Raw genomic sequence first — 121,896 nt, forward strand, 5'->3', positions numbered from 1 at the left:
TGCCCCTTGACCAATCTTTCTGGCAATGTGAGAAATCACTGCTTGAACTAGTTTAAAGTATAATGTACATATGAAAACGGGTGTATAACAATGGTATATTATTTGACAAAATCTTACTACCTAGACACACTGCTATAACCAACACCCAGGGCAAAAACCAGATCAGGTACACAATCTGGGGCTTTTCTGCTCTAGCTTCTGATCATTAAATGGCCCCTGTCCCCAAGGGTATCTAGCTCCTCTTTCAATATCTAATATAACTATGTATTAGTCCCCCTTGTCTCTGACCTATACGCATGGCTGTCTTTCAGGATGTCTTTGTTTTATGGCCTGGTTTATTCTTTTTATGAGATTCTTCCATTTTTGTTGTACTAGATGAATCACCACCTTTGCTATATGTGTTAGAATTTTTAAAATTAGATATTCATTTTCAACACTCATAGTTTAAAAGTAACGTTCACTAATGTTGAGACTTTCTTTTTTTCAACCTCCTAACCTTAACAACAAAGTGGAATTTCCTAAAAGACTTCAGCAAGGAAACTTTTTAGTATAGAGAGGAAGATATTGGATTCCCGTTAATTCTTGTTTATCTAGCTTTGTCACAATGGGAGGGTTTAACAAGGAAGCACAGTGCCGCCTGGGAAAGGCCACTTTGCTTTATCATCCAAGTTTGCCCTCAACAGTGTCTGACTTCCTGACTAATTCCCTGGATACTTGAAGATAGGAAAGGATGCTGCTGCCCGGATATTCTTGCCCTGGTGTCCAAACCAAAGCTATGACCAACCTGATTGTTATGCGGCTTAACTTGGTGTGTAGTGATCCCCACTCCCCTTTTTTCTGCCACACTTTGATCTCATCTTGTTCACTGAAAGTCTCGATTATGGCCCTCTTCATCATTCATGTATAGAACAAACCTAAAACTGACTTAACTCAGTGGTTTTCAGTTGTTTACCCAGCACTAACTGCCACCATTGGTATGTAGAGATGTTAATTAGATTTTCCTAGTTCATTCCCTGACTCTTTGTGTGTAATAATTATTAACTATCTTCAGGACAGCCAAGGCTGCACAAAGAAGCCCTGTCTTGAAACAAAACAAAGCTAACTAACCAACAAAATTAACTATCTTCCAAGGAGAGGGATGTAAACTATTAAACTCAATAAGATCAGGGACTTTGTGTGGATATAGATCCTCCGTGGGCAATGGAAAACAACTTTTTATCTCATACCAAACACTGGGGTCTGAGAGTATCATCATTATTTTTTCAGGAATGAGTATGGAGGTGGGAGGAGCCAAATCTATGATACTTCCCTCTGTCTCCCCCTTGACCCAGAGTATTCATGGCTATAATGAGAAACGCAGCTCATCTCATACTTCAGAAGCTGTCTTCCTTCCTCTGGATTTCTTGGTATTTTTATACCATTTATAAGATACTAATTGTTTGAAAAAATTTCCCTAAAGGAAGCAGTTATTCAATAATAATGATAATATTGCAATGTCTATCTCTCCTAGTACTGGTAACATTGTAACAAAGGATCCTAAGTCTCTCCATCCAAATAAATATTGGCTTTATAGGTTGGAATATAAGTAAAAAGAGGTGTTATTTTATGTAGAATTTGCTATATGCCAGGTATTACATTACATTAAACTAGAAACACATTATCCATTAGAGACAAATACATGCCAAGTCTAAATCATTACAATATATAGACTCTTTCTATTACATTGACCATTTCCTTTACTGTATTAACTATTCTACTTTTTACTGCTTATAGCTTTTACTTCCTATGCTTATGTTTCATCAAATCATGTATTTCTCATAAGTGCTTCTGATGTCATATTCTTTCATCTCATTGAAAACAATGTATAAGTAGTTGTGTAAAATACTCAATAGCTATATGGCAATTAACTTGCTGAACCTTCAATTTTACCATCTTTGAAATGACAATTATACAGGATATAATCAGCATGTCACACTATCACTTATTTTAAGTAGGTTGCTCTCATTAGTGTGACTTATGTCCTTATGAAATGTCATTTCCTGTCATGCTTATTACTATAGCCTCATGATGCTACAGAGACTGTCAAGAACTACGTTCTCAATAAACATTCATTAATTTAATAAAAGACTTCTCTGATATTTGCTGTGAAGTATTTTTCATGTACTTATTTTCCATTTCTGTATCTTCTTTGGTGAAGTGTTTGTTAAGATCCTGGATGCAATTTTTTTCTTATTGTTGAAATGTAATAGTTGTTTGTATATTTGGCTTGTCTTCTTATACTCTTGATACTGTTTCTACAGGTCAGGACTTTGATATTTTACCTAAAATGTCATCATCACAAACATCTGGATTTTCTCTTATTATCTTCCATATTCTTTACAGCTACATTTTGTCACAGCTATCAAGTCTGCATCTAAATCCCTAGCCTTTCTCTTGATGCTATAGAAATGTCCATGTGTGCTCACCCTTAGGGTCCCCCTATTTATATAGCTTCTCTGGGGTTGTGAATTATAGCCTGGTTATCCTTTGCTTCATGTCTAATATCTGCTTATGAGTGAGTACATACTGTGTTTGTCTTTCTGAGTCTGAGTTACCTCACTCTGAGTTAGCTTTTTTCTAGTTCCATCCATTTGCCTGCAAATTTCAACGTGTCATTGTTTTTACTGCTAAGAAATATTCCATTGTGTAAATGTACCACGTTTTCTTTATTTATTCTTTGGCTGAAGAGCATCTAGATTGTTTCCAGGTTCTAGCTATTACATGGGCACATGAGACCATTTCCTAAATATAACACCAATAGCACAGGCACTGAGAGCAACAATCAACAAATGGGACCTTCTGAAACTGAGAAGCTTCTGTAAAGCAAAGAATAGAGTCAATAAGACAAAATGGCAGCCTACAGAATGGGAAAAGATCTTTACCAACCCCACATCTGAAAGAGGACTGATATCCAAAATATATAAAGAACTCAAGAAACTAGACACCAAAAATACCAAATAATCCAATTAAAAATGGGGTACAGATCTAAACAGAATTCTCAACAGAAGAAACTCAAATTCTGAAAGACATTTAAAAAAATTGCTCAACATCTTTAGCAATCAGGAAAATGCCAATCAAAAAGACTCTGAGATACCTTCTTTCACCTATTATAGCTAAGATAAAAAAAACCAAAGATGACTGCTTATGCTGGAGAGGATTGGAGGAAGGGAAACACTCCTCCAATTGCTGGTGGGAGTGCAAACTTGTACAGCCATTTTGGAAATCAGTATGGCAGTTTTTCATAAAATTGGGAATCAATCTATCTCAAGACCTAGCAATACTACTCTTGAGTTTATACCCAAAGGATGCACAATTATAGTATTAGGACTTTGGTTCAACTATGTTCATAGAAGCATTTTTGTAAGAGACACTTAACATTGTAATCCAGTTGCCCTAAATTCTTAAGTGGAAGGACAAAAAAACCAGAAACAATTTCACTAGATAGTAAGACCTTATTTTTGAAGACACCATATCCTTGAGTCACATAATAATTACCAAGCTGATACTGGATACTTCATCCCACTGACTAGCTTTCCTGGTTCTGGAAGGTGCTATGAAACAAAACAGACTCCAAAACAAAACACATTGAACAATATTAAGAGGGTCTTTTTGTACAAAATAAAGGAATAGTCTACCAAGAGGATATATCATACTAAATATGCACACTACAAACACAAGAGTACCCAATCTCATTCAAGAAATATCATTTAAATCTAAAAACCACAGATTAACCTGACCATGAAAGTGGATGTCTTTATAATTCCTCTCTTACCAATAGGCAGGTGATCTGGCAAAAAGTAAATAGACACTGGAATTAAATGGTATCTTAGATCAAATGGACCTAGTAGACATTCTATAGAACATGCTACATGCACACTAAAGTATATGCATCCTTACAGCAACTTTTGGGACTTCCTCCAACCTAGAGCATATATCAGGACACAAGGCAGTTCTTAACAAATATAGAAAAAAAATTGAAATTACATCGTACACCCTATCTAACCACAAAAGAGTAAGTCTGGAGAGCAACAACAATAGAAACAACAGAAAGTACATAGACTCAAGGACAATAAACAACACACCTGCTGAATGATAATGAATTACAAAAGAAAGCAAGAAAAGAATTGATTGCAAATTTTCATTTCTGTTTTTAAGACTGTTTTGTAAAGCTGTAAAATTGTAAAGTTTAATTTAATAACAATAAGAATAAGAAAAAGTCTAGCTGTAGGAAAGAACAGTTTATTAAGCAGAAGTTAAGCACAAACAACTCACCAAATACAAGTCTCCAGGACTGTGTTTCCTGCCTACTTAGTGTTCAAAGTTGGGCAAGTCCCCAGGGGACTATTATTATTCTTGGTAGGAAAATTCCCTGTTATCAGGAGCCAGGATCATATAATTATTTGAGGATTTAAAAACTGAACTTGGTTTGATTACTTCCAGCTAGATAGTTATATGCTTGCCACTTTTCCATTTATTTATTTCATTATAATCTCATTTAATCTTATGGTTAGAGTTTATGTACACAGTATCCATTTTGATGAGCAAGATATTTACAAACTAATGAAATAGCTTTTTATGATCTGTGATAAATTTGGAACACAGTGGATGACTTCAGCCTTCTCAGCCACAGTTTCAGGGCACATAGAGATACTGTTCAAAATGCCATTTCAAAAGGAAAGAACCCCACATGGGTAAGAGAATTTGGAAAGAATCAGGTATATCTTACATTCTATTACATTTTTTTTTCAAATGAAAAAATATGTAATTTGTCAGATTCACACTTAATATGTGACAGGAAGAAGAGAACATGGGTACAAGTCTCTTGAATGAAAAACATTCATTGAATTTTCTTTAGCACATGAGCTATGTGCTGAATGATTCATGAAGAGATTAATTCCAGTAGGACTCTGAAATAGTGGTTGGTATAGGTAGAGAAAATTGTACTGAATAAATGGGTCATTGCGAGAAGGACTCTCTCAGGGACAGTGAACTTCATACAACTAACATTGACTTTTGGCAAGAATGGTACAGACCAGATACTATACAAATGACTAAGACACCATTTCTGCAGCCAAGAATTTCCCATCTACTAAAGGAAATACTGAATACTAAGTGATCAGGCCCAATGTGGATGTCGGCCAACAGGTCACTTGGCACCCACAGGCAAGGTCATTTTCGCAGCCTTTCTGTGCTTATAAGGCCTGCTCCGGTCTACAAGAAGACTTACCCATGGACACTTACTTGTCTCCACTTCAGGCTATGCAGCAAACATTATTCATAGAAGCCTAGCAGATGTCAATGAAGAAGGGAAAATGTTCATCAAACTGATAAGCATTCACTGTAGTTGAAAACAATATAGAAAGTGTATGTGCATGTGTACTTCTCACCTGCCCCATCTGAAGTTCTCGACAGCCCTGTGAGGCAAAGGACCAAGGGTTTGTCATAAGAACCTTTAGGGGACTTTCAAGTAGTGAACCACAGCAGTCCTTTGCCAGTTTTTAAATTTGGTTTTTCATTTTTCTGCCGCCAAGTTATGTGAGCTCCTGATTCGTTTGTATGTTAAACCAAAATAGTTAACCCAAAAATGTGCTTTTTAAGTATTTCTCCCAATTTCTGATTGTCTTTCCACATTGCTGATTATTCCCTTAGTTGAGCAAAAATGTCTCCACTTGGTGTATCTCCACTTGTTTAGTTTGTTTCTTTGGCCTGAGACATAGGTCATATCCAAAAATTTGTTGCTGGGGCTATCCCCATATAGTCCCTTTTAGGAAATTTAGAGTTTCAAATCTTGTCTTTGGGTCTCACTCATTTTGAGTTGATTTTTAAACAAAAATTCTAACAGGGGAATGTTCTTCAACCACGAGAAATACCTCTGAATGCTGAGTTAGTATTTAATTCTGTATTTGGCTACCACAACTCTAGAATCCTATAGAGGAAACAGACCCAGGGAAGAGACAAACAATAACTGAATTATTAAATGATTTTTACTGGATAAATTTTAATTTTTAGTGAATTCCAGACTAACTAGAACTACATAGTCAAAATCCCTTCTCAGAAAAGAAATTCCTTTTTTCGTGTGTGTGTGTGTGTGTGTGTGTGTGTGTGTGTGTGTGTGTGTTGCTTTTATGTAGGTCTGTCCACCACAGGGGGTGTCAAATCAGCTAGGGCTGGAATTGTGAGCCACCATGAAGGCTCTGGGAAGTGAAACCAGGTTCTCTGGAAGAAAATCTGTGCTCTTAATCACCAAGTCATATCTCCAGTATCATAAAAAGAAAGCTTATTGTAAATATGCACATTTAAAAATATAAAATCTATTTTTCACTTCTGAGTCACAACTCTAAAGAAATGAATGGCTGCAGAGAGCTGATTGTCAATGCAATGCATCATTAGAGAATAGCAATCCTCCACATGCAACAGAAGAAAAAAAAATTACATTGTGCATGCTCTATTTTATGTTATCTATTCTTTAATCTTTTACCACAGCTGGTAATGGGACATGGTAGAAATTAACTAGAAAGTTGTAGGCAGCTCAGAGCCAAAATATCTCTCATTTTGATGATTTCATGAAGTAAAATTTGCCAATTTTACTTCCCATCTCATCTAACCTTTTCCCCTCAGATATGAAGCTCTTTTGATGTGTTCTTTGTATTTCCAGATAAAATACACATGCCCCAACAAACTAAGCCAAACCTTTGTATTCAAGGTTATTTCGTCCTGGGAGGCTGAGTTATACAGAAGACCTTGCCCTCAGATAAAGTTCATGCTTCTTGGCATGGTTGTGAGAAGTAGCTCAAATTAATCTCACTCTTATTTAGCCTGAAATTGCTAAAGTATCAAAGGACTTCTCTCCTCAGGAAGTATTTTATAATGAGATTACAGAAAAATTTCACTTTTCTGGTCAACTGTAGTGTCATTGTAGGTAGAGACCATCCTTCCAACTTAAGTACTGTTAAAATACTTAACCTCTCAACCCAAAATTTCCTTTCTAACAAAAACCCATGTCAAAATACTTTTGGGGTAAATGGACAAGTACTACAGAAAATATCTGTCACATGAATATGTTGTAAGGATTGAGACAGCATTAAAAGTGCTTAGTGTAGGTCTAACCCAAGAATAAAGGCTTGACATTAGTAAATCATAAATACAACAATATTTCCGCTTCACTTTCTGGATAGCTTTGTTCAAGACTACTCACAAATGCTCATTTGTAAACAGGTCACTCAATTAAACAAATTCTACTGCTTTAGGGTAAGTGATAACCCTTTTGTGGTTATCCAGGCCTCTGGTACTCATAGGCCCCAGAAACAGTATGCTTTTGGAAGGGTGAAAGTATTGCTCCTGTGAAAGACAACTTCCCAATCATCTATTGAGTTAAAAGACTTTACTGTGTGCACATGTCTAAAATCACAATGTTTGCACAAAAGACTGACTCTTCCACTCCAAAGGAACTTCTCCTCTACAGTCTTCCAGCCTCCAATCCATCACCACCAATAAGTCATCAGATGTCCTGAGAAGATCTCCCACAAATCCATATAGATACTGCAACGACCATATTGTCTACACTCAGCTGTCAATCTGCCTGCCTCTGAACTGGTCTTTGACATCTTCAGAACAGGGGCTATGTCTCATTTGCTGCCATGTCTTTAGAGTATAGTTTAGATTACAGGGTCTCATATAAAAACATAAGCTGAATAAATGATTCCTTCTGTGCGATTAAGCTGGCATAAGTGTGGCAATATGGAATATGTCCTGAGAATCCCATTTTTATTTAAGGTTATGTGTGTGGATAGTCTTATAAAATTTCATGTGTGTTGTTTGGGATCTTTGCCAAGCCAGTCGATTTCCTTGCATTTCCTTCCTTTTAAAAAACTGGAGAGCAAAGATAGAGAAAATAAATGTTTAAGCATAACACCACAGAGCAACTTAAATAGACTCTTCACAGGAAGAGTTAAAAGCAAATGAAGAGGCTTGAGATAGCTTCCTAAGACTGTGTGAAGACGGCTGGCACCTTTGCCCACAGCAAAAGCAGAGAGCATTCAAGGAAGGAACAAACACTTGAGACACAGAGGCCTGGAAGGCTCTCTTGCCTTGAACATTTCCATGTTCAACCATAGAGAGGTCAAAATTACTCTTTGTTCCTCACCTCTATGTTGTATCTCTATGTTATTTGTAGATCTATATTAATATCTATATATCCATCTCTCTGTATGTTGATTTGGGTAGAGTAAGTTGTAATTAGAGCAATCATATATTCTCATATAAGAAAAGCAGATAATAACACATCCAATGGAAAAAGCAGATAAAAATGATATATAACACATAATTCCATTGATGATAGCGTTTGGTGGGTTTTTTCCCTTCCTTGTGCTTTTCTCTACTTTTAACTTTTTGCAATGATCATATACTCTATTTTTTAAGAGCAAACACAAAAGTCCTATGTATTCATTTTTGTTATTTAGAAGCAATCTTATTCTACATATTAAAACCCTGTTCCCTCCCCCTCTCATCCTCTCATGCCCCCCCATACAGTCTTCATCACTAGAAATCCAATGTGCTATCCATTGCACCACAGAGACATATCCCCCATGTATCCTCCTCTTCCTCCTCCTTCTTTCTAATCATAACTTGACATCCTACAACCTATTCTGTAAGGAAGTTCCTTGTTCTCTAAGTAGAAGGAACAACTGGTAGGTTGAACCTTCCTGGGGAATTTACTTCCTCTAGTTTGATTGATAACAGGCAGAACACATAAAAACACAGGCTTAACATAATGCAGCCAAAGCCCGTTCCACTTCATTTACTTTCCTGCCCCCACAGCCACCATGTCTGTCTCTCGGTTCCCAGTTAAGCCTTAACTGACATAAACTGTTCTCAGCATCTAGATCTTACCTCTGTGGCCAATATCCCAGGGGAATCTATTTTAGGCTGAGTTCCTGGTATACCATCTCATTAAATTACCTTCTTAACTTTCCCCTTGCATGTATTGATGTGATTTTTGTTTAATACCGATGATGTTCGCTCTTGCAACGAAACTGTTAGCCATATGGGGATTTGCTCATTATTGCATTCTCAAAGATTGCACACTACCAAGAGCCTCAGAAGAACTTAAGTATTTCCAGTACTTGTGAATGGGCCAGAGTAATAAGACTGTGGGATTCAGGAAGGAAGCTAGGTGAGTGTTCTTCGTTGAGTTCACTTGGTGTCACCAACCTAAGGAATGATTGCTGAATGTCTATTCAGCTTCTCCTAAACACTTTAGAGAACTTAAAAGTATTGTAGGAAAGAGTTACTAGAAAACATACTACAATTTGGAGAGATGAGAAAGCATAACAAAGAGATGGGCAGTGGTATCACACACATTTAATTGCAGCAGAGCCAGGTACATCTCTGTGAGTTTGAGGCCAGCCTGGTCTACAGAGTGAGTTCCAGCACAGGTTCCAAAACTACACAGAGAAATCCTGTCTTGAAAAATAAAACCTTAAAAATGTATAACAATGTTAGGTTACATATAAATTATATCATAATTTAAACATAATTATTTCATGCTTTAAAAATAATTATATTATTTTTAGACCACAGTAATAATATTTTATCCTAAATATGTTACATTTACAAGCTAATTAGATCATGTAATAGGGCATGATTAATTAACTTATATTGGAACTGGATTTAAATATGACTTAAAACAACCTAAATTATATAAATATCATATCTATGTAAATAAATGGTATCAACTTGAGCATTTTCTAAACACAATCTAATAGTATCTCTTCGCATTCCTATTCTTTTTTGCCATTCTTCCTTTTAAAAATAATTTACTCATTTTTAAAATTTCATAAACATGTACTGTATTACATCATCCCTATCCTTGGAGGTCCTTTTCCTGTATCAGAATCTCTTTCTTCTGTCTCTCTCTTCCTCTCTCTATCTCTCTTTCTCACCTTCCCCTCCTCCTCCTCTCTCACTCTGTGAACAACAATGTTCAATATGTTTTGATGTTACTTTGTAGAATGCTAAGTAATTAGTATAGCAATTTCTTCATTTGTTTAATGTTTTGCTGTGGGAATACTTAAAATATATTAACTTACTATTTGTGCTACTTGGATTTTGTCACCTTGACATAAACTAGACTTATCTGAGAGAAAGGAACCTAACAGAGGAAATGCCTCCATCAGATTGGCCTGAAGGCAAGACTGTGGGGCATTCTCTGTATTAATGATTGATGTGGGGGTCCCCACCCACTGTGAGCATTGGCATCCCTGGGCAAATGGCCCTTCGTTTGTATGAAAAAGCAAGCTGATGTACCATTTTTTTTGGCATATACCTATGTTGCAGGCGACCCTGAAAAGACACCCCTTGGAGAAGGGGGTGTGAAGATACAGAGTCAACAACACAGAGTCCAGGAGTAGCAAAAGCCGACTCATTTATTGAGAAAATCAGGCTATCAGGCTTGCCTATATACCCCCTGCCAAGATCCCATTGGTTTAGGAGGCTGACTCTGCTGTGTTGTCCTTCCCTCATTGGCATCTCCAGTCAAGCATCTTTGCCTCAACAGTCTCTGGGTGTAGCAGCAGACCTTAGGTTGGTTCAGGGAGGAAGTGCCTCCCTTCCTCCATGTGGCTGGTTTGAACAGAGCTACTGCAGCTTGAGTAGGCTGGCCGGCAGTTTCTCCCAAATAGAGGATTTAAAAGGATGCATCATACTACCGTGGAGACATTGATCAACCATGTTCATTGCTGTGTTATTCATAATAGTCAGAAATTGGAAACTGTCAATGGATGAATGGATGATGACGACGTAGGACATTTAAACATTGGAATATTACTCAGCTGTTAAAAAATGAAATCTATAGGTAAAATCATCCATGGAAAAATTATCCTGAATGGATGTTAGCTGTTAAGCCATTGATAGACAAGCTATCATCCATAGAACCACTGAGGTTACATGTAGAGTATGGGACTATTGTCTTAGGTAAGGAAAATAGAATAGATAGTTATGGATGGACAAGGGAGGGGAACGGAAATGGGAGAATCAAGCAATGAGGGGGAAAGGGAAGGGGACAAGGGAGGGACTATGAGGAAGGACAACTAAAACTAAAGGCCGTTTGAGGAGTCATATGAAAACCTAATACAGTAGAAGATTACTAAAAATATACACATTTGAAAATGGCCTAAATGAAATCATCGGGAGACAAAAATCCCAACTAGAAATCTCTTGTCACCAAATAAGGCTTCCAGGATAGGGAATGTATTATATCTAATAGAGTAGTTGTCTAAGTCATAGGATAGATCTTCTTGGCAGCTAAACTAGTTATTAAAGCACAGATAGAGACAGAGTGATCTTGACTCTGAATCCCAGGGTTTGAACTCACTCATTGTGGTGACTGGCGGTATGGGTGTAAGAGGAGCAGCTTCAGAGCTGGGGTCTAGAACAGGGACATGCAGTTCTCTATAGCACTTCTGGGGCCTAGTACATGGACTAACTCCCTGTGGGGACTGCACTAATGTCTAAAGCATTGGCTATTACAGGAATATATTAATTGTGCTCTGGGTATGGAGTATCTGTCCATAGTGGTGGTTAGAGTCTAATTTCTGGGTACACAAAGTTCTGCCTCAGAACTAGGTTCATAGCTTGGGTTTGTAGAAAGGTACAGTGACTCCAGGGATTGAGACAATAGTTATCTCTCTGGAATTGTTTAACTGATGTCTTGAGAAAGGCCCATGCATAGACACCTGAGGTCTCAAAGTGAGAACTGGGTCACCATGGTGATGGCTCTGGCATCTGAAGTGAAAAACAAACAAACAAACAAAACGAACAAATGAAGACAATAAAAACAAAAATCACCATGCAACCACAGCAGCAGGGTCTGTGATGAGGACACTTATGGAGAAGTTCCAGCATAGAGGTTCAGATGACACATGGCCTGTGAGAAGTGGTGGCCCTGGTTCCAGTCTCAGGATGGTACAAGCAGTTGCTCCTTGGAAGGGGTGTGTAAGGCTGTCTTCTTTTCCAATAGTTTGCAGTAGGAATCCTAAGTCACCTCCATGGAAAACAATGTCAATGTCTCCTACAAAACAATGGGGCCACCAAGGGGTACTGAGGGCTTCTGTGGCTGATAAGGACCACCTTTGCCTTTCTTCTTTCCATGTGTCTCCAGGCATCACCTATGTGTTGACTCACCAGTCATTTTCTCTCCATATATAATCTCTGGTGTTATGTTCCACCACGGTACTGAAGATTTTTACATGAGCCTTTGTGCCCCCCTCGCAGGGCTATTTTGACTCGTGGATAGCTGTCTATATTGTGGGGGAGGATGTGAGGGCGCATGGAGTCTGGAATTCTGTACTCCAACATCTTGCTGACATTACTTGTCTAGGAAATTTTTCTAAATTTCTAATACTACAATTTTACACTACCTAACTTAAAGCCACATTTTCAGTGGGAATCTATGATCCATAGCAGTCTCTGTCTGATATGTATTTTTTTTTTAATGGAGCAATGTCAGACAGAGAGACTAGAGAATAAAAAAGTAAGACTAGAGGGAGAAGAGAGTCCTGAACACTGGCACCTACTATGAGTGGTATTACTCCAAGCACTGAGTTTATATAATTGCCTGAAATCCCCATGCTTGGTGACTGTTGTTTATTCACATGTCTGAGGAGAATGAGTCGAGAAGTCAGTAACTTACCTCATGCAGTTGGGAATCGCTGGAGTCTGGCAGTCTGGCTCCAGGGTGTGGTCTCTAAACCCCCATTTCATGCAACCTCAGAGTTCCCCGAACTTTTCTTCACTCAGCTTCCCTTACTCCTGTGTGGCCATTCTTCATGACTACCTCTGTAAACAGCCTTTCTACCTGCCCTGTACACTAAAGCTCTTTGTCTTGTTCCTAAACTCCAAAATGTGAAAGCCGGTCGACACATGCCTTAATTCACTTTTGCCTTTTGACTTTATTCCAGATCATATGTATCATTTTCCCCAATTTTGGACCTATCCATGAGATGTCTGTGAAAAAAAACTGTAATAATCCTAGAGAGAATGAAAAAATAATAATGGCCAACAAACACTAGAATTAACTAGAATTCTAGAAGGATAAATTGTGCATTTTTTCCAACTTGATGCAAAACACTTGGCTTTTGATTTTGCTAGTCATCTGGAAAGTACCCATGATATACAACATGTATGGAACATCTACTATGTGTCTGCCATCATTTCTATCCCTCTTCTTGTATCAATCTCTTCTTGGATCAATTCATGTAAATTCACAAAAGCCATTCTGATTCACAGCTGAGAAAGTAGAGAAGCCCATTAATTTAGTGACACGTCTAATAGATGACTACAAATGGGATATGAATAGGTCTCAAGAAGTTTAAATATTCCACCCAAGCCCTAACCACTGCACTAACAGAATGTTTGGTCCCATGTACCACACACTCCATGAGAATAGAAATACAAACCTTCCCTTTTTTATGCAGTCTTGTTCTCTAGCGCAGCCTGGCCTAGAACTCTGAATCCTCCTCTTGTTCCCAAGTTCTGGAATTATAGGCATGTGCCACCACACTTTTCCATTATTCTTTTTTTTTTCTTTTTGACATGAGAAGCAGAGTTCTGCTCATATGTCCGGTGCCTGTTCCATATATCACTTTAAAACTCTTTCCGACAATATTCCCCAAGTGTCAGAAACTCTCACTGGGTTTTCCCTTTTCCACCTACTTAGTTTTTTTGCTTCTATTTTTGTTCTGTCCCCTCAGAAGTCTCCTGGAATCATAACATTCTCTGGCATCTCCCATTAACTGGAATTTACAGTGGGAATTTGTGATTAGTACAAGGCACGTCTCCCAAACCTATGACCTTAGATTGGGACTCCTATCATAATCAAAGGAAACCTGATGTCTGGGGGCATGGGGACTGTTCCTGCTTTGCTCAGCCTGGGATATCCAGGCATGATTCACACCTGCGCCTGTCTCCAGACCGTCTCCCATGGAAGGAGTGACCCGCTGCCCCCTTGGCAAGAGCTTCTTCCATGCTGCCAACACTGATCCTGCAGTATCAACATTCTAACTTTAGGGGAAAGGCTGTGGTGAATTTCTCAAAAGGGAATAGGAAGTCATTTTTTTTCTGAGGCAGCCTGACACCAAAGGGAGGCAGCAATAGTATAAGAAGTGTGGCTTGGCTAGGAAGAAGAAAGCCAGAGGAGACGCAAAGGAGATGGTAAGTTCATTTTTCTCTGTATGGGAAGTAGAGGAACTGAAGTGGTTTGTGGCTGAAGCAGACAGAAGAAAGGTTCAGAAAGTAAGGAACAGCAACAGCCATGGGGCTTTATGTTGAATAGCCTGAAGACATTTTTCTCTCTTTTTGAAGTGGGGTCTTGTTACCTTGGCTCATTAAACTCACTGTCCTCCTGTCTCAGCTTCCTGGGTAGGTAAGGCTTGTAGGTACACATCATCGTGCCCAGTTTGCAATATTTTTAAAGCCCATTTTGATTCTGCCAACATTCTTACAAGTTTTGATAATTTTACAAATAGAACCGTCGTGTCTTATAGAGGCAGGCATTTAACCAATGGCTACATGCTTAAGACTGGATGATATTGCCTTCTAGATCTCATTCTCAACCAGCTGCTGCTCTTTCTACAGAACTTGCAGGAACTCCTTTAAAGTAGATATTGGTGAGAATGTCACCTCTTTGCTAAGTCTGCTGGCTTCTGGGATAAATAGAAGGCTGAGAAAGAGCGTTGGGATGTATTTACAATTGAGCAGCTTTTTATGCTTAGCCTTCCTAATGCTTTCTCTTTCTTGGGAATTTTCTAGGACCAACCTAGAACATCCATGTGATTCTGATTTAAATTTTTATTTTTAGTGTGACTAACTCAGCCTCCTCACCTACAAATGGGATGTAATAATAATAATACTGTTATATGCTTATTATACAATATTATACACTCATTATACAATATCTAGTAGAGATTAAATAAGATTGCACAGAAGAGCATCTATACCTCTAGTTCTGTTTAAATGAAAAAGAAATCCCCAGAGGTATAGTGAGGTTGGGATTGAATGAAGATACAAAAGCAATACAATACAAGGTATTTTGAACTTGGTAAAGTTTCTGTGGATAAACCATTCATATATGGGGTACTTTCACATTTCGGAATTTGAAATCTTCTAGTCTGTGCCTAATGAGGTAACAGACCAGCATTTTCTTTTAAACATCTTTCTGCAGCATTCCTGAAGGGAGGAGATCTCCCCCCAACCACCGGTGTGTGTGTGTGTATGTGTGTGTGTGTGTAGAAAACCAAAGATATGAAAATGACATTTGAGCCTACAGTATTTAAATGACCATGACATAAAATGGGATTACCGTGTCTTTTTGCATGCCATTCTTCTGAACTGGTTGAGGTAAGTAAATGAACCATCAATTTCTTCCTTCTATTCTTTTTGGCATCCTCTTCTATTTCAAAGACATAAACAGAGTAAGTAGATCATCCCATTGTTCAGAAATCTGATGAAAGCTACAATTCCTCTGCCTAGAAGAAAATACAAATATCTACATAAAATGACCTTTATAGACAACCTGGACTTCCAGGTGGATCCCAGGAGACACTTAGGACTTTCCCTCCTGTGTATTATGCTCTGATGCTCCTCAGTTCTTGAAAGTAGGCTGGAACTCTGCAATGAAGTGCTAAGGACAAGCCCTGGTACTAGTCATAATACTTCTTGGATTTCTTCCTCTGTGAGCACATTTGATTCTTGGGATTCATAAACCTCAGTCTGTGTGAAATTTGCCTCATGTTTAGAGAGAGGTTTCAAATAGGACCAGAGAGAATGAAGTTAAGTTGTATCTAGTGGGATGTTGTCAACAAGCTCACATGGAACGGCTTCTGCTTAGGGATTTACAGCTAAGTTACCCTGAGGTCTGTCAAGGCTTCTGCAGGTCAAGGAGGAGCATCTCAGAATCATTTTGTGTGAACTGGTAACCACTTCAGGCTCCAGCTCCCAGTTTTTCCTGTTCCTTCTGTCATTTCTGCTCCTGCTCCATGGTATTCTAGGCTGGCAATCAGCTCTTAGAATATGCATCTTTCAAGCTCTATACATAGAAGATTATTAGTTAGATCATCAAAGAAATTATGACTTTTGACATAATGGGCAGTACTGAGCAAGGGCTCTGAGGAGGCTGAATTTGTAGTCATATTCACCATATTGCCTTCCAGGTGTTTAACGCTTCTGCTGGAAAAGCAGAGCAGATATTCTACAATGTGCAGTGCAGAGAAAATCCTTCATGTTTTCAGGGTTGTGACTTAGCTAAGGTCTCACGGTTTTTTGATAATTAAATGTGTGTTTTATTTTAATGCTACTGTTTCATTTTACATCATGATGATGCCTACTCTAATTTAAATATAGGCTTTGGTTCTGAGTAGTCAGATACTGGGATTTGTCTTACTTTTATTTGAAATATGTTTGACTTAGAGACAAGTATTTTTTTTCTGTGTGTTATATTTCAAGGTGTGGGGGGGTGGGGGCTGCTAGGATACTTCATTCAGAAAGTCAAAGGCACTAAGACTGAAACGATTTCAATGCTTTGTGATGCTGAGCTTTGACACTCTGAGGTTGTATGGCTCTTTATCCTTGATGAACCTCTCTCTTTTTTTCTATATCCATTCCCATCAACTCCAGCTGGTCAGACCATGGTAATGACCTCTGGTTTTTGAAGTTCAGGCTTCTTGTTCCTACTTAACAACAACCCTGCCAGGTGCATCTTTCCATGGAGCTTCAGAGCCCCGGAATTGGCTCCCTTTTGTTTATTGCCATTCAACAGGAGACCTATTTAAATTAGCTACCTTTTCAGTTGATCTCCAGAGTCCCAGTTTTCAACATCAGCCAGACCACAGCATACTTCTCTTACAGTCATCTCCTCCCACCCAGACAGTCTCTGGTGTACCATGTAATATGATAGGTACTAGATTATGATTATCACTTATTTACCAATTTAACACACTTACATGTGGTGAGAAGAGCTGAGAGGAGCCACGTATGTGCTAACAGGCATGACAGCCAGTTGTTGCAGATGTTCCTGTAGTTTCTTTGGGACCTGACAACCTGCACACTCCTGTATCTGCTCAGTATTCATGTTGGGGGCCTCATGTTCTAGAGCGAGGCCAGAAATGAAGATGCTTACCTGGGGACCTCTACAAATAGATGACAACAAGGTCTCGCAAAAACAAGAAGAGAAGCATGGAAGCAGAAATGCACCAAGGACAGAGAGTTGAGGGAGATCAAAGAAACGCTCAGAAAAAATTGCTCAAGACATTCGAGAAACATCACATTAAGGAAAATGAATTGGTCTGCAGCAAATGCTGGGGCACAGAGTTCAAGTAAGATAGTGGTAGAAAGCTGTCATTTAGTTGGATGATTTGCAAGTTCGTGATAACGTTCAAAAGGGCAGTTTGATAAGAAGGTGGAAGCTGTGGGCTGGAAAATGCAGAGGAGGCAGGGAGTTAGGAACTCATAGCTACAGAGGAAGCAGAGAAAGCCAAGGGGATCTGGGCAGGCAGACAAAGGTCAAGAAGGAATATCACCACTGCTTCCATGCTGCTGCACTGTGGTCCCCTCTCTGTGGCCATGGGACTCCGGTGTGCTGCTACCTCTTCCTACAAATGGGAGGCTAAAGGACAATGGTTCTCACACTTTCTCGCTGCTCCCTCCTTTACTCTGCAGTCATTCTAAGCAGCATTGCCAATAACCAGGGTGCTTATACAAGGCTGATGCAGTCGCAGGATGTTATTCTAGTGACCCAGTCAATCTCAGACTCTTTTCCAGCCACTTCCAGTTTGAAGTAGGCTACCAGGCAGCATTAAAGATTAGCAGAGTGCATGGCTGCTTCTTCTAGAGAGGTATTTCCTCTTGCTGCAACACTTCTTGGTTGGTCAGATACAGGGGCTCCTTAACTCTTCAGCATCCTAGATCCAATACTATCCCTAAAGCTGTGCTGGGGAACAGGAGCAGGTACAAAAGGACCCTAAGGACATTTCAGAGGAAAACTGTTACTAAGTAAAACTCCCAAATATTACCTCCCTTCATATCCACATATAAAGTCCTGTCAGCTACCATTAAGCCAATAGGTAAACTTACTACACAGGGGTTTGATTTGGGTGTCCATTAAATGTAGTCAAAATGAGGAGATCCACCTGAGTATGGTGCCTTAATCCCAGCACATGGGAGATGGAGGCAGGAGGCTGAGGAACTGGCTACATAGCAAATTTAAAGTTAACCTGGACTACATGAGAATTACCACAAAAGAATTAATAGATCCATGAGCCTTTTGGAAGCTGTCTAATTGTCGCAAATAGATATTTCCTCACTGTTTCCAAAGTTCATGAGCCTTGTAAGACTTAGAATTGATGTGCTGACCTGATGATGAGAAGTAGTGATCATCCATTAGCAGACCAGAACACCTACTGTATAATGCCAGGGAGGGAAATGCTGAATTGATTTGGAGGAATCCTTACATCTTCTATTGGACTGAAATAGCCAAGGAAGATGAGTATTAGTATTTGATGATGTTGAAGAACAGATGCATCAGGATGAAACAGGATGCAAATAGATTTGTGTTCTCCATTTTTCAATGCCATGACTTCATCAGGGCACTACCAATTTTCTAAAACCTTGCTTTGTTTCTAACCACTCCCCCCCCCTCTCTCTCTCTCTCACACACACACAACTGGTACAATAGAGAACGGGTTGTTGAAATTTTAGTTTAAACAAAATCCTTGCTTGAAAGTTTATACAAATAGACAACTCAGAATGGTGAGTACCTCTGTTGGGGTTGTATTTAAACAAAAACTTATTTAAAAGTTTAAATAAGTTAATACAGAAAACAATTAGTATGTTTGGGCAGGTGATTTTTTTTAAAACTTAGAAGCTGCATCAACTCACTCTCCTCATACATCTCTTTAGGTAGACTCCAGAGATCCAAAATGCCGAGAAATATCATTAGTGGGACCAGTCACAAGACCATAGGTAGAACAGCACTGGATTTATAGCTGTCATGTTGTTCCTCAGGGTGGAACCCAGCCTAGGGTCAGAACCAGTGCTAGGTCCCTGTATCTGACTACACTGCAGTATTCATCACTAAGAGCTTTGCTCTCACATCTCCAAAACTTTGGAAAACTGCATAGTCTCCCCTCCTTTTAGAGGGGAGAGTTAAACATTTCCTTCATAAAAATTGAAATTAAGATTAGATTTCAAGAATATTACAAATATTACAAACAGCTTTAAGAAGCTGTTACTGTATTCCGTGTTAAAGTTCAAAAGGGCAATTAAATGCTAGAGTGAGCTGGTGATACAACCCATAAGAAACAATAACAAGAGTATTTGTACTGTTCACTTTCTCGCCTTAAATAGTGATCCCCATTTTACTTCCTCTACAGAATCTTAGCCTGACATATTTCTGAACACAAGGTCTTTCTTATTTATAAAAATAAAACATAATAAATAAAAAAGTAAAACATCTTTAATTGGAACCATAATCTTTGCAAGTTAACTTTTTAAAAAGTCACCAGTGTGACAATTATTTTTAGTATACAAATATACTAATAATTTTGGCTTGGAGAGATGACTATGCAGATGTCAGCTGACTAATATGCTGGCTGATGAGGACACTCTACCTTCTTATAAAAGCCAGAATTCAGAAAGTCCAGGGTAGAAAGTTTGAAGCTGGCAAAGACACCTGTCACTGTCTAGGAGATTTGCTCTGATCTGAGTTGTGCACATCTTGGTATCTGGTCAGCCTGTGGTCATTATTGCATCTGCGTCTTCAGACATTTGCCATCCCACACCGTGCCCTGTATCATCTGTGGTAATTCAGAATTTCTATACAGTAATGGCTTCAGATAGCTATTTCTCTGAAGGAGTAGAAAGACTACATTTAAATGCAAAGCCATTGTTTTTATGTTGGTCATGATATGAGAGCAGCTTTGGAGGATACTGGTACCCTGCTCAACTTGGCCATGCCTCACACTCCACATCCTCAAAGTCAATGCAGCATGAATTTGAAATCTTAGGGGTTTATGAAGGTAAAAATGTCAAGTAGACAGCGTCTGTGTCAAAGTCTGTAGTTGTCAATACAAGTTCAGTATTGCTGTGTGCAATAATAACAAGGTTTCTAGAACCTGCCTGTCCAAAATCATCTTTAAAGGCCAATAAATTTGATATGCTCTTTGAAGCCTCATTCGGGTGGGTCAAAAAAGTGATGAGAAAGCAGAAGGAAGTGGAAGGTTTGAAATACGCTCCGGCTGGAAATAATTGTCCCAGTGATTATCAACTGAATTTCTATGGTTCCATTGGTTGTTTGTAGATAGTAAAAGGAAGTTTTCTGTTTTGTTTCAGGCCAGCTGCCTAAAAGCTTCCTGGAAGCCAAGACTCCAGAGTGTGGTCTTGGGAGGCGTTCAGCTCATCTGGATCATTGCTTTGATCTCTGGTAAATTCTGGGTGAACCCTTCATCTGACTTTGAGTTCTTAGGATCAGTCCTAGGGCCAAATGGGCATAGTTTGGGTCTGTGGTCTACTCTGAGGCATGGGAAGCTATACACACCCAAAATCCTGAAAGAAACACACAGCTGATACTACCACAGTGATCTACAAGGCTTCAAAGACAGCAAGCCGATACATCTAGGACCAACATCATCACTAGACAAGGCAGACACGGGCCCAAAGTAGTCTTAGCAACTCACAACAATATTTGAGTTTCTTTAAACATAATTTTGGGGCTAGAAAGATGAATCAACAGTCAAGGGCACTTGCTGTTTTTCCAGAGGACCCAAGTTTACTTTCCAGCACTTATACCATGTGACTTACAACCTCTTGAAACTCCAGTTTCAGGGACCTGACATTCTACTGACTCAGCCAATGCCTGTACACAAGTGGTGCACACAAACCCACATAAGCAAGCGCGTGCGAATACACACACACACACACACACACACACACAAACACAAAGAAATCTTTTTTTAAATAAAAGTACATTTCTCCAAAGTCAAAGTAAACATTTTAATACATAATATTAATACATTCATCACTGCCTTTAGTTGAGGAAAACAATAGTGTAATCCTGGCTATGTCAAAATCAATCTCCTCTCTTGCTATGTAGACTAGGCTGGCCTCAGGCTTGTGATCTTGACCTCACAAGGGTTGAAGCTACAGGTGTGTACCATCATGTCTGCCTGCCTCCAGACTAAGTCTAAGGCAAAACAGCACCACAGAGGGGCTAGTGAGGAAAGTTGAGATATGACAGATTCTCATGGATCAAATAGAAACAGAATTTTATAAACAGGAAGGGAGTCGTTTCCAGGCCTGATTGCTGGCATTGTTCACCTCTTCTGGGGAACTGGCCTCTTCTGCCCCATGAGTTCCCATGGGCTCCAATAACAACCTCTGTATCAAAGTGAACAGACCTTATTTCATTTTTATATCACACACACTTACAAGGAAGAGTTTGTTTTAATGCACAAATAAGTAGCTTTGGAATGCATAATTTACCACAGAGAAACAGTGAAGAGAAGTAAAGTGTGGGACTGCAAGTAGGTAGATGTTTCTAACCCTAACTCTGTTGAAGCCCTACAGCATTTCAGTAACTCAACAGGCATCTGCTGCAGGATTAGAAAGGGTCAAATACTGTGATTCACAGTAAAAATCCAGGGCTAAGAAAAGATCCACAAGCAACCAGATTCACAGTAGTGTGTATGGGTCACATCATAGAAACAGGTATTACAACACGGGGCAGTAAGGGATGTGGGAGCCTGAAGGAAGGAAGATGATGTTTACCTGAAGCCACCAAGGGAAACAGAAGAGGAGAAATTTACCAGGAATGAAGGGAGGGTCACCAACATAGTAGAACAACCACAAAGGAAAACAAAGAAGTAGCCAGGCATGGTGCTACATGCTTGTGAACCCAGTACTTGGGAGGCTGGAGCAGAGTTCCAGGCTAGCCTGAGATAAGCTGTAAGATCCTGACTCAACAAGACATAATAAATAAAGTAGATGTTCTACAAGGAGGAAAGTAAACATGGTAGGCACTGAGACTGATTCCTCAGGAGGTTCCAGATCACAGAGCATCTCATTCCCACCACACATTCATGTGCTGCCTAATGTGAGCTTGGACAAGCAATGCCTATTCTCCTTTGTTTATTAAACAAGAGTAGACCGGATTACCTCTCTGATATCTTGGGATTGCCAATCTTTTAACATCTAGAATCTTTTAGAAGATGCTGCTTTCCCTTCTGAATTTGTAGGCACTTTTAACTGGAAAATAGCAAACACTCATTTCTCCCTAAAATAACATCAGGCACAAAATAGCACAAAATAGCCTTGTTCCTGGCATCCATCTCAGGTAAGCCATTCATCTTACTTGCAGAAGTGAGCTTAGGAAGATGCTCCACCCAGTGAATGACACTAACCAGTGTTGATCTCCGCCCCCCCCCCCCCAGAGTTTGTAAACCAGAAGGAAGTGGCAGCATGGACCTATAACTACAGCATAAAGGCATACTCGTGGAATTACTCACGGACATTCTGCCAGAAGCACTTCACAGACTTAGTGGCCATCCAGAATAAGAATGAAATCGCTCACCTCAATGATGTCATCCCATACTTCAACTCTTACTACTGGATTGGGATCCGAAAGATCAATAATAAGTGGACCTGGGTGGGAACCAATAAGACTCTCACAGAGGAGGCCGAGAACTGGGCCGACAATGAGCCCAACAACAAGAGGAACAACCAGGACTGTGTGGAGATCTACATCAAGAGTAACTCCGCCCCTGGCAAGTGGAATGATGAACCCTGCTCCAAACGCAAGCGGGCCCTGTGCTACACAGGTGAGGCTTCCTCTGAGCTCATGTCATCAGCTCTTAAAAATATGTTCTTCCTGGTTGAGGAATGTGACCACTTGAGGGAGTAACATGGAGTCACAAGGTCGGGAACAAGACAATTCAGAATTAGTTGGCATTCCTGAGCACCTTGGAGAATGTAAGGTCGAGATTAGAGAAAAGCATCTATGTAAAACTAGAGGGGATGTCAGTATTGCCCAGCCCACCCTCCTTATTACTAATGACACAATGCTCAGGAAATGTTACTTTTTCCCTTTGGTTTGTTTTTTTCTAGACAGGATTTCTCTGTGTAGCTTTGGAGCCTGTACTGAAACTTGCTCTGTAGACCAGGCTGGTCTGGTCTAGAACTCACAGAGATCCGTCTGCCTCTGCCTCCCAAGTGCTGGGATTAAAGGTGTACACTGTCACTGCCCGTCAAAATGTTACTTTCTTAAAGCCATGAGGCTTTCAAAAACTTTTTACAATAGAAAGAGCATTGAAAATTACTGACATAGTTAGTACTGCAATTTCTTTTCTGATGACAAAGGTCACTATCACTAACTGGTATGATTTTCCAAAACCCAAATAGGATCCATCCCTGACAAACCAGTATTCTAGACAGATAATGACATCAACTGACATTTTGCAGTATAAGATGTAATGGGGTTTCCTATAGGAGAGGGATGACATGTAGACAGGAATATTGCAATGAGACATTAAGTTTGGTTGCAGAAACAATTATCTGCAAGATTTGCCAAGTCTCAGCACACATTATCATGAGAAGATTTATCCTTTGAGTTTTTGTTAATCTCCTTCCTGACATCAAAGAGTTTGTCCACACATCTATTTGTGACTGCACTTGTCATTCTGTGCCTACCCATAGCTGTATCCTCATTTGAAAATACTAAATGACTCATCCAACAGGAGCTTTGTAAGTTAGGGCTGGAAACCCTGCACCAGCATGTATTAGCATATGACAGTACAGATTGACAGGAAGTTTGTTGCTATCCCTAAGAGACACCACTGGAAAGAATACCCACTAGCACTGAATGCCAATCGCACTCATCATCACTTAATGTAATTCTGTTTATGTCATTTGTTTAGTGTTACATTTAGTCCTCATGGCACTTTAGCAGCCAGGCATTGCTGTCATTGTGGCAGCACCTTTCACAGGGCATAGGACAGCCCTCAACATGGCTCCTGAGAGGGTGAAGTCTGTGCCTCCTGCGAATGTCTATGATTCTGATCCCTCTTATATCCATGCAGCCTCCTGCCAGGACATGTCCTGCAACAAGCAAGGGGAGTGCATCGAAACCATCGGGAACTACACCTGCTCCTGCTACCCAGGGTTCTATGGGCCAGAGTGTGAATACGGTGAGACTGGCACTTGGGTGCTGCTGTTGCTTTGGCCATTGATCTTACGTGAGCGATAATGCCAGAAAGTAAATTATGGTTTAGCCTCTCCAGAAAGTAAAGGCAAGTGGGAGGTTCCCTCTGCCATCTGTCCACCTGCTCGACACTGTTGTCTCAAAACACCCAGGATGAAAATCACTTTATTTTTTGGAGAGAGCATTGATTCATGACATTTTAAGGAATAAATGAGAAATATAAAGACAGAAAGAGAAAATGGAAGTCTTGGAGTTTAATTTTACCATTTGAATTAAAAAATAATGAGCGAATTGAGTTATCCAAAGAAGTGATTATTTTCTAAGATGGTGGCAATACAAAGGAACCAAATTAAGGTGGAGGGCTTGGGCTAAGCAGCTAAGGAGGGAAAACAAACAGAGTTACAACTTGCTGTGGATAGCAGAGTTTTCAAGTCTACAATGAGAAAAAAAATCACTATGTTTGTCCCCCACAGTCCAAGAGTGTGGAGAGTTCGACCTTCCTCAACACGTGCTCATGAACTGCCAACACCCTCTGGGAGACTTCTCGTTCAGCTCGCAGTGTAGTTTTCACTGTGCTGAAGGATATGAATTGAATGGACCCAGCAGGCTGGAATGTTTGGCTTCTGGGAGCTGGACAAATAAGCCCCCTCAGTGTAAAGGTATGCAGGCCTAACTTTTCCCATTCCTGCTAAACAAGAGAACTTGGGAGAATGCATATGCGGCAGTGAGATTTCCATTAAAAACTTGTGAAATAGGGGCTGAAAAGTGGTTAAGAGCACCGGTTGCTCATCCAAAGGATCCAGGTTCAATTCCCACCATGCACATAGTGGTTCACAGCCATCTGTAACTCCAGTTCCAAGGGATCCATTGCTGTCTTTTCTTTTTTTAGTTTTAATGGGGAGCGGGGTTGGCAAGGTGGTGGTAGTGAACATTTCTTTTTAAGATTGCATTTATTTATTATGTATACAGTGTTCTGCCTGCATGTGTCCCTACAGGCCAGAATAGAGCACCAGATCTCAATTGAGGTGGTTGTGAGACACCATGTGGTTGCTGGGAATTGAACTCAGGACCTCTGGAAGAGCAGTCAGTGCTCTTAACCGATGAGCCATCTCTCCAGCCCCCATTGCTGACTTTTGACCACTGCAGGCACCAGGCAAACATGTTATATACTGATATACATGCAGGCAAAACACCCATACACATAAAATGTCTACATTAAAAAAAAAAAAGCTTGAGAAGTTAATAAGGATCTACATTAGCTGGAAATTCTAGTTACCACAATTACTAGTCAATCAGGTTAACCCTGATTTTCATTTTCATGGAGCATCTCCTATATGTTAAGAGGTGGTAGTTTATTTTTTTAATTTCTGGGAAAAAGCATCATTTTGTTTTGTTACTTGTAAAGTAAACTGTGAGCAACAATGAGAATTTAGGATTAAGCTTATACCATTGTTTCTTAGAGGAAAAAAAAACATAGTTATTTGGATCTCTGAATAGACATTGAGTTCTACTTAACCAACTAGGAATGACCTTGCCTGCCACTTTGGGAAAGTGTAAATGCCACAGAATCCCAAAGCTTCCAAAGTGCTGGCTGTAACTTGTCCCGGAGTGAACATCAATCATAGCTCTCTGCTTATTTTTGGCCTCCGAGTGCTCAGCACTGAGCAGGCTTGAAGGAGGAAGTCTGGCCAGCACTCTAGCTTCATTGTGAAGAAGGACTAAGGACTGTCTTCAGTTGGTCAAAGATGGAACATTGGAGCAGCTAAGGGTGGAAATAGCTCCTGTCCCAGAATGTAAAAGCAAATGTCAGAACACTGAGACATATAATATCCACCCCACCCTGTCTTAGCTAGAACACAGATGAAACTGACCATCTTTGAGAAGCTGTTCTGAACTGCCCGTTTTTAATTTTTCATCCTTTAGTTACTACTGAGCTATATTGTTTAACTCTGGGCTGGAAAAAGTAGTATCAGACTATGGACAACCAAAAGGCCAATTTTGCTATGATCAAAATAGAAAAATCCCACTCTTCCCCTAACTCATATTCCACAAGCAGTTTCAGAATAGCATTGTTCATGTATTTCCCATAAGAGGGCAAATACCTCAATGCATGGACCTTCAGGGACAGATTTATAATATACAAAGCATAAAGAAAGTTGAGGAGAGCTTGGAGAACTCTGTGTTAAGATGTTCAGGTCACTCTGAGGATTGACACTCCATGCCAGGATGGTTAGAGCCCCCTGGTCTCTACATCTTCCCAGGTCCACCTGTGTTTCCACAGACAGTCCCACACTGTTCTCTGTGGGCGTGGCTTCCCTCCATGTGGGTATTCTCCCCTTTCTTAATCACTGGTTTTCCTATTCAGCTGTGCAGTGCCAGAGCCTGGGAGCCCCTATCCATGGAACCATGGACTGTGTGCACCCGCTTGCTGCCTTTGCCTACGGCTCCAGATGTAATTTTGAGTGTCATCTTGGATATCAAGTGAGGGGCTCAGACACACTCCATTGCACTGGCTCTGGCCAGTGGACTGGACCATCGCCAACTTGTGAAGGTAAGGTTTATTTTTATCAGCTCTCAATATAGCCTAGAAGGAGCCATGCCATGGTAGAATGATTAAGTGCTCTTAAGGACAACACAGCCTCCTCTAAGATGATATTTGTTCAACCCCTAGGAGCTGAGAAATTTCTCATCTATGAAATGATGCTAAGAATTGCTTGGTGCATTGTGAGAATTAAGCATATGAGATGCACACAATGAAACAGCAGGTAGAAGCAGGATCTGGTGTTGAATGTGTGTGTAATCTCAGCACTTGAGAACCTAAGACAGTAGGGTTTCTGCTAATTAAATGTCAACCTGAGTTGCAATGGAGGCCAGCTTGGGCTGCATAATGACACGCTGTCTTAAACATATACTAAGATAAAGTAAAGACAAAGAGAAGAAATGGCAAGTATAAAGTACAAAGCATAGACTTGGGCACTTGCTTACTTTAGGCTCTGCCTATTTCAACCACATCCCCTTCCTGTCCCACTGGCATATGCACTCTGGAGGGCAATATCCTATACCTGAGAAGAAGTTAAAGCAGTATCTATGGGGATAATGAGACATCTAGAGTCAAAATCTAGAGTCAAAAGGCAGCAAGCAGGTGCACACAGTCCATGGTTCCATGGATAGGGGCTCCCAGGCTCTGGCACTGCACAGCTGAATAGGAAAACCAGTGATTAAGAAAGGGGAGAATACCCACATGGAGGGAAGCCACGCCCACAGAGAACAGTGTGGGACTGTCTGTGGAAGTAGGCTCTGCAAAGGGATAAAGGAACCGGCATTAAAGAATTGCTGTGGTGCAAACTTTGGTGATTACATAATACATGAAGAGTCAACTGTGTGCAGTTGCTTCGTCCCTTCATATTATAGGGCAGAGATGGGAGAGAGAGAGTAGAAGACTGAAGGCTTGGTTAGTAAAACTCCCAGACCTGGATTACAAGCCCAGCTCAAATACTGTTAGTGGTAAGACTTCTGGGAGGAGCTAAGGAAATGGTTCAGTGGGTAAAGTACTTGCTACGCAAGCCTGGGTACCTGAATATGGGTTCTCATAAATAGCGTAAAAGCCAGCTGTGGTGGCATGTGCCTATAACCTCAACATTTGAGCTGGAGAGCTACAGATCAGAAGATCCCTTGAGTTTGCTGGCCAACCAGACTAGGGCAGCAGCAAACCCAAGGCTCAATAAGAGACAATCAGAGACAGACACCTGACATCAACCTGTGGCCTCTACACTATCACACATGGGCAGTCATGTGCACATGCAGGTCATGCGCGTGTACATACACCACACACACACACACACACACACACACACACACATACACACACACATACACACAGCACAGCACAGTCATACACCTCAGCACATATACTTTAGAGAGATTACACGAAATTTATGACTACCATTTTTTTTCTCAGCTATAAAGTAAAAGAAGAGCATGAGAGGGCATTTGGCCTCCTATTGCTCTGATTCTGCAAAAACTAGAGGTGAGGGCAAAAGGGTAGTATCTGTGCTCTGCAAATTGCAGAAGTATCTAGAGACATACCATCTCCACAGAAGGGTTTGGGGAAAACAGTCCTTATGAGAGCTGGGGTCATTCAGAGTACAGCAGTATGAGGGACTCACTTCTGGCTGCACACACTTGGCAAACAATGTCTGCTTAGGATGACATCCTGTGTTCTAGGATACAGGACACTTGAAACCATCATACAGTACTAACTAGGTCAGAGCATCTACAGTAAGCTACATTGTCCGTCTGCTTCCTCATAAGCCCACTTTCTCTGTGTCTGTTCTTTTATAACCCAATAAACATTTAATGAGCACCCAGAATGTATCAAGCAGAGTACAGGGCTCCATGATACAGTTCTGAATGGCTACTCCAGCATCAAGGAGACTGTGATGTAAGAAGGAAGAATTGCAATCATGCATAAGGAGCACAGTGCAGGGTCTGAGGAACCCACACATGGAGTCCCTGCCTCCCAGTTAGGGTAGGAAGGAAGCCTACTGAAGGAAAATAATGTCAAAACTGAGATGTGAAGAGTGAGCCAGACAAAGAGGGACATGGGAAGGGTAGTTTTCCTTTTGGACAAAGAAAAATGTGAGGTTTTGAATATGTAGACAATGTGGGCGAGAAAGAAGCAGCCTCTCCCAATAGACTACAGAGAAAGACTATATCTGGCATTCTCCCTTCAGCCATTGCGTGTGAACCTCTGGAGACCCCCGCCCACGGAAGCATGGATTGCTCCCCATCCACAGGAGCACTTGAATACAACAGCAGCTGTGCTTTCACTTGTGCAGAGGGCTTCGTGCTGAAAGGAAATGATGCAGTTCAGTGTATTGACTTGGGACAGTGGACAGCCCCAGCCCCAGTCTGTGAAGGTACTGTGACACTGAATCATTCTGCTGTGCCTCTTGGGTATGCTTTTCTGTTGGATGTTCACAGACAGCCTGAGGTGTGCTGGGCTCTTTGTGTTTGGTGCCAGTGATCAAACAGTGGGCAAAGTGAGTTTTAAGCACTCACTTTGTGCTTAAACTGTGTTCATGACAGCACAGTTAAGGTGAGAGTTGCCTTGGTTCACATGTTTGGAGTGGGCTGAGGAAAACAATGACGTATGAAGGACAGCATGAGATGGTAGAAGAGGAATGGGCGAGGCAGTTGGTCTAGGTCTATCATTTTTTTTGTCAGCAGGCTTTGGGGATTTCTGAGTTCTGTGACTTCTGCTAAAGTGAGGCACTGATACCAGCTTTTCCTACTTCTGTTACCAACAGTTGTGAGTCAATGTGATCTGAAGCCACTAATACTGCTGTCAACTTTATAAACACAAAGAAAGCCATAATGAAACAGTTACTTTATAAACGCCAAGCCTGTGGTCTTATAGACACCAAGTCAGTGAGTGAAATGGATACATAAAGTCCGACATTCACATATACTAGAATACTATTCAGCATTAGAAAGGGAATACCAATATAAGCTCCAATATGGATAGATCTTAAAGACACTGATAAGGGAAATGAGTCACCCTCCAAAAATCAATATATGATCATATATATATATATACACATATATATATTCATATATTCTTTAAAAAATACAGTCACAGAGACAGAAAGTAGAATGATAGGGTAAAGGGTAAGAGGAATTACTGTTAGGAAGCATGAACGCTATATGACAATGCAGATGCAAATGACATAGAACTAGACACTTCAGTTAGCTAAGTGGCAAATGGCAAATTTTATGCTTCATGTATTTAGCATGATGGACACATTGAAAATAAAGGCAGGCAGTGGAGGAATAAAAGTGCATGCCTTATGGTGATAAAACTGTTAGCGTGGCTAAATGTGCTGTTATGTGTTGTCTAGGAGACACAGATATACTAAGTAAGCCCTGTGACTTTCACAAGGGACTGCTCAAACCACTTTGTATCCAGGCAAGTAAATGTCAAATGATTCAGAACAGATGGTTGGATATTTTCTTAAACATCTGGAATTGAAGCCTCCATAACTCCTTTTATTGTCCTCACTAGTGTTTCTATGCCAATAGTCAAGGTCTACAGCTGCTGAACAGCCCTGAGAATAGCTCTGTTGTCTGCCAGTGCCTCAGTGGCTGCTACTGTGGCTAGTAGCCAGGATTTATTGAGCATTTCCTGTGATCTCAGATACTCTAATGCTAAGAGGTAGTGAAAGCTATTCATATTTTGGAGGTGAAAAAAAGAAATAAGTGTGCTCTCTCCATATAGACTGTTGTATATTTACAGATAATAGTGTAGTTGAGAGACAATGGGAAGGAAAAGATAGGGCAATGGGAATGAAGTAAGGGACAATTATATATGCAAGTGTGTATATATATAAAATGTTGTGGTGAAACCTACCATTTTGTATGCTAACTAAAATTGTTTTACAAAAGATCCCACTTTAATCATGATCATAATTTTATTCTGCTTTTCCATTTAACATTATGCATAGAAATGTCTCTGAAATATTTTGCAAGTAAAATACATGAAATTTAAGAACTATGAATATTATTTTCATGAATCCATAATTTACTTTTTGTCCCATTTATGCTTGTTTTATTCTTACTGACAATGTCTTGACAAAAATCACTGAGTTGATTTTAGTATGAATCTCAAGAATTTCTATACTTTTCAGGGATCCTTGAGTCCAAAAGTATGCTAACACCAGTTCAGCCAACACTGGTTCAAACACTTTTCCTTGTGAAAATCCATCAAGTATCATTGACATTAATGGCAATCTTTTTAATCTCCCAAGTTAAACAAGCCCCACTCAGGAATCCTCAGGCTTTCACTAAAAAGAGCTGATAGGTCAAAGCCAACAACACTTATATATGACTGTTTCCTTACCCTCTGCCTTCCTTGCCCCTTAGCTTTGCAGTGTCAGGATTTTCCAGTTCCGAGAAAAGCTCGGGTGACCTGCTCAGATCCCTTTGGTGCCCTGAAGTACCAATCAGTCTGCAGCTTTTCCTGTGATGAAGGCTCACTCTTGGTGGGAGCAAGTGCAATAAGATGCTTGGCTACTGGGCACTGGAGTGGGCCTCTTCCAGAATGCCAAGGTAAGAATGTCTTCTCCCCATTTTCTTGGGAGTAAGTTGGAAGCAGTGTTCTTAAAGGCTATGTCTGTGGTGATAACTGTGTAGTGTCTGTCTACCATGAAGTTATCTGGGGAATGAATGAGTTCTGTCACTAACCCCTTCATCTTCTATCCCAAAAACCCAAATACAAGTGTAATCAGAGGCTAAGCAGATACTGAGTGTCAGGCTATTTGGCAGTGGATATCAGCAATGCAGTGACTTTTGCACTGTCCTTATCAGGACTGACAGGCTCCTATCATGAATAGTACTCATTGGCTTAGCATAGTACTCATTGGCATAGCAGAAAGAAGATGAAATGAAAACTTAGCTTTGAGTATTTTTTCCAGCACTTTCTTCTTAGGGATCATGGCAAGTCCTGTTGGAATGAGAAAGCTAGGGTTACAGAACCTAGTTGCAAGTGTTCTCTGAGATCTGCATAACACTGTAGAGACACGCTTAGGATAGAGTGGGAGGGTGGGAAAGGAAGAATACATGCCATGAGCTATAGAAATTAGGACACCCTCAAAAGAAAGTAATGTGCAGATTCATTCATTTGTATCCGTGTTAGACTTGGTGTTAAGAAGACAATGCATCCTGTGAACACACCATAACATCCTGTGTGAAGTGGAGCTGGTCTAACCACCTCACTTTATACATGGAAGCGCAGATTGTGATTTTCAAATTTTTCCAGTTCTTTTTCTTTCAGTGTATCCAGTGCTCTAGCCAGATTTATGACTAAAACTCTTAATGAGATTTCCATTTATAAAACCTACAAATAGAAACACAATAAGAAAACAGAAAAATAAACACAACCCTCTAAAATATCAACCCCCTTAAATAAATGGTGTTAACATTCTAGAACAGAGTGCTTCCTATATTTTCTCATCCAATTTTTCCTTTGCAATAGTATTTGCAATAGTATTTTAATAATATTCTTAATATATGTAATATGAAGTATTTCTATATTATTTATCATGCCTTTAACTTTGCATAGGCCTTCAATATCTAAGTAGAAGCAAGCAGGTCATGTTTTTCATGAAGAGGAAACCACTTGCTATTCAGAGCAGAGAAGTACAGACACACACATACACCATTGTAAATCCCAAAATGCATATATGAATAAACAAATGAATTAATTAACAGCTTAATAGGATTTCGTTCATGCCAGACATCAGAACCTATGTCGAGCAGGAGTTGAGGTTCAGAATGAGGAACTGGGTCAGGAGAGAGCAGAATGATGCTATGAGCTTGTCCCATCAGCTTGCATCCTCACTACACTGCAGTTCACACAACTTTAAAACGAGCTCAGGATTCCTGAACAGAGTTATCAGAGTTATCAGGCCTTTCTGGGAAAGCCAGACCTTGCATTACCCCCACAGCTCTGCCTATGGGTGTTCACAGCCAGGAGGTTGTCACTCACCCCAGCTTCCTGTGACCTTCCAGTTCCCTTCTGCTTTTAGCCCTTTGTTTACTCTGGGGAAACTTTCTCCTCTTCTTGTTAGGCACACATCAAGTGAAAAACCCACATGTGGTTGAGGCAGGAAGGTACCACAAGGCCTGAAATCCACAAGCTATTGTGACACTTCCGAAGGAGAGCATGTTATCAGATAATTTCCCTTGTCACTGTCCCCACAGCCCTCCACACTCACCCTTGCAAAGTCACAGGAAAGCTGGAAATGACTCTGCCAAACCAAGGACCCACACCCTTGCCCTGCTGCATTTCCAAATTATAGCTGTCCCATCCCTGATCTCTCTTTCTCTCTCTCTCTCTCTCTCTCTCTCTCTCTCTCTCTCTCTCTCTCTCTCTCTCTCTCTCTCCTTTCCTCCCTCCCTCTCTCTCTCTCTCTCTTTCTCTCTCTCTCTCTATCTCTCTCTCTCTCTCACACACACACACACACACACACAGGAAGACTTTGCAAGTGGCATACAGTACCTTAATCTCTGTAGAAGTTGGTTAGATTGAGGGAAGTATTGTTGGAGACACTAAGAAACTAAGTTACAAACAACATCTTAAAACTTCATGCTATTGTATTTGCTGACCAGTAAGCAGCTGACCTGGGACAGCTGTGTCACTTCCGCTGGTTTAAAGCCAGCACCGAGCAACCAAGCCAAGCAACAAAGAAGTCCCTGAGACCATGCTTACATGATCGTCTTTCCTGAGTGTTGGCATGAGTCTATTGACTCTTGGGTTTCATTGCTCTGTGAAGCAGAGAGACAGACAGACAGACAGACAGACAGACAGACAGACAGACAGACAGACACACACACACACACACACACACAGGAAGAAGATGGATTTCAAAATGCCCAAGTTCTTTTTTTTTATGCATATAGAGTATTTTTTATTTAATTTTATATAACAAAGTCCAATTAAATGAAAACAAACATTTATACACAATATTTGGGAATTTGGGCGTCGTTCTTTCCAAACTACTTCCTGCTGGTAAGGGGCGCTGTCTTGGGGGATTCGAAGAAGATTCAGATATCCTAGCTGTAGTCTGTAGGGCTGTTTTGTCCAGCTGTTTGGAATGTAGGATCAGCTTGTACTCTGTTTCAGGCGGTTTGGTGTGATCAAACCACATTAGTCTGGAAGGAATCCACATCTTTTCATTTTCTGTGGAAACAAAAATAGAAATACTTTTCCCCAGTAACTTGTTCTTCAACTTAAATTTTGGAGTCAAAGCATTTTTTTTTTATTTTTTATTTTTATTATTTTACATGTCGATCCCAGTTCCCTCTCCCTCCCTCCCTCCCTCCCCCCAAGCCCTCCCTCCCTCCTTCCCTTCCTTTTGCCCTCTCTACCCTCTCCCATGCACTCTAAACACCCTCCCCTCCCAACCCCCCACCACAATACAATATGTAGGGGAATGCCATCCAGTTGGGGTCATGTAGATCTGACAGGTCCTGTGAAGTAGGGACTAGGGCTTCTCTCCTATCTCTAGAATAAGGCAGTTATCCCTCCATGGGGGATATGTTTGCAAAGTCCTTTTGTGCACCAGGGATACATCCTGGCTCCACTGTCTGAGGTCTCTTAGACTGCTCAGACCTTCTGGCTGAGACCCATATTCAGGGGGGTCCGAGTCAGACCCCTGTTGGCTTCCCAGCTATCAGTCTAGTGGCCCTTAGCTCCTCCTTGTTCAGGTAAGCTGTCTCTATGTACTTCTACCGCATGGTCTTGTCCTCTCCATCTGCTTCTGGGTTCTAGTTTGACTCAGTGTTTATGTATGGGTGTTTGCTCCTGTTTTCAACAGGCATTAGTTGAGGACTCCATGGAGAAGTTAGTTGTTGATCTCACTCTCCGGGAAGGGCATTTATGATAGCCTTTCCACAGAAGCTGAGATTGTTAGTTGGGAGCAGTCTTGTAGTTCCCTCGACCTTTCTTTGTGTTCAACTTTATCTTCAAACCAATATTGGCTCCCTCTTTTATGTTCTCTCTCTCTGTCTCTGTCTCTCTCTCTCTTTCCTATTTTCCATTCCTAACCAGGCTCAATCCTCCTGGTCGCACATGCCTTCCTCTCCTCCCTCTCATTTTCTCCTACTTCTCTCTCCATTAGCTGTCCTCCCCCACTATACCTGAGGTCTGGGGGACTTGTCCCTTCCCAGTTCTGTGAGGGACTTTATATGAATCTCTTAGAATACAACTTGTATCCTAGTTCCTCTGGTGATGTGAATTATAGGCTGGTGATCATTTGATCTAGGTCTAAAATCCATATATGAGTGAGTACATACTGTGTTCCTCTTTTTGTGACTGGGTTACCTCATTCAGGATGGTTTCTTCAAGTGCCATCCACTTGCCTGCGAATTTCAAGATACCATTATTTTTTTCTGCAGAGTAGTATTCCATTGTGTAGATGTGCCACATCTTCATTAACCATTCTTCAATTGAAGGGCATCTAGGTTGCTTCCAGGTTCTTGCTATTACAAATAGTGCTGCTATGAACATAGTTGAACAGATGTCTTTGTTAAAATGCCCAAGTTCTAACATGGTCTGCCCTCTCCCACTTTATCCTTCCCACTGTAGCTGTCACCTGCACATCTTTGCTCAGTCCTCAGAATGGAACTATGACCTGTATCCAGCCTCCTGAAGGTTCCACTTACAAATCCACATGTCAGTTCATCTGTGATGAAGGATTTTATCTGTCTGGACCAGAAAGATTGGATTGTTCTCCATCTGGACATTGGACAGGCACACCACCCACATGTGAAGGTAGGCACGTGGGTCTGTCCTGTCTTGTGATTTCTCAAATATTATCATATAAGGAAAAATCATTAGATGTTTGGATGAAGGTGTTCCTGATCTAAACGCTAGGTGTGAGAATCTGGGTCAAAATTTTCTCTCTCCTTGGATAACAAATTTTAACAAATTGAGTAAAACATTTGTCTTAACAATGTTTTCACATCATCATAGCAATCATAGCACATAATGTCACCATTCTAGAATAATAAAGGAAGTCAATATCAATTCCACATTACTGATGAGAAAGAAACAAATTCAGAGGTAAGATAGTCCAAGGCCATTGCCATTCACAATAATATTCAACTATAAATTGAAACATTTATTTTCATATAAAGACTTTCTCTTTTTCTACTACACTCTTTAGCCATTTATTCCTTCACCAACCTTACTAAGTCTCAGACTAATAGCTTATTTGGGGATGGATGGCCTTTAATCTAACCTGACTTTCATTTTTCCCCTTATTTTCCTCCTATTTCTTTACGGGTTTTAAACTCATTGAAGCAGAAGTTGTACTTCCTGCATCGTGTGTGTGTGTGTGTGTGTGTGTGTGTGTGTGTGTGTGTGTTGGTAGTATGCATGTGGATGCAAAAAACATTGATGTTGGGAGTCTTCCATTATTTCTTTTGACCTTATCTTTTAGAACCATGATCTCTCACAGAACCCAGCACTCACCAATTGACTATTCTGACTAGCAAGCAAGCTCCAGTGATATATCTGTCTAAACACACTCAATGCTAAGATGACAGATGTGTGTGACCATGCCATGCTTTTACACAGAGCCCAGGGATCTGACCCAAGACCTTACACTTTCCTGGCAGATACTTTGCCCACCAGGACATCTCCTCAGCCCTCTCCCCCTTCATCTTTTATCACCTGCAATAGTAGATGGAATCCAAATGAGTGTGTAACAAGCATCTGTTGGATGGAAGCTGATCAGTTCCTGGTAACACTCACTCAAACACAGCCCTGCTGACTGTGTCAACTAGTGGAACTCTCAAAAACAGGGTGGATCTCACCTGTCTTTGACTTCCTGGAAGCACCCAGTGGGTACAATGTGTCACATATAACTATGGGCATATATTATCTTCTAAAAGACAAGTGTACCATGTCAGTTAATTTATAGTTCCTGTTTGGTTTCAGAAGGGTCATTATTCCAGTTTATTGTTCACCATAGTCAGGGTTAGCAATAATGAGACCCACACTTCACATACATTCTTCTTATTCAGTCTACATAAACCACCCCTAAAGAAATTATTGTCACTACCCTCTTAAAAATGAAGAAAATGGGGAATCAAAAGAAAGTAGCTGTCAACAGGCATGGGGAAAGAAGGGCAGAATGAGACAACAGGTGTTTTTACTACTATACGACACTGCCCCCTAATGGCCGGGTTTCTAAACCCTGGGTCCAGGCACAGGCTGCAGGTGTAACATCTGAGGCAAAGCCTTAGGAATGGTGGTGACTGGTGATCTGCAGAGACTATACCTCTAAAAACCCATTCGAGTGCAGTAAAACAGCTACAGCATTATTTGTTCTTCCCTATGCTGATACCCCAAGTCTGTACTGCTGTACTAAAGGGCATAAATGCTAACACTTCTTGTCAAAAAGATACCCTACTAACCTCAAGGAACCCAGCCATGTGAGGAGTAAGAGTTTATACCTTGAATACATTGTAATTTTCAGATTGTATTTTAAGGGCAAAGAATCAAATTCCATTTATAAATCTGATTAAACTTTTAAATCCTGTATGTAGCCAAAGCTGTGTGTGTGTCCAGCACCACTTCCCTTCACTCCATCCTTGTCCTCTTTTCTCTGCAGGAGGAAGCACGGGTTCCTACCTGTGAGCCCAGAGTCCCCCTGGGGACAGTGTATCTTAGTGTCTGTCCTTGCTTCATTATCTACATTTACATTGTATATTAGGGGAACTGCTTTTTTTTTTTTTAACCCACCAGCTTTTGGAAATTTAACTCTTAATTTTGCCTAGGAAACCTGGTTCTCATGCAATATTTTTTTTTCCAGAACCCTATAAGGGATCACAGGGTTCTGGGATCACTAGTAGGTGGAACCCGAGCTTCTCTCTTCACTGTGCTGTGAGGTTTCCATTTGAGGAGGCTCTACAAATATTTCTATTGTGGTAGGAACAGCAGTTTCCTGATTCCCCCACCCGAACTTGGGCTCGGTCTCTGTTCCCCTATCTCCTCTGGTTCTTATCCCTCCAGGCGTGGAATCTCCTCCATGAGCACAGCAATGACCTAGGCACTTCTATTTCCATGACACCATCTAAGAGCTGGATTGCTCAAGTCCCCACCTTTAGGCCACCTCCCTGACACAGACGATTGCTCTCATCATTATCGAGGAACTCACTGTTCCTCTGGAGACCATCTCAGCCACTGAATGCAGCACCTGATACCTTGCTTAATCTCCTAGGAGATGGAGACCTGCTTTTACATTCACCTCCAGTTCCATCATTCTGTTGTATATGCTTATCCAAGTCCAGCTTCTGAAATACAGTGAACATGTACCCTCTGAGGCCTTCATTTCTTTGACTCTTTTAATGCACTACCCACAAATAGCCTGTTACCAAAAACACTTGTGCCAATATGCCAACACACTTTTTTATGAGGTAACACATAAAACTTAAGGATCTTAGCAAAATGAACCTGACATCGCCTTCAGAATAACAATGGATCCAAAAAAAAGGGCACTGTTCTCAATCACTATTGGTAAATAATAGTCATGTGGCAAGTGTAATTTAGTGATGAAAAGGAAACAAATCTAAAAGACATCTGTATCTTCAATCACTTACTGAAAAATTGAAGGGGAAATTGTGGTGAGAAAATTAGAAGCTCATTTGTTCCGCTGTTTGGCCTGTGCTTGTTGAGTGACTCTCAGTCCCTGAGATACCTACAGTAGGAATCAGGTTAGACAAAGTAAACAGCTGGGGTTTTAGAAGCTTTACAGACAGCAGGTGAAAGGAACTGCAGTGTATGGTGTGACAACATATGAGTCCCAACAGTAAGTCTATGAGTTAAGGGAAAGCCATGAAAACTGAGATTGAGTACTTGGCTTCCTCCTTTCCCTGACCTTCCCCTATACCTCTTTATACAAACCCACCTGCCCCCTCCTTCCTGAAATAATCCTGTTTTATACATCTTGCGGTGCCTGCTGCTCAGCAAAATGCCCAAGATGCACTAGGTAGTCAATAGCTATTTGTCAACTATTGAATGGCTAAACTATGTGAAACACAGAAGGTCTTAATAAGCATGATATTGGGACTTTCTCATTTGATACTCCAGCCATCAAGTGCCCAGGAATCTTTGCCCCAGATCAAGGCAGCCTGGATTGTTCTCATGACAATGGAGAATTCATTGTTGGCTCTACCTGCCACTTCTCCTGTAATAAGGACTTTGAGCTAGTGGGATCAAACACTGTGGAATGCATGGCTTCTGGAAGATGGTCAGCACCTCCACCAACCTGCAAAGGTAATGACATACTCATTGGGAAGTTGTACTTGGGGTTGTATTTTCACACTAAGAATACATGACTCATTTATGTGGCAAGTACATATTACACTGTTAGAAGTAAACACAGTTGTATGTTTTTAAACTTTCTTGAAAGTAACAGGATTTTTCTGTTCTGGAATTAAAGATACACTGATGGAGAGTTATGTGTTCTCACCTTTTAAGCCTATTTGTTTCAAAGATCTTCATTGAGCAAATTGAGTGGTACATTGTATTTGTTGAGAAGGTTATGGGCTCTGGTGTTTGGAACAAGGAATTGAGATGCAGAGGGACCAAGTATCTATCACATGGCAAGTTTACGACTAAGTCAGTGGCATTGTTTTCATTTCATCTTGCATGTTGACCTTGGGCCAGGGAATAGCATATTACCCAACAATCCAGGGAGCACAGGCAGTTATTTGCATTTAATGTGCCTTCTATTGAGATACCAGCTCTCTGTAGCAGCTCCACAGCTGCCTCCCTTTTAAAACCATTAGTGATATCAACTCTGCTTCTTATGACCAGAATTAAAATACTGTTTCCTCTAAATCATTTAGTTACTTGTGTGTGGTATGTGCACACATGTGTATGCAGGTATGAGAGCCCATGTGTATGCATGCAGAAGCCAGAGGCCAGCAGTTGTCTTCCTCTGTTAGTTACTTTCACCTTATTTCCTGAGACATGATCTCTCACTGAACCTAAAGCTCACCTTTTTTGCCTAGGCTACTGGCTATCAAGTTCCCAGGATCTACTTGTCTCTGCCTGCCACTGACCTTTTTTATTTTGAGACGGGGGCTTCTCTGTGTAGCTTTGGAACATGTCCTGGAAGTTGCTCTGTAGACAAGGCTTGCCTATGCCTCTGCCTCTTGAGTGTTAGGATTAAATGCATGCACCATCACTGCCCAGCATCAGCACTGACTTTTATATGGATGTTGTGGATTGAACTGAGGTCCCCTTGCTTTCAAAACATCCACGAAGCCATCTCTCCAGCGCTTAAATAATTTCCCCATCTCATTTCCCATACCTAAGATTAATAGGTCTTCATCACTTCCATATATGCATTACTAGATGAAGGCAGTTATCCCATGACAGTTTTAATTCAGATATGATCCCTTATCCTGTGAACATACAAAAATATTTTTAAATAAAATATTTTTCTCATGACAGGTGTAACATCACTTCCTAGCCCAGAGGTGCACTGTCCTGCTCTCAATACTCCTGGACAGGGCAAAATGTCCTGCAGACACCATCTGGGAAGCTTTGGTCCGAACACCACTTGTTACTTTGGGTGCAAAACTGGATTTACACTCAGAGGAGCCAACTTGCTCAGATGCAGGACTTCAGGACAATGGACAGCAGTGACTCCAGCTTGTAGAGGTAACTAACTGGGCAGGAGCAGGGAATTCTGAAGCCATTTTCCCTGCCATACATTATATGTATCTGCCTGTTTAAATTCCACCCAGCCCTAACAACCACCACAAGCACCCATGCCTCCATGAAATCCACAGCAGCTCCGAGCAGACGTGTGCATCAGACACTTCATCTTTGCCCTCCCCCAAACCACTTTATACGTAGGCATATGTATAAAAGTACACATGTTTACATGTGTCAGAGCTAAAAGAATGCAAATGTAAAACCAGATCAATGAATTGTAAAGTATGAATTGCAATGTTATTAATTAGGTGACAGTATAAATCTGCAGTATTTTCATAATGATTGGAATCTAAGATGTTAGTCCTACCACACTGTTCACAAAGCATGGAGTCCCCAGGCTGCTTCATCCTGCTATCTCCCACAAAGCACAGCATTGAGCTTTAGAAATGTCAGGACTGCTGTATTACACTTATTTGAATTAAATCTGATTTCCTGGGGTTCATTTCCTGTCCACAACTTACAGAAAATAATCTGGTTTCCTAAAAAAAAAAATAGTTTAAGGAGGGTTATTGTCCCCTTCTCCAAACTTCTAGTGTTCAGCTGCGAGGACCACAAAGTAAGTATTTTGATAATCACGCGCTGACATGGCAGGTTAATCACAATGTATTAATAATAACACATAGATACAAATTCAATAGTGTTTTTGGGGAGACTTTTTGGAGATTAGATCAGTACTCTCTGAGTCATCCTTGTTCTCTGGCTAGAATTATTTCATAGCTACTTTGGTGAGACAGTATTTGAGGAGCTGCTGTGGCTTTTGGCTCTGGCTGACCTCCTTTACAACATTTTACATTGACTCCATTTACTGTGATTTCCAGACAAGTACCTTCCTTCTGTGTATTTGCTGCTTCTCATTCATTCTTTTTTTTTTTTTCCCTTGCAGCTATAAAATGCTCAGAACTGCACATAGACACACCAGTATTGATGAACTGCTCCAACCCCTGGGGAAATTTTAGCTATGGATCAACCTGCACCTTCAACTGTCCAGAGGGGCGGTTACTGAATGGCTCTGCAAGGGCAACATGCCGGGAGAATGGCCAATGGTCAGCTGCCATGCCAACATGCCAAGGTACATTTTTTTTTCATATGGTTTGGAACATGACCTCGACATAGAAGACCAAGTCCCTGCTTCTTTTCTGCATGTTTCTCGTGGCTTTTCTTTGCTTCACTGGTCCCTTTGTGTGATAAATGTTTCACATGAACCATAAAGGATCCCCTTGCTTTATACAAGCCCTAGGAATGAAGCTGGTGGCCATGTGGAGCCCTGCCATTCCTTTCATTGTTTATATGTGTGAAACTAATTTCCCTACTTCTTACAGCCTCTACTCAACACATCTTGGGAATTCAAATACATTAACCAAGGGTTTTCACACAGAGTCCTAATTTGTTGTGTCAGAAGACCTTTGTTTAACATCTACCTCTGAAAATACCTCAAGTCTTTTAATTATGCCCTATCTGTTTGCAAACTCAATCTCAGTCCCTACTTCTCCCTTACTTTCCCATAGCAGTTATGACTAGTTTCTGTTACATAACCAAATCATTGACTGACAAAGAGAAATTACCCCATCATTTACTTCATTCACCCAAATATGCACTGATGAATTTGTATCTACTAATGAGTTCCTTTCAGGGGATCTTTATCTTGTCCACTTTAGAAATCATGACTTTTTTAATCCAAGTATTTAAAACCTCTGCTTCCTTTTCTGTACAGTGGACTTCTGACTTCCAAATCTTTCCTGCCAGGTTATCTTGCTTACAGCCCTATCTTAGTTCTTGGGGTGCCTCCCAGAGGATGACTGGCCTGTGCACACCACACTCACACTTTGCATGCATGTTTATTTTAGCAGGACCACTGACCATCCAGGAAGCACTGACTTACTTTGGCGGGGTAGTGGCTTCTACAACAGGCCTGGCAGTGGGCGGGACACTCCTGGCTCTGCTCAGAAAGCGTCTCAGGAAAAAAGGTAAATACCAAGGAATCTTCCTCTTTTCTGTTCATGATTTTGGAGTGAAGTGATAAAGTCAGGAGTTTCTATTTAGGAACAATTTGCTAAAGAAAATATTTGTGACCTTGGAGCCCTGACTGCCTGTCCAAATTACCTGCAGGAATTTATGAAAATACAGAAATTCTGAATTTTTCTTTTTTTCCTTGTGTGTGTTTGTGTGTACATGCGTGCAGATGGGCCTTCTGCCTACTAAACCAGTGTTCTACCACTGAGATGTGTCACCACCCATTATATGAATTTTTCTAAAGGCTTCCCTTAAAATTCTGATGAAGCATCTGAGGGCCTCTGGGACCACCAAAATTAATTATAAGCATGCCATGAATCTTTCCCTTGCCTCACCCCATGTAATAGCCATTTGCAAATCAGTTTTTCCAGACAGTGTTGCAAATAGCGATGATACCTGAGGCTGAGGAACATATAGTCTTGTAAGAGGGACAGGTAAGTTAAGCAGTACACATAATGTGGTGTGTCTGTAAGAACAAAAATATGGTGTAGATGTTACTAGAACATAGAACAATATTCTTGGATCAGATTGGTACACTGCAAAGGCTTTCTCAACCTTAGCTTGGGTTACGGGATGTGGCAAAGTTGGGGAGATGAACTAGAGTTCTAGCAAAGAAAACTGCACATGGAAACCACGAACTTGTTAGAGAGCTGGGAGAAGTGATGTGTTTGGCAGCCGAGAGCATCTGAACCCAGCAGACTCACAGACCAGTGGGGAGGAGAAGCTGGAGGTTAAGAAGCCGCTGCTTCAGCAGCGTCCTGAAAACACATGCTCAAAAATTCTCCCCTGCAAACTTGTGGGTTTTGGAGAAGGTTAAAGCAGGAGAGTGACCAAATGATGAAGTCTCTATCAGGGACACCTCATCAGCCTGTTTTCAGAGAGAGATCTTAGACCCAGAGACAAAAGAAACACCCAGTTCTTAGACTTCCAAACATCTTTTCTCCATCTGCTGTGACTTGTAGCCTGCCCAACTGTTGATTGGCTACAAACATTTCTCTATAAACTATCACGACTCTGACTGCCCTTTCTCACAGAAAGGAGGATCAACTGGTGCTCAAATCCAGACAACTGGAAGAAGCTGTGTTAAACTATTCCAGACCTCACATTCCATTTGGGAGTTCCAATAACTAATCAGAATTGCTCATGGGATGGAATGTCCTGTGCCCTCCTTTTATCATTCCCTACACAAAGCCACCATTGCACTGTATATGTTTCCCCCAACACTCTTGCACACAATCTCCTGTGAACTGGAAGTCTAATGATAGCAAAGGGTAGCTTCTTGCTGATGGGAGAGATGTGCCAATAGTCCATGAAAATGTGTGCTCACTTAACCAAATCAAGATGGAAGCAAGAGTTCTGAAAACCTAGCTTTCATTTCCATAATCATGTCAGAATCACATAATCTTCTCCTGCCCCTCCCCTGGTCAACTGACCCTCTAAACCCTTGCCAAGTTGTTTCTTCAGTTTTCAGATAAATTTGAGACTTTCCGGTCACCTCAAATTTTTCTAAATCTCTAACAATAAATAAATGTATGAGTTGGGGAGGATGGCATTTCCTGGGCTCGTGCCAATTTGGGTTCCAACATCGAAATAGTCTATTGTGAAGTAACAGGTGGTGCTGTAGCCATGTGTCAAGACTTAGCTATCAGTCTGTTGTTAGAATTAAGACAGGAGGCTCCTGATCACATACATCACTGGGAGGGAAAATGAAGCATCCACTGTAGTGTTGCTATGGGCTGATTTATAAGATTACCATGCTAGCTGAGCACCAAGGGACTAAAAACCTGGATGCAGCAATAGAGAGCCCTCAAGTACCAGGACTCAGGGGCATTAGAACAGGGTAGTTGGTTTTTTCCCTATAAAGTTAAAAAGAAAAAAGGTAAGAGGGATTTGGAATAAAATATTATAAACTGCTCAATTTAGCCTAAGAAAAGTGCTGCCCACATTTCAGGCCAGAACGTGCATATAAGAAATTATCTGAAAAACGGTCTCTGAAATTTCCTCGTTTCTAACACTAGTAATTCTTTTCACCCCATTGTTCTTTTATTCATGTTTCCTCATTTCTTTCAGATGATGGAAAATGCCCCCTGAACCCACACAGGTAAGATGGGAGTGTTCTGTGCATAAACAAATGGTGTCTGTTTGTCTTTCTAACATGCTACATAGGGAGAACATGATGTCTCCTCCTCTCTGTGATGTGTCTTCTGTCATGCCCTTCCTGTCCTGAGAAAAAGCACGTGTCAGCTAAACATAGCATTTTAAGTATCAATACTTATGGATTTCCAGCTCTGGAGTCTTCCCTCCCCCTGCTTTGCAGAGAGTCTTTCTCTGCTATGTGTACACATTTCTTTACTTTACATTCCCTTACCTCATTGGTTAAAAACAATAGACATCCTCATTATAGTATAAAAAATAAATAAAGTGGGAAGTGATTTATAATGGAAACCAAATGTTAAAGCTTGGGTGTTACATTAATAAACACTTGAAGGCCATTGAAAGTTTGTAAATTTAAGTAGAATCTCAATGAATAATGGCTCAGGAAGGGACAGTGGGCTATTTTCTGGGAAAATACTGTATTAGTTCAATTCACAGGGCAACGACTTTCATCTTAAAAGAAGAAAAACACACTTCATGTGAAGCGTTTCAGATACAGGCAGTCTTTAATCTTGAACAGTGAGATTCCAAAGCCACATGGGATCTGGGACAATTCTGTTGTATCCTGTGTTTTTGGACATGTAGTATCCCTGACCTCTGCCCACTACAGGGCCATCCTTTTCATCACCAGGAAAATCCAAAAACCACCCATAGGGGGCAGTACTATCATTCTGTGGAAACCCTTGCTCAACTATCCATTAACAAGACTGAGAACTTTTTAACTATTTCTCATCAAGAAAAGGGTGCAATCCCTTGTGGGATAAATCCAGTTTTCTACACAGAAACCAGTAGCAACAATCCTGTGAGTAGGGCTGTGGATGTGGCCTGGTGGTAGAGCATCAGTTTAGCATGCATGAGGCTCTGGGCTCTATTCCCAGTACCGTGGAAAAGTGTGAGTGTGAAGTACAAGTCAGATTACCTAGAGCTCTGAGTGGGACCTTCAAAGTTGCTCTTCCACTTACTTTCCTTATGAAAATAGAATTCCAGGGTAGATAAAAATCCGTTGTTTCTAGAGATATTATGAGCTGGCTACTTGGAGGAGTAATTTCATGATAGATCATTCTTGTGTCTCTATTCTTCAGCCACCTAGGAACATACGGAGTCTTCACTAATGCTGCGTTTGACCCAACCCCTTGAGGTGAGTTACTTATGAGGATATTTTTGAAGAAGATAAAACAGTGAGGGAAAGGGCAAGAATATAAAGCTTTAATTTTCTTTATATCATCATTTATTAACTTTCAAGCATGTATTAAAATGTCAAGCCATGACAGAAACCATATTGGCAACAAGTATATTTGACAGTGAGGGGGGAGGGGACAATAGAGTGTACCCAAGGATTTCCAGGTGAAAGGATGAAAGGTTGTAGCAGCATATAACTTGCTCCAGGATGCATGAGATCCCGTTATTGGCAGCCGAGTGGTATTGACAGTATTGGCTTGCCTCAAAATCCCCTGTGCTACCTGAAATAATCTGAAACCATTTCTTTTTTTTTCCAAATAGTACAATGAAAAGTCCCCTTGTAGAATCTGGAAAGAGGCAACTATCTTGACCATCGGGGGACAGACATTCTGAAAGATTTCTTCCTCTTTCAATTTCAGAGGTCTGGTCTCCTGCCTCCTCCTTCAGTCTCTCAGGACTCTGCATGCAGATGCCAAGCTTCCTGACTTTAACTCCACTGTAAATAATGGGAATCGAGCAAAAGGACTGTGTACATTCCCACCTCTCCACCCATCCTTTCCTGCTCTGCCTCTCACCTTCCTCTAGCACAGCCACAAAACAGGAGCAAATGTTTCTGCTGTGGTCTGTGGCTTTGACCTTGCTTTGACTGAAAATGGGAGTTAGTCCAAAGCCCTGGAGCATCTGACTCACCAGGAGACCAGACTCTGGAGAGCTGAAGATCTACTTTCTCTTGGGACTGAAGAGTGATACTCCAAGATGCAAGAGAAACCTCTAGCTTAAGGGAGAGGCTGCTATAAGATCTCCTGGGCCTTCCGAGTTTCCTTCTATGAGGTTGTTTATACCTCTGCTGCTGACATTTTCACTGAAACCTCCAGATGGTACCAGAGGCCACAGAAGATCAAAAACAGAGCCAGGATGCCACAACCTTCCCTCCACTAATGCACCCAAAGGCCATTATTTGAATATGTAATTAGACTCCCCCAAATGCCATGATCCTCATGTTTTGTTCACTAAGGTCTATGTGTCCTATGTTGTTTACCACCAATGTGGCCACAGTTATAGTCATCCAAATGACAGCTAGACCTTCCAATGAGTCAGCAAATATATGTCATATGTCCCCTGTCCACAGAGAAAAAAAAATCAAAGGGACAAAAAAAAAAAAGGTCTTCATTGCATTACTGTTCTGCAGGAAAGAACAGATATGTTTTATATGTAATTTAATTAATTCACGTGTTTAATAAATAAGTCCCTGGAAATTATACATGACTTGTCTCTAATTGATGCAAACATCAGGGAGTCAAACAATTTGGCTGCCTTGCTGTGGTGTAATGAAATTCAATGACCACCATGTAGACTGCATACACATAAGCAGATAGGCAAGCAAAAATAGTAAGGGCATCCTGTGAAAAGTTACAGTGATTTTGAAGGATAAAAAAAAAGAAAGTAGTTTAGGGACTGGCTGCTTTAAATTTTTTTTCTTCAAATACATTGTCAATAGTATCTAGTATGTGTGTATGTGTGTAAGAAAGAGAGAGAGACAGACAGACAGACACTAGGCTAGGTCAACCCTGTCTCCCATATCAGAATTTGCATTTTGTTAAAAATACCCAGAAGATTCTGACAATATTGAGACTCCTGAAACTGTGGGTTAGGAGTGAAAGGTATTGTTCCTGCTTTTGAATAGATTCTAATCTAGCTGTGGGCACAAGAGGACCCTGAAAAACTAATGCAGGGTAATCAAAAGGATCGTATAGTCTAAATAGATTAAATTCATAAAACAGAGATGTCAGCTTGAACCCAGAATCAGAGATGAAGGCAGAAGTCATGACTTTAAATTTTACTATAGTTAGATATGCACATGTCTGTTAATTAATCTTTGGTACAGAGTCTCACTGTGTAGCTTAGGCTGATCTCCAGCCACAGACTAACATTTTCCTGCTTCAGCCACTTGTGTGTTGGAATTACTGGCATGGGCTATCACACCTTCCTTGAGAAGAGACATTCTAAATTGACTGAATGAGCAAGGGAATAAAACACAAGGGGGGGGGGGGCAGGGAGGCTGTCTAGGAGCCTGGGTGGTGCCAGATTAAAATTTACTGAATGTGCTGGAAGCATAAAACATGGACAGAAACAGAGTTCTAGGGAACTCAGGACAAGTCATAATAATTCAGATATTATGTTTCTCCATCAACAGAAAAAATAAAATCTAAAACTTTATGCAAAGCATCCTTCAAAAAATGGCGCCTTGGAGGGGGAGCACATGAGCATAGATGAGATAATAGGCTGCAGCCGCCTTGACACGGGACCACACAGTTTACAACATCCCCTCCCCCACAACAATTGCATCAAAGAAAACTGGAATTGCCATCCTTATTTTGCAGAGGTCAAAAGTACTCCGGAGATAGAAGGTAATTAGCCCAAGACCACTCAACCACGGAATATCTCAAGTGAGGTCTCTTAAGTCCTGTTCTCTACTACACTTGAGCTGGTAACAAGCCCTTACCAGGTGGTGTGTGGCTTGCTAGAAGTTACTGAAGCAATCTAGAACGCTAACCTGTTGGTGGACTTGTCATCTGGCCGTTTTCTGTGCCTAGTAACCACAGTGTCATTTTCCTGGGGTCAGGGGATGGGTGTTTGGTCTTAGTGAGGCTTGCAGAAATCAGCAGTCGAGCCTAAACTTTGACCTGTCCTTCCCGCCCCACCCCCACCCAGGCAAGACGAGTGGGATTGATTGCTGCTCTCACCTGTGGGCGGGGGGGGGGGGGGGGGAATGCTGCTTTGTGATGGGGCAAAGATTCTTGGGCACAGTTCCTGTGCCACAACCTCCAGCAGGATTGCCCTTTCTTTCCTTGTAATACACAGTCCCTAGTCTGGTTCCCTAATAAATGCCTCTGGCCACATGGGGGAGTGACCTCAACAAGCCCAAGCCTACATGAGGCACAGACTGGGAAGGGAGGTAGGGTGAGCCAGCCGCCACAGGAGACAGGGACACCGCTTCCTGCAGCCTCCTAGTCCTCCAGGGAGCCCCGACAACGACAGCACGCAGCGGGAACCGGGAATTGAGTGAGCACGCGGCAGTGGCAGTGCGCCCCAGGACAAGGGCCATGCTCCTAGTCTGCCAGCGCCTCTGTGTCCTGGTGGTCCTGGGCACCAGCTGGGCGGGCTGGGGCAGCCACCCGGCCGAGGCAGCGCGGGTAAGGCAGTTCTATGTAGCTGCTCAGGACATCCTCTGGAGCTACCACCCTGAGTCCACAGACCCAAGGTAACTCGGGGTGGAATCCAGGTGGGCTTCTCCAAGAAGAAGCTCCACTGTAATTGCAAGGTTTATTTTGTTTGTTTTGTTTTTTATTTCGGGGCGGTGGGGAGGGGAGACAGAAAGGGAGAGAGACAGAGAAGGACAGGAAGAGAGACAGGGAGAGAGAAAGAGACAGAATAGAGGCACAAAGAGAAAAGTTAAAAGTGTAATAATGGGTGCTAATTTTGCCTCCTCTGATATAAATTATCGTGTCAAGGATGTAGAAATTTTCCAGTGGGAACAGTTAGCTATGGCTAACCATCTTTTTCACTGCCCCTACCCCCACACTGTTTGCTCCCACTTTGTTAGTTTAGTGTACTGATGGATTGAAATGACAGCCTCTGGTGCCCTCTTACACCTTCCCGAAAGTCTGGTTCCAGCCCTTTTAACGGTCTACTTAAAAAAGGAAAAAAAAAAAAAAAAAGATAGAACTTCTAGTCACTAACATTTATTTCTTGTAGACATTGGCTCTAAAGAGAAAACTGTCCACCGTGTACTTCATTATGAGGAGATAATTTAATGACTCTTGCCTTAATTTGTTGCCTATAAATGACGTTCAAAACGTTGGTTCATGGGAAGAGGACACACTTGTATTTTCACCCTTTCTTGACTTATTCCTGGCTACCTAAGTGGCTTCATTTTTTTTTTCCTTTCACTTTGGATGACTTCCTGGAATATGGCTTATCCTGGATATTCTTGTCTGTCCTGAATATTACCCATGTTAGTGACCAGGTTAGAAGGTCATTCAAAGATGTGTGTTAACAACGAGGTGGTTTAGATAATACCAACCCTACCTTTGAGTTGCAAAATATATTTTGCTAACTGGAAAGTTCAATGAAAGCCTTCCTGAAGTTAACCAACTCATAGATTTACTCAGCATTCATAGCTACTATTTCTATTTGAAATGGCAAGCCTAGCCTTCTAGTTGACTCATTTTTTTTCCTTTTAGTTGACATCAAAGTTTAAGCGATTGTGAAAGATGTGTTCCTCTTTTACAATTGCAAAACCAAAGCAATCACTCAAAAAATAATGTAATATTTTGAAAGCAATGTGTAACATTTTAGTATAAATGCATAATAAGCTTTTAATTTTTGTTGTTGTAACTGGGACTATTTGGGATGGCATTACAATCTATCTTGGTATTATGCTAATAAATATCACATTAAAAGGATTTCAAGTATTACATTTTTAGAGTGATAATCTAAGCTGTACCTATACTCTTAGGAAACTGCCATTGATGGAACCCCTCCCCACAAAAAAATAACATTATTTCCAGTGCCAATTTTCCTGCTCTGGGTTGAACAGACTTGGTGGTTGGTGTGTTCAGGCTGGGATAGGGCACAGGTAGGTGTAAGTCAAGAGACACAGGGTTAGGGATGAAAACATTCAGATCAAATGTACAACATGAGAACTCTATCTAACAACAGTGTATTACATGGGCAGGTCTTCCCCTGGCAAAGGGAAATGGATAATAAAAGAAAAATGGATAAGCTGCTTCAATGAAACACATTGACCAAAAGGCAAGTTAGAGAGGAAAAGGTTTCTTTGGCTTACACTTCAGCATTGCTGTTCATCCATGAAGGAAACCTGGACAGGAATACAAACAGGGCAGGATCCCAGAGGCCAGAGCTGACGCAGAGGCCTCTGCCTGCTTTCTTATAGAATCCAGGACCATCAGCCCAGGGATGGCACCACCCACTGTGGGCTCCCCACTCTCCTCCAGTTGATCACTAATTAAGAAAATGCCTTACAGCTGGATCTCATTTGCTCAAAAGAGGCTCCTTCCTCTCTGATGACTCTAGCTTGTGTCAAGTTGACACATGCAACCTGCCAGCTCACTGCTGAAAGGGAAAACTACTACAGGAAGCTCTTCCTTCAGGGTCTCCATACTCCTGTGCAATATGGTTCTGTAGTTATCAAGATGTATAACCTCATTTATTCTAGAAATAGATAATGGAACAGAAGCCTGCTGGGTCTGGATAAAGCTGAGGAAAAGGTTTAACCCTGGATTCCTGGCTGTGCTGTTTACCATCTCCATCTTCATAAGAACCAACTTAATCAGTTCAGTGAAGGTTTTTGACTTGTTCCCCAATACAGATCTCAGAGTTCTGCCTGTTGTCTCAGTTCTCTCAACTAGAAACAGGTTCCAATAAATGAACACCAATTTACCATTTCCCATTGGTTCAAAATTTTATAATGAAAGTAGAAAAAAATTACATCTGATCAATAGATTGAAAAATGGTTCGAATATATACTTAGTAGTGACTCATATTTTTAACTTAGACCTGAAGTTTGAGTTTGCAGTATGAGCTTACCGTCCTTAACAGAAAAATTGATTCTGAAAAGCAGAAACAGAACAAAATCAGGCTCATGGAAGACTATCATTGATGATGATTATTTCATTTATTTCACTTGATATTCCAATCTATAAAACCTTGGGCCTTGGAAATACAATAAAATACAGTCATTCTACTTTTATATGCAAAATCTGAGCATATAGACACCTCCTTTTATGGGATGGGAATAGATATCACATATGATTTTCAAATTAGATTTCATATTTTATTTCTAGTTTGAATTCTAAACCTTCCTTCAAGAAAATTGTCTATAGAGAGTATGAGCCATATTTTAAGAAAGAAAAGCCACGATCTAGCATCTCAGGTAAGTCTGAAATATATTTTAAATAATTTTTTATTGGGGTTTGAATGTGCAGTCTAATGCATGCTATGAAAACTCTACCACTGATCTAAATCTCAGTCTACATGTAAATTTTTATTCTGAGACAAGGTCTCACTAAGTTGGCTACCCAAGCTTTGAGCTTTGAATTTGGTCTATGACCTAGGAAGAGTGTGAATTTCAATTTGTTTTGGGGGGGATGGGTCTCAGCTTCTCAAGTAGCTGGGATTATAGGTGTGGCCACCAAACCAACCCAGTTTTATTTCTTTTAATTTTAAATATAATTTTTCATGGACAGTAATATATTCTTTATACTTGAAATATCCACTCTGAACTAGCTAGATAGCTCAGTGGCTAAAGGTACTCAGTGCCAAGCCCAAAGACCCAAGTTCCTTCCCCATGACTCACGTAGTAGAAGGAGAGAACTGAGTCTCTTAATTTGACCTCCAATCTCCACACATGCAACATTGTGTGAGCTCTCACATGCACATGTGCACTCAGGCACACACATACCAAAATAAAAAAGTATAAAAATATATAGTTAGTTATCTTCTGTTAATATGTATGATGGTCCTATCAAATTCTAGCTATATAATATGTCTGCCAGATTCGGTGAGAATATGGGGCTTCTTGTTCATAATATTGAGCGTTTCAGAGACAGTAAAATTTAAACCAAACAGGGATTTTTCTGACCAGGGGACCCTGTGGAAATGGGTTGCCCACAGAGCAAACCATGTTTTTAACCTTGGTCAAGAAAGCCAAACAAAAAGTTTCAGTGTTTGAATTTGTATTTATTCATCTAACAACCTGCAGCTGGGCACCTTCTGTGGGCTAGACATTAAATTAGGCACTATGAATACAAAAGTTAGACAACATGAACTCTACTTTCCTGGGGCTTGTGATATGTTTGTATAGGCACAGATGCACTCCAGCAGGATGAACTCATCATTGTTTCTGTCCAGCTTCCTAGACTCATTCAAAGGAGCTATGTATGTTTGATCCTTTGCCTTTAGCTTTCAGATAGTTATGGCATTTGAAGAAAACCTTTCTTCTATTTTTTCTTCAGTGCTTCATTAATCAAAGACTGATTTATCAAGGGCTCTGGGATCTTAACTACAGAAACATATTTCACAAGAATTGCAGAGGCTTATTCAGGGAGGACGTCTTCCAGTTGGGCCCTTTGTCATCAGTTCACCCATCCTTCCTGATGATGGTCAGCCATCTTTCCCAGGCTCACCTTCTGCCTCTTCTGCCCATCTATCCCTATCCCCACTCCCCTGCTCTTCCCTGCCTCATCTGGTCTTTATTATTCAATGCTTTCTCAGACTTGAGTATTTCTTCCAGCAAAAAAAAACAAACAACAAAGTCATTTTCTGGTAAATCTTATCTAGGAAAGGAGATATATCTCTCCTTGACCCTCCCTGCCCTTTTCTTGTGTCTTCATTCCTTCCTCCTGATTCCCGAGTGAGAAGTTGATGTCACTGTCCACATTCTCTCTTCTTCACCCCTTCCCTAACCTGCTCCAGTCTGATTAACTCTGTCTCTGTCGATTGCTGCCTCTGAGATGGCAGCACATCACCATTTCGAGGCTGTCTGACACTCCCTTTTGGACCTCTTTGCCTTGTTTCTCCAGGGACACTTTCCCTGGTTTTCCTCTGAGCTCCTTTACCATCCCTTCTCAATTTCTCCCGTCTCTTCTTCTCTGAGGGTCCAAACTCAGCCACACATGGCTTTTACAGACATCCACCCAAAAGCCACATTCTTTAGGGCACTGCACAGATTTCTACCCTATCCTAGCATTAGGACCTTTTCTTTCTTCTGTCTACTCCTATGAACTTACAGTCACCTTTTAGAGATGCTGTGAGGACCAGACTGGCTAATGAATACAAAGTACTTAAATCATGCTCACACATGATAAGCACTTAATACAAGTTAGCTACATTGTTGTTATTGCTGCCATTGTAGCTATGAACCATGCCTCCATTACAGTGTGTACATCATAATATTGTGGATATAGCAACTTGTGCTTTTGCTTGTTTTATAGTCCTTGTACGTTATAATTTATATATTGATTTGTCTTTAGATAAATAAATTGAGTATTCTTTCTTTTTAATGATCACAACTTAAGAATACCCCAGTTGAGAGTCTGGGGATGTAAAGGTGGATTCTGACTCCCAACAGTCAACCATTAGAGATGTCCAATAGCAGAATGTCATAGCACAGTGACAAGGAAGAATGATGCTGAAGGTTCTGCAGTGAGAAAGCAAGGGGAATTGGGGAGCCAAGTCATGAGTGTTGGTGGGAGTATAAAGGTGCATTTTAGAACACACACACACTCACTCACTCACAAACAGAGCACATGAGGGTTTAGATCAATGGTTCTCAACCTGTGGCTTATGACCTTTTAAGGGTTGAACCACCCCCTCTCAGGGTCGCCTACAACCATTGGAAAACACGGATATTTACAATTCAAAACAGTAGCAAAACTACATTTATAAAGTAGGAATGAAAATAGTTTTATGGTTGGAGTCACCACAACATGAGGAACTGTATTAAAGGATCACAGCATTAGGAAGGGTGAGAATCCCTAGACTGGATAGACTCATCCAGATCAGGGACCTGTGTGAAAGCTTAGTCTTGAGGGACGTAGAGAGTCACTAAGATTATTTAAGTGGGAGAAAGACAGACCCAGATTTGCACTTTAGTACTGGTTTCAATATTGGTCTACGGCTATGAACAAAGTAAAGTGCCACACACAGGTATAAAAATCCCACAACAAACACCATTGTTCCCTATGCTAACTAAAAATTAATTAGAAAAAAAAGATTGTTCTGTCTAAATCTGGAAGATGGATTAGAGAATAGCCAGAGAAAGTAGTAATGTGGCTTTAGTGCCAATCCAGGAAAAAGGCTGTGGGGAAGCTAAGATGGGGTAAATTAAACAGATTCCAAAGATACTTAAGAGCTAAAATCAACTAAACAGGTGGCTAATTGGATGGAAACAAAAAAGGGGGATTATAATTGACTTCAAGGTTTCTGGGTGGAACAGTAGAATGGATAGTGTGCTATTCAGTAAGAGAGAAAATTTAAGAAAAGAGGGATCCTTGTTTGCAAAGATAATGAGGTCAGACTCAGAGTCTGAGGCGTCTGTAGAATATCTACCTAGTGTCAAAAAAGCAGGTGCGTGTGAGTTTTGCTTTTAGGTGGGAGAACCGAGATAGACAGATACAAATATTCAGGAGATATCATCAGCAGGTTATAAATGAAGCTCCAAGGGAGCACATGATCACCCAAGGAACCCAAGGAGGCTGCAACAGAGCTCAAGAAGCAATGGTCACTGAAAAGCTTAAAGTCTTCCTAGAGAGGGCAGAGGAAAGCAGAGAGTATGGTTCCCTAGAAGTAGAGTCAAATGACACCAAGGTCAACCAGTACTGGCAGAGGGAACAACAAAACCCAGTTTCTGCTATAGTGGTAGGGTGAGAATTTATGGCGGGGGCTGGAGGGGGTGTTGATGTTGGGGAGTAGATGGCAAGTGAAGAAATGAAAACATAAGGAAAGTATGATCCTTCCTGAGATGTGGCTCTGTTGGGAAGGAGGCAGGGGCATTCTGGAGATGAATGAGAGGTTGAAGAGTATTTGGGAGCAGCACAAGAATCTAATATTTATTAAATCGGTAGAAAAGTTATCTGGGGATCTAGACACGGAAGAAGCAGGAAGGGCTGGTATTAGAAGCTGCAGCTGGTTTCATCCTTAGATAAAAAAGGCTACTGTCTCACCATGAGTCCTGGGGTGGGGCAAAGGTCATCTATAAAATCACTTTTGTGATGTGGGCAGGAAACTGGAGGATCACCTGTCCTCTCCTGCAGAGTCTATTTTCATATTCCAGGGCAGAGTTTACTGTGTTCAATAGATTCATAAGAACTATTTAACTTGTGAGTAAATGGGAACATAATCACAAGGCCAAGAAGAGAAGGCAAGTGTTCAAGGATGAATGCTATGAGGCTTTTGCAAGGCTCACCAAATATTGATGTCATTGCTAAGCAATGCATTGTGCTAAATAATGCACAGTAACAGAAAGGACCATGGCCAAGCTGGAGACTTCTGAACTGATAGAGCGAGGCACCAACAGTTTTTCACAAGGGAGACCACTGTGACAGGCATCCTTCCAGATGAAGGCCTTTTGTAGTGACCTCCTGGTAGAGCCTTGTTAGTCAGAAGTAGACTTTGAGAGTCGGTGAGAACAGCCTGGATCATGTTTAAGCCCTTTCACATTAAATATTAGCTTTCTCTCAATATCTGTTTATCACAGAATATATTTAATGTGGGGCAACTGGGAGACTGTAGCATCCATTTTTTGCAGCCCTTTCTTAAACTACCAGTTCTGCTTAACTCTGAACCACTGAATGAAAGAAGTACTATTGCGTTCATCATTAGGTCCCAAGGATGGAGAACTGGCAAGAAAGAAAAGCCTCCGATCCAGCTCAGATTGGGACTTGAAGGCTAGTTAGTGCTGCCCTGATCTAGTTCTGTGTTGTTTGTACCTTTGCTGTGTTTTCTTTTCCAAACACTTGGCGGGTGTGGTTTCAGCTGAGCCATGAACAAGTCATCGTTCTTCACCTTTACAGCAGCAGGAGCACAGACTAGTTAATTAAATTAAAAGCCCAGGCTAGTCATTTGGCTTATAGCCTGAAGGTGACATTTTGGTGAGGTTTGTGGACACCTAGACAGTTGGGAGGCCAGATGCAGTTTCAGGAATCTAACTTGGGCTTCAGAGTTTTGAATCTCCACATGTGTCTATGAAATCCTTGTTCCCAAATGAGCTAAATGCAAGCTGTCTTCACAGGGTGTCATTCTTTGTTCAGCAGAGAGCAGTGCATCTGATTAGCTCATCCACTGCAGTCTTTCTAGTTCTTCAACTGTATGAGATTGGCTACATACCATGCAGTCTTCTCCAAGCCCCAAAGTACATTGTTCCTTCTCCCAACCTTCCTTCTCTCCCATCAAACCATCAGTGGGACAGGACTTAGACTATGTGGCTAAGAGAGGAGGAAATCACACCTTGAGTCTGCTACATGTGCTAAGGTATTTGAATCACGGTTATGAAAACAACATTTAGCTGTAACTTAATTATAAAGAAGCAGGAAGGGAGTTTGAATAAACACCCAAACTATCAAAATGCCCATTGAAGTAAGAGGTTTTACTGGATCAGATAACCCAGGAAAGTTTTTCTTGGCAGCTGGTATTTGTAGCCATGTGATACCAACAAACAAATAACCATGCAAGAAAAGCATGACAACAAAATACAGTGCTCACTGTGACAATGCCCTCAGTAAGTACTGGACTGTTTGCAGCCCAAGCAGGTTGTGCTTCCGTAATAAGTCAGGGCCAACGAATGAGCGAGATGAAATCCAGAAAGAGGAACCCATCTGGAATAGTCTAGGAAGGTTAGGGTCTTAACTGTTCCAAAGAAAGAATTAGGGAAAGATTTTTCTTGGGAGTGTCAACACCTATATTCTAGGCTTAGCAATAGGAGGGCGTCACTACTGATCTCTAGCAAGCCAACCCCCCCCCACTTTCCCACACTTCCCCAACACACATACTCCCCAGGCTTTGTTAACCATCTCTAAAATGAGGCATGAAGAATGTGGCCTCCATGATCTTGTCCGAAGCATACAGGAAAAAAAAAAAAAAAAAAAAGCAAGCTCCTGGCATAAAAACAACATAAATTCCAAGATGGGTGCTTCAACAAAAAGAACAGGACAAGAGTGGCCAAAAAGATAGGGGCAAAGAAGGCAGGAACTAGATGACAGTGGCTAGAAAGATAGGAGCAAAAAAGACAGGAACTGGATGACAGTGGCTAGAAAGATAGGAGCAAAAGAGACAGGGACAGGAGAGTGAGTAGAGAGATGGGAACAGAGTAGGGGAGGAAGGACCTCTGTTGAGCTGTGACAAATTATCACACATTTAGTGCTTTGAAAAAGCATGAATCAGCCAGATGTCCTGGCACACATCTCTAATTCCAGCATCAGGAGGTCAGGACAAGAAGATTATGATTATGACAAGACTAGCATAGGCTACATGGCATGACCCTGCCTCAAAACACGACTTATTTTTTTTTTCTTCTTCTGTTACAGTTAAAGTTCTGGATGTGCGTGGGGGGAGGGATCAAAGTAGGGCTCACTGGGTTTAAATAGAGGAGTTGGCAGAGCTCTGTCCCTCCTAGAGGCTCTGTCTCACTTTTTCCCATTAATTAGAGCCGCCTGGGTTTACTGGTGTTTCCAACCTTCCTCCATCTTCAGAGGAGGTGGTATCTTCAGGGTGGTATCTTCTCATTCCTCCTCAAGCTTCTCTTGTAACCCTTTAATGAGTACCCCTGTGGCTACATAAGACTATCTGGTAACCCAGAAAAATCTCTGACTTCCACAATTAACAATTAGTTTAATCATATGTGCACAGTCCCTTTTACCACACAAGGCAGCACACTTCCAAATTCTAGGTATTACAACATGGAATGGAAGGGGCATTGCCTGCCCACCACACAGAACCATCATGTGGTATCTTCCATCCCACAGTATGTTGTCTTTGTATACTCATCTCCTGAGCAGGTTCCTGGCACCATGTCACCTTGCTGGTCCCCACCCCCTACCCCATAGCCAACCCACTCTAAAACTCAGAAGTTTATTCTCCAGCATACATATCTGATATTTTCTTTGCTGAAGACCTCCATGATGCCCTTAATCTTACCAATGTTTCTCTCAGACTTTCTGTCAGCCTCTAATCCACTTTCTCCCAGGCCATCCTCAAGAAACAGATAGCATTTAAAATCTAAATCTGGGCCAAAGAAGAAGAGAGAAAGAGGAGAGAGAGAGAGAGAGAGAGAGAGAGAGAGAGAGAGAGAGAGAGAGAGAGAGAGGGAGAGAGAGAGAGAGAGAATGTAAATGGAAAGTAACAAAAACATATTAGAAGTCTGGGTCATATTATATCTTGCTGAAAAACCTCAACAACCTCTGACTGTTATCAGATGAAAACTAAAATTCCAAATGTCCTACCAAGCCCTGGACAGCTGGCCGAATATGATGCCTACAGTGTTACTTTCAACACCTTGTTCTCTTACCCACTAAGAGAAGGTGCTCTCTTACCTGCCTCAGTGGCCACCAAGAGCTCCCTGAGTAGGCCACATTTTCTGGCATCTCAGAGCTTTCTGCACATGCTGATACCATTTGTTTTCCTGCCTTCACACCTCATGGAAAACATCACTTCCTCAGGAAAGTGCTTGTCAAGCCTGACCCTCAGCCATCTCACAAGCCTGGAACAGGCTTCTCTCTATACAATGCTGTTTAGCATAGTCTGTGCTTTTAGCTAGAGCTGCTTGTGTTTTCTTGATGCATTTCTTACTTCCTCCATCTTCACAGTTAGGAGAGTGGCATCTTCTTTGATATTATTAGAGTTTATAATTAAATATCTGTGTGCTCATTTGTTAGAATGTTTCTCTTTGTATTTTGTGAGCTCTAAGAAGTCAGAGAGTGCTTACTTCTTGTCCATATGTCACAACTATGTGTCACCACAGCCATGTGTCACCACAGTCTGATGCCTAAGACAGTATGCAAGAGTGAAGTTCTGTGTAAAGAGGTGCCTTAAAATTCAGGACCTCGAGTAAAACAGATTTAAGTTTAAATCATATCGTTGCCTTTGTTGGTTATGATTTGGGGGATGGAATTTAATATTCTGAGATTCACTTTCTAGCATGTAATATGAAAATCTAATCAATATCTTAAAATTTTATTATGAAGGTTAATATAAGGACCTGTAGTACTTAGATATATTGAAGGGACAATAAATGAAAGTCCCATCCTAATTATCACACTGCAAATGTAGTCAACTGTAATTGGATGCTGGCTAAACATCATGACCATGTTATTACTTCCTTCTTCTGCTTCGAAGACACCCAATGGGCAGAAACAAATCCCGTGAGATTATAGCTGGCTTGGGTGTGAGAGCATCTGTTGCTGCCACTTGACAGAACTGTGGTTAGAGTTGATGGGTGCCTGAATCATTTGTGAGCACATGTTAAAATGTAGAGTCACAAGCTCCACCCCCAGACCAATAACTGGAAATCTTTTTTTTTTTTTTTTTTTTTTTTTTTTTTGGTTAGACACCAGGTTAGTCTGAAATGAAGTCTTCAAAGACTACCCTTTGGGAAGTTGTGACATGAGTCTCCAGAACTCTGGCTCATATATAAGCTTCCTGCTAGGAACCAGATGAAGCAGGCCCTGCAGCCCCTCAGCTCCCATAATATCTTATACATCTAGACATTCAAACTGTGTGATTCCTTGGGGGCCAACAACTGTTGTATCAAGACTCTGCACTGTGCCTGGCAATAGCAGGTAAAGCTCTAGCCGGCTTCCTGCTTCCTCCCTGTAATGTTAACGAATAGCATTAGTTAGCCAGTGGCTCAGATCAAAAAAGCTCTGGAATCTTTCCTGACTTCTCATACATGCTACATCCCATCTTTTAGAAAATCTTGTTACTTTAACTTCCAGATGTGTCCAGAAAATCACCATTGCACTGCTACACACACTGGCTGAACGTATCACTATCTATTCCTTACACCATATCTCTCTTTTCCATACATAGCAGTTGACATTTTTTTCCTAATGAGTGTGATTTTTAAAACATGTTGGACCATGTATATACTATACAAAGTTCAAATGACTTGCTGCTCCATGTAGAAGAAATCCAAATTCCTACCATAGTCCATGGATCCTCCCATCTCCCACACCTGCTCACTTCTCATTTCTCCTTGATACTGTAAAATTGTTGTGAGGACTGATACAAGGGCTTTCCTCAAATACATTAAGGTCACTTTCGCCTAACATCTCAGGGATTGGGGGATTTTTGAACTTACATGAGTACCAGAGAATGGTGGGATTTACTTACTCCTGGACTGCACTCAGCTCCATGGGGTGGGGGATGGGAGAGTGGAGACTAAAAGGCGTGAGAAAAGACAGCACATGAGGGTGGGTAGGATCTGGGGCAAATGGTCGCTCGTATTTTGGGAGCTGCTTCGGGTTAAGGTCAATGATTTGCCGTTCATTGTTATTTAATGAGCTGTGGTGGAAATGATGGGAGGACAAAGATGCAAAGATCAGAGATGGTTTAAGTCAAGTTCAAGAGAAGCAAGCCAGCTTCAAGACCAGAAGGAGTGATAGCAATCCCCTTGGGACCTTTCTATGTGTTCCTCTTGATTAGCAGGTGTGCCTTTGATGATCCTGAGAACAAACAATATCAAACTTATCCTCCTACAGGACTTCTTGGACCTACTTTATATGCTGAGGTTGGAGACACCATGAAAGTTCACTTTAAAAATAAAGCTGACAAGCCCTTAAGCATCCATCCTCAAGGAATTAAATACAGTAAATTTGCAGAAGGTAAGGCAAGTTTATTATCCCTCTGACAAAAGAACAGGTCGATCTCTAGATCAAATATCTGGTATCTAAGAGAAATAGAAATGTTAAAAGTTGATCCTGCTTTTGGTTTCTGAGAGGAAAGCCAATGGTTTAGAGTCACTTACCTACCAGGACTTTGTTAGGTTCCTGCTCCTAATGAGGTGGGTGGAAAAAGCATCTATTCTCTGAATTTCATATGTTCATTGTAAAACTGGGAATAACAATACATTCTAAGATGGTTTTAGGCGTATATAGGTCCATGTTTCTACAATAAATACAAGCAAGAATTATCACCACAGAGACAAATGCAGGGCAAATTCATTCTGCTTGAACTCCATGGCTACTATGCTTCCTTTCCCTGCTCCTACGAGTTCAATGGCACAAACAAATCCCATGATAAGTGAGGGTGAGCAGACATGTTTTTGTAAAAAGCCAGCTACTAAATACTTTCAGCTCTTCAGGCAATAAGATTTAGGCTGCCTTGGAAAGAGGACATTTTAACTGAGGAATTGCCGCCATCAGATTTTCTTGTGGGCATGTCTGTGAAGCATTTTCTTGACTGTTGATTGATCTGGGAGGTTTCAGCCCACTGTGGATGGTGCTATCCCTGGGCAGTGAGCCTGAGCTATTAAAAAAAAAGAAGAAGAAAAGAAAGAAAGGTAGGTGAGCAAGCCAGGGACTCAAACCCATGAGCAGACATGAGCAGAGTTCTTCAGTGGTCTCCACTTCAATTCTGCCTTGAGTTCCTCCTACCTTGGCTTCCCTCCATAAAGGACTATCATCTGTAGTCTGGGTCAGCCTCTTCCTTCCCAAGCTGCTTTTGGTCAGTGTTTTACCATAGCAACAGAGAAGAAAACTGGAATAGTTGGCAAGTTCCTGGACAAGACATTGCACAGAAGTCTCTTCCATGTTACCCAAATTCATACTGTGATTAGCCTACTTATGAGGTTTCTCAACCAGAATTCAGCAATGCAGAACAAGAGAAGGGGACAACAGCATGGTCAAACAGTCCCGTTCAAGCATCACTTACAATGTGGGAGAAGGTAAGAGTTGTGGACTCTGGCCCTCAGCTCAGTTGTTTACAGAGGGAATGGACCTTGCAACATCGTTCATCTTCTTTGAATGTTTATTTGACCCTCTATTCCTCAGTCAGCAAGCATTTGTGAAACAAAATTGCTGAACATGCCCCCAGCACATCTATTTGTAGTTTCTTAGTATTGCGTAGGAGTGCCTAAATTCCCATAAATTCAATAACTAATGCAGTAAATGCAGATAAGTAGAGGAAAAAAAAACTTCCCTGGGAAACAAGATATAAACTTAGTATATAGTTTCCTTGTAGAGATAAGCCTCTGGTTCTGCATCATGCTCGTCTGTATTACAATACACTATCTCCCCATATCTGTATCTAGCACTCACCTTCACCTATTGCCTACCTCTGTAGTTAGACCTATTTTGATGGGGATAAACTAGCTACATGGTGAGTCCAAATTCTTTATCTTAGAAGTAAGCACTCAAGCCAGGAGTTGGTGGCGCACACCTTTAATCCCAACACTCAGGAAGCAGAGGCAGGCAGATCTCTGTGAGTTCGAGGCCAGCCTGGTCTATAGAGCTAGTTCTAGGACAAGCTCCAAAGCAATACAGAGAAACCATGTCTTTTTAAAGAAACTTTGACTTTTCAAAGCTTTGTATCAGGTCTGGGAAGACAGCACCGCAGGTAAGAGTGCTTAGTGAATGAATATGGCACCTGAGTTCAAATTTCCAGAACTTCCATAAAAAGCAATGCATGGCCAGATGCATCTGTAACATTCAGTGCCTGGGAGTGGGATGGAGACAGCTCTCTAGGGCTGGCTGGTCACAACTGAGCTTTGTTCACCAAAAAAACTCTGTCTCAAGGGACTACAGGCAAGAATGATGAGGTTATCAGGCATCCTCTGTCAACAGTGATCAGGTCACCAGCTATCCTCTGGCTTCTACCCATGCATGCTCTCTCTCTCTCTCTCTCTCTCTCTCTCTCTCTCTCTCTTACACACACACACACACACACACACACACACACACACACACACACACATACACATACCACTGTAAGAATCCAAATTTTCTATCCCTAAAGGAATTTTAATTGAAATGAAATTTAATTTAATTTTCAAAAGTCTATAAGTAGCATGCATTGCACTTTTGGTAGGCTCTGTTTTAGGGATTATTTTAAGAAAGTCTGTTTCATAGTAAGTCTTATCCTTTCTTTTCTTCCCTGTCTATCTCCCTTCCCTCCCTGTCTCTGTCTCTCTCTCTCTCCCTCCCTCCCCCCTCTCTGTGTGTGTGTGTGTATATGTGTGTGTATGTGTGTGTGTGGGTGTGTGTTTGGGATCAGACCCAGTGTTGCACACATGCTGGGCAAGCACTATTACCACAGAGTGGCATTCCCAAACCATTAGTAGTATTTTTTCATTTGATTTGTTTTCTTGTATTTATCTTGTATTTATATAACACAAAATTATTTTAGTGTTATATAAAATGCTTTAAATTATATTTAATGTTATAATTCCATTACATTTAACCATCTTCTAATAAACTAGAGCCCTAATTCTAAAAAAAATCCTAAATTTAAGTGTTGCAAAATTCTGGATATGAAAACTTAGTCTTCAAGGATTTTTCATAACATTCCAATTTTTGATGCAAGCTTATTTGTCTTTTTTTTACCAAGTATGAAACTAATGATGACTAAAAAATTCTCATAAACCCCCAAAACTCTTCATTTTCCATTTTAAAAAACCTCATAAGTCATTATACAATACCAGCATTAATTTGCCCATTGTGTAAATTATGACTTCTAGAGGAATATCCTGGACCCTTGCATGCACAGAGGCATTCACTGTGTTTAATAAAGGGGAAAGAATGAGTTCACAAAAAATAAGTAACGAGTGAAATTTAATGAATGGGTACCCTAAATGGCAACCAGAGTCTCTTTACAGAACTTCACTTTCCCAAAGCTTGCATGCACCATTTCACATTTGAAAACATACTGGGGGTTTCATTGAAAGTAATTAGTACCTCATGGCAGATGTAACCACGCTATAAAGTTGGCCATGGACTGGGCAGGAAAAGGACAGAACAGAGTAAATATAAAATGAGGGAGAACTCTTGTGTAAGGGGTTTACTCTACTACAGGATGAACAAGGTCTTCTATGCCCTGTTACAATTCGTCCTGTCCATTTCTCATCTTTTCAATTTAGACTTTAACTTTGATTGCAAAGTTAAAATCGTATTTGCCAAACCAAAAACAAAACAAACACCAAACCACATTTCAAAAACACTTCCTCTAGGGGTGGTGCACTCCACCACCATCACAGCTCTTGGGAATGAAAATTTCCTGCTCTAGTGTACATGGGGGCAAGATTCACTGCTGTCAGCATCGCACACCTAGTGAGCACAGTTTTGCTCTTTTCTCTTGACTCTGTATAAGAAACATATGACTACGTGCATGCATATACTTTTATTGAAGGAAGTTTTGGGACAGAGTAGAAATAAACACAGATGACCAGTCAGCTTTGTGTAACTTCAGGCACATGCTCTTGAAAACAGATTCAAGCAATACGGTGATGAGGCTCAGGTTAGATACACATAACACAAAAAATAAAAAACCCAGAGACAGATATTGGGGTTCAAGCTAAAGATCAGAAAAGTAAAGCAGCCAGGCCAGTAGCTCTTACATCTACCTCAGACTGAAATGGGTGTCCTGTCTCCACAAATCCTCAGAGTGCAATGCAGACTGAAATCTCTTCAGTTCCTCTCTCTCCTGCCTCATATTCCTTTCTCTTCCTAACTGTAACACTTTTGTCTCCACCTCCCTAATGCTGGGGTTAAAGGCATGGTGTCTCAAGTGTGGAGAGTACCTTTGTGTGAGCTGTTTCTCTCTTAGACTGCATAAATTTCATGTGGCTCAGAGTGGCTTTGAATTAACAGAGACTTGTCTGCCTCTGTCTCCTAAATCCTGGGATTAAAAGTGGGCACCACCACTGCCTGTCTCTATGACTGTGGCTAGCTTTGAATTTTGATCCCCGGTGGCTTTATTAAATCATGAATAATATTCACCACAGATACAAATTCTGTATTTGGCTTTGAAAAGCATGTCACTTAAGCCCCAGTACATACTTCCTTGGAAAGAAATTTTCTATGATAAGGGTTCCCTTCAGAACCAGTTTTTCTTTTATAATTTCAAATTTAGAATCTTCAACAAGATTTAGTCATGTGATATTATAGGCTTGTGTCATGGGCGTAGAAAAGATGGCTCCACCCTTTTTCTGAAATGGGCAGTCCCAGTGGCTCAGACCAACCAGCTCAGCTACCACCCAGACCCACATCCTAAACCTTGAGTTGGCCCACCCTGACATCTACCTCATCTATGACCTGCTGGAGAGTGTGAAGGGACTGGTCCTGCAGAATCATAGCCATGGGATTCCCAATGACTGGGTGCAACAGCAGGATATCTGAGAGGAGTTTCAGTGAGGATCCTGTGATGATGATGCTGTGCCAGAGGCCTTGAACTAGATCAATGACTCATTGCAATGTACATTTTGTGGGTGGGGTTATTTGATAAAAGGGTATACTGTGTGATACACCTCAACTCCCAATGTCACTAGAATGAGTGATGAGGTGTTGGAAAGTTGGAGGAGTGAGGTGTTTGTTCATTTGTTCTGTTTTGTCTTTAATTAATTTTAGGGAGAATTTCTTTTGAGGGGAATGCTGCAGGAATGATAGGCAAATATGAGGGACAGGGAGGTGAGCGGTATTGGAGTACATGATATGAAATCATCAAAAAATAAATGATTATGTTGTAAAAAAACACTTCCTCTAAATATCTGTTTTGATTATGTTTTATATTATGTAGGTTATAAACTGAGAAATATAACATTTCTATTTTATTCTAAAAGTAAAATGATCTGCTATGAAAAGAATAAAAGCACTGATAAAAGTATCCTCTAATTACCCTAGTAATCCTGTATGTACTTACAAGGTACATCCCATATACAAATCTACTGTTTATTATTTATTTCCAGGTGTCAACAATTCACCTCTTAAACTTAATTAAAATTACCATTCAAGAATACAAAATACTATCTTACATTAAAATGAGAAATGAAGTTCTCCTTGTGGATATCTATTTGTATTGTCATAGCAACATTTTCAGTACCTACATGTATGTCATAGCATCCTGTTTTGTACAGGTTTTAAAAACCCACTGACCATTAAATTTGAATGTGAACCATTAAGTGTTCACAAATAAATTTGATGACACTGGGAAAATCAGTCACACACCTAGAAGGCAATTCTTACATAGGTTCTTCTTCAAGACAGGCAGCACATTCTGACCATGGCCTCTGCATTGAGTAGCCCTGGGAAATAAACAGAGGTCAAAACCATCACAAGGACAGCACCGTCATGTGCTAAGCCTGGCCTCCTTTGCATCTGAATCTGAATCTGACACAGGGCCTGAGATGCTCGAGGTGCTGGTGGGAGTCATGTAATCATTGTTGGACTTAACTGAAGGACTGATGATTTATTAGAAATAAGGATGCTGGTTTGTCTTCCTTTTGCTCAAATGTACTAATCCTGTGAGCAATTATAAGCAATTTGCCTCACTTCTTAAAATGGAAACATTACTGATACAGGTTTGATGTTTGTGTTTTCCAAATTTCATGTGTTGGAAACATGATGCTCAATGATACCATATCAGGATGGGACCTTTGAGAGGGTCCTAGGTCTTGGAGCCTCAACCCTCATGGTGGGGTTTGTACAACCCTTATATATGGAACCATAAGTGGCGCTCTTTCTCCCTCTGTGTGCCACATGTGACTATGATGAAGGGAGCAGTCTGTACCAGGGAGGGGTCTTGTGAGAGCACCACCATGTTGAAACCCACATCTACCCTCTAGAACCTTGAAGAATGTCTGTGCTTAGATGCCACTTAGCCTAGGAGACTTTGTTATAGCAACCTAAAGCTACCCTGATCCCAATTTTCCTCAGATGTGTTAGAATTCAAGAGCACTAAGATTTGTCTCCTCTAAAGGACTGTGAATGGCATGGCAGCTTGGGATATGGTGTGTGTGTGTGTGTGTGTGTGTGTGTGTGTGTTCTAGTCCTCATAACCCATCAAAAATACCATCTCTAAAAAAATCAATTATTTTATCTTAATTTAAGGTAAAGGGCTTTAAAGGGGTATTAAGAGCCCCTATCAAATTCTCAGGGGTACAACTCAAAAGTTTTGACTTTAATATCAAAGTTCAGATGCCTTCTTCTTCAACTTATCCAGAAAAGATATCATGAGTCATACAGCCTAACAAATATTTAATCAGAAATTGTGATAGGAGATGGCTCAGTATGTAAAATACTTATTGTGCAAGTGGAAGGACAGAAATTTGGGTCCCCAGAAGGGGATGTGGTCATGGCAGCCCTCTGTAAACTTCAGGGTTTAGGAGGTAGAGACAGGGGATGCTTAGATCAAGATAACTAAGCAGATTACTGAATCAGAGAGCTATGGTTTCAAGTAAGAGACCCTGCATATGTATGTATGTATGTATGTATGTATGTATGTATGTATGTATGTATGTATATGGTGGAGATCATTGAGGAAGATACCTCATATCAACATCAGCCTCTACATGCATATGCACGCAGGTATATGTGCAACTGAACACACATACAATCATACACATATACCTATATATAACATATGCACCATGTGAAAACAATTAAATAATTGTAAAAAGAACATCACCACCTTATGAAGCATGGAGTCAGAGGAGTGAGCTGTGTGTATGTAAAAGCTAACCAGACATTGTATCTGACAGCCTCCTGCCCTGCAAAGTAGGCTTCATTCTGTCTTTTGGAGAGCCTGTAAAGGCAGCAGGAAGATGTTACTTCCCCTTTATCAGGATCCCCTGTGGGGTCTTAGTAACTAGAACAGTGGGAGCTTCAAGTTGAGAAACACCATGTCTTAACCCAGCAGGCTGTGGAGGAAGATGGTCAGGGCAGCATGCATGCTCGCATAGGACAGCTCAAGGAACCACAAGCCTACCAGTTGTTGCACAAAGCCTGACCTGGGTGGGAGGCCTCCTTGTCAGTCCTGTTTGTACTTCATAGCTTGCAGAGATAAAGACCTCCTGCCTCTCCTTCAAGACATTTCCTCATGGACTCTTCTATTAAGAGTTAACATTATAACTTAAGCTTTTGTCTTTCCCCAGCTCCTGACCATTGTTTTGTTTGTTTTGTTTTTTCCTTTTTTACTTCTTTTTATTTATTTATTTTTCTTATTTTGCATATAGATCCCAGTTCCCTCTCCCTCCTTCTCTCCCACCCTCCCATGCCCCCACAACCACCCTCTCATCCCATCCTCCCCCACTCCACAGGGAGGGGTCAACAAAATCTGTTAAGTCATTTGGAGTAGAGACTAGGCCCTCCCCCTCCTGCCTCAAGGCTAAAGGAGTATCCCTCCATGGGGAATGTGCTCGCAAAGTCCTTTTGTGCACCAGTAATACATCCTGGTTCCACTGTCAGAGGTCCCTTAGATTGCCCAGGCCTTCTAACTGAGACCCATGTTCAGAGGGTCTGAGTCAGTCCCATGCTGGATTCCCAGCTATCTGTCTGGGGGCCCATTAGCTCCTCCTTGTTCAGGTCAGCTGTCTCTGTGGGTTTCTGTAACCTGGTCTTGTCCTCCCTCTCTGCATCTGGATTCCAGTTTGGCTCAGTGTTTAGCTGTGGGTGTCTGCTTCTGTTTCCATCAGCTACTAGATGAGGGCTCCATGATGGTGGATACATTAGTCATCAATCTCATTATCAGAGAAGGGCATTTATGTTAGCTCAAATTGTTAGTTGGGGTCAGTCTTGTAGGTTTCTGAACATTTCTCTAGAGTCAGTTTTCTCTTCAAACCTATAATGGCTCCCTCTTTTATTCTCTCTCTCTCTCTCTCTCTCTCTCTCTCTCTCTCTCTCTCTTTCTCTCCCTCCCTCCCTCTCTCTCTCCTCTTGTCTATTCCTTCCCTGACTCAATCTTCCTACTCTCACATGCTTTCCTCTCCTCCCCTTCTCTTTCTCCTAGCTCCCTCTCCTAACCATTGTTAACACTTGAATCCTGTTGATCATTAAAGTGGGAGTTTATCTCATAGTAGACGTTAGTTGTTAGTTGGTGTTAAACCTCTCATAGTGGGATAGATGTAATATGCTCAATTGTTGATCTTTACCCTTGAGCAAAAGTCATAGTCTCAGGTGTCTACGATAGCCAGCTGGATAGTTAATGAGCAATGATTACAATGGACAGTAGTGAACACAAACTAAAAACACAAACAAGCAAACAACAAACCAATGCCAAGACTCTGGATCAGTCAGACTTTGTGCCAGAGTTTGGTTATGCCACCAGATCTCTGAAATTTGCATTTTGGGTTTTTTTTTTCAAAGAGCAATTGATGATGGATGGATGGCCCTAAATAATACATTCAGTTTTCTAAGTAATACATTCAGATGTTTTTAATAGTAGCTTTTAATTTACTTTCATATTTTGCAATCCTAACAGACCTATAAGCTATCAGTTAGTGACCTTGGCTAAAGCCAAAGGACCATAAATTGTAGGATTACAGCAAACATGCATTGAACATATATTCCATGTTTCCAAGACACCAGAGATGCTTGACATACATGCGAAACCCCTTCCCTCGAGGAGCCCATACTCCAGCAATCAAAATGTACAGGATTCTAATAATTATCAGTAGGAAATAATATGCCACAGATATTTAATTATAAATCATAGTGAGTACTAAAAAGAAAATATACATAACAGAATCAGAGATGAAGGAAGAAGTAACTGGTATGGTGTTGGCTTCGGAAAGATGACCATGCTTTTATCTAAAGAATGAAATGAAGCAAGAATACTCTATAAACAGAGAGAACTGTATATGCAGAGACCCTGGGTGGGATAGCATTGGGCATGTCTGGGGAACAGACAGGACGTGTGGTGATAGATGCAGAGTAAATGGCAAGAATCACATTGGATGCAGTGGATGAGAATTAACACAGAGACACACAACTAGACAACATTCAGGGAGTGAGAGGCTTTGGAGTATTCTGTCTTAAATGGGATGTCTTTATTAAATCCCTTCCCTCAAGGCTTGGGGATTTATGTGAAAGGAGAGGTGGAAAGATTCTAAGAGCCGGAGATGGTGGGTGACTCCAAGGAAACAGTGTCTTCCAGACACAAACTGATGCACATATGAACTCAGAGTCTGTGACAGTATGCACAGGTTCAAAGCAGGGAAAGTCCCAGCACTGAAAAGAAGTGGACACAAGGTCCCACCCTTCACTAAGAGGCTATTCACAATTGGTACCTGATAAGAAAGGGAAAATCAGTTTTCTCCAATAGAGGCATACTGCATATATCAGGCATACTCCAGGGCAGGCCCATGGCCAGGAGTAGTGGGCCAACACAAAATGGACTCCATGTTTTGGAAGAATTTTGTTTTTATTTTGGTGTGTGTGTGTGAGCATGCATGTGTGTATATGTGTGCATCCACATGTGCTTTTGTTTTAATATTTTTGTCTTATTATTAGTCACTTTTTCTTTTTTGATTTTTGATTTGGTTTTTTTTTTCCTGGTTGCTTTTCAGAGAGAGAGAGAGAAATAGCAAAGCAAAGTTGGGTGGGTGGGGAGGTGGGGCTGATCTAGGAGGAGGTAAGGGAGAGGAAAACATATTTTTAAAATATAGTGTGAAAAAAATGGTAAAAAGAAAAAGGATTAACAAAGTGGAGAAGCAGGGACAGGAAGAAAACCACACCAGAGCATATCACAATAAAGCAAAACTACTGAAAGTCAGCAGGAAAACAGACACCATATACAGGGAAGGACAAAACTAAGAAATGTTAGCAGACTTCTTGCTCTGTGACCAGTGCAAGTCATGTGACAGTGTGGGGCATCCTTAACATACTGTGGTGGGATATCCTTGAGTTGTAGAACATGAGGAGATCAAGCTGGTACTAACCCGGAAGCTTCTTCTCTATTGGCTAGCTTTCATAGTACTGGAAGATCCATGCACACGACTGGGGGAAGAAAGCAATCACCAGTCTTAGTCAGCTGTAAACTCTGGGATCTATAACAACAACCCATGAGGTGCTGTATTAATTGATGATTTATGTGAGAGTGCCAAGCCCATTGTGGGTGGTGACTTCCTTGAGTGCTATAAGAAAGCAGGCTGAGCAAACCAGTAAGCAGTGCCCCTTCATGGTTTCTGTCTAAGAGCCTGCCTCCAGGTTCCGGTTCTGATTTCCCTCAGCAAAGGAGTGTTACCTGAGAGGCATAAGCTGAAACAAACCCCTTTCCTTCTCAAATTGCTCATGGTGTGTTTTATAACAGCAATGAAAACCCTAATAAGACACCGATCAAACACGGAAGGGTAAACGATGTATCGCCTTATTTATATGACATGATATAAAAAGCAAAGTTTTAGTGAAAGAAAGCGAGTGAAGAGTTGCTTGGGTAGGAGAGAGCATGGATTGCAGATAGCACAGTGAAGACGCTGGGGTGGCTGGGAGATCATACTGGGGTGAGGCTTTGGAGAACCCTGGTACCTTCTTGTAGGTGGGGCAGCAGGCAGTGGGGACCAGATCATGAATGAGGGAAAATGGCACCTGGCCCTGGCCCTGGCTTTCCTTCATTCGCCGTGGCTGGCTGTCAGATTGTACACATTGGTTAAAGCTCACCAAGCACTATATTTAAATTTGGTGAGTTTTATTATGTATCAATAAAAGGAAATGACCAAGAGAGAGGCAAAGAAGGATGGGGAAATAAAGAAGGGGAGAGCAAGGCTGAAACCACGTATTCCTCTTTTCAAAAATGCAATCACTTCAGGAAAAACAGTTCCCACTGGCCCATCATATAAACCACTTCAGGCTCGGTTTTCTGTACTCTGATGGGCTCGCCTTCTACCAAACAAAGAAAACTCCATCTTAAAGAGGAATCTTGGCATCAGCTGATGATAGTGAAAAACTTGGCTTAATTGAATGAGGAATGTCTCTGGCAAAGAGGAAGCCAGACCCTCTTGTTTGCCTGGGACCCTGACTTTCCCCCTTCCTGCTCTCACTTGCTCCATCTCTACCATGTCTCAACCCTCCAAACTCCTTTTAATCTGGGTTCTTCTTCAAAACCGGAAGACTAATTTCTACATCGCCCTCTGCTGCTGCTGGAGGGAACACCCAGGATGCATAGGTTGTCAATGGGTTTTTTGCACAATGAAGTGAGGTATCTTCACTTCTGGGACAGACTAGTTTCATATGCCCAAGGAATAGACTGCATACAGGACTTGGGGGCTGAGACCATGGGGTGGAAAAGAGTTGGACTGATCCAACAGCAAAGAGCAATGAAGAGATTAAAAGAGGGGGCAAGGACGATTGCAGTAGAAAAGAAGATGTATTTTCAGTGCCAAATAAGACAATATGTGAACAGCACACACACCTCATGCCAGCAGCAAGCTAGTATGTCCCATAAAGGACTCTGAAGGAAGCATACTGATTCTTGTATTATAAGGTGGTTTACTAGTGAAATGTGATTTGAGTCTCTGATTACTTACATATAATCAGTTGTTCCAATACTCTGAAAACGAACTTGGTGAGTCTTAACTAATCTTCGATAGTAGCAAGTATTCTTCAGGTTATTGTGCTGTGTAGATGTGGGGATAGGTGGATGAGACTCTGATTATGAAAGCTGCTATGAAATGCAGGTAATTTGCAGAGAACTCATCTCGGGTTCCCCACAATGGAGAGTGATGGGAAATTCCAGATATCTTTGTGGCTATTACTTCTCCAGGAGCTTCTTATCCTGACCACACATTCCCAGCGGAGAGGATGGATGATGTTGTAGCTCCTGGAGGAGAGTACACCTACCAGTGGATCATCAGTGAGGACAGCGGGCCCACACCAGATGACCCTCCATGTCTCACCCACATCTACTACTCCTATGAAAACCTGACCCAGGATTTCAACTCGGGATTGATCGGACCTCTGCTTATCTGTAAAAAAGGTAAAAGCACAACACCAGATTCAACCACAGCAAAGACACAGGGGTGGCTGGAGATCATACTGGGGTGAGACTTGGGAGAACCTTGGTACCTTCTTGTAGGTGGGGCAGGAGAAGGCAGTGGGGACCAGATCATGAATGAGGGAAAATGGCACCTAGCACTGGCTTTTCCTGTGTCTTCCAAAACCTTCCTTCAAATCAGTCATGGCAACTCCCTTCAAGTCCGTTCTGACATTGTGTCTGCATGTTTGCATGACCAGTAATCTTTACCCCAAAGCCAAGTCCATTTATTTTAAAGTGTGCAGCACCCTAATCCCCGAGAGGCTTCCTGGACAGGACACTGGCCGGTACAACTGATATAGCTGAGGTTTGTTTTAGTGATTTGGTTTACAAGAATGTGTACTCCAACTCTCTTTCTACGTTGTTATTTGGTTAAGGATGGGTGGGTGGGTGGGTTGGTTGGTTGATCTTTTATGGTTGGTTGGTTGGTTGGTCTTTTATTTTTTTAGTAGACAGGGCCTTGAACTCATAATGATATTTCTCCCTTAACTTCCCAAGTGGTAGGGTTACAGGTGTGAGCCACATTTTGCAGCTTAGCTTGCTTTCTTATAAACAAGTTGAAGGCTTAGGTGTAATTAACCAGATTTTGTAAGTGTCAACTTTCACTGACCTATGTAGACCTGTGTCTTTGAGACCTGGGATTTGGAGACCTTAAGGAATGGGGTAGACTACAGTATACTGTCAGTTCCAGTGTACTTTTTTACCCACAGGTGAAATGAAGAAAGCAATGATCCAAGGAAGGTTGTTTGAGTTCAGAAAAACATGATCAGAAAAACATGTAAATAAACTCCAGTAAGCACATACTAAATATTGACAGAGCAGCCCTTTCCCAGAACTTTCTCAGGACAGACCAGTTTAAACACCATTACCTGGAACGTGCCATATTGTATCTGAGAAAGCATGAAAGCAAGGCAGAAAGCTACATCCAGATTCAAAGTACATGAAGACAGCACTCAGTACATCCTTTCACTATTGGGTTCCATAGCTATGTTCTGACATCCAACAAGAACAAACATGTCTTATAAATTGCATGTAAATGTTTAACACAGGAGGCACAAAATACATCCAAGAACAATCCAAGGAACAAAATGTACTCTAGGTAAAAAGCCCTCTGCCTTCCTGGAGCCTCTCTCACAGTTCCCCAAGGCACTGCTCAACATGTATCACTCTTTTGACTATGTTCTGACAGTGAGGAGTTCCATTAGCTATGCTTCTTAGAAATGCACCTGACTTTCTGTTCTCCTTCTCTTACTCTGAGAGACTTCTACCCATCTTTCATTGAAACAGCAAACTGCACCATGGGGATAATGTCATACCTATACACAGATCATACACCCCGCTATTTATTAATCATACAAATATATTTTTTTAATTTCCTGAGATATAAAAGATGCTGTAATTGCACTGGAAAAGCTGATGATCTTATAAAAGGCATTTTCATTTTATCACCATTTTTATTCATATAAGGATGGGTTTATCTTGACACAACCATTTCTCTAGTTGAGTGTCCCATTTATGTTTAAACGAGGAAGCTGTATTCAACATGGGGTGTTGTGTTGTACCATCTGAGATAAGATGCATGTTCTGGTCTAGGAGACTGGAAGAAATGGGTGGTTTTCATTGTCGACTTTTGTTGTTAGCTTTTCTCCCCCTAAGTGAACAATTGTTAATTTATTTCATCTAAATATCCTTTTCTAAAATTTCTTATTGATTTTTTTTTGTGGATTACACATCTCACTGCCCCTTAACATTCACCCTCTGCCACTGAAACCTCTCCCCAGAACCAAAACAAAATAACATTTAAAAGAAAAATCTCACATGGAAGCTGTAGTGTGACACTGTGAGTCACATAGTAAACCCTTTAGTCCATACATCTTTACTTTCAAGTGTTTACTGCACTCAGCCATTGGTCTGGTTCGGGGCCTCTGGCTTCTGCTAGGCCCTCCTGCACATCCTGCTAGACTCCTCTTGGACATCCTGCTGTTGCCCTGTGTCATGGAGATCCTGCAGCTTTCGATCTGCAGGACGAGACCCTTCAAATGCTCTAGCAGACCATAGAAGGGGTGGATGTTGGGATGGGCCAACTCATATCCTTGGTTTAGGCCTGGTGGTTGCTGGGTTGGTCAGCAACCCCATCCTCATCAGCAGGGTGAGCTGTCCAACACCTCCCTGGCTAGCTCACCCTATACAGCAAGCAGCAAGGAAGGGGTGGGGCCAGTTCTCCCACTCTCACATCCTCAGGGTCAGCTTACCTGCACCTACACCTCCTGGGCCAGGTGTTACTGTGTTGCCCAGGCGAGGTGCAGGGGCCACTCTCTGCAACCAGTGAAGGGCAGGCCAGCTCTTCTACTCTCATGAACTTAGTGTTAGCTCTCCCACCCACCACAGGCAGCAAAGGAGAGTTTTGGGCTTTTTTGGGTAGACATTTACTACATAGTCCAGAATGGACTTGAACTCTCCATATGGCCCAGGTTGGCCTTGAACTCATGATCCTCCTGCCTCAGCTTCCTGAGTACTGAGATTATAGGAATACATCATAAGACCTGACTGGGAATGTATGCTTCAAGTTTATATCATCATTACTTGTTTCTGGCCCCCAAATGCCGATGTGTAGGAACACTAATGGTCCTCTTCAGTCCAGAAATTGATAGAAGCGTGTCTCTTCTCTCTCAGGCACACTAACCGAGGATGGGACACAGAAAATGTTTGACAAGCAACATGTGCTGCTGTTTGCTGTGTTTGACGAAAGCAAGAGCTGGAGCCAGTCACCATCCCTAATGTACACAGTCAATGGCTTTGTGAATAGGACGATGCCAGGTAACACAGGGGCCACGCACCATTCAGCAAAGACAGTGTCACTAGTACCTTGGTCCCACTGTTTCTGTAAGGTAGCTTATCACATACACTGGTTTCCAATGCCTCGTGGCAAATTATCACAATCCTATGCAATGATTCAGTGACTCTCGTGATTTTTGTCATCATTGTCTTCTCTTTTTTGTCTTACCCAGGAAGTACAACAGATAAACCAGAAGGTAGCAAAGAACCTTATTTGCTACAGCCTTGTTGGGGGTAGTGTCTGAGCATATCACTTCTACTCAAGTGCAGAGTCACATTCTAATAGGAATGATCAACAGAAAAAATGAAATAAAGAGGGCTGAAGAGATGGCTCAGAGGTTAAGAGCACTGGCTGCTCTTCCAGAGGTCCTGAGTTCAATTCCCAGCAACCACATGATGGCTTACAACCATCTGCAATGGAATATAATCCCCTCCTATCATGTGCATGAAGACAGAGCACACATGTACATAAAATACATAAATAAATCTTTTAAAAGGGAATAGAGACACTTATAGTAAAGGTGAACAAGAATGTGCTCTACCATACAAATGTATTGTTAGCTGCTCAAAAGTCTATTGATAAATAAAATTCAGTTGCATGTAGAAGGTTTTCTCTTCTCATCTACAGATAGAGTTTTGTAAAAAGGTAAAATCATACCAACAGTTAAGTGGGGGGGGGGGGCTGACTTCCACTATACTAGCCAATTTTATGTTGCTATAATAGAGTACTGAATGCTGGCTACTATATAAAGAAAAAGATGTTTTAAAAGAATTCAGTTTTAGAAGCAGAAAAATCAAGCCTGGCAGGCTCAGCCTTTGGGGAGGGATCACTTGTTTGTGTCATGGTAGGACAAAGAAGCAAAACGGAAATGGCTACATGTAGAAGAAGCCAAGAACAGGAATGGCCTTGTTTTATAATAACTTGTTCTCATGAGAATTAACCAAGGTCCCATGAGAACTACATAAATCTCTTCAAGGACAATACTTCCAGTGACCTAACCACTTTCCACTAGGCTCTGTGATTGATAATTTTTACCACCTGAAATGCACCAACAGAGCCAAGCTTTAGGCTTATGAGCCTTTCAGAGACATGCCATAACCATAGCAACCACCTATACCACTTCTATGTCCTCCTAGTAGAACTATCTTAGAATGAAAAACCCAGGATATATATACATATATGGTCTCTCTGTCTCTCTCTCTGTCTCTCTCTGTCTCTCTCTCTCTCTCTCTCTCTCTCTCTCTCTCTCTGTGTGTGTGTGTGTGTGTGTGTGAGATGTAGTAATAACAACTCAGGGAGAAAGTCTACATTTGCTTCTTCTTTGCTCCCATGATGGCTGGGAAATTGCTCATTTGCTCTGTGGGAGATTCTAACCTTGGCTTCTATCCTGGATTTACATTCAAATTTCAGATTTACAATCACAAGATACAAGATAATTGGCTAAAAATTGGTCCCTTAGTATATATGTACACATACAAATATACATACATACATACATATACAAATAAACACACACATATATATATATACCCGATGGTATATATGTATATATTATGTTTATGTTAAGTTTTAGAAAAATGAAAATATTTTCCTGTTAAAAAATTCTAGGGGCTGCTGAGATGGCCCAGTGGGTACAGGTGCTTTTCTCCAGCTCTATTATTGACCTGCGTTCGGTCCCTAGGATCCACATGGTAGAAAGAGAATCAACTTTCACAGGTTGCCCTCTGATTCCCACACAAGAATCATGACATCCGTGCCCGTGTACATACAGAAAATCAATAAATAACAGTAAACAATAATAAAAATTCTAAATTTCATTGTGTATCAATATTACAAGTGGCTTCTTTTACAGAAAAGTAAGCATTGTCAAGAGTTAATGTCTGGTATCACTTTCAATTTTTATTCTATTTCATTTGGTGCCTTCTGCTGCCTGGCTCATGTAGCTCCGGGTATTGATTCTAAGTTCTAAAACTAGGTTCTTGCAAACCTGAAACTGAGCTATCAGACCTCTACCTTTGAAGATCTGAATTCACACCTCATTTATTTCCCTGCCTCTCTGCTGTCCTTACCAACTAGTAGTCACAATATGCTGTTTCCAGAAATGGAGTTATCAATCCCATTATCTGTGTCCTGATAGGGAGACATTATTATCCGTGTAAATATACCAAAGCTAAAATAGCAAAACAGAGAGATTATATGGTTGGAAAGAAGAATAATTTCAAATAAAAGCAAAAGAGCAAGAAAAATCCCTAGTATACACACCACTTAAGCCTGTAAAGGCCCCCATCTTCTGGAGTAACATACACCATTACAATATGCTGCAGATGTGTTCATTGCTGGACTCAGTGTGAGCTGCTTTTGAAGTGGATAAACACACCCACAGAAGCACACACACCTAGCTGCCTCTCAGCTTCCTGTTCACAATGCTTTCACAAGTGACAAGTGCCTCTATGGATGAGAAGCCAGTTCTCAGATCATCCATCCTCTTGTATCTAGTGATCATGGATCTGGGTAGGAGCCAAGACTAGACTTTTTCCCAAGGCAAATGAGCATTTTCTCAGTCACTGTGGCAACAAAGTCAGCAAAGTGAGCTTTTTCTTAGTTCTTTCTTCCTCAGTTGTTAGCAATCTGTCCGTGAAAAGCTCTTGGTGTCCAGTTACAGCTAGTATACCAGCAACACAGAAATCAATCCATTGTCATTAAAATAATTCAAAAGTGGGTAAAGACACAATAGAAAATTTTCACACTTCCTTCCACTTTGACCGGATCTGACCTCTATCTCCATGAGAGGATTAGGTATGGACGTCCTGGCCTATGGGAAGTGCTGGTGACTTCTTCCAACTAAAGCCAGGTTGATGTGACCAGTCTGTACAAGACTTTATCAATTCATACACTGAGAGCCCTGTGTCTCAAGACACCTCTCAGTACTGGACAAACCAGGATGGTTCATCACAAATTGTGCGGCCCCCTAAGCCTTAGTCCTTTAGCTGTTCTTGCAGTTCTGTGGGAATGACCCCCATTCTAAGCTCTATCCCTTCCATTGGGGTATTACTTACTACTTGAGATGTGACTCTTTGCTTCCCTGACACTATGTGTTTGGATGTTGTCTCTCCCTCTCAGATATAACAGTCTGTGCCCATGACCATGTCAGCTGGCATCTGATTGGGATGAGCTCTGGGCCAGAGTTGTTCTCTATTCACTTCAACGGCCAAGTCCTAGAGCAGAACAAGCACAAGGTGTCTACCATCACGCTGGTCAGTGCTACATCTACGACTGCAAACATGACTGTGAGCCCAGAAGGAAAATGGATTGTTTCTTCCCTCATCCCAAAGCATTATCAAGGCAAGGAGCCTTTCTGACCATCTTGTGTTGAGTACAGCACCATTTATTGTCCTTTACGCTTTTAGTCAACCCCACCTAGATGAACGCATCATGGTTCCCAACAACACCATTGCATCCTCTTAGACTCATGGCCCACTGGTTGGGGATGAAGGAAGTGCATGCATTAACAAAGACATTTTAAAATAAAGCAGAAGCTGAAGATATCTCTACATCTATGAAAGAGGAAGAAAATTGAACCTTCTGTAGATGTGTTCTTGGGTGTGTTTCACATGTAGCTAAGGGAAGGAACTCAGAGACTAGATAGAGTAGAGCAAACATCCACAAATTTAAAGAAGTACAGAGTTATCAAGACTGACAAGGCCAAACATGAGAATATGGTCCTGTATAGTGAAATGAGCACAAAAGCCTGGCACAGGAAAGAACACAATGAATGTGTGTTGAAAGGACCATAAACAATACATTCTCTGTTTTACTGGGGGAGGGTCTTACACTGTAGCCCAAGCTGGCCTTAAACTCACTATGTTCTCTAAGATAGCCTTGAACTCACGACAAAACCTTCCTGTCTCAGTCTCCCCAGTACTGGGATTATAGCCACGAGCCACCACATCAGCCAGAAATGGGCTTCAGAGAAAATCAGTGATTTGTCCTGAACCAGCGGGAGTCATGTGGTGCCATGTAAATGAAACAGTTAACTGTCATGTCACAGGTTTTTGCTTTTAGACTGTTGAGAAGAGCATTGAAGTTGATAGAGATGGAAATCTAAGCTAAACCTGTTACTATAGAAAACTGTTCCTTCCCACCAGGTGTGTAGGCACTTGTTTTCATTCTGAACAATGAAAATTAAGTTGAAGTGATGACACTGATAAACTATCACTGTGGTATATTTATTAATGGGAATAAGGCAAAAATAAAACCAAAATTATGGACAAGGGGTATTTTGAGTTACTACTAATCACATCAAGTATATAATATTATAAATAACAAGAAAAGACAAAATGTTTATATTTAGTTATTTTTGAGAGAGAGGGGGAAGGAGGGAGAAAGAGAGAGCTATGCTAAAGATTAAAATACATTAAAATACATAGAAAGCACACACTTGACCATAGACCTATACCCCAGCCCTAGTCCCAGGGCTTTAAGTTTGTTCCTGGTGAAGAAAAACAGGGATTCTTTCTAACTTCTTCCACTAGCCCTCGCCTCACCCTGCTTTCTACTCTTGCCTCCCATTAAAAGAGTGCGACCCAAATGGCTAAAAGTTGTCTGAGCATTACTTTGCTGTTATTATTTGTCCCCCACTAATTGGTTTAACCCCATCAAAATACACATTTTGATGAAATTTTCTCTTAAATTCTACTACTGACTTTATATCTTAATCCAGCTGGGATGCAGGCTTACATCGACATTAAAAACTGCCCAAAGAAAACCAGGAATCCCAAGACACTCACTCGAGAGCAGAGGCGTCACATGAAGAGGTGGGAGTACTTCATTGCTGCAGAAGAAGTCATCTGGAACTATGCACCTGTGATACCCGTAAATATGGACAAGTGAGTTGGAGTTCAGGCGACCGTACAAAGATTAGAAACGTGTTCCTCGGGATCCCTAGTGTGTGAAGCTGAAATCTGTTGTCACGAGTGGCCAGCTCTCAAGGGACATGTGTATTGCTTTCTGCCGAGGCATTCTTATCCTCATGAACATTTCAGTACACCTAATTCTTCATAGGAATGTGGCCTGGTGATAATAACAAGAATAACGGCAGCTAGAACTCAGTGAATGCTTGCTGCAACTAACCCTTGTAGTAGATGTTTGCAAAGGGCTTCACGTCAGGTCTGCAAGTTCAGTACTACTCTTCTGTTCTCGTACCTGAGAGAAGATACCAGAAAAAAAAAAAAATGGAAATTCCAGTAGCTCTTCATATGCCATCATAATAAGGAAAATGAAAGGGAAATTTTACTGGGATGCTTTGCTGCACTTATCAGACTAGCAGGTTCATAGTACATCATCAGTTGCCAAGGCTGTGGGAAACAAAACCTACTGCACATTCTGGTGGCCTAGTGTGCTTCTAAACCATTCTGTGGGATAACTTGACAAAATATGTTAGACTTGTAGGGACATATGTCCTTCCCCGCAACACTGTGCTCTTGGAATTTAATCATACAAAACTATTCTTGTTCACAGGTGGAGGGCTGTGTGAGTGGGGCGCTCACTGCTGCACTGTTAATAGTAATAAAAAAATGGGAATATCAATTCCAAAAGTTCATCATTTGGAAAAGAGTAACAAGTTATATCACATTCATGCAATGGAATGCTATGAATCGAAAGAGAGAGAGAGAGAGAGGGAGAGAGAGAGAGAGAGAGAGAGAGAGGGAAAGAAAGAAAAGGCTAGAAGGAAGAAAGGAAGGAAGGAATGAAGGAGAAAGATGCAGACATTCTCCATCCATGTATTGCTTCTCATCGGGTACCTATGACTTATTCATAGGTGGAGGAGGTGACTAGCTTTTGGCTACATGGAAGACATCAGGATGTTGTAAACTACACTAAGAATTTTCCCAGAAGTAGCTTTTTTAGCTAACCCCAAAGCATAACTTGCATGTGCAAGCCCCTCACCCCAACCTGCACATCACACTGGACTCTCTACTTGAGTAGTTTAACTTTTGTTTTATTATTACATTTCACTTTAAGGAAATACAGGTCTTTGCACTTGGATAATTTCTCAAACCAAATTGGAAAACAGTATAAGAAAGTTATTTACAGACAGTATGAGGACGAGAACTTCACCAAACGCACGGAGAATTCCAATATCAAACAAAGTGGGATTCTGGGTCCTATTATCAGAGCCCAGGTCAGGGACACACTCAAGGTAAGCAAAGACACACCGGAAGCACAGAAGAATTGGTGCATGGGAGAGGGGTCAGGGGTTGACAGTTTCTGATATTTTTTAATGTTTTCAGAAAATTTTAAATTCAAACACAGCTTTTAGTTTTATTTAGTATTTTGTTCATTTACAGCCTACTCAATAGTACAAGGGATCTTGACGGATAATCAAACTAGAAGGGAATAAAACAGAGTCACTGTCATTGGAGGAATGAAGAATAATATGGAAGCAAAGAACGTGAGGTCACAAATAAGCATAATGAAAGAATCCCAAGGCTGTCTGCAAAGTTAGTACTAACATTCATAGCAAACTAACAGTGAAATATGCCTGAGCAAGATTTACCTGCTTACCTGTGAACATAGCACAATTCACCTGAGGTAGAGAGCCAGGAGAAATTCCTTATCGTGTGATTTAAAATCAGTGTCCTTGACAAGATCCCCACAACTGTCACAAAACAGGGAGTTGGTTCGATTTTGAAAATATCATTTCTCTTTATCATTGTGAATATCCAAGTCAGGAGAGTAAAGAGAAAATAACTCTTCAGGGAAGTCTAAGTATGCGGCTCTAATGACTGGTCTCTATTAAATCTGCATTTATATGTGTTGGGCAGGCAAGAAAGCTCAGTGCATAAAGGAATTTGATGCCAAGCCTGAATACCTAAGTTCATTACCTGGGGTCTATTGTGGAGATAATCAACTCCTACAGGTTGTTTACTGACCTCGCATGCATGCATGCCCTTAAACGCGCGCGTGCGCGCACACACACACACACGCACACACACACAATGTAATAACAATTTGCTTGCACATTATATTGTATCACATCACAGAGCTAGGTAAGGACCCAAGCAGCAGACAAATGAAGGCTGAAATCTTTGGAAAGGATGTAGATAATCTACAGATCAAGGTTGATTTAAAGCCAGCAAACCATGTAGAAAATGTTGTTAGGCAAAATATTATTATTATTATTGTTATTGTTACTACTACTACTACTACTGGAAAATTAGGACTTCTATGAAAACCATGCCCCAGGCAAAGCCTGTTTTATTCATTTGAAAATAATTAGGTGACAAAGCCTTCTTTCCATTTTTCCTTCCTTCCCTCATCTTGGCTTTGGGTTTCTGCATGAGCTTATTCTATTTGGAACTCAGGATCTGACTATTGGGACCCTTTTGGAAGATGACTTCATTGACAATGATCTCAGAGAATCTGGCAGAGAGGCATCATGGTCTATAGGAGAAAAGGAATAGATGTGGCCCAATCTGAAAGAATGAGGGAAAGATGTGGGGACCACTTGGGAGAGGATAATGTGCTGTGAGGGAAAGGAAATGTAATTCTTTTTTTGTTGTTTTTTTGTTTTTGTTTTTGTTTTTGTTTTTGAGACAAAGTTTCTCTGTATTGCCAATCTAGCTCTGTAGATCAGGCTGGACTTGAACTCACAGAGATCTGACTGTCTCTGCTTCCTGAGTGCTGGGATTAAAGGCGTGTGCCACCAACGGCCAGCAGGAAATGTAATTCCTCCTAAGCTGTCCTCCAGGGACAAACTTCTACTTTTCATCTTTATATGGGAGTAAAACTCCCCCAGGCTCCTTCCTGTCTGGTAATGGGGGCAAGACTGCTCCTCTGATAAACAGAACTGATTTTTCACTGCTTGCATACAACCTGTGGGTGCACACCTGCATGTCACATACATACCTGCCCACACAGGCACACGCACGTGTGTGGGCACACACACACATGCACAAAAGGTAAATGTGCAAAGCTGCCATCTTCTTGTCTAATAGTTCTCATGAGTGACCTTAAATACTGAAATAATATGACTTAATTTTGTAGGTCGTGTTCAAAAATATGGCCAGCCGACCCTACAGCATTTACCCTCATGGGGTGACATTCTCTCCTTATGAAGACGAAGTCAACTCTTCCTCCACCTCAGGTGGGAACCTTTCATTTCTACTGAATGAGACTGTAGATCTCTGAGGGACTTCCATAATTTTCTCTTGCCCTATTTTCTCAGTGGTTATGACAAGTTTAGTCAATAAAACTCATGGGGGGGGGGATCCCTAAAACTCCCAGACAAACCTCTCTTACTTTAATAGTTACAAATGCAATACTTTTCTGAGTGTCGTTGGCGGCATCTAGTGGAGAAATATTGAACAGCTACATGCTGTCTGTATTCAAGAGTTTAATACAAAAAGAACATTTCTTTCCTGATATTAATTACTCTAAATAAAAGCTAAGGAAGATATTCATTATGATGAAATAATTTCCCTTAAAACTAATAGCCTGCATTTCTTTCAGGCAGTCACACCATGATCAGACCAGTTCAACCAGGGGAAACCTACACATATAAATGGAACATTCTAGAATTTGACGAACCCACAGAAAATGACGCCCAGTGCCTAACAAGGCCTTACTACAGTGATGTGGATGTCACCAGGGACCTTGCCTCTGGGCTAATAGGTCTGCTTCTAATCTGTAAGAGCAGGTCCCTGGACCAGAGAGGCATACAGGTATTTCATCCTTAAAGTCCACTTTAAAATAGGGATTTCTCCTGGCTGAAGCAGATTAGGTCTTCCTACTGGACAATAGGGTTTTTCCCTATAAAATACAGCAACCATTCATCTTCTTTAGCAGCAGTGTGATAATGTTTATCATTGGGGATCATCTTTATGTTGCTGCTCTTTCTCTTTTCCTGTGGACTCTCAGTGCAGAAAGTGTATGCCCAGTGTGATGCCAGATTTTATTTACTTTCAAATCCCAGGCTTCTTGGTATTGCCTGTGTGATGAAGAAGCCAGCCAAGCTCTTTTAATTCTTTCCTCTGATCAAATAAGTAACAACATCCCCTGCAGCAATCTGTTTACAGGGTGGCATAGGAGTGCAATGTATACTGGGTACCCATCTTTTCTGTTTTCAGGGGCACACAACAGAGACAGGAGAGAGGACGCACTTAGAGCAGGGACATTTGGAGCCATGGTTTTTTGATTGTTTGTTTGGCTGGTTTTTTGTTGTTGTTGTTTTGCTTTTTTTTTGCTGTTGTTGTTTTTATTTTTTTGAGACAGGGTTTCTCTGTGTAGCCATGGCTGTTCTAGAACTTACTCTGTAGACCAAACTGACCTCAAACTTGCAGAGATCCACCTGCCTCTGCCTCCCAAGTGCTAGAATTAAGGACTTGTGCCACCACTGTCCATCTGGAGCCATAATTTTTAGTGAAATTGGAGCCTGTCAAAAGTCTTTCTTTGGTAAGACTAAGTTGCAGCAAAGAATGTAATGAAGAGACTGGATTTCTGAGTTTGTTTTAAGACATGGTCTCATGCGGCCTAGCTTGGCCTCAAACTCACTATATGGGCTAGGATGACCTTAGACCTTTTAAATTTGTCTTTTCTTCCCAATTTTTATTTTTATTTTATGTGTATGGGTGTTTTGCTTGCATGCATGTCTTTGTACTGTGTATACCTGGTGTCCAAGAGGCCAGAAGAGGGTGTTAAATCCCTGGAACTGTAGTTACAGATGGTTGCAAGCTGGCATGTGGATGATGGGAATTGAACCCAGGTCCTCAGCCAGTGCTCTTAATCACTGAACCATCTCTCCAGCCTGCCCCCTTGTTTGTTTGTTGTTGTTGCTTCTTTATTTTTGTTTTGAGAGAGGTTTCTCTTGTGGTTCAGACAAGCCTCAAACTGATCATGTAACCTGGGGTAACCTTGCACTTCTGTGTCTCTCAAATGCCGAGATTAGAGACATCTGCCACCACACCAGGTATTTGTGGTGCTGGGGATTGAACCCAGGGCTGTATGCATGCTAGGCAAGCACTTTACCAACTGAACTACATTCCCAGCGTCCTGAGTTTATCTTCATTGAAAATGAATAGTCTTGTATTATTCACTGAAAATTATCATTAGGCTAAATAAAAGTGAAAGAGGTCTTCTCCAAAGGCATGCAAAGTAGGTGGTTGGCTAGAAAAGTCAGAATATTTGCAAGATCCTGATTTATTGATGTAGCAAAGAACAGAGGGAAGGATAGGCATGCAGCTTCCCTGTTGCAGCCTTCTGATCATCCTTTTCACCATTTGGAACACATTCAGTCATTAGTTTTGAAAAGTGCTAGATTACAGACATACACAGACTTACGGGTGTTGTATGAGATAGCAGTTTTCCCCTGAGTACTTTGACTGAGTTCTCTGACCCCTTCTCCTTGCTTTCTCGTATTAGCTTTATCTCTGACAAGTGTTTGGTACATAATAGGCTCTTATAGGTGCCTGACATGTGGCTTCTCTGGACCCAACAGCAATGGGGAAATAGGCAGCCAACTGTAGCTTTAATCCCTGCCTTTCACCCTGCAGAGGGCAGCAGACATTGAGCAGCAGGCTGTGTTCGCTGTGTTCGATGAGAACAAGAGCTGGTACATTGAGGACAACATCAACAAGTTTTGTGAAAACCCTGAGGAGGTGAAACGTGATGACCCCAAGTTTTACGAATCAAATATCATGAGCAGTAAGTGAGAGCCCCCACTTTTATCTGTCCCTTTCACTCTGATGGTCACAGTGTGTCTTTATCCAAAGGCAAAAATATGATGATGTTATCCTCTCTCAAAAGCTACCCCTCCTTTCCTCACTCACAGTCCAAGGACTTGGTGATGGGAGGCTGGGCACCACTGCACCCAAAGCTTCTTGTCTTTTAAGAAAAGATTCAAAACCTGATGATCCTTTAAGTCAGAGTGCCCTCCTGCCTCCAAATTGTGTGTGTGTGTGTGTGTCTGTCTGTCTGTTGTGTATTACGGTGTGTGTGTATGTGTGCATGTGTGTGCAATGTGTATGAATGTGTGTGTTATGGTATGTGGTGTATGTGTTTGTGTGTATTGTGGTGTGTGTGTATGTGTGCATTGTTGTGTGCAGTGTGTATGAGTATGTGTGCTGTGATATGTGTGGGTATGTGTGTAATGTGTGGTGTCTATTGTAGTACATGATGTATGTATGGTATGTGTGTGAGTGTGCGCTGTGGTATGTGATATGTGTGTGTGTGCATGTGTGTGTGTGTGCAGTGTGTATGAGTGTCTGTGGTGTGCTATGTGTGGTCTATGGTTGTGTGTGTGTGTGTGGTATGTGTGTAGTATGTGTGGTGTGTGTGTCTGTGTATGTGCTTGTGTGTGTTTAAGTGTACATACTCTAGGCAGTGATGAAGGCTGGGAAGAAAGGCACTGAGGGACTTGATCAGTAGTACCTGAGGGTTTTAGAATGCGCATGGCGAAGATCCTCTAGTTGATGCCAGGACAGAAACAAGATGTTTTCTAAAGAAAGCTGCATTCTCAAATCAGAGCCAAACAAGATGAGATGAGTGTCAGAACAAGGCAGTGCGTGCAGAGGTCTGAAGAGAAAGCACCCCCAGAGGTATTCAGAGCAGAAGGCAGGCTCTCTGAGCCATAGTTCTGACACTTGCTGTGATTCCAAAGTTCATTGTCATGAGGAGTCTGAGATGAATTTCACTGTGGTGTCTGCAAGCAGTTTCCTCCAACAATCAGTACCCCCTTCTCCGCCCCCCAATACTCCACTGTTCCTCCATCACCTTTCCTGAGGAATAATCACCTCCATGCAGGTGATTTCCCAAGGTCTGTTCACAGAGCCTCAGGACAGACAGGTGCCACATTCAGCTGTCATCTTATACTTTCCTTTCAGCAATGGGTCTGTGATAGCCCTAGACCTACAGCTCTAGATCAGTGCTGCCCAACAAAAATTACATGTGGGTCACTTACATTAATTTTCTGGCAAGTTGAAAAGTAAAGAGAAATAGGTGAAAGTAATTAGAATAATGTTTTATCCAGCTCAATATACTTCAGATTCTATCTTTTTTGTTGTTGTTTTGAGACAAGATCTCATGATGTAAGAATTTACAATTTTTAAGTGTAGTAGAAAAATGGGATCAGTTTTATTATTGTCTTTGCAGTACGCTGTGTATTTGATCCTTAAAGCACATGTCAATGAACTCTACATACATTCTACATTTCACTCATAGTTTTGTAGCCAGTGTCCATAATATTAAATCACTTAGAAAGGCATCTAGAATGTTGTAGAAACTAAGAACACACACTTCCAGCAACTCAACATGTATTTGGTACATAGTCACTTAAATTTGTTTTTTAGTACCAAGCACCATACATACTAGGACTGTGGCCACAGTGGTAACTTGGGTGTACAGTTTGTGCCCTCAAACAAATCATATCTTAATTGGATTACCATGCTCAATACATACATAAATAAAGATGTTGCACAAAGTGGTGTTTTTAAAGATAATTAAAATATATGAACTCAATATTTCAGTGGAAACTATTAGGTTAACTGTAGGTCAACTGTAGGTTACAGATAATAGGTATTGATGATGATGATCGTAAGCTCCCTTTTTTGTGACATTCATTTTTACAACTACTATGTCAAGAAGACAAAGTTCTTATATATAGACTTGTCTTGGACAATCTAAATCAATTATGAGAATATATTTACAGCAGAGAACAAAGTAACATTTTATATGTGAGTGAAAGTCTTTGTTTTTATCCTGAATTTTCCCCGTCAACTAACTCAGGAGCATCAGCCATCACATTGGGAAGTTGAATGTGATCTACTTACACATTAGACATCATGAAGCTTACCTTTAGTAACCAGGGCTTTAATGCAGCCAAATGAATGTAGGGGTGTTTGTCCTGGGTGTAATTAGACATGAATCCTCCTATTGTACAGGCCTGGAAATTGACAGATTTTACTCTTTCAGCTATCAATGGCTATGTACCTGAAAGCATATCCACTCTGGGATTTTGTTTTGATGACACTGTCCAGTGGCACTTCTGCAGTGTGGGAACTTATGATGATGTTTTGACTATCCACTTCACTGGGCATTCTTTCATCTACGGGAAGAGGCACGAGGACACACTGACCCTGTTCCCCATGCGCGGTGAATCCGTGACTGTCACAATGGATAATGTTGGTAAGAGTGTCGATATTGGAAGAGAAAACTGATAGAATCTCAGGTGGTAAAGGTCTTCGGGGCCCCTGCAGGCTCACCTTGCCTTGATTCTCATTGTTTATAGTTGGGAAATTAATGGGTTGGATAGAGCCAGTTTTATACCAACTCCATTTGCATGTCCCTGGAACAACTGGGCAGTAAAGATATATGATGGCAGAAAGACAAATATAACCACGAAGATTCAGCATAAAGATATTAGCCATGAAGGCAACCTTTGGTGTTATTCCTCAAGTGTTGCCAACCATTTTATGAAACATTGGCATGGAATAAGCCAAACAGGCTATAATAACTGTCCAGTGGACCCCAAGGAGCCACTATCACTTCCCCAGAGGTGGTATTACAGACCTGGGCTATCCTGCCTGACTTTTTTTTTTTAAACATGAATTCTGGGGATCAAACTCAGGTCCTTATGCTAGTTGAGTTGAGCTATCTCCTTAATCCCACCTTTTAACTTCTTTTTAGAGACCATCTCACCCTCAGGTGAACAATCATTAAATAATCCCTGGAAACTGTCTCAGAAACAGCATTGGCATATAAGACCCAAGTTCAAATCCCTCTCTGCCACTCAATGTTTTGCAACTTTAGACCGGTTACTTGCACTTGCTAAGTCTTAAATCACCCATTGAAAAGCATGACAGTGCTTTATAGCTGCTTCAGCTCCTAGTTGTAGATAATGCCAAGTGCCTAGCATTCAACAAGTGTTTGCTATTGGAGATATCCCAGGTCATACTTAGTGTGTCAGTAATTCACTTTCAAAATGACTCAAACTCACCCTGTCCCCACATACATTGTTCCTTAGAAATGCCTAAATACCCCTTCTTTGTGGGAAGACAACCCCACCACCATCTCCCAAACTCAGACAAAATGTAAAACTAGGCAGATGGTAATGACTTTCAAGGTCTGTTTTATCACTGCTTTCCCCCTTCCCTTGCTATATTCTAAAACAGCAATTCTTGGACAATCCAAACTGAAGGTTTCTCTTTTTCTCCTTAATCTCCATTCTTTCTCCATACTTTAATGCTAGGTTCTGTTAAATACCCTAGCCTATAATAATCCTGTGTTTAGATACCAAAACACTGTCAAGTTACATTTTTAAAAAATCCCTAAACACATTATTCTTAGTTTTCCTCCTTATGTCACTGTTGCTCAGTAACTCACCAGCATGATCCATAGTTCACACATGGCTACCTCTGCTTAAAATTCACTAGAAAATATTTCCCCATCAGATCCTGGTGTTTTTGGAACTTTTCCTGAGTTTCCTACCTTCTCTTCTCTGTCTTTCCTTTGAAGGAACGTGGATGTTAACTACCATGAATTCCAATCCAAGATGCAAAAACCTAAGACTGAGATTCAGGGATGTTAAATGTATCCGGAATGATGATGATGAAGATTCATATGAGATTTATGAACCTTTCGCACCTACATCCATGACAACTCGGAAAATTCATGATTCTTCAGAAAATGAGCTTGATGTTGACAATGAAGACTATGATTACCAGTATACATTGGCTTCAGCGTTAGGGATTAGGTCATTCAGAAATGCATCATTGAGTCGGGAGGAAGATGAGTTCAATCTTACAGCTCTTGCTCTAGAGAACAGCTCAGAGTTCATATTTCAAAACACAGATAGAGTTAATGACTCAAAGTCTTCTCCAAGAAACCATAGTGGAATGACTGGTAGTAACCTCAAAGAAGCTCAAAGAATCCCTCCTGGATCAGGAGCCACCGTAACTGGTTCCCTCCTGAAAGACCTCACTGGCTTAGATGAGAATTCTGTTCTCATCCCTGCCACAGAGCATCATTCCAGCTCATATTATGAAAGTGATGTGGAAGACTCACAGTCGGACATCACAGTGGTTCACCTACTTCCCTTTGGTGCAAAAGGAGCAAGGAGCCAAGAGCATGCTAAGCATAAAAAAGCCAAGTCAGAAAGACCCCACCTCATGAAGCATAGGTCTCCCCACATGAAAGTACCAGCCCAAAAAACTGAGAGGCATTCAAACCCAAAGAACACTTACTCCAGAATGAGGTCAAGGGAGGAAATACCCATTGAGTTGTTCCTCTTAAAACAAAAGAACACATCCAAATTTTTTAATAGAGAGTGGTATTTGGCTTCTGAAAAGGGTAGTTATGAAATTGTACCAGCAAGTGGTGAAGACACACCTGCTGAGATGCTTCCAAACAGCCCTCAAAACCAGAACATCTCAATGACTTGGAGTGATAGCACCTCCCCTACAAAAACAGCGGGAAAGCCAAGTGACAAGCCAATGTTTTCTAGAGTTAGACATAAATCTCCCCAAATCAGACAAGAAGAAGGAAACAGTGGCTTGAAGAAAAGACAGCTGTTCATTAGGACACGAAAGAAGAAGAAGGATAAGAAGCTTGCACTCCACAGTCCTCTATCTCCAAGGGGCTTCCACCCCCTAAAAGGAGAAGTTCAGCTCACATTTTTAGATCAGAGACTCAATCGCTCACTGTTACCCCATGAGCCCAATGAAACAGCTCCTACCATAGAACTGAATCAGACCTCCCCTTCAACAAGTATTGACAGGTCACTTCCTGACCATAATCACACCCTGCCACATGACACTGGGCAGAAGAGCTCTGCTTTTGATCTGCCCCCAGAGGAACACTCTCCAACATTTCCTGTCCAAGAGCCTGATCAAACACACTCTGCCGCAGACCTTAGTCACAGATCCTCTCTTCCACAGCCCAGCCAGGAGCTTGACTATGACCTAAGCCATGAATCCTACCCTGAAGACATTGGTCAAACATCTTTTTTTCCAGACCAAAGTAAAAAATCTCTCTCTTCAAAAGATGGCCAAACAAGTCCCTCCTCAGACCTAAGCCTCTTTACCCTCTCTCCAGAATTGGATAAGACAATTATTGCTCCAGACCTGGGCCAGATAGCCCTTTCTCCAGATGACAACCAGATGATCTCCTCCCAAGACCTGGGTCAGGTACCCCTTTCTCCAGATGACAACCAGATGGCCTCCTCCCCAGACCTGGGCCAGGTACCCCTTTCTCCAGATGACAACCAGATGGCCTCCTCCCCAGACCTGGGCCAGGTGCCCCTTTATCCAAATGACAACCAGATGACCTTCCTCCAAGACCTGGGTCAGGTACCCTTTTCTCCAGATGACAACCAGATGACCTCCTCCCTAGACCTGGGTCAGGTTCCACTTTCTCCAGATGACAACCAGATGACCTCCTCCCTAGACCTGGGTCAGGTTCCACTTTCTCCAGATGACAACCAGATGACCTCCTCCCTAGACCTGGGTCAGGTTCCACTTTCTCCAGATGACAACCAGATGACCTCCTCCCCAGACCTGGGTCAGGTGCCACTTTCTCCAGACAACACCCAAAACTCCTCCCTAGAAGACCTTAGCCTCTTGACTCTCCCTCCAGAATTTGATGAGGTAGCCCTTTCTCAGGATTTGGATGAGATGCCCCTCTCTTCAGACTTCAGTCAGGTGACCCTCTCCCCAGACCTCAGCCCTTTGACCCTCTCTCCAGATTTTGATGAGATAATCTTATCCTCAGACCTCAGTCAGGTTACCCTTTCCCCAGACCTCATCCAGACAAGCCTCCCTCTTAACCACAGGCACAAAACAGCCTCTTCAGATCCTGGTCAAACATCCTACCCTTCATATTCTGGTCAGTCTTCACTCCTTCCAGAACTGAACCAGACTCTTTCAGATCCCATTCACATGCCATCTCCTTTACCGTCATCACCCACACTCAATAACACTTCTGTGCCCGAGGAATTTAACCCTCTTGTTGTAGTAGGTCTCAGTAGAGTTGATGGAGATGACATTGAAATTATTCCAAATGAGGAGCTGGAAAGCATTGACGATGATGATTATGCTGAAGATGATTATGTAACCTATAGTGACCCCTACAAAACAGACACCAGGACAGACATCAACTCCTCCAGAAATCCGGATACTATTGCAGCATGGTACCTTCGAGGTCATGGTGGAAACAAACAATACTATTTTATTGCTGCTGAAGAAATATCCTGGGATTATTCAAAATTTGCCCAAAGGTTTGGCTAGTTTTCTCTCTTTATATTCTCATTTTTCCACTGTTGCCATGAAAATTACCTACAACAGTTCTCAGAAGATTTTGAACAAACTGTGGTTTATATTGTCTAAGTCTCCTATTTCATCTGGGCCTGTGATATTTCCTTTGTCATTTCCAACACTAGCTTTGTCTACACTTTATATGGCACTAGGCAAAAAAGAACCAATACTGCATAAGTCTGTGGTATCCTATGGGTAAATATGTCTCCCCTTCTGTCTCATATCCACTTACCACACATGCTCCTATCCCCCTTTTCCTGATCTAATACATATCTTTACATATGAATAGCTATCTGCTAACCAATATGGTTTAAGTGAGGTTGACTTCCAGTCTAAACTTTAACAGAAATCTCCATTTGCATCTACTTGTTAACCACAGTTTCTAAGAAATCCAGTTACTCCTTTGTTTTTAATATCATTTTCAATTCAACGTTACTGAAAGATGGAAAACCACACTGGGCTGGGCCCTGTATTCTGGGATGAAAACTACAGATTAGTCAACTACAGATTCACCCGGGTATATCTGGGTTACTGTACACAATAAACAGCTTGTAGTGGTTAAAAAGAGCTGCCACACTAATATTCTAAAAGTATGATTATAGTACACAAACACAATGTACATTGAGACTGAGCCACCTCGGATTATGCATACAATGGCTGTCATTCTCTCTTTAGAATTCTTTAAAATGTTTTTCCCTGTGACTTCTCACTTAAATGCAGTGCCCATTTCTACTTGGGAACGAACTAATTATATGAGTATTTCTAAGATAAGCTTTGGAGAGACAGGATTGTAGCTTTTACACAGAGTAGAAAGAGAAAGAGTGGGAGTCAGTTCCTTCAAAAGTCTTACCCCTCGGGCCTGAGACTGGCTCTTATGGCTGACAGAGATGTTTGCCTGCTCCATGTGGTTTGTGAGGCTATGTGGCTAGATGGGGTCAGCAGGGAAGAAAATAGGAGGGAAGGCAGAATAAGTTTCTTCATTGATTGTTTTGGGGAGACAATGACTATTAAGCATTTGAAGGATGAGTTTTGGAACTTATGTCTATATATAGACTTGAGAGATTTGAATCTGCAAGAGAATTTGATGCCCTTTGGCCTCTTGTTAAGTTGATGAGATCCGTGGAAAATAATGTCTTAGATTTATATTTAATTAAGCTTTTTATTTTGAGATAATTGTGGAGTCATACATTGTTGTGAGAAATTGCACAATATTCCTTGTGTGCTTTACCTTGTTCCCCCCAGCGGTAGTCTCTTAGAAAACTATGTTATACAAACAGTATATGGACCTTGCTGCTGTCTTGAGAGACAACATTTCCATCTATGCGCGCGCGCGCGCGCGCACACACACACACACACACACACACACCTCATAGTGCCCTTGTGCATAATCATTCACCTCCCTTTCACCATACTCCTCCTTAACACTGCAGCCACTGGTCAGATCTCTATTTCTGTCATTTCATCATTCCATGACCATTGCATCATGCAGCATGTGATCTTGGGGGACTGACTTTTTTTTTTTTTTTAACCACTAAACATAGTTCTCCAGAGATTCACCCTCATTACTACACACTCTAACAACTCATTCTATTGCTTGGTAGGCCTTCACATGACATCTACCACAAGTTTTTTGTTTTTTCTGCTGTTTGTGTATATTGATGGTGACAAACTGAGGGGCTTCAATGCACATGGAAGTATCCCAAGCTAACGGACACATACATGGCATCATACACTGATTTTCTGTTAGAGAACACAATGATTAATTATTGTTGTCATGCAGTAACTCCTGAAGTTACATTTGCTCTCTAAATGAAATTTTTTATCTTTTGACCAACATCTTCCTGGTTGGCTTGCCTCTAAGTCCCTGGTGACCACTCTACCTGAATAAGTTTTTCTCTTTCTATGCCTAGCTCATCTTATTTAGCAACATGACATATTTTTCTTCTTTGTGTGTGTGTGTGTGTGTGTGTGTGTGTGTGTGTGTGTGTGTGTGTGATTTTCTTTCTCCAGTCATTCATAGATAGACACTTACGTTGATTATGTTTTGGGCTGTTATAAATAATGCTGTGATAATGAAGCCATTTCTTTGATGTACAAGTCTCAGCTTCAGTTCTGTGGCCCAAAATGAGATTTCCAGCCAGGTGTGATAGCACATTTTAATCCCAGCACTTGGGAGGCAGAAGCAGATAGATCTCTGTGAGTTCAAGGCCAGCCAGGTCTATATAATGTAGCAACTTCTAGGTTAGTTAGTATTGCATAGTGAAAGCCCACCTCAAGAAAAAAAGGGAGGGGGAGAGAGAGAGAAAGGAGGCTGCAATGTATGTCGTAGTTCTATGCTTAATTTTTGAGCAACCGCAGTGCTATTTTTCATAATGTGCTATAAATTAGTTTAGACTCATATTTTTCAGTTTTAAAGGGTTTCTTTTGATCCATGTGATTGTCATCACTTATCTCTTATTCCTATAACCACCATCTTAATTTAAAGTGGTATCTTTGGGATTTTAATTTTCAGTTTTTGGTTACTAATATGAGCATTTTTATATACTTATTGGCAATTTCTAAGTCTTCTTTTGATAATATATCAAATTTTTAATAGACTATGTATGAAAGTTGTTTCCATATTACTATATTTGTTTACCAACACATAATTAATAATAATGTGTGATAATAATGTATGTTCTTTGCCTATTATTATTCAGTAGGTATTTATTCCTTATCAGATACATGATTATCAATGTGTCCTCCCACCGTATAGATTGTTTCTTAATTCTCTTGACTGTCTCCTTTGTTGTGTGTAAACATCAGTCTGATATCTGCCCCACTTGTGTTCTGTTGCCTGTATTTCGAGAGTCCTGTCATGAAATGCTCGGACCAGTGTCTAAAAGTTTAGGGATAGTGTGCTTTAGCAAAATCAATGCTAAGGACTGCCAGTCAGGGTAAAAGACATTCATCTATCCAATTGCCTTCATGAAGGGTCCTTCTCTTCAGCTGACCACCATCTGAACACACCACTCTGGAACAAACCCATTGAGTGATTGTGTCTGTATTTGGTATTAAAATGTCTGTTACTATATTATTATATTTTTTATTAATGTGTGTGCTTGACAAAAGCATATTAAGTGCCTACTGCATGCTAAATAGCATGCTAAGAATTGGAGGAAGTACCATGAGCAGACTGGGTGGAATACTGGGTCTCAAAGGACTTACTCCTTAGTGGAAGAGCGAGACATTAATAGATCTCTCAGATCTCACATAATTTATTATATACACTGTAGAAATACTATAGGGCTTCTATAGGAATTTATTGTGTAGACTATAATACTATATATACATATTCATATATACATGCATATGTATATATACATATATGAAATTATACTTGACCCAGTCCAAGATATCCTAGGAAGTCTTACTTAAGAAAGTATATGTGAATGCTAAGTGTTGGTGGTGCATGCCTTTATTCCCAACACTTGGGAGGCAAAAGCAAGGGATCTCTGTGAGTTTGAGACCAGCCTGGTCTATGGAGTGAGTTCCAAGGTGAGCTCCAAAGCTACACAGAGAAACCCTGTCTCAAAACACACATATACACACACACAAAGAAAGAAAAGAAATTATATTTGAGCAGCAAATTAAAATATATGTGGTCGCCTGTGTTTTCATTTACATATATTCATTTACTTATACATGAAGTGGTTATTAAGTACTTTATTGCTAGTTACCTGATTATATCCTAAAGTCTTTTTAAATTTTTATTTTTATTTTATTTTATTCAGGCATGAATGCCTGAATGTATGCATGCAAGCTGTATGTATGTGTGCTTGGCACCCTCAAAGCCAGAATACCCCTCGAACTAGAGTTACAGTGGTTGTAAACTGCCCACAGTAGGTACTGGGAACCAAACCAGGGTCCTCTGGAAGAGCAACTAGTCCTCTTAACTGCTGAACCATCTCTCCTAGATTTAATTTTTGTTTTTAATGAATGCTATTGCTGTCATTTTAGTGAAATGGACAATGAAGATACTGATGCCACTCCAAAGGACACCACATACAAGAAAGTTGTTTTCAGAAAATACCTTGACAGCACTTTCACCAGACGTGACCCTCGGGGGGAGTACGAGGAGCATCTGGGGATTCTTGGTCCTGTTATCAGAGCTGAAGTGGATGATGTGATCCAAGTAAGCCATGGCTTTGGCCTTCTAAATCTGCAGGGCTTTGCCACAAATGCCAAAGCTCTTAAGCTGAAGGCACAAAAACGATAGGTGTTTTGCTTCCCCAAACCAACAAATAACTGCATCCCCCTCCCAGAGACTGCTTGGCTATTTGACAATGTTTGAGATTTAAAAGAAAAAAAAATACCGTAGACTTTTTAACCCTAAAAATGATTTAATGTGGAATAGATAGCCTTGGCTTTTCCAGCTGAAGCCAGCGCGTGTTGAGCTAACATGGAAAATGATTCGACTGTGTTCCATGGCAGAAGTGGCGGCAGCAACTGCAGTAATTTATAAGAGGCAAGATGTCTTTCTGCCCTAAAAGAGTGAGCCAGTTTCTTAAGCATTTTACCAACCTTAGTCATTGATTGCTTTCAAAACCCTGTATCTAGTTCCTAGCCAATAGCATGCTTTTATAAGATAGTATATCTCCCCAGCCCATCCTGACCTCTCATGTATCAAACAAAAGCAAAATAATAGCAACAATAAATAAACAAAAGACAAGAAAAAAGTGTTCCTCACCTAAAGAGCATTCTATGTCCAAAAGCATAACATTTTTACCTGTGTGAGTATCTGCCAATTGGCCAGGGACCATTTGCTCCTTTTCAAAAGGCATGCACCTATGGGGAGATGAGTGGGTAAAGAGTAAATACTTAGCATGTAATATGCAAGATCGGAGCCTTGAACTCCAACACAATAAAACCAATTAATCAATCACAGGAGGCAATGGTAATCTGTGTTAGTGAGCTTCCTGTTGCTGTGATAAAATACCCAAGATAACAACCCAAAGGAGGAAAAACATCTTTTAGTCCATGATTTCAATGACGGTTGCTTGACTTCCTTGCTTTGGGTCCTGCATTAAATCAAGTTAATATGCAGAAATTAATTTGCATTTGTAAACATACAGTACAGCTTAGCTTTGACATCATAACTGCCTGTCATAGCCTATAGTGCTGACAGCTTTTGGTCTGGTATGCTAATACATTTGTGGGTTACTCTTTTTCTCTAGGTTCGCTTTAAAAATTTAGCATCCAGGCCATATTCTCTTCATGCCCATGGACTCTCCTATGAGAAGTCCTCTGAGGGAAAGACTTATGAAGATGACTCCCCTGAATGGTTTCAGGAAGACAACGCTGTACAGCCCAATAGCAGTTATACGTATGTATGGCACGCCACTGAGCGCTCTGGGCCAGAGAACCCTGGCTCTGCCTGCCGGGCTTGGGCCTACTACTCTGCAGTGAATGTGGTAGGTTTCAAGTTCTGATCACTCCCCTCACTGTATAGCCACAGTTCATTGTTTCTTGTTAAAAGCCTCCCCTACAGGCTGATGGGCCCTGGTGCACACCTTTAATCCCAGCACTCAGGAGGCAGAGGGAGGCAGGTCTCTGTGAGGCCAGCCTGGTCTATAGAGTGAGTTCCAGGACAGTCAGGGCTACACAGAGAAACCCTGTATTAAAAAACCAAAAGAAAGAAAGAAAAAAAAAAGCCTCCCGTGCTTTTCATTGGACATCTGACAGGGCTGCCATTCACAGTGTGGCTACCACAGCCAGGGATTCTCCACACAGTTCATCTGATGCAGCACAGAAAAAAAAAAGGTTCATATGTAAGACATCATGGGGATTACATAAATGAGGGAGCTGAGTATGCTCACAGAGAACCATGCTCATTTGCAATTTAAAAGTAGTATGTCTTAAGACAGATTTTGTGGGACTCCAGGAGGTTGGAAGGGCACAAGGGAGGGACTGAGCCAACTATGTGGGCACAGATCACATGCTGGGGTTGGGGTTTAAGGAGGAAATTTGTTTCCCTACTCCACTTGGGCCATGAGGAGATTAAATTTGTTACTTAATGAGTGGCCTTTGCTAATAAAGAACACAGTGATAAGAAGGCAGCCCTGTTCTGAGTTAAATAAGGACACAGAGAGGAGGCTGCGGCGTTCCCAGAGGAATAAGCCAGGCACATTCCATCCTGTCCAGCTCCCACAGGAAGGTAGGAACAACTAGTTTCTCTGGGCAAACTAGCAACTGTGATGATCATGACAAGCTGTGCCCACCTCCCATCTTCTTGGCTGGCCTTGGGTGCCCAGGAAACCCAGAAGGAAGCCAGTATCCATGCTATTCCCACTGGACACTCAACTGCCTTCTTTTCTCTCGCCCTTCAGACAGCCTTTGCACACTGAGACACCCAAACACGGGCAGTTAAGGGCTCTACCCAGATGCACAGCCAACAAAACACAGAGCCTTTTCCCCAGCCCTCTCCCAGGCAAAGGGCAACTTGGGTTCAGATTTGCCCTCAAACACTGGTTTCTTTGCTAGACCAAGATATCTAGACAGTTTTCTGGGGTTCTTTGTCTGTGGATCAGTGTTTTAGGCTGATTTTTACTAGGATCAGGGGTGCTAGAGATCTATACATTTTGCAAGGAGCAGGGTTAAGGCTGTCACAGGCCTAATTCATGTGAAAGGCCTCTCATGTAACAAAGGAACAGAGCCCATATCAAGAATAGTGCGGTCCCTGGGGAGCCTCCTCAACTCAGCGCCACAAGAAATACCATGCTTGTTTCTGGCCATCTGGGATCCCCTGAACATTGGTGGTGTTCCTGGGTATCTGGACACGGAATATCGAGGGCTGCCATGTGGGTATCTTGTACTTATTTACCTTCACCATTTGGGTACCAGACAGCATAGCACAGGCTGAGTTAGTCTCATGGGCAAGGGTGAGAGGAAGAAGATCTGGCCACCCACCCTTGTGCCACCCTGTCATGGAGGCTGCAGTTTCCTACTGGACCCCACACCCACTCAGCTGGCCCTTTGGGTGCAGAAGGTGGCTGTGGCTCTCAAAGTTGTTTATGAACAGAATTTATAAGCTTTTATATACTGTTTACTGAAAACTCAAAGATCCTTCATTTACCATTCCACAATGTATATATTGCATGTAGTAAATACACATAGGTTTTTCATTGAAAAGAGATAGAGAGAGAGATTCACTTTTCATTTTTTGGGTAGTAGAAAGAATAAAGATTCAGTTTCTCACTTATTTGTTGATATTGTTGTTCAGTGTTTTTTTTCAATATTCAGCATCAAATCCAGGGCCTCCTAATGTGCTCAAAGATACTCTATCACCTACACCCACCCCTCCCCAAACACATGTGCTTCTTGGCTTAGATGTAAACACCCATCTGCCACTACAGGGGCAATAGGAAAATGACTTGCTCTTCCTTGACCTCAAGTTCTAAAATTAGGAAAGAAGATAGGAGCTGTGCATGGTGGAGACCTGTAATTCCAGCAATTCAGGATGCTGTGGGATTGGCTCAGAGTATATTCAAGGATGGTCTGAGCAATTTAGTGAGTGCCTGTCTTTTAAAAAGATTCAAAAGAAGCTGGGGAAATCAATTCAGTTCCCAATACCAAAACAGAGAGGGAAAGAAGGAAGTGGGGTATGGGGAGGTTGGTAGACACATGTTCAATGAATGTATTTCTATTTGCCATTTGGGATAGTTGTCAAGCTTAAATGAAATACTATAGGCAGTATAGTATTTAATACAGTATAGATGCTCAGTAAATGGTATCCATTTGATTGTCGATTTTAGTCTTATTACTCAGATAAAGGACAACTACCCAGGCTTATTCATTACTGTAAGAACTGTGATTGCCAGAATAGAAAAAAGAATATCCTGATGGAAAGCAGGTGTTTGCAGTTTGTTCTTCCTGTCTTCCAGGAGAAAGACATCCACTCAGGCTTGATTGGCCCCCTTCTGATCTGCCAGAAAGGGACACTTCACCAGAAGAGCAAACTGCCTATGGACATGAGGGAATTTGTCTTACTCTTCATGGCCTTTGATGAAAAGAAGAGCTGGTACTACGAAAAGTCCAAAAGGTCGTGGAGAATCGAATCTCCCGAAGTGAAGAATTCCCACGAGTTTTACGGTATTTTTCCTCTGGCTTTGATCTGCTCTGATTCAGCCTCACCAGTTCACAATGATCCCTGCCCTTAGATCTTCACAAGATTAGATTTCAACTTTTCCAGAGGAGCCCGGAACACCAATTAAGCCTGGCTCCTCAGAGTCCTAGACAGCAGATCTGGCCCATAAGAAACCCCACTGGAAATCATAGAGAGGACAGCACACACTGGCTGGCACCACACAACATACAAGAAAATGGATACTGTGCTCCAGAGAGCAACATACATAGGAGTGGGCATGGTATCATTCCCTTTAAGACACTAATGGCCCTGTTCGTTGTCATCTAAAACAATTAGTATTCACACTAAGAAATGATCCACATGTCTTCCGAAAATCAGAGTGGCTAAAGCAGTCTCATCTCTCGGCATCCAAAGGCAGAATGAAGGGTTTGCTCAGGCAAAACAACAACAGTTAGAAATCAGAAGAAAATAAAGACTACTAAGTGGTGAGATGGCTTAGAAAGTAAGAGCATGCTTGCTTCTAAACTCAAGGATCACTCCCATAAACCTGCATGGTGGAAGGAAAACAGATTCCCACAGGTCCTCTAACCTCCACATACATGATCTGTGTGAGTGTGTGTGTGTGTGTGTGTGTGTGTGTGTGTGTGTGTGTGTGTGTATTCTTGTGTGTACTCATATGAGAGACAACTAAGGCCTGTTTTCAGTTTGGAAATGAAGGTTGGCTGGGCAGTGGTAGTGCACGCCTTTAATCCTAGCACTGGGGAGGCAGAGGCAGGTGTATCTCTGTGAGTTCAAGGCCAGCCTGGTCTACAGAGCTAGTTTCAGGACAGAAAAAAGAAAAAGAAGGAGGTTGTTATGGAGTCTCTGATTAGGTATGAGGGTCTGTCAGAACACTGGGCAAGAGAAAGGTGCACATGCCTGAAGTCATGACACTCTGAAGACTGAGGTAAGAGGCCTCAAAGTTGGATACAAGCCTGAGCTACACACTGAGACTTTGTCTCAATGAATAAATAATAAATAAATAAATGAACAATATAGGTCAAGATATTTTTGTAACATGATATTTAATGGCACCTCTAGTCAGAAGTTGAGGCTAGGTAGATTTATTCTTCCTTTATCACTGACATGCACACGCCACACTTCTTATATATGGGGCCTTCTAGAAGTTTAATAACGTCACCTGTAAATACTTTGAGCTACAAGTAGGCAAGTAACGATTTACACCTTGTTCTAAAAATCCCACTTATGATGGAATCAGCTTTCATAAAAATATTTAAAGATTTTTTTAAAATCCTATTAAATAGAGTACAGTTAATTCAGATAGCTATTGGACAAACTGCAAATAGAGCTTCCCCCTTTCCTTTCCCTTCCCTTTCCTTCCCTTCTCTTCCCTCCCTTTCTCATCTCCCATCTCTACGCCTCTCAGCCCTAAAATTTTCTCAATGAACAGGAAGTACACCCTTTAGAAACCCTCTCAGCCTAGTAAGATAGCACAGGTTGCAGAATCAGATGGGCTGTCTTTTGGCCATGCTCTTTGCTTGAGGAACATCCTCCAGGAAATGCTTCCTGATTTCAAAAACAAAAAATTAAAAAAAAAGATACATTTATTAGAGCTGCAATCCTAAATACATTATTGTCTAATTCTTGGACATTTAGTGACCCTGACATGTAGCATTTATTGGAGTGTGTGACAATGCTGAACAATGCTGATGTTATAATCACTCTCAACACCCTCCACTCTTACGACATCTAATTCTGTAACAGAAACTGCAACACAGGTAAGAGCCATTGTTCAAATATGTAGGTAGGTGTTCCCATAATGGATATGATTTGACAAGTGCCAAAATAATTTCAATTCCTTACCCTCCAAATGTTCCCTTGACTGTTTTCTGAAATTCCACAGTAATCCCTTGAAGGGAAAGAGAATTCCAGTTAAGTAGCACCAAGCTTTATCATTAATTTGTGTTACGTGTTTAAGATGATTAAAGTTATCAGGTGCTTTAAACACACATACACACACACACACACATAGAGAGAGAGAGAGGTATTGTGCCCAAAGACAAGAAGACCTTGAGTTCAAAGTCACCTTGAGCTAAAGAAGGGGTTCCAGGCTAGCCTAGGGTATATACCTAATTAGGTTTAGACCTAATCTAAAACAAAACAAAACAAAACAAAAAAATCTACCTATTTAATTAAAGGGAAGGTAGATACAGCGTGGCTATCTTAGACTCTAACCTGAGAGATGAGTAGAGGGGCAGTCACACCAAAGAGAGAATGGCATGCTACTATTTACTCTTACCCCAGGGGTTTGCATTATCTGCCCATTTTTATTTTTCTGCATCAATTACACTATCAATATAAAGGGCAAATGGGCAAGTTCTTAAGCAGGAGAGGGACAAAATCTGGGGGAAAGAGAGGAAAAAAAAAACTGTTCTGAAGCGGAACTGGCTCACACTTTTGTAGGCATTTGTGAAATAGCCTAAGGATTTGGAAATTCTAATTTAGCCTTGTCTTAGTTCTATGAAACCACCAAGGGCCCTTTCTGTACCTAGGTAGGCCTAGGAATGCCCAGTAATGAGGAAGATGGGTGGGGAGTGAGTGGCTTACCGGGCTCCTCCTTGTGCATACAGGTTTTTAATTGATTACAACTCTCTTTCCTTTCAGCCATTAATGGGATGATCTACAATCTGCCTGGCCTGAGAATGTACGAGCAAGAGTGGGTGAGACTTCACCTGCTGAACATGGGTGGCTCCCAGGACATTCACGTGGTTCACTTCCATGGCCAGATCCTTCTGGATAATAGCACCAAACAGCACCAGTTGGGGGTCTGGCCCCTTCTACCTGGTAAAGATCTGGGAAGTAGAAGAGGTCCCCACTAAGAAACAGCTAGACAGGGCACCTGTAACTTCTTCTCCTTGTACATCTACGATTTCAGGAAAGATTCTAGTCTAGATGTCAGGCAAAGCCTTGTTTCTGTGCTATACAAATACAGAGCTCAAACCAGCTCTCCATAAGCTGTGTGTAGGCACCTCGTAAGACAGGTTTGTGAGCCCGTGTGGGTCTTCAGGGATTCTGTGTCTCATGCACTTTCTCCCGAGCATCTGTGTGTCATAAAAATAAGATCTCAGTATGTGACAAATAAGTCACCAAAGCACAAAGAAAAAAACTATTGCTGTTGGGAGGTTGACTGTGACCTTAAACTGGCCTGTTCTGGATTCTTGAATTCCACTTCTGAAACTTTAACCCTAACCTTTCTGAGCAAGCGATTCTGGGAGTCATAATCTTGAACAGATTCATGACTCTGGAGAGCAAGCTCCTTTTAATGATTGCAAAAGCTAATGGGTATTTTTAGAGTTTTTCATGTGAAGACTCAGTGACTAATATAGATCTAAACAAGCGGAAAATCATCAGGAAAGGTTTTTTGTTGTGTCACTAAGTTTAGGGAAATCTGTTAATGAATGGGGTGATGAGGGCAAGATACCACTGAAGGACCCAGGACTCTGGTTAAGATGCACATCTACTGAGAGTTTCAGAGAGGAGGAGGCCCAGGATTTTGTGTCTCTTGCAAGCAGCTGCCCTCCCATCCAGGAGTTGGGGTGCCCAAGTCATTGTGTGAATTGATCTCATATATGGACGTGGAGGTCCAATGGGTCCATTTTACTAAACAGAGGGAGAGATGGCATCTTGTTTGGTTCTTGAAAGCCACTCCCTAAGAGATCTAGAAAAAAAAATAAAACTATTTTGTTTAACTTCAGAGACAGGATGAACCAGACCAAATTCACCCCATCTTTTCACCAAGTGTTAGGAAGTGAAGGAAGCATGCAGTGTGGCCTGAGAAGCTAAGGCTGAGCAACCCACCTAAGTCTTCAATGAGAAATAACAGATTTCAGAAAGGAGCACATGAGATCTGATTCACAGTGTTTGAGATAGATAGCCATAGCTGTTAATTTTTGCCCACAGTCTGAGACATGGTTTTACGTTACAGTCAATAGAATTTAAGTATAGGATCAAATGGAAGATGGTGGACATTAAGGGTCAGTACAAATAAACAGAAGTTTTAGAAACCTTTTCCATTTTTTTCTGAAACTATATATATATTTTTTTTATCCAAGTATGTACACTTTCAAGAGGATTTGAAACCATAAGGCAAGGATTTTTTTATTCTTTACATATTAAAAAAAAAAAAGAAAACATATTCTATAACTCTAAAGTTAGCTGATAACTCATTCAAGGTCATTTTGAAACTTGAAACTGTATATTTGAATTGTATATGGGCTAATTTGTAACATTATGTTTAAGTAAATGAAAATTATTTTTTAAGGAAGGCTGGGAGGCTTTTTTGTTTTTTAATGTCTGGTTGGTTTATTTCTAGCAATTTATTTCTTCTTATTTATCTGTTCCATGTTTTGTTTGCTCAAAATAAAGTCCATGTATCCCCATGAAGTGACAGATGGCCTTGTACTCCTGGTCCTTCTGCCTTCTCCTTCTGAGCACTTTGATTAAAGGCATGCCCTGGGGTGCCCAGTTTATAGGGTTCTTGGTCAAACTCAGAGCTTTGTGAATTCTAAGCAAACATTCTCTTGACTGAGTATGTCCACATCCTTACTTTTGGTAATTTGTGAATGCTGGTGTTGTAGCGTTCATTTTTATCTGTAATGGCCTCAAGAGAAAAGAATCACTCTTAAATTCTCCCCTGTGGCTTCTTCTCTTAGAGAAGAGCACCACCACAATATTAGTTTATTAGTCATTAAGTTTGTAATTTTCTCTTTCACTCTGTTTTTAGGTTCGTTTAAAACTCTTGAAATGAAGGCGTCAAAGCCTGGCTGGTGGCTCCTGGACACAGAGGTTGGAGAAAACCAGATAGCGGGCATGCAAACGCCCTTTCTCATCATAGACAAAGGTACCAGCCATGTGATATTTACTGGTGAGGGGGTGCCTGAAAATATAATGTTTCTAATTTATAGATATCTTATTCTTTTTGCAAATACCTGATTATCACCATTCTATTGTGACAATGATAAAATTGGCTTTTTTTTCCTAGCCATTAAAAACATAACAATTTAGCCAGGCATTGGTGGCACACGCCTTCAATCCCAGCACTCGGGAGGGAGGCAGAGGCAGGTGGATCTCTGTGAGTTCAAGGCCAGCCTGGTCTACAGAGCTAGTTCCAGGACAGGCTCCAAAAGCAATACAGAGAAACCCTGTCTCAAAAAACAAACAAAAACAAAATAAAACAAAAACAAAAAACAAAAAGCCATAACAATTTATCAATAAAACCCCAACAAATGGGTTAAGTATTTCACAACTGGGGAAATCAATAGGAAGTGTGCTTCCTTGGGATTTTTGACCCATGGGAAAATATATGTAAGAAAATCTTCAAGTTCCTAGCATAGACGAAAAAGAGAAACCAGGATTTATCCAACAATTTATTATCAAGTCTTGTCAGTCATCTGTTGACTACCAAGCACTGTGCTCAAATCCAGGTACCCACTAGCTGGTATTTCCTCCCTTAAGCAAGATGTAAATAACCTTGTAATTCCCAGGCCAATGGCCAAGAGTGCAGTCTTAGGAATTACAGTACTTAATGTCAATACTTTGTTTTAAAATCCAGCCAGAGAAAAATCAGCTAAAAAATATTTTTTAAGACTCCCACAGTTATTTTCTCCTGTGATAGTCACTATTTTAATCAACACCTGTCTTGCTGAGAACTTATCACTTTCTAATCAGGAATATTAATGTCACTATCATGAAAGATAAATGAAAACAATCACTAGCTATGGAGGTTTTACTTACTATATATTTTCTAAGCAAAAATGACTGATTTTTGTTTTTCACAGGGTGTAAGATGCCAATGGGACTGAGCACCGGTATCATATCTGATTCACAGATCAAGGCTTCGGGACATCTGAGTAAGTAGTAACATCATAGCCTGTGACTGGTGATGCCCACATTGTGCAGTATGCAGCTCATGAAGCTATACATGGCAACCCAACCATGGGCCAGTTCCTCTCTCTAGGCTACCATCTGCCACAGCTTTAATGAAACAGCTCCATTTGCAATTCCCCTCTGGTAGTGGAAGAAATATAGCAGGCACTAAAAATCACATTAATACACTTATCATTTCCATTCCCCAGAGGGTCTTCTCTAGGAAACGCCAAGAACTCGACATTGCTGATATCTCTACCTAAGCAGCCCATTGTTCTGCAAGGATTTGGCATGAAAGTAAACAGCTTAATCTTATGACTTTGTGATCATTTCCCAAACCCCATTTATCTTGACTGGATTGTCTTATGCACATAATCTCCAGCCAGATTCACATGGTTTTAGCATCCAGGAAAGAAGGTCCCAACACTTATGCTAGCCATTCATCTAGTCAAGAAATATTATGATTTGAACGTCTCTTAAATGTATTCATTCTACCTCAGATCCCTTCCTGGGATCTAGAGGCCATCATCAAGAGCTTAATGAGGTTCCCACAGATTCCTCCCAAATCTTCCTGTTTGGTAGGCATATCAACATGACTGAGAAAACACAAACATGACCTGTGTGCAAGAAAGGGTGGATGATGCTTTATAGCTGACTAAACACGGCCTGAAGCCAAGGTTTCATCACTGAGGACTGGCTTGGCAGCCAATGTCCATGTCACCTACCTAGATGTGCTTCTCTGCTGTACTAAACTTATTTGAGAAATTGGTTAATTTTCTATTTAAAAAAACAACACACTTCAAGCTAGACATGGTAGTACACGAGGCAGAAAGATTGTGAGCTTGAACCATATAAGACCTTCTCTCAAAAAATAAATACACAATTCATCTTTTTTTTTAATTTAGATTATTGGGAGCCCAAATTAGCACGATTAAACAATGGTGGCTCATATAATGCTTGGAGTATAGAAAAATCTGCATTAGACTTTGCCTTTCAATCTTGGATCCAGGTATGTCTAACTAACATGCTAGTATGACAAAAATGGGTTAATAGTTTCTTACAATGGCATTAAAGGAAACAGCAGTAAGTGGTGGTAGTTGCGATTCTCAGCTCTTTGCTGGAGAGGTAACTCTAGTGATTTTTCAGCCTAAGAAAGAAAATCCCAGACAAAGCTATCAACTACTTTCCCAAAGTAAAGCACACCTATAGCCAGCACCTCAAGTGACACTTATGTCCAGATGCACTTTACTTGACTGTGGATTGTACCTGGGCATTGTATGAGCTTGCTAAGAGCTTGGACATTGTTCAGTGCTAAATAAAGCTGATTATAGCATGAGTTATGGCAAGGTGTGACTCACCAACAAGTCTGGCTCTGTTTACCAACTTGGCTGTATTGCAGGTGGACATGCAGAAGGAAGTTGTAGTCACAGGGATACAAACCCAAGGTGCTAAACACTACCTAAAGTCTTGCTTTATCACGGAATTCCATGTGGCGTACAGCTCCGACCAAACCAACTGGCAGATCTTCAGAGGGAACAGCACAAAAAATGTGATGGTTTGTGTACATATTTCTGGCTAAATCTTAAGATTTACCCTGGGGTATCTGTAGCAGTATCCTTTACAATCACATTTCGGGGACTTTGAAATGTGAATGATTTTCTAAGGGTCCTGGGGAGTAAAAATGGCAATATATGGTTAAGTCAGTATATTACAAATTAAAAGGGTACATGGAGCTACTAAAACTTCAAATCTCCACAGAACCTGAGAGGAAAAACTCATTTAAGCAAACACCCCGACAAAGTACTGTCAGGTGGTATAAAACAATGTCTGCCCTTGATCAACAAAGAGCCTATCTAGAAACTGCCCTCAAAGGGTTTTGATTTCACTGTCATATTTTATTTTATTCTTTGTCTAACATCCCTTAATTCATGGTGATTATGATTTCCCAGTGGCACTCAGAGGCAGTGTGATTCTCAGGCTTCCTGAAGACTTATGTCCTCCTGACTGGTCCTCCATGAACCCAGCCAAAATTCCTAGATTATCCCCTTGTCCCCAGCCTCCTCCCCAAAGGAAAATGCCCAAATGCAGAGAGTCTGTCTGCTGTCATTAGGCCAACCACCTTGAATCTGTTTCTATTGGTATTTTATGTAAACCGTTTGCCATAGGCTACCTTTTCCTTTGCTATCTCAGATATTCCTAGTAGTGACACATTTGTAAATGTGGCTTAGATGAAAATCTTAAATAATGGTGCTAATAAATCAGTAGTGGGAGAGAAAACACAGATGGCAGTCAACATCATACCTTGGGGATTGACTATTTTGTGCTGTTTCTAACTTCAATAGCACAGTGATAGAAGTCGTGTAAAGTAAATCAAGGGACATTCCTTTCCCTTCAATGATCAGGTTGAGATTTTTAAAATTGATGTTAATTCCTTCATTTGGTGGAAATTATCCCAAAACCCACCTGGACCTGAAAATCTCTCTGTGGGAAGTTTAAAATGTTTAAATTCACTTTCTTTCATTAGTAGTTTGAAGGTTATTTGAATTGTCTATTTTATATTAGCTGAATTGTGGTACTTGGGGTGGGGGGTGAGACAGGCTTCTCTGTGTAACAGCCCTGGCTGTCCTGGAACTAGCTCTGTGGACCAGGCTGGCCTCAAACTCACTGAGATCCACCTACCTCTGCCTCCCAAGTGCTGGGATTAAAGGCATGCACCACCACAACCCAACGGGTTGTGATACTTTGTGAAGCTCTTAAAATATGAGCTGGCCCCTTTCCTCTAAGTTATGGGACATGTATGTAGAATTTGCGGTATCGGTTGTTCTTGGATGTCCTTGAGACATCTGCAGGGGCTGTAGCAACACTACCTACTTCATCTGTGAGATCATAATTTTCCTCTTCTTTTATTTTGGGTCAGACCTGCTGTGTTTTGTTTTGATTTTGTTTGTTTTTGTCTTTTTTTTCAATTTGCTTTTATTCTTCTCCAAGCACCAGTTCCTTTACTGATATCCCCCTATTGTTTAAGTGTGTAAAGTCTTACAAATGCCTACTACTGAGCATTCTCTGTCAGGGAAAGGGAGGTGGGGCATAGCCTGGTGACTGCCAGGTAGGCTCTCACTGGGCACCTTAGGAGACATTACTTCTCCTGGCTGCTAGGTAGGAGCATAGTTCCAAACTGGCTTCTCCTGACACTGCTGAGCGATCCTTCCTAGGAACTTCAGAGACAGTGTCCTGAGCTCCCACTTTGGCCTTCTCTAATACCCTAGAATGGTATTAGCCCCTCTTCAGTGCCAAAAACCTAAAAGTCTAACCCTTCATTACAACTGTTACTCCAGTGCTTGGGTTGTGTCTGGGTTTTGTTTGTTTTTCTGTGATAGTTGGCTGGTATCAACAGTTATCTAGTGAGACTGTTGCCTTCTTCATCTCTAAGCCTGAGACTCCAGGACATGGTATTCCTTTTCTCTGAGAGGCTTAGCTGGCTGCTCTGTTTTCTTCATACCATCTTCTTGTCTTCGTTTGCTTCTTTTATGAATAGTCCAAGGTTTCTGGCTCTGTATAGCAGAGGGAATAGAGGGAAGTGCATAGCACCAGTTTCCTGAAGTAGAAGTATCTACACATCAGTTTTTCAAACCAAATTGAATTGATTCAGTTCCCACTGAAAGAACCTTACAAAACCTGTTAGATGGGTTTGTTATAAATACAGTTTATAGAGAATGGTTATTAATGCTTTCCTCTTTCCCTCTAGGATTTTGCTGGCAATTCAGATGCCTCTTCAATAAAAGAGAATCGTTTTGACCCACCTATTGTGGCTAGATACATTAGGATACATCCCATAAAGTCCTATAATAGACCTGCCCTTCGGTTAGAACTGCAAGGCTGTGAAGTGAATGGTAAGGGACAAGAAGTACCAATTCTCATGGCCACTCAAGACTAGAATTCTTAGATATCTTCAATGACTTAGGCTTAGAAAAACCTTTGCAAAACACAAGCCCCAATCCAGGATGTTCTCAGGATGATCTAACAGAGACTGAGCCTCATGCCTGTAGTCAGGAGGTAGGCATCATCTCACTAAAGATGTCTACATGATATGAGTACCACCGTGGCATCACCATGGCCCTGCAAAGAAATGGTCTAGGTTAGAACTGTCACCATCAGAACATTTTCAATGAGAGTTACCTGACTCTTTCAAAGTCCCTTAGGCCACTCAGATTTCAATGAAAGAGCCACATCAGTGGCCTATTTTTGGAATTCAGTGTGCTCTGTATACTGTTTTGGACCCTGTGTAAGTATTCAAGTCTTTTCAAGCTTCATTTTTTTTCAGGGGATGAAATTTGGCTTGTGAGCTAATGAAATCTGAGTCATAAGAAAGTCATAATAATGGTCTACTGACTGTTCTCTGATTTTTGTTTGGCTTTTAGTTTGTTTGTTTGTTTGTTTTTTGGTGGTTTTTTTTTGGTTTTGTTTGGTTGGTTTTTGTTGTTGTTGTTTGTTGTTTTTGTTTTTATTTTGAGACAAGGTTTCTCTGCAGCTTTGGAGGCTGTCCTGGAACTCACTCTATAGACTAGACTGCCCTCTAACTCAGAGATCCACTTGACTCTGCCTCCTAAGTGCTGGGATTAAAGGTGTTTGCCACCACAGCCTGGCTTGTTCTCTGATTTTTGAAGTAAGCCTTTCCGGTATTTTTAACTTTGAGGCACATACAGAAAATACTATCGTTGCTCAGGCATTCTAAGGTAAAAGATGAAAACAATTGGCCCAGGGCTTGGCTGACCCAGGCCTCAGATGACTGTTAACTAAATGAGTTGGTGAAGGAATGAATAGTTACATGCTGTGATGATCTTGTAAGCTACATGATCTTCCCCTGAGGTAGGGGAGGAAACCCTGACTCACAATGAAGAAAGTACCCACATTTGAGAACCAGTTTCTTACCAAAGCAGATAATGTTGCACTTGACATTTCTGAGAGATATGGATATGGACATTTACCAGTATCTAGAGACTAGTAGTGTATAAAACTGCCCACACAAAATTTTGTGTAGGAAGGATTACTCCATGAAAGAGTTCCACAAGTCATAGGAGTTTTGTTTCCATAATTATAGTGTAAATGGTAGCTTTGTTCAATCATGTAGTCTAGCTAACCTACAATGTGAAGTTCAACTCCGTTAATTATTGAAAATATTCATTTTCTACATAATAAACATTGCTTTTTTTCTCCATTTTGGAACTTACATAGTAAGCAGCACACGCTCCTTTTAGGGTTTGGTTTTGTTTTCACATACAAAAAGCAAGCTATAGCTTCAAAAACAGAAGTCCTTGTTTTTCAATAAAAAATCAAACTCATGCTAAGCTAAGTAGTCAGCTACCCTCCGCTCACTAGGTTTCCTAGATCAACAGATCAACTTTGCTACCTAGAATCTCAAATTATGCCTGAGCAAAATTCCAAAAAGTGCATATGTTCAAAAATTTGAAAAGGAAAACATTAATGGTGGCTATCAAAGCTCCACTTCATCATCTTGTCAGCTTCTGTTACAAGAAACTGATTTTGGTTATGTACAGCTATGCATTGCTCAATGTAGGATCAGTTCTTCAAAATGCATCTTTAGGTTATTTTGTTACCCTACAAACACCATAAGTAATGTTTACACAAACTTAGACAGTACAGGCTAGTCACTCAGTGTGGTTCCTTGATACAGTCAAGAAACACAGTGAGTGCGCATATCATGACACTGTTTCACAGTAAGCGACTCTTTTATAAGTAGAAGGAGCACATTCAAAAATAATTAGAAAGTTGAGTAAATACACAAAGCAGTTATATTGTGGTTTATTATTGACTATTATGAACTGTACATATTTTTTGTTTTTGTTTTTCAAGACAGGGTTTCTCTGTGTAGCTTTGGAGCCTATTCTGGAACTCACTCTGTAGACTAGGCTGGCCTCGAACTCACAGTGATCCATCTGTCTCTGCCTCCCAAGTGCTGGGATTAAAGGCATTAGCCACCACTGTCCAGTTGAATTGTACATAATTATATGCACTATATGTCTACACATGTAGCAACACAGTAGGTTTATTTATATGGGCACCATCACACACCCCAAGATTATATGTTACTTATAACAACTATGATGTAACAAGGCATCAGCTCCATAGCATAATGGAACCACTATTATTTGTGTGGTCTGTTATTAACTAAAATGTCATTATGTAGCATGTGATGGTACATGGATTCTTCGGAACTACCATCTACCTCAAAACAAAGACTGACAATTGCATGACTATCTGAATAAGGGAGTACCCATACTTAGGATATAGTGTCTGGTGATATACTGTTTCCTGTTCTTCTGACTGTCTTGTGTTGGGCTACGGTGTCTTGCTGTACTCTATGCTCTTCTGTCAAATGGGCTGAGTATGAGCACTGAACAGTATATTTGTAGCACCAAAGTAGTATTTGCACTTGAATTGAACAAATGTTCTTTGTTTCCATTGTTTTGCTGTCCCTGGGAGTGGTATTTCTTGCTTCCTCTGTTGCAAAATGCAATGCAGGGGCTGTTAGTGCTGTGTAATAAATCACATTACTTTCCACTTGACAGGATGTTCCATGCCACTGGGCCTGGAAGATGGAAGGATAGAAAACAAGCAAATCACTGCATCTTCGTTTAAAAAGTCATGGTGGGGAGACTACTGGGACCCCTCCCGTGCCCGCCTGAATGCCCAGGGCCGTGTGAACGCCTGGCAAGCCAAGGTGACAGCAACCATATAAATGGGTTCTCCTGCCTTCCAGAAACAAACAATGACCACAACCACAGGGGAGGTGGGGGCAGCTGAGAGTCTAGGATGACTTGCAGAATCAAACAGCTGCAGTTCTAACCATGGCTCCCAGCAAAGTCACACCGTTCTGGGTCTAGCCTTGACTAAAAACAGGAAGGAACAACAGTTTGCAAGGAGCAAGACAGTAAATATTTTAGGCTTTCAGATAATTTGGAAATTTATTCTTTTTGTTTCAAGTATAATTCAACTATGTATTCATCCAGCTGCTATTTGTTAAGCACTGTATGCCTTGTATTGCTATGAATGTGGTGGGGGAGGGGCACTAAATAAGCTCTCTCACCCTAGAACAGCAAAGGACCTTAAAAAGCATAAGTTATTGTTTATTATATAGAATACATTAAGTAAAAATTAATTTTTAAAATTAGTGTACAAAGTAATAGGTTTTATTGTGGCATTTTCATATGTATGTGTCATCATGCTTTGTTCTTAATCACCCCCCTTCAGCACTGCCATCCTCCAGTCATACATATTCTATACCTCTATTCCCTGATCATGAGCCATAACAATAAATAAAAGATCACAGGGAGTCTTCTACAAGACAGTGACTCCCAAGGGAGGAAATGGAAATGGAAAGTGTCTGGTCTTAATAAAAATAAAGGCTTAACATCTTCCTCATTCCACGTTTTGTTTTAACCATTCTCATAGGCTAATAACAACAAACAGTGGCTACAAGTCGATCTGCTCAAAATCAAGAAGATCACTGCCATTGTAACACAGGGCTGTAAGTCTCTGTCTTCTGAAATGTATGTGAAGAGCTACAGCATCCAGTACAGTGACCAGGGTGTGGAATGGAAACCGTACAGGCAGAAATCCTCCATGGTGGACAAGGTACAGTATGCCATGTCAACAAGGCGGGTCTGTCAGGAAACTGTTTCCTGATGAGACTAAAGCAGCACCCTGCATTTGACAAGGCTGATTATGTACTTCCCCAGTCTTCTCAACCCCCATTCTACAGGTGGCTGGTCTTAGCAGTGGGCCCATTTGTGTCACTCTCCTATCTCAGCCACCTGTGAGACAGGGAGGACAAAGCACTAGGGGATGCAGTGTGGCTTTTATTATCTTTGAGAAAGGTGGTAAACCTGTCCAGAAAACCTTCTGCTAAATAACAAAAGCACTGCTGCAGGAAGAGTTGCTGCCTGTAGCAAATCAGATGCCCAAGACAACACCCTCTGTGTGTCAGGCTGTCATTAAACAGAAAATGATTGGGAAGACTTCTCCTCTGGTGAAAGTAACTACTCCCTTACATCCTAAGTCCCTCTACCCTCTACCAGGTGGTTAAAAAATGCTGCCAGAGGCAAAGCCAAGGAAATGTGCCTAGTGATCCAGGAATGGGAACTGGGCTGAAACTAGTAGGAAAACTGTTAGTAATAAAGCACATGGGGGACCTTGGCAGCATATTAGAAAAGGAAGGGAATGGAGAAATGGAGGGGAGAAGGGGGAGAGAAGAGAAAGAGAGGGAGGGATATGGAGAGAGAGAGAGAGGCAGAGAGAGAGGGAGAGGAAGGGAGGGAGAGAGAAAGAGACAGGAAAAGGGCTGTCTCTCCCTTCAGAGGAACAGCTGGGAAGGGCAGAAGTGGTCAGGGTTTTTCTCTTTAAAGGGTCCTTTGCACCTGTGTGCAGACCACATGGTGACAGTGGTATAGTCGCCATGGAACCCTGGGCTGCCCAGGGTACCGCCTGAGTGCATTCGGCCAGGTGACAGGGGCAGGCCAGCGTGATGCCTGAATTCTCACAAAAACAACCCAAGGAGGGGACTTAGGTTTACTACATTATAATTAAATGCTCAGCCCTAAATAAATCTGTGCCCCTTTCTCAGTTTTTAAACCCCTGGCAGCATGTTTTGTCTTGTTACAGAATGCTGTCCTCAAACAAGAACAATCATAAAGAAATGATGGCTTGTTGCTGCTGTGTGTGTAAACCTCAGGGCACTTCCTGAGGGTGAAAACAACAACAGAAAAAAAAAACAAAACAAACAAACAAACAAAAACAACAACAAAAAATATGAACAGTCAAGGAAGATACACACACACACCAAAAAAAGAAATTAAAATAAAAACCTCAGGGTCATGTTTATTTTAAATGTCAATAACAGCAAGTTGTTTACTGGTATCCACTGCATGACCCTCACTAGGCACTTGCCATGTATTTACACACATTTTCAAATCCGTACAACTTGTGCGATTCAGTTTTCATTATTCTTGCCCTGATGATGAGGTAGAGAGTACAAAGGGATATAGTGACTTCTTTAAGGTCACATGGTGACAAAGATGCTAAAAAAGTTTACAAACACTCATGTCAGGGTTATTTAATTTTTCTAATTTGACACACATCATTAAGGAATGAGCATCTCTAACGGGACATCGATCTGGCTTGTGATTTAGTAATTTACTGATAATGATAAAATATTGATGACTGACTTTAGTATAAAAGGGTTTAGAAAATGGATATGAAACATGAATGCCCTTGATGCAAATGCTGACAATTCTATCGTGTTTTCCTTTCAGATCTTTGAAGGAAACAGTAATACCAAAGGACACGTGAAGAACTATTTTAACCCGCCTATCATTTCCAGGTTTATCCGAATCATTCCTAAAACCTGGAACCAAAGTATTGCACTTCGCCTGGAACTCTTTGGCTGTGACATTTACTAGAATTGAAACCAAAAGCGGAAAAGAAAAGATAAAAACTGAAGAAAACTTAAGGCCATTTAGAGTAGGCAATATATTATGGCTATTTTAAATGTTAACTTTTCTGCTATTTTTTTCTAATAGAGAATAAAGTTTATATAAGAAGCTTTTTACAATGTAAATTCATTGCTGCCATTAAGTAAGGTGGCAGCCATTCTTTCCTTACAAGTTTGAATACAAATGGAAAAATACTAAGTACCAGGGAGGATATAACTGCCTTTTACTCTGATTACATAATGTAATAGTTATATAATGGAATAGCGTGGTTCACTGTAGCTCTTTCAAATCCTATAGACATTAGTAAAAGAGACATTACTTTCAGAAACTGTTCATAGACCTAGAAAACTTTTATTCCTATACTTTCCTTTTAAGAACAAACTATAATTTGTAAACAATGGATACTAAGATAGTTTAATTTTTTTTTTTGAAAATAGAGGAAAAACAAATCTTGTGGTAATGAAGTAAGAACTTAAAATGCCCTGTGCTGGGCTGTCATGCAAAAACCTGATGGCCTGAGTTCAAGTCCACAAACCCATAGTGGAAGGACAGAACTGATTCTGAACAGCTGTCCTTTGATTTCCCCATGCAGCTGTGGCACATGTGTGTGCCCACGCCCACATACAGGGACTAACAGTAAATAAAAGATTTTTACAAGCCCATCTTTCTATGTCACCATGAGTCTCCTGATTCTCTGCGAGTAAAAGAACAACTGAACCTGTTTCTCACATTCCGGGCGGACTTGTAAATCTGTCTTGGCCTTGTTTGGGACAGGTTACATCTATTGATGTCCAAGGGTACCAGCCATCAGACATTAAATAAAACCCAAATAACCTTGGGAGAACCAGTCATGTGCCTTGGCTTGATCAAACAGCTGGCACTGTGTAGCACACTGTTTCAAAACTTGGGTTCACCTAAGGGAAGGCACTTACCTGTAAGGAAGAACACAGGGACTGTTGGCACAAGCAAAGGGGTTCCTGTTAGAGCTGCTTCGGGCCAAATTGGCAAGGGGGTTAAGAGTTCTTTCTATGCCCTTCTTTCTCTCTTCCCCTCATTAGGCAGCTTCTGTTAGCATGCTTTTCTCTGAAAATGTGAAATCTGGTGACGCTTCACTGCTCGCTAGTCAGCGGAGCTTTTTAAAGCCCATAAAGTCACATGGGGCAGACAGTCCGTACGTCTGTACAGATGGGACAGTCATCAGAGCCAAAACTACCCGGTTTTGTGAAATAAACCACCCCAAAACGTAAGCAAGAAGTACACAAATATACATGAGGTAATAGACAAGACAGATGGCTAATTTTACAGTATGTATGTGTATCAAAACATCACTATACACCACAAATACCGTTTGTCTGGGTTAAAATATTAATGGCAAAACAACGTCTAATTTATTCTTCTTCGTGGCGCTGTGGGCTCACAGGGCTCAGCTGAACACTTTCATTACCGCCTTCTTTTGGTGTCACTCAGGTCCTTAGAGTAGAAGCACGCGTCTCCACTGGTTTCCTAAGGGGATTTACATGAGCTCAGACCCTGGAGCAGTGGAGAGGGCCCGGCACTCATTTCTCTCTTTTGGTGTGTCTCAGCTCCAGTCTCTGCTACTTGGCTTCCTCCACTCAATGTCCCAATGAGTAGCTGGGTTTTTTATATGATGGTTCAGGTGTCTCTGGGCAAATGCTCAAACGCTAGGAAGAAGAGACCCTCATTCTTTTTAAAGTCGAGGCTCAGAGCAGAGGCATAGCCTCACTTCTGCCACACTCTATCTGGTGAAGGTAGGGAAGAATAGGTGAGCCAGGATTTGGTGTAGGAGGGACCATATGGGTGTGCATACCAGAGGGTACTGCTCACTGAGGGCTTCTTTAAAAACTACCAGTTACTTATTGCACCTTCCGGTGAGCCCTGTAGATATGTGTGAGTGCTTTCAACACGCATGGAATGGTGGCTTTCTAGAAGTATTTATATTTCTGTTGTGACTTTTGTTTCATGATTTGTGCTACAATCCTACCAAAATTTTCGTTTTGTTAACAGCAGCTGAGAATCTGAAATTTTTTTTTTTAAAAAAAAAAAATCTCTTTTTTCCAGCTCTGGCCTGGTGGATTCACTATTAATTTGTCTGCAAAAGGCCCTTTTGTCCAAAGTCTGGACTAAGGTGAATGATCAGCTGTAATCCCCTTGACACCTTTAATGTTAAGACTTAAAAAAAAGTCTAAGACAGGCATTGGTGGCGGTGGCGCAGGCCTTTAGTCCCAGCACCCAGGAGGCAGAGGCAGGTGGATCTCTGTGAGTTCAAGGCCAGCCTAGTCTACAGAGTGAGTGCCAGGACAGGCTCAAAAACAATACAGAGAAACCCTGTCTTGAAAAAACAAAACCAAACAAACACAAAACCAAAAAAAAAAAAGAGTTTAACATTTATTTTTTAATAAGATAGTCCCAACAGAATTACATGGTCTCAACCCCACCATCACTCCCCACATCCTGCTCTCCAGAGTCTCTTTTGGAATTCACTAGGCAAGGCTACCCTTGAACTCACAGAGATCTACCTGCCTTGCTGGAATTAAAGGCTTGTACACCGGGCTAGGATTTCTCTTGATCTGAAATCTACGGAAGTATAGTTGGGGCAATAAATACTGTGCGGTACCATAAGAAGGGGAATATGACAATGTAGTGAACCACTTAGCCTTGTTAGCTTGTCTATGAGATAAGACTCCAAAGGAAAAGTAAATTGCTCAGAACTCTTACTTGCTAGCTTCAGAGCTAAACTAGAACAGAAAGTCACAACATAAAATGGAAGTTAAGATGTGAATAAGCCACACCCTTAGACAGATAGATATTAATCTGAAAAAGAAACGTTTGAGTACCAACAAAATGTTAGGGCTATAAGTGACTTTGAAGTAAAATATACAGTTCCACTTTTTGTCCCTCCCTTTGAAGTGGTTTAGCTGAGATAACAGCTTTGATACCTAGTCTACCAACATAACACAATACATTGTTATCTCATAACTGGTTGCTATGGAGAGAAGTGAGTCACAGAGGAATTATGATTTCCAAAGAGAAACCAACAATTAAAATCCTATACATTATTAGTCACTCTAATTGAAAGTTATAGAATAGTTGAGTGCATCACAAACATGAAAATCAGTAAATGTGGGACTACTTCTTCAGAAGGACTTTAAGTACCAAAAGAAATACCATGCTACTTTTCATAACAAAAATTGAACAAGTATCATCTTTTGTGATGAGGACCAATATAACAACTCAAGGGGAAATGTTTGCCATATGTGAAAATAAAATGATTGATAGGACAAGCACAGGGTATAGTTGGATGGTAACAAGACTTTAAAGTGTTTATATAAAGGCTTTGTCTCTGGTCCCTATTTAAACCACCTTCAATTCATCTGCACATTTATAATTTTTATATTAAAGGAAAGCTTCTATTTGTTTTAGGAATGATGTATAGCAACTTCAGACCCTTGTGTAGTTTTTACTGGCATGGAATTTGGTGGTAGTCTCTGGTGTCCCTATTTTCAACTCCTTTCCTTAAGTACTTACTCTCCCATTGCTGTGAGCCTATCGACACTGCTCCCCAGTCTTTATTCATGTGTTTGCTTGTAACAGACACTCATGATGAAAACTCTGGCTCATCTAGTATTCTATTTGTTTGAAATCAAGTTGGCCTCCAACTGGCCTGCCTCAAGTACTCATTGCTTTTAACTGCTGCTCTGTTTTCTACCTTCCTTTTCTCAGGAGTTGGCATTCACCTGCTCATACAGAGTTCCAGGATTTTCACAGAGGTTAAAACTTAATTCCTAAGGTGAAACCAGTGGCTGAATGCTAAGCTTGAACTTCTTTAGTAAATTTAACTGACCAGATAATGGTTTTTCTCAGGAATAGGAACAGTTAGTTTGTTCATATACTGAGCCCTTGGGCCTTCTTATATGAGATTCAGAAAAATTATAGAAAATTGGAAAATCTAAGTGGAATTGTCTTAGTGTTCTTTTGGTGTAAAGAGATGCCATGACCAATGCAACTCTTATAAATAAGAAAGCATTTAATTGGGGCTTTCTGACTTTCGGGGGTTTAATGCATTATTGTCACAGTGGGAAGTATGGCAACACAAAGGCTGACATGCAGGCTGACAAGGTGCTGGAGAGACAACTAAGAATTTCCACATCTGAATCAGCAACAGGATGAGAGAGACACTGAGCCAGAAGCCCACCCTCCAATTAGGCCACACCCACTAACACTATCACTCCTTGGTAAACAAGGGTTCAAAGGGGGGGGGGTCATTCTCATTCCCACCACCACAGAAATTAAGTAAAAAGTTTATTTCAAGAAAAAAAAATGGTTGTAAAGAGAGGAAATAAATCAGGTGGTGGTGCGTGCCTTTAATCCCAACACTTGGAAGGCAGAGACAGGAAGCTCTCTGAGTTTGAGGCTAGCCTGGTTTACAGAGGAAGTTGTAGGACAGTCAGGACTACACAGAGGAACTCTTATCTTGAAAAACCAGAGGTGGAGGGGGGTCTTAACTAGATAAACTAGAAAAAGTAGTCAGCACAATAGGTTATACCATGCATTGTGACAATTTTTTTTCAACACTGAATAGACTAGAATACTATATACTCTTGGCTGGTGGTGATAATATGGTCTGATATTTGAGTATTATAAAAAATGTCCCCTTTCCTGTAGCCAGATGATTGAGCTAGCATGCTAAATTAGAAATGAACTTGGAAGCCAACACTCTCAACTAAAAGTA

The 121,896-nt window shown here is 41.1% G+C and overlaps 2 protein-coding genes across 9 annotated transcripts; both read left to right on the plus strand.

The window, feature by feature from the left end:
- Window positions 1-13,955: 13,955 nt before the first annotated feature.
- On the plus strand, window positions 13,956-47,176 carry Selp (selectin P). Of its 3 annotated transcripts, none has more exons than XM_051186138.1 (16): window positions 13,956-14,247; window positions 20,419-20,509; window positions 22,515-22,901; window positions 24,159-24,266; window positions 24,754-24,939; window positions 26,646-26,831; window positions 29,014-29,199; window positions 31,202-31,387; window positions 35,427-35,612; window positions 38,937-39,122; window positions 40,308-40,517; window positions 41,458-41,643; window positions 42,422-42,538; window positions 44,655-44,685; window positions 45,821-45,876; window positions 46,337-47,176. In XM_051186138.1, the coding sequence occupies exons 1-15, from the start codon at window positions 14,245-14,247 to the stop codon at window positions 45,873-45,875; spliced, it is 2,304 nt and encodes a 767-aa protein (XP_051042095.1). In that variant the 5' UTR covers window positions 13,956-14,244; the 3' UTR covers window position 45,876; window positions 46,337-47,176. The 3 variants fall into 3 exon arrangements, with proteins under 3 accessions (XP_051042095.1, XP_051042093.1, XP_051042094.1); XM_051186136.1 differs by having other exon boundaries at window positions 13,957-14,247; window positions 42,419-42,538; XM_051186137.1 differs by lacking the exon at window positions 46,337-47,176 and adding an exon at window positions 46,239-46,330 and having other exon boundaries at window positions 13,957-14,247; window positions 42,419-42,538.
- Window positions 47,177-48,919: 1,743 nt separating this feature from the next.
- Window positions 48,920-117,808, plus strand: F5 (coagulation factor V). Of its 6 annotated transcripts, XM_051186144.1 has the most exons (27): window positions 48,921-49,179; window positions 51,785-51,873; window positions 61,193-61,315; window positions 73,179-73,391; window positions 76,122-76,265; window positions 79,405-79,626; window positions 81,005-81,170; window positions 82,306-82,483; window positions 84,331-84,430; window positions 84,796-85,007; window positions 86,835-86,985; window positions 89,251-89,463; window positions 90,793-92,399; window positions 92,454-92,494; window positions 92,603-93,550; window positions 97,587-97,761; window positions 98,804-99,040; window positions 101,510-101,717; window positions 104,377-104,556; window positions 106,496-106,612; window positions 107,550-107,621; window positions 108,543-108,646; window positions 109,037-109,192; window positions 111,383-111,527; window positions 114,225-114,376; window positions 115,108-115,290; window positions 116,967-117,808. In XM_051186144.1, exons 1-27 carry the CDS (start codon window positions 49,022-49,024, stop codon window positions 117,111-117,113), a joined length of 6,441 nt encoding a protein of 2,146 aa, XP_051042101.1. In that variant the 5' UTR covers window positions 48,921-49,021; the 3' UTR covers window positions 117,114-117,808. The 6 variants fall into 6 exon arrangements, with proteins under 6 accessions (XP_051042098.1, XP_051042100.1, XP_051042099.1 ...); XM_051186141.1 differs by having other exon boundaries at window positions 48,920-49,179; window positions 90,793-92,548; XM_051186143.1 differs by having other exon boundaries at window positions 48,920-49,179; window positions 90,793-92,494.
- The last annotated feature ends 4,088 nt before the right edge of the window (window positions 117,809-121,896 follow it).

Source organism: Phodopus roborovskii, unplaced genomic scaffold, assembly GCF_943737965.1.
Source record: "Phodopus roborovskii unplaced genomic scaffold, PHOROB, whole genome shotgun sequence".
NCBI classification, from domain to species: domain Eukaryota; kingdom Metazoa; phylum Chordata; class Mammalia; order Rodentia; family Cricetidae; genus Phodopus; species Phodopus roborovskii.

Bases quoted from the DNA above. Each gene is read 5' to 3' on its own strand.
- Selp (XM_051186136.1), top strand. The intron at 26,832-29,013 runs GTAAGGTTTATT...TTCTCCCTTCAG, and splicing joins ACCATCGCCAACTTGTGAAG to CCATTGCGTGTGAACCTCTG. The intron at 39,123-40,307 runs GTAATGACATAC...TTCTCATGACAG, and splicing joins ACCTCCACCAACCTGCAAAG to GTGTAACATCACTTCCTAGC.
- F5 (XM_051186140.1), top strand. From the start codon at position 49,022: ATGCTCCTAGTCTGCCAGCGCCTCTGTGTCCTGGTGGTCCTGGGCACC. The intron at 79,627-81,004 runs GCAAGGAGCCTT...ATCTTAATCCAG, and splicing joins CATCCCAAAGCATTATCAAG to CTGGGATGCAGGCTTACATC. The intron at 109,193-111,382 runs GTTTGTGTACAT...CTTTCCCTCTAG, and splicing joins ACAGCACAAAAAATGTGATG to GATTTTGCTGGCAATTCAGA.